This window comes from Rhinolophus ferrumequinum, chromosome 16 (genome assembly GCF_004115265.2).
Source record: "Rhinolophus ferrumequinum isolate MPI-CBG mRhiFer1 chromosome 16, mRhiFer1_v1.p, whole genome shotgun sequence".
Taxonomy (NCBI): Eukaryota; Metazoa; Chordata; class Mammalia; order Chiroptera; family Rhinolophidae; genus Rhinolophus; species Rhinolophus ferrumequinum.
Window position 1 is genome coordinate 33,893,772 of NC_046299.1, and position 144,179 is coordinate 34,037,950.

Consider the following 144,179-nt stretch of genomic DNA (forward strand, 5'->3'; position numbering starts at 1 on the left):
AGAGCATTCTGTATTTCATTCCAGGCACTTTAGAATGGATGAAGGCTTCTGGTTTCCAAATTACTTTTCACTTCTAGATTGGTTATAAATTTCTCTTCACTCTCAGCTCAAGTATAAGGTTTTCTTTGATCTTTCCTGCAAAACTGAGGGGAGCAGGGGTCACATAAAGTTTGCAGGCTTTCATAAATGAGTCTATGTGTTTAGGTGGACATATGGCCTTATTAAACCTATGCATTCTACGTTCTATATAAACATTGTAAGAAAAAGCTGGCTTTTAAAACGTTTGGCATTTTGTGGGCAATGTAATATTTTGCACACATATTTTATTGAATAAAAATGTTAAAAATGTTTTACTCCATAAGAGATAGAGTACAGGTGTCAGATAAATCTCATTTTCCTGATAGTTTTACTCATTATAGTAGGACTTGCTGTGCTTTGTTCTAACACTGACAAATACAGACTTATAGACTGGTGGATACATAACACTTTCTCTGCGTATGTTCTTGTAAAACTCAAAGCATTTTCAAGATGTCACTAGAATAAAACAAAATGTCAACATCAGATTTGACAATCACTTTAGCAAAACCCAGTAGATAACTGTTGTGTGTCGGATAGCAATGTTTTGTGACCTAATTTCTCTCTGTCTTCCAATAAGTATATTAACATTCCTAAATTATGCTATTAATGTTTTTCTTTTAAAACATTTATCACAAAGTTCACCTATGGTGTCATATTTGAAACAATTTTGTCTTTTAACAGATATATCTACAAGATACAAAAATGTATTTACAAAATATAAAAAGTACCAAGTCTCTAAGGTTAAGTTGTGGGTATGTTTTCACTTCCTGGCAACTTCCATATGAGTGCAAGAAGGAGATAAATGACCATGGCCTTATGTGACTACTGGGACACACTGTTCAATTTTAATGGTAAATTACTTTTGGAAAATCTTGGATAGGGCTGGAGTTGCACAGCAATAGTAAATTTTACCCAACTTTGTAGCTTTGAGTACAAAGACGATTTACTCAAAATACTAACTTTCTTTATTGATCCTTATTCTGCAAAAGACATCCTGGAGAATTTCCCTGTCCCCATGGATTCAAACATGACCCTGTTATCCAAGACAGAACTATAAAATAGTCATTTAGAAATAGAGTGAAAATTAGCATAAACTGAAAATAATATTGAGGCAATATTTATAAAAAGATAATCTATGTGATTGAAAGAATGTGTCTTTAAAAATAAACTTTTAAGTCAAACTAAAACTAATTTCTTGCATAGCTAGTAACAATACATAGCTATTTAATTTTCATCTACCATAAAATGTTAAAGAACTGTGGCTTGGAAATAAGTCCTCTTTTGTTAAATATTTTTTGAAGTCCATATTTTCTTAACACGAGGTAGCTTTCCAGCAGCGTTTTAAGTGCTGTGACCCAAATACAGTGTGGTTCAGCATGATAGCAAGTTTAGGCAGGGTCAGGAGGGGAAAACTAGGTACCTAAGAGAAATACGTTTTGTTGTGGTTAAAGCTGGTCTGCTTTTACTAATGGGGTGGGAGAGAAGTTCAGCAATTTTAGAAGAAGAAACATTTTTACAGGTAGGAAAATATTAGGTTGGTGCAAAAGTAATTGCGGTTTTTGCAATTGTTTTTAACCTTTTAAACCGCAATTACTTTTACACCAACCTCATAGCTATCGACTCTCACTGCTGATCCATTTCCTTCAAAGTTACATTGGCTCATTTTAATTCTCAGTAAGCTATTAATTACCAAAATTTAGAAACCCAATTCTAATTTACTAGATATTTCTAAATTATAGGTTTGGGTATTTTATATTATTAGTTGGTTGGTTGACTCATTTTCATTTTTTCCATGAACAATTTTTTCTAGGAAGCAATAAGAAATAGCTGAAAAATGGGTATTGATACATACAAGGTATGATTGGTATTAAATAGATGCTAAGTATGAAGTCCAAATATACAAAGAGCATGCAAAATAAACCTTTGGTTCTACACTTGAGTTTTTAAATATCTCCTTTTTTTAAACCCAGTATACCTGGACTTGCTTTACATTACTTAACTTGGGCAAAGTAAATGCAAACAGATGACATGGTAGACACATCTACACTTTTTATGAATATGTTCTGATGGAATTGAAAGTAGTTTCTAGATTTTATTAGAGTGAAGTAAAATTTCAGCAATAAATAAAACCACATCTACTCACTTGAGCAAAATGCGTCCTTAGGAAGTAAATGTCATGGATACTTGTGGTTTTCCTCAGGCAAGTAATGAGATTGTGTTCCAGTGGTAATTTTCTTGATACTTTGGTATTATTCTATTGTACATTTAGGTCTTTGCTTTTAACCTTAAAAAAAAGTGATAATAATTTAATCTGGAATAATGATTTTTCTCATGAAGGGTTTCCTGTATTAACTTACTGTGTGTTTATTTTGATTAAATTGAAAATTCCTCTGGATGAAACCTTCTATTTTGCATTGACTAGACATTCAGAGTGTCATTTTACATTGATTGATTGATTGATTGATTATTATTTTTAAGGAGGGCACAGCTCACAGTCGCCCATGCGGGCATCGAACCGGCAACCTTGGTGCTATCAGCACCACACTCTAACAAACTGAGCTAACTGGCCATCCCCACATGTATTTTTAAAGATTTTAAAAAACATTAAAACTTTTGCTTCTTGGAATTTGGAAAGCTTTTATGGACTGAGTAGGAATTTGTAAGCCCCCACTGTAATTACTCTCTTTGAGTATAACAGCTGGTCTGTGGGGAGTGTAAATTTGGACCTAAGAATTGTTTAAGGAGTAATTTTTCACTTTCTCATTTTTTGAGTTTGTTCGTTTGAAGTCAATATGAATTATACTTAAATTCATATGTTCATGAGATGAGTATATGTAAAACAAATAATTTGACAATTTGCTTTCACGTTGACAAATTTTCTTGCATTTTGTTTTTTTTCTATTTAACAAAAGTGAAATAAAAAAGAAAAAAATGTTAAGGGATAGAATGAAAATACAAATATAGCAGTTCCCAAACTTTGTTGCAAATTGGAATTACCAAAGGATTTTAAAAAACACTGATGCCAGGCTCTGACCCCAAGACATTCCAATGTAATTGGTGTGAGGTATGATCTTGGCATGGGCGGTATGAAAAGCTCCCCAGGTGTTTCTAATGTGTAGTCAAGTTTGGGAACCACTGTTCTAGAAAATAAGAGAAGCAAAATGTGAAGCTGAAAACACAAGACCTTTCAGAGTTTCATCAGGAGCGTTGAGGCCTTTGGTATCTGATTGGAGTTAATAGAACTGAAAGGTGACAAAGACTTTTAATTGTTATTGGAATTTATCTGATTTTGATTGGAATCTGGCCTGATGTTGGATCACAGAATTCCATTCAAGAGTTGACAATTTTTTAAATGCCTCTGTAGTTATATTTTTTGTTTGAGTCCTATAGAATTTTACAAGGGCTAAGGGATTTTTTAAAATGGAAATTGTAGTAGTACTGTTATGTCTTAAATCACAAATGAGACTGGAGTGGTAGTAATAGGTATTTGGTATTTGGACTTTGATTATTTCTGTTTTGAACAAAAAGCAATCATTTACATGGATGGCAGGAAAATAGTATCTTCTACTTCCCCCTACATCCCAGTTTTTATAGCACCCTCACCTCCATCAGATGTTGCTGGAGAAGAGGCCCCAAACTCTAGGGACTTTTGGTAAGTAACACCACTGCTGAGTGTCTAAAGAATCAGCTTCTAATCAGCAGTGACAGATGTAAGGTTTTCCTGTAACAGTTCCAAGACCAAAGCACTCAGCTATGTTAAAGCTGTCTGATACTTATTGGAAGTCAAAGCAAGGGGGAAGGTAGAGGATTTCTTGGCAGATTTAGTATCAGTGGGTTAGACAGTTCAAGGCTGAACCCAAGTTAACATAACTGTCTCTGAATGCTAGATGGTGGTCTGGGTACTGCAAAAAAGATCAAAGAAATAAGAATAAATCTTCACTTCTTTCTTTGAAATGACTTTTCAGCCAATTTGCTGAATAGCAAAAAATATCATAGGTGATATTCTGTAGATGTGATTGCCTTTTTTAAGATACCAGAGATGAGCAAAATGAGGCTGAAATGAAAATAAAGCAATATGTTAAATATTTAAAATGAGAAAAAGTCACTTCAAGTTGGAACGATGATTGTGTTGTAGGATCCTTGGGAGGGGCAGGAGTTCCAGGGGAAAAGAGGTGTGGGCTAATGAGCTTACTAAACAATTGGCCTGGATTTTTTTTGAACCATGTCTATAAGAGACCACATCAATTTCCAGGAAGTCCCCAGGGATTTCTGGGGACAGGGCGATCCTGACCTATGACACATTGACTGGATGGAATTTTTAAACTGCAGTGATGCTGTCTTCATCCTCCCTTGGACAGGCTTTTCACAAACTCCACTGTGCGAACGTGCCCGGCGTAGTGGGCAATGGGGAACACGTTTTGAAAAGCATCCCCCCACCCTCACTCTGCCTTTTGTGACTTTGTGTATCACAAAAGCAGCTGTGAGCCAGGGTTCAGACTCTAGAGTTTCCTTGGGTCCCTTTGTTATTACTAACTGCCCAGTTCTGCGCAGCCGTCTCTCCACTCGGTCAGGGTTTGTAAACATATTCGCAATGCACTCAGGAACTTTGGAAGAACAACTTTTGGGGGCATTGGCTCTTTAGCTTTCTGTTAGACAAAAGGCTCCTTACCTTTTGATTGTATTAGGAGTAACATTCTCAGGTCAAGATTCTATAGTTAGTATAAGCTATACAGTCTCAGGAAAGGCATCATTTTAGGAAAAGTATTACATGTGATCATTAGGGGACTGAGTTAGAGGTTTATTTCTTCTATATAGAGTTTTGTATATCTTATTATTAAAATAAAAGGCAATTATCTTCAGAAGGCTCCATATGCATCCCCTCGTGCAGTCACTGCAAAAGTGGGGTAGACCTCATACGTTGTGTATGCTGCTAAGTCTTGTCCAAGGGTCATTGCTTGCTTGAGCTGAGCTGCAGACACAGGTGCAGTTGTGCCAGGGACAGCATATCCTGGAGGAGGAGGCAGAGAAAATTTAATGAAAGGGATTCTGATTTGCTTCCCTTTGGCTTATTGTCTTCTTTTTGGAATATGTACAAATTCTCATATGTCCATTTTAAAAGGTGCTCTCAGGGAACTCATTCTTTAGGGGACAGTGTTCCTCAAAATGAGGTCAGAAACCTGTGTCAGAATCACTTCCCTCTTAAATAATTAGAAACATTGCGGATAGATTCCAAGAAACAGAAATTTAACAGGATGCTGAGTTGATTAAAGTTTGAGATTTAGAACTTTTACAGAGGGTCTCAAAATTTATAAAGGAGGGAGGATCGGTTGGTATGGCGTGGAGAATGGGGGCCTGTGGGTCTGCTTCTGCTGCATACTCAACCCCTACCTAAATGAAATGTTAAAACCAGTTGCTTTACTTAACTAAGAAGTATGTGTAAGAACTGAGTAGACCAGTAGGAGAAATATTTAAAGTTCTAGCTTATTTTTAGAGTTTAGCACCATGAAAGCAAATACCTAGCCTGTCCACAACTAGACCTAACCATGAAGGGCAAATAATATCTTCTCAACCTTCCTTTAAGCTGTCTTTGGTGTATTTGCAGGCCTTGAAGTTCGTCCTCACTCTCAGATAACCAAGGGGTTTGACCGATAAGGAAATCATCATGTATCTAGTTGATTAATATTAACTTTTGAAGAAGACAGCATAGCAGCTATTACCTAAAAGCAATATTTCCCTGTTAAAGTTTTGACCAAAACCTAGGCATTTCTGACATGATCCAAATATTGTAAAAGATGACCAAAAAAAAAAAAAAGAAAAGAAAAGTATACTTAAGCAACGAATGGGGACTTGATTTAAAAAAAAGCAAAAGCTCATTTGGTTTATGTGCTGTGGAAGTCTGCCCAATCCCAGACACATTGATTTCTTTCTGGTGGCTTCTCAGGAGGTGGTGGCAGGAAACTGGCTGGACTATTAAAAAAAAATCAAATCCAACCCTTGGCTCGTGCACTTTGGGCTGTAATGCTGACTAATGCACTAGTGAAGTTTGCTACATTTCCAAGGATATGAGAAATGTGTTAACGATTACTTTCATAATTTTGGAAACAGTATTTCTAAAGTAAGTAAGTGAATGTATGTGTAGCATAGATTTTATCTCTAGGGATTTTGAATTTTCTTTTCCAATTTGGCTAATTTCTTAAGTGCAGGAGTATTTGTGTTTCAAACAGATTATTTCCTTGCAACCTATTATTCTCTGCTTGATTCCACAGTAAAGCTATAAGAGGAGTTCTGATATTCTTAGGCATTCCCACGACAACTCTCACACCCTAAATATTTTTCACTTCGCAGGAGCAAATAGAAGTGAGGATAAGATAAAACATTCTTGCATAAAAGTAAGTCCTTTCTGAAGTGAAAGTAAACTTTAAAATTCTTCTGACAATGGCTCATTTATTTTTATAATACATTACAGTTAGGTGTCTTTGGGGTGCAGCTTTCTGCAAGACAGGGGTTCAACTTTCTCCAAGAACTGAGAAGTCCTGAGAGGTCCCCAGTAGACAGACATGTCAACACACTATTGCATGCAAAGCAAGTACTGGGCTGATGGCCCCAGTACAACCCAGGGCAGAATTTGCTCTTTGCAGTGGCAGCTGTTCCCTTGGTAACCTCTCAGGGGCACTCCATACATCTCCTGGTTCTATAGAACAAGACTGGAATTGAGGTCACATTCATGTGTGAAGCATGATTAGTTTCAGCTTCACTTGCCTGAGTGGAGGATATATTCACAATTTTTGAGAAATAAAAGAAAATGAGAGTGATTCAGGTGTTATGGATGTGAGGACTAGAGTTCTCATTCCTTCATATACCCAATATATGAATTAATCAATCAATATGAATGTCATAGTTCTAAATCTAGCCAGAACTCTGATTTGGGCTTATGGGGGGTATACTAAGACAACGACAAGTCAGTACAACAAATTTCTTTAAAAGAAATAAACTTTCCTTACTAAAAAGGAATGGAGATACTCAAACTAAATGCTGAGGGAAAATTTCCAAAAGAAATTTCTTATCTGGTCCTCTTTAATTTCTAGAGGATTCATTTTTAATTACCAGCATTTGTTGTGGGTACCTAATAAATGGGGAAAAGTCTTTTAAATGTAACCCTGAAGGCATGTTGGTCTACAGACAGGCTTTTTTTTTAAAGCAATCAGCTTATGCCCCAGACCAAAATTACAGAACAGATAAAATGAGGTCTGATTATGTACATATTGAAAGGATCTCTCTCTCTCTCTCTCTCTCTCTCTCTCTCTCTCTCTCTCTCTCTCTCTCTGACACACACAGAGCTTTTGACTTAAACTAATTTAAGAAAAACGTGATCTGCATATCTCTTTCAAAAATCAAAGTAATAAAAATAGAATTGAAGGTTAGATTTGGGGAGGGATCCCAAGGATTGCTTAAAAGCTGATAGATCTTGACCAAATGACTTAATCTTTCCAGTACTTGGTTTCTTCATCTGTACAATGGGCATTATGATAGAACCTATCTACCTTTTGTGGTATCATGAGCATTACTGACATAATATAAATCATGCTGGGCATTTAGGTGTGTCTGGCACACTGTAAGAGCTCAAATAGATATCAGCTGTTAACAGGCAGTTCCAATCTCTCTTGCTAAAAGTGAAAACCAAACCAAATGAAACCAAAGCAAATCAGATGCAGAAAGACTGACTCAAGATCACACAGCTGTTAAAGCAGAGCCGAAACCAGACCCCACTTCTGCTGCCCAGCTCAGTTCTCTTGCTTTATACTTGAATAGTTCATTTATCTGGCAAATTCTTTTTGGTCACAGATGGCGTAAATCGGATTTGTTTTGGGTGTTCACAAACAACTCTAGGGTCCAATGTACCAAGAAGGGTTTCCCAAACACTCTTCAGGGTACCATTTCTGGTGCAATATTTCCATACCTGGAAAAGCAGTAGCAGCAGCAGCAGCAGCTACAGTCGGAGCGTCAGCTCCATCGATGGGAATACCCAGGGTCTGCAGAGTGTATTCGGCTGCATATGTCTTTGCTTCGTCCACATAGGCGCTTAACTTCGGAGGTGTGAAAGCGTGTCTGGAAAGTGTAGTCAGCGTAGGCGTTTTAAACTTGTGCTACTGAGTCAGGTAAAAATCTAAGGTGCTGCTAGCTTTTTCAGATGATAATAGAATTTTGTATGGGTATTTTTCATTCTCTTTGCTATTAAAACTTCTACATGTATATGCATGTAAGAATATTTGTGAACTGACCTAGCACATCAGTGACTGATGACATTTCTGGAGCATAATTGTAACTCATTACGTGGCTTTTCTAAGATACATGTGAAACACAGTTGTTCCTAAAATATGTAGAAATGCAGGCTCAAGGTAAAATTCAGAAGGTGATATCCACTAACAGAGAGGTTGTATCTCTGGTCTAAAATTTAAATGACAGAACATGACGTTATGTATAAAATGGCAATTTCATGTGGTTGAACGTAAATACTACACAGATAAGTGAATAGGCTACAATTTTCATATCTATTACATTTTACATCTGCAGTCCTCTGTGGGTTGATTATACTATCTGGTCTTCATTGTCTGTATGAAACTTAGGGGCTTTAAGATGCCAGTCCCATAGGTGGCATATACATCCCAACTACACATCTCAACATTTGCATTTAATGAAAAATGAGTAGGTAGTAGACTTGAATATTTCTCTCATTTAGATAGTGATAAACACATTTACTTTACAAGAGCCTCATTCTAAAATCTAAATGATTAGGAACTTGGAGAAGATACCCACATTGCAGGATTCTGGCTGGCCAGAGCAGGAATGGTTATTTTGTATAAGAATAGTTGTCTTTGATCTTGTCCAATGGCAGAGTGCAGTTGATATACTGGCTGTCCCCAGTTATTTTTCTGACAAATTTCTTCTAGTATCTACAAGAGTGAAAAAAGATTTCCCTTTCAAATGTCACATTTGCATTATTTCTCCAGCTTTCAGTTTTTTAAACTCTGCTCCTTAGAGTTTAAGCTGATACAAGAAGATATAAAATGCCACATGGTTTAATGACTCATAAAATTTAAGGTGAACTCAATTTGAACTCCTTTTAAAACGTTAGTTCTATTCATTCATAAAAATCATTTTCACACCATTTATTCTAATGTTTTTAGTTTAGTCCATTAGCTGTAACTTTTTACTAATAGTTTACTTTTATGATTTGTTTGATATGTTTATTCCATTAAAAAAAATTTGATATTCTAGCACTGTCTGGATTTATTCATTAGTACCCTCCATCCTTCTGTTTATAATGGCTTAGAGAAAATAACCAAGAATACAGTATATTCTTATTTCATATTATTTATCATAGGGTTTTAACTTCACAGTTTCATAAAAATAGAGTTTAAAAGTTTACTGGGTTACTGTTTAATGTTGAGCATACATAGATGGATGTTGACAGTTGCGATGTTTTTGGCAAAACACTACCTCTGGTTATTTTTACAGTGATCTCATTTACAGCATCTTCCTGTATGCTTTTTTCCTTTTGTCATTATTCCAAACTGAATCGTGTCTAAAGGCACTTATCTTCTTCATCCTGAAGCCATGTTTGGTGACTCACAAGCCCCAATGCTCCCATTAGTCAGCAGATTCAGTAGACTGTGTAAAAAATAGGGCATACGTCTGAAAAAATAATTCTTTGGGACAGAACAATGTCCCAGGATGAATCTACGGAACTTATCTCATTTGTTCTAACACCAATCCAGCTGCAATAGCATAACATTTTCCAGTTTATTAAACTTGTAGATTGCTCCTATCTTCTCTATTAACTTTTCCTTTTACTATTCTTGTCTTTGTAGCTTTCTTAGTTTTGTAGCATCGCTTGTCTGCTGCAAAACATTCTCCAAGGTTCCTGGGCAATAATAAATTGCTTTAACTGGCAGACATTCTGCCTTCCTGTCTAGGCCCATTGGGTAAACACACACTAAGGGACTACCAACTCTAACTATTGACTCTGCAGGGAAGCTCTTGTTCTTTTGCTCTTGCCGGAAGTTTGTAACTCCACCATGGAGTTGTTCAGGCTCCATCCACGTTGGCTGGGAGTGACATGGTCTTCAGTTTCTACACCATAGTTGCGGAAATTCAGGGACAAATTAGTTAAAGCACTTTCATTAGTTGATACAGATGGTTGTGCACATATTAAGATAACGCATGACCAATTTCTAATTAGGTTTGGTATAAAAAGCAGAGATTATTACTCATGCTATAAAAGCTCTTAGAAATGTTATACTGAATTTGTGATGATTACTGGTTTTTATTTTCTTAAAAGATTTGCAGGTATCCCGGTACTTTAATAAGGTTCCTTATTTTGAGATTTTAATGCAAAGTAGATTAGATGACTAGTTTTGTGTTTTCTGAGCAGAGCTTCATCGTGGCATTTACTAGATTTTATTGTAATTGTCTGTATATTTGTCAGTATCCTCTCATTGAATTGGGATATCATTTCCCCCAGTTTTATTGCGATATGATTGACATATATCACTATATGAATTTCAGGTATACAGCATGATGGTTTGACTTACATATATTGTGAAATGATTACCCTAATAAGTTTAGTTAGCATCTATCATCTTATGTAGCTACAATAAAAAGAAAAAGAAAAAAGGAAAAAAAATTCCTTGTGATAAGAACTCTTAGGATTTACTCTTAACAACTTTCGTATGTATCATACAGTGGTATTAACCATAGTCATCTCATCGTATACATTACATTTCTACTACTTATTTATCTTATAATTAAAAGTTTGTACCTTTTAATTACCTTCCTCAAATTCCACCACCCCCGTTATCCACCACTGACAACTGCAAATCTGATCTCTTTTTCTGAGTCTGGATTTTTCTTTTTAAGATTCCACGTATAAGTGAGATTATACAGTATTTGTCTTTCTTTGTCTGACTTATTTCACCTAGCATGATGCCCTCAAGGTCCATCCATGTTGCCTCAAATGTCAGGATTTCCTCCTTTTTTCTTTTTTAAAAATATGTTGACCATTTGTGCATCTTCTTTGGAAAAATGTCTGTTCAGGGCTTTTGCTCATTTTTTAATTGGATTATTGTTGTGCCGTACATTAATAATTTTTGATGGCAAGGATTCTGTTGTATTTACTCACTTTTGCATCCCCAGGAGCCTATCACAATGCAGGCCCAGTTAATGGTTTTTGAACAAACAAATGATTGCTGTTTACCACTCTGATAGGCATTTTTTTTAATTGCCTAGATTAACAGGGTTAACAGAAACCTTAGATGAACTAATTTGTGTGTATAAAACAGCCATTAATCCTATAAAAAAATACCAATGAGCTTTTAGAAAACCAAGTTTTCTATTTGACTGAAATCATAAGGCTACTTCCATAAATTTAGGGCTTATCCCTTTGGGGTAAGAGTAGGAAAATTTCCTTTAGAATATACAAACTGTAACTCCGAACAACTAGATTTTGGTTATTCAGCAAAAGCGTCTCTGCAGAGAGACCAGCATGCACTGTACCTTCATAGGGAACACTCTAAGGGTTAACACAAGTCCTGTTTTATGTTATTTTTAACCCTGGTTTGTTATTCAGTTTTCGTACTGGAACAACTTTTAATTTTCCAATAATAAAAACCACAGTCTCATGCAGAAATCTGGAAACCTAGAACTGTGAAATGAAAGCAATAAAAACTCACCATAATGCCACTGTTCAAATACAATCACTGCAGAAGACTTGATTTGATATGATTATGGCACCTCATACTTAATGTGAGTAATGATATTACCATAGACAGCGTGGTGTTTTTTCCTTAAAAACAGTGTTTGCGAGAAAAGATGTCCTAAATGGTCTATTCATTCCCTCTCATGCATACTCTTCATTTGCTCACCAACCTGGCTTACACACAATTGGCATTTATTTTCAATTAAGTTTATTTGCTTCATATTATTTTAAGGTATTGGTTGATAATTCTTAATAGCTCTCAGGATCTTTGCATTTCAGTAGAAGATTATTTAAATTGTCAAATTTTATAATTAAAAAGAAAAAGAGTCTATAATGGAACAATAGAACTCAATACTTAGCATTCTTTCATAGTACATTATGTTGATTGGTCACTTTATCTACGTTAAAAAAACCAAACCCAAACAAAACAATAGTCCAAGTAGGGATCAAGTGAAATCGTTTGATGAAAAGTGAATGATGGTCTTTGGTTCAACTTAAAGAAACTATCTCTGGAATAACATTACCTACCTGGGGAGCGAGTTTAATTCCTTGGGGTTTTAAGGTGACAGGATTCATCGGGGTGAGCTCCATCCCAGGTAAGAGATCATAGAGTTTGTCTTCTTTCTTTTCTCCTTTGACCTGGTATCCACGACCCAGGCCTGTATATGCCAAATAGCCACGGCCGCCCAGTCCTCTCACTCCCGCAGCCCCTACAGGTACATTCATGTAAATTTCTAGGAATGTAAGAAGGCATTAAGCTGAATCAAACCACCAGAAAATCACCCTGAATCTTACTGTAATGGAAAAGTTAGCCCGAGTCACATTGATTATTGCCCCGAAGATGGGGAAAAACCTCTAGGATTCTAATGTAATGAAACTCAATATAAAGTGGGGTTCACCGTACGTGGCTTTTTTTTTTCCTTTTTCTTTCTTTCTTTTCTTTTTTTTTTGTCTTCTTTTTTAACTACCTGGAAGAAAGCAGTATGTCCTATCAAAGCTACTGATAAGTACAAGAACCACTTTAAAACTTTGGAACAGAGAAACATTTTGCAGTTTCTGACTTCAGATAACCTTTCGTTGACATTTATTTTCTGTAGAATAATGTTGGCAAAGTGCTTTTGAAAAACATCCTAGCAAAATATGGTTACATGTATTAAAATCAGTCTTGCATTTTATTTTTTTGTCATTGATCAGTAAATCAGAAATGAATTCTAGCTTTCCCAATGACCTGTTGGAAAACCAACATGTAGAAAGCATTTTAAGTTCACCATTTTCTCTCTTAATGTTTTGTCAATACGAGGAGTACATTTCCATTGAGTTTCATTAATAGATTCCTTTTGATTTTTTTGTTTTGCCACATTGCTACTTTGATTTCCTATTGGTAGCATAAAGATAAAAATGTTAAATTGATTACCCTTCATCCGTGAATATCATTCATTGATTTCTTTCTTGTTATAAGACAGGTATTTTTTTCCTTTGGAGTAGAGCTTTTTTTTTTTTTCTTACATTACAACTGGTTGACAAGTTATATGTAATGTATGGATTGTTTATGATGGTATTTTAGATTATAAATATATAATGTTTTAATGACATAATTTGTCATTATATAGACCGATTATCCTAAAGGACATCCTGATGATTTCTTTGGCATTACTATGTTAGGGGAAGTGATTGTATTATGCGTATAGAACTTTTAAGCCTTTTGAAGACTAGAGCTCTTAGGATGATGGTCAATTCAGTTCTCCTGAAAAATAGTAAAAGACAGTAAGATAATTGTTTCCACAGTAATCTGGACATGCCCCTTTGCTTCTAAGTCAAGCCCAAGAATAGATTTAAATACACAGTTTGTTGAATTGCCTAGAGTGATGTCATATTTGGAAGCTAGAACTGGGATTCTTTTGGTATTAGCCAGCTCCTAGCAGAACCACTCTGAAGGATCCCATTAGGCAGAGACAAACTAGTTTCTTGGAAATAAAAAAAAAAATGCTTTCCTTATTTTTAATATTGCTTGATGTAACTGAACTCAGAAAACTGTTGGAACATTTGGAATTCTTTTAAGATTCAATAGGAAAGATTTGTTGTTTAGCAGTCAGATTGAGTTTTTTTTTTCCTTCTGTTTGTGCTTTAATATTTAGTTACCCATATCCTAAATAAGTAAATTGATTTCCTTAGTAATGTGGCTTTTTAGAAGGCATAGCACATATTTCCTGGGGGAGGTAGATGAAAGTATGTCATGTATCTGTTAGAATATATTTATGATAATTTGTGATTTATATCTGAAGATGATGACACCGAGTTACTATTTAACACACATGTGCCTTTACATGTTTTTGCTATTTGTGGTGATTGGTTTCCATTGGACTGTCTGCTGTCAGGAAGTTTTGTAATGAGTCACATATGAATGCAATATGGTAGTTCAGTGATAAGGGAGAAGCTAACAGTTGTGGACCTGAGTTTTAGTTTGTGCAAATTTTACAGGTGCATGCAAAGATCAAATGTGTGCAACTCATTTGCATCATGTTGTGACCAAGTTTTCTCAATAACCAGTTGTAATGTGAAAAAGGATTCCTATTGAAGGAAAACTATTGATGTAACATTTGATTTTTCATAAACAATTTTCCAGTCCTTTTCTCCCAGTGCACCCATCCAACTTGTCTAAGGCTATTGCAATACAAATCATTTAAAATTAAGAGTTATTCTAAGGCAAGAGCTGATTAGTGTTACCTCTGACAGAAGGGGCTCGGATAATGGCCCTGTTGCCAAGATGTCCTTTGGTGGCTGGGAAATGAAGGCTGGGAATCGTATAGGCCTGGGGGGCATAGAAGACAGGAGCTCCAAGGTAGGCTGCAGTGGGATCATAAACATGGCCCAAAGAGTAGGTGTACTCTCCTTGCATCATGGTGCCCCTTCCACCTGTGCCTCGGGTATACCTCACATAACTGTCCTTGTCCACTGGTTTGGCTAGGGTCACTTCAATGGGGGAACCATCCAACACCTGTTGTGTAGAGAGCAAGGAAAAAGCAATAAGAGAAGATATGAAGACAATCAAGTGTGGTTGAGTCCTTGTAATGTGTTTCCTTTGGTGTTAGCCTATTTGCTGGTATGTGTACTGAGTGCCTCAATTATATGTATCTTGTCTCTTTATAGGCTGGTACTTGTGTGCCAGTCAAATTTTCCCTGAATGGTGTTATTGATAAGTTGGATATAAGCTGCCAACAGTTTTGACAGTGACAAATTGGCCACCGTGCATTAATGTATTGGTTATACATTTATTATTTGAATATAGTCACTGATACAGACAATTAGGTAGTATTTTTAATGTGATATATGTGTTTTAAATTACATATTTATATCATTATATAATTCTAAGACATTTAAGTTAATTATGGATGGAGTATAATCTCCACTACCTAGCAAAGTACAATGAAGGTGAAAGGAAATCAATAGAGAGATCTTATCAATTATTAACATCTTGGCATGAGCAGCCCAGTTAGGCCTTTCCAGCTGCCAGCCAGCTAAGTGTTTTGTTCTTTAGAGCAGCTATACAGTAAGTAAGTTTTCACTGGGGCCCTAGTCAAGGAATAGGAATCTGTGAGGCTAGTACATTGTCCCCCATAGGTACTTTCTTGTGAAGCAAACTTTTGGTCTGCTGAACAGCTGGGAAGTAACAAACAGGGATGGCGGAGGCAGAATTGAGATGTCTCAAATCAATCACTCCTTAAAACTTGTCCTCAAGAATTATTGAAGTGGTTCTATTCTGACACGTTTTTGACTTTGCTCCAAACAGCTCCAAACGTTGAAGATAATAGCTGTGTGTAGACCAACAGGTGTGACTCACTTCTATGTACCGCTTGCATACTCAACGGACAAAGATGGCTCTCAACAAATACTTGATAGATTGATGTATTTCTTATCAAGGGACTAGGGGTTGTGAGAAAGCATTTGAGGCTTCTTTCAAGTATGATGAGCCTCTGTTTTATGTAAAAAAGAGAAATGCTATAAAGTGTACCTGCAAAAATCCCCTTTCACAGCAGTTAAGTGTACACCCTTATTTTCTGATTTCATGAATGATTCAGTGGTTCCTGGATCATCGAAATCTCCTGGTCAGAGCCTGCTTCGTGGTCATCCCGACCATATTGTTCAGCCTCTGGGGCAACTTGTCCCTAGTTCCATGTATCTATCCTACTTTTTAGTAGCAGGAACCAGTATCAAATATGTTAGATCGGATAGACTGAAAGATAGAATACAGTTGATATTCAACTGTCTTATACTGACGTTGATATAATTAAAAGAAGTAGACTTGGAGTATTGGGTGAACTTGGATATAAGTTTTTTTGTATCTTCAGTCCTATGTTGAAGAAGATGAGACACCAAAACTGGTCTCTGCTTATAGGCACTTCCATAGCAAAAACATTCTTAATGGAATGATTCTTTACTGCAAAGTCAGAATTCTTATTGTAAATAGATTTTGTTTTGCATTCCTCTGCCACTCCAATAGTGTTTTAAACTCAATACTGTATTTTAGTTATTTAGTTCAGACATTTCAAGAGCTAAGACAATATATTATTAATATGTATAGCCCAAGCTCAGCAACATTTCTTACATATCACTGACATCCACACCTACTTATAGAATAAATGAATAATCACATCCAAAGCTCAATTCATCAGTTTTCTCTTCAAATAGGCTTCCCTTCCTGACCAATATTTCTTAAGAGCATTATCCTAGTTTCCCATATTGAAAACCTATGATGACTTGTCCTTCTCTCTTACCCCTATATCCAATCAGTTCCTGGGTGCTTTGAATTCATCACGCATAGTCCTGTGTAGCGCTCTCTTCGACATTCCATTCCCACCCTAGTTCAAGCCCTCATTTCTTCCCATTTGGGTGACTGTAATAGCTTTTTAACTAGATCCAATTACACCCCTTTCCTACTCTATAAAATTTCAACTCTTAGTAAGTTAATTTCCCTAAATTGTAAATATGATCATTACAAATACTGGGGGTTGCCAAAAAAATGTATACAAATGGACCCTTTGGTCAATGTTGCTTAAGCCCTAGTTTGCCGTAGTTCGCTGTAGTCAGAAGTGTCTGGATGCTGATGGTAACCACTTTGAGCACCTCTTGTAACTGCAGAAGTCAAACATGACTTCTTTTGTGACATCTTTTGTTATTGTTATATATTGAGTATTCCAATTTTAATACAGTTTTCCTTTCTTAAAATGTGTATATATTTTCTTGGCACCCTCTGTTGTAAATAAGATCATTTATTACACAAAAAACTTCAAAGTTTCACCTGGTCTACAAATTAAATATGAATATCCGTATGCATACTCAAAAGCCTTCATAGTTCCTAGGCAAACTTACTTTTGATTTTCTGATAGCACATTATAGTTAAATATAATTATAATATTTATTTTATATTTAATAATAATATTGAATATATATTTAACTACATACTATATGTATAAATTGCTATAAATTTCTAGCTGTAAATAAATAGTTTTAAAAATTGGAAAATTTTCTATTGTAATTATTCCAATTTTTTCAATTATTTATAAATTAATCATAAATTAGCATTTAATTTAATAATCCTATAATAAATAATCCTAAATTATCACTTAATTAATGATTATCCCTTTTTAGCGATCATTATATATACTTAGGAATGTTTCTAAGTTGAGAAAGCTTAACCTGCAAATTGTTTTCAAAGTAATAATATTTTTATGATATTAAAGGTCATACTCAATGATGATGAAATAATGTTTTGCTTCATAGACATGTATTTAAATATGCATTAAATTTTGCTTTGCAGTTTTCTTTTTGTATTTTCAAGTCAGCGCTTTTTCCCCTCAGGACTCAAACATTTCTGTAGGTTCTGGAGGAGCTCTTATGCCCGGCCCCCACTGTGTCTGAGGGGCCTATGCTGGGACATCCTCTGTCTGCCCTCCAGACCTACTCCCTACCGGTCTCCAGACTCTCTGCCCTGGGAGGGTGCTCTATATGGAATCATCTTCAGGGCTCCTGGGCCTTCTGGATTATGACAGACTTTGGCCAACGAAGAATCTTGGCAGGACGTTGGAGAGTGAGATAGCAGTGAGTTTGGGCCATTTCTTCTGGCTCCCTCTCTGAGAGGTCACCTTGGCCTGCCTGTGTCCCTTGAACAAAGATCACTACTTCTCTTCATAGGCCCTGCTTCATAGGATCTTCTCTCCCTGAGGTTTCCCTTTGCTTCTCCAGCCCCTGTCCCTTTGACTCAGGAGTGCCAGGAGCCCTAGGTTTCTGCACTACCTCTTTTGATCCCCTACCCCACACTCACACCTTTGTAATTAGTGTCTTTGCTATCTGTCTCTTGTTAGGACTGACTGCAGCAAGGTGTAATAGGGGAAACAGCCTTACATGCATTGTGTTCTAACCAAATTGATCTACTTAAACTGTTCTCCAATCATATCTAACTCTTCTCAGATTGCATGCCTCCAAGACAGCTTCTCTTTTGCCATGATTTTTTCTGTTAAAATTCTGCCCAGTTTTCATGGGTTCTCTTAGATATTCTCACCTCCATGAAGATACATACTCTGATTTATTATGAGCCACTCCTCCTTTGAACATTCTCCCCATGTTTTGCCTTTTTTTTTAAATGAAATTTATCTGTACTTTGCAAAGGTGTTTGTTTACTTGTCTTATTCTTCTGGCAGACTCTTAGTTCTTTGACAAGCATCTTTGGTTTGATTCTTTGCATATCCTGGACATTATTTCACATGCTAAGTGGTCTACAGAAGATTTTTTAATGTTTATGGGATTGATAAGAAAATGTTATATTGGTTTCTACATACATATTAGAAGTAAGGTTATAAAAGTTTTTCCTCAGACCTTACTTTTGGCAAGATGAAGAAGTTCTAAACCTTCCAGAATTGGAAGATCAAACTCTGAGGGCAGAACAATAACAGCTACCTTGACATTTTTTTTTTAGTCATCAGCCTCCAAAATACTGCACTACAAAGATGATAATCTCTTTGCAGTAATGAGTAAAAATTGGAATGGGAAAAAAATACCTGTAAATAATCTACTCCAATAACCTCTTTCTAAGGAATTTTAGGGCCAGTGGCTTGTCCAAATCAGCCAAAATTAGAGATAGAATTGGACATGCGAGCCACGTATTCATTGTACTTTCCATCACTTCTCTTTTGTTCATCTTAAATGGACTGAGGCTGCCATGTCAGAGATGGAGAAGCTTGAGTGAGATAGGCTTGCAGGATTGTTCTTTTGAATAAAATGTCCGCACCAAACTTTGATGGAATTTATACAGATTTTTCCTGTTTCCTATATTACCTTCCCATTTAAAGCTTTCATAGCCTCCACTGCATCTTCCCTGTTACTGAAGTGCACGAAAGCATAGTCCCGGATTTTCTTCACCCTTTCCACAGCACCTGTGAATAGAGTGAAAGCGTTATTAAAATGTTGTTAAAGAATCTCGTTCCTTACTCAATATGTAAAGTAAAACTTTTGCCTAGAGAGAAGTTAAGATGGAAACTTTTTAATATTAACTTGCTAACAGTTTAACGTGCCAATTATTCTCTTTTAGTTATACTGACTGGGGTGTATCTTGAGAGACCAAGTTTTCTTCTTTTATGCTGCTTTTCAAGAAACAGGATAGGATGGAACCTTATGCCAGGGAGGATCAGAAGAGGAGACAGGTTCTCCTTTCTTCCTTCCCCTGCCAAAGTTCGGCTATCCTCTTGGATCCAAGGTCACGAGGCAATTAGAGTTTCTACTCTACCACGTGGTTCCATGGTTTATAAACTGGTTTCCTTAGGAATACTAATAGTGCTGTAATGTAAGGATAATTTTAAAAAATTGACGTCCTTCTCTCTCCCCTCAGCATTCAACCTTTGACTTCTCACGACGATGGCTGTACAGGACAAAATTGTCTCGTCAGGTTGAGAAAAGTAAATAAAGGTATCAGAGACCATGAAGCATGGGGCATGTAATTAACGAAACTTCCAACATGGACTTTGTATTCCTTCGTTGTCAGGTGGGGTAATTTTTGTGACTCAACCCCATGGCTTGTCTTGGTAATTGAGAAGTAAGAAGTGAACCATGAGGATCTTTACCCTGCCAGCCTTTGCTCCATTCAATCTTTTTTAAAAAAGGAATTATTTTTGTTTTGTTAAATTTATTGGGGTGATTTTGGTTACTGAAATTATAAAGGTTTCAAGTGTACAGTTCTAGAATACATCACCGATATATTGATTCTTTAGTGCCATCCTCCACCTCGGCTCTCCTAGACCGTTAGCACCCTAAGAACAGGCTGTGCGTCAGAGGTGTCTTCATATATAGTCTTCATCCAGTTCCTACCTAGTGCTTTGTGCACAGAGGCCACTCAATAAATGTACATGGAATGAGCAAATATTATCACACTCTAACTTCGATCATCCACCTTAGTTGAGTGGCATTTCAGATGATAATGGATTTAGGTGTTCTTAAATTCGCCTTTCAGATATTGACATTGGCTTGCATTTTTTGAGCAATGTCCACCTCTACCTGCTTTATGGAATCTTGATACATGAAAATTTAGCCTCATAAAACACACAAATTAGAAAGTGAGAAACTGGTTTTCTCTACAATAGTATTCACCACTTGGCTTATTTGAATGTGTTTCTTCCTTGTTGTATAGAGTTTATTTATTGACCATCATTTGGCAGAGGGTGAAGCAATAAAATATGGGTGGTAATCCATCAGCAACGATGAAAAAGACTCTCTGAAATCATAATACAGAGAATTAGAAAAATATTACTCTGTTCATTATCAATTTGTCAGCAGATATCAATTACCTGAAGAGAAACACAACTGTAAGCCAAAGGGAAGATTACCAGAGGGCGTGGTTCTCAGACCAGGAGTATCAGCTTCAGCCTGGAACTTAATAGAAATGCAAATACTGGGGCCCACCCCAGACTTATTGAATAAAAAACTGGGGACGGGGCTAGCAACCTCTTTTTAACAAGTCTTCCAGCTGATTGTGTTGCTAAACTGTTTTAGGAAATTCAGATTTTGTAGACTGACTATAATTAGAATTTCAGCAGGTATCCTTAGACCATACTAGGGGAAAACATACATTTTCAGTCCCCAGTTTCCACTCTGATTGTCGTTTATTTATCTGAGTGGCAACATACTATTTTCGGGTTAATCAGGATTAAAAAGATACATGGTCAAATATTTGCTGGGATTGTTTTTGTGCCTCCGAGGGATCCAAACTTTAAATAGAAAATTTAAAGAATTAGTTTCCTGTTTCTTTACATAAAATGTTTTAGATAAGTATAAACACATCGTTTCCACTGGAAAATAAACTAGTTAGCTCTGACTTTTCCTTCCAGTACAGCAAAAGTCTGCAAGTGATCCACCCTCTGCAATTCAGAGACAAAGAGAGAAAGAAGAAGAAGAGAGAGAGATAGAATACATCGGATGGGGCATTTATTATTTTCATTAAAAAATAGGGCCTGGACATGTGTCTCCAACATGCATCCTGGGAAAGCTGATAATTAACAACTATGAAAGGAAGTAGCTTTTTAGTAGTTTCTTATTCCAGCCCTTTCCACACACACAAAAGAAGGGAATGTTTTAATTAGATAAAACTAAGAATTATTATTCACTCTGGGAAGGCAGAAAGTCAAGAAAAAGTCAGGGGTGGCTATGAAGCAATATTTATATGCGTATATGTCAGTTCCTTTGCCCACAACGAAGTCAACTTTCAGATCTCAGCTTACGTGTCACTTCTCCTAACATGAGTCTTCTCTGCACCCCAAGAATAGACTGTCATTCCTGTTCTTTTTCTGGAGCATCTTAAACTCCTTCCATACACACATCACCTGTTAGCTCCTCCCACAGTTCCTGGCATATAGGAGCCACTAAAGTAATGACAGTTGACTGTATGAATGAGTAAAGGAGTAAGGGTGGGGTACGGGAGTCATAAGGTTGTGAAGAACATTCTGTTAACCAGACTGATTCAAATCCAGGATTTGCCACTGGCTAGCTGTATGATCCTGGGCAAGTTACTTAATTGCTCTGGGTCCTCGTTTTCTAATTCAGAAAATAATGGAAGTAATAAAGTAATGTACATCACAGGGTTGATGAATAAATGGCACATGCTGTGAAAGTGTCTGGCACGTAGTGAGGCAGTCAATCATTTGTAGTCTCTATCTCAGTTATGGAGTTATGGTTGGTGGTATGGAGCCATACCACATACTAAAATGGCAGGGAAAGCAGAGTTCCTGATGGATGGAAACAGACAAATTTCTGGTGAATCTTTAAAAAGGGAGAAATGACATCCTGACTAATTACCTTTAGGACGAATCATTAGCTTATTCTGTTAAACCTGACATAGCACCCGGAGTTGGAAACAGGCAACATGACAATGTGAAGTGAATATTCTCAGGCAGTTTTAACATGATGGTACCATGGGCCATGCTTAGCAACCAGCTAGAGAATTAGTGCCTGGAGACAGAAAATTCTCATTTATGGAAAGGTGTCACCACAGTGATAAACTTAGGCCAGAGTGTGTTCCAAGACACACTAATCCCACAAGGTGGTCTGACAGAAAATGGGATTTATGGTCCAAATATTTGGGAAATCCGGCATCCTCCATCTCCTCTTTTTGGAGACATTCAAAGCTTATTAGAAGATAAAGGACTCTGATAAGTCCCACAATGAAAAGAAAGCTGTTTAAATTTGCTGAATCTGGTGTTTACAAACTTATTTTTGACAATGGATCCCTTTTATCAGTAACATCTGCTAACAGTGTGTAGAATTAATGTTCTGTAGAACTGGCTTTGGGAAATGCTTGGACATAGTTTCTTGAAATGCTTTACCTGTCTCCTGGAAGGAGTTTAAGATGCTCCAGAAAAAGAACAGTGCTATAGTTCCAATATGAGAAAAAAAAGAGTGGGACTCAACCTCATGGCTTAAAATTGACACTGAAAAGTACTGTTAACAAGATGAGCAGCAACTGGCTATCCTCTTCCACTTTCCCTGTATTCCTTATCCTTCCTCTTCACCCAAATGAGTTTCCTAGAATTGTCACCTCATTACATATGTACCTAAAGTCAATCATATTCCATTAGACCAGTGATTCCCAACTGGAGGTATTTTGCTCTCCAGGGTACATTTGACAATGTTTGGAGACATTCTTGGTTATTAAATCTTGGGGGTTGCCATTGGTCTCTGGTGGGTAGAGGCCTGGGATCTGCTAAACATCTTATAACGCACAGGACTGACCCTCACAACCAAGAATTATCTGGCCCCAAATGTCAAGAGTATTGAGATTAAGAAATGCTGTATTAGTCTATAGATATGGCCATGTATTCATTAATACAGTAAATATTTATTGAGCATCTATTATGTTCCAGGCACAAAGACAGGAGCTGAAGAGACCAAAAGAGCAAAAGGGACTCACGGAATTTATAGTTTAGTGAAGGAAATATGTATTTATTAAATAACCACAGATAATTGTCAAATTATAATATTGATAAATGTCATAGGACCATATATCCCTATTTTCTAATCTGAAGGTAGGAACATAGTTTTGGTACTCTGCATGCAATTATGAAAATAATAAATGAGAGTTATCCTATAAAAAGTTATGGGGAGTTATCTTAAGCATAAGTGTTTTTAAAGTATGTTTTGGAAAAGTAATGTTCTGTGCTATGTCCTACCTGGTTTAATATTGTTGAATTCTTTTTCAATCATCTCTTCAGAGGTAGACAACATTAGGTTTCTTACATATAGGATTTTCACTGAAGACATTGTATCTTCATCAACTTCTACTTCTGGTTCTGCCCAGTCTACTGCAATAGGGTGTCCCCATAATTGAATTCTTCCTGTTGAAAAGGATTAAACGTGTGATGAATTATACAGAAATCAGGACATTATCTCAGTTCATACTGATGGCCTTTTAAATTGAACTGGCCCATGAGACCTCTACTGAACAAGAAGAGAAATATTAAAAGAGGTGATTATTGATTTTAAGAGACATTCCAAGTAAACGTAAGAGCTGGCTAGAAGGGAGTTCTGTATGACAAGTGGCTTATCATAATGACTGAGTATAAAGGAAATAGGATGTGGTTTGAAATGGAACAGAAATGAGACATCAGTGGGCATGTTTGGGTTTTAGAACAGCTCCCGCAGGATGAAGGTAGTCATTGAAAGTGAGATGGCAAAAAGGGAGAAAGGAAAAATAATGGCTTTAGGACTCATACGTAGAGTCTGACTTCATGAACCATAAGAAAGGTCAGTAGGAAGTATGTTGCTTCTGGTGGAATATGTGCGGCCAAGGGCCACAACTGAGCTGTCCTTAAAATGGTGCATGGGCAGGGGTTGGTAGGGCTCAGGCATCCCTACTTGGTTTTCCATCCCTTTCACTTGGTCAGGGCTCCGATCAACTGTGTTCCCTCCTAGTTCTCTCTCTCTCAGAACATGGACAACTCAGGAATCTAAAGAAAACAAAATTAAGAAATCAAAGGGCAATGGAAGAATCATAATGAGAAACTGACTTCTTAAAAGGCTGGCTGTTATCTATGACTACGTACAGTATTATTGTATTTCTATAATTGCGATTCCTATAATTTATTGAGTGTCTTGCACTATACTATGTGTTTCCTATACGTTATCTCAGTTCCTTCTCATAGTAACTCTGTGGGGAAGGGAATGGCTTTCTCAATTTTACAGAAGAGGAAATGAGCTTTTGAGAGGATAAGATACCCAGATCTGTTTCACGTCTCCACTGCTCCCCTGTTTGTTATTCAGCCCTTGTGCCCCCCTACACAGCACAGATCCATGAAGTGATGAGAGGAGGAGGGTGAGGGTCAACTCAATTTCAAATTTGATTTAAAATCTTTTTGTTTTTTATTAGTTGTTTTGGAACAAGGTATATCCTGGAAGCAACAAAAAGCTTGAGGGAACAAAATCAGAAATTCTAAGTATTGGTAAGGGTTTAGTTGTTTAATAATTACACATGGGAAACAATTATTTTCAATCAAGATGCATCTTTTTATTCTTTGAAAAGTAGTCAGTGAAAGCATCTGTGGCATTGACATTGTAAAACCCAAAGAATAGACACATCCCAGTGAATTAGGTGACCCTAGAAACGCTGGCTCTTGCTATCCCAGCCGGCTAGGTACCTTGTTCTACACTGCTTCCCACAAGACTGTTTTCTTCCTTCCCCTCCCCTCCTCTACCTTTCTAGTCCTTCCTTTCCTTTACCTTCCATTCCTTGTCTTTCCCTTCCCTTCCCTTCCTTCCCCTTCCCTTCCCTTCCCTTCCTCTTCCATGCTTCACACAGACTTTGCTGTTTGTCTTATCCCAAAGCCCTACAGCTCCCAGATGACTCCAGTTTCCGTAGCCCAGTGATTCTCAACCTTTGCTCCAGACTGGAAGAGCTTTAAAAAAATACTGAAACCTGGGTTCCACCCAGTGTTGGGCTGGACCCCGTTCCTACCCAAATGCAAGAATAGACTGTTAAATTTTCAGAATTTTGTGAGCCAGTTGACATCATCTTGGTAGCTTGGAATCAGCCACAGTGGGAATGTTAATACCGTGGATATAGGCAAATGCTACAAATCAGGACTTTTGATTTTCTCCCGAGAGTTGGTTGTTAAAGATGTACCAGCTCATCACTGATCCCTGGACTCTCTCTGCCAATTCTGATAGAAGTGATCTGGACCTCAGGACGCTTACAGTCACCTCAGTTCATTCTAACATGCAGCCAAAGTTGAGAACCACTGTTTTGCACACCGGTTTTTGCCTTCCCAGCCTGGGACCATTGTAAGTCACCCAGGGACCTGAAGATCTCCAAAAGGCTCAAGTGGACGGAAATGAGAGGGTGTATGGGAAGGAATGACTTCCACAAATATCCTTGTGGGAACCAGTGTTGCAGAGTGATTTGGGAAAATAGGCTTTGAAATCAGACAAGTTCACATATCAGATCAGTAATCCTGGCTAGAAAACATAACCTTTCTACACATCAATGTCCTCATCTGTAAAACTGGGATAATAAAAGTACCTACTTATTAGGTTGTTGTGAAGACAAAAGAAGATGATGCATGTAACAGACTCAGTTTATCACTTTTAAATCATGATTCAATATGCACTCTCCTCTTGATTGTCTACCGTGGGCTGTAAATTTGAATCACCTGAGAAGGACTTTAAACACTACCAATACCCAAATCTCAGGTTGATTCAAATTTGCAGCCCACGGTGGGCAATCATTATCTTAGATCACCGGCTCTCAAACTTGTGGTCTCAAGAGCAGTAACATCCTGGGAACTTATTATAAATGCAAATTATCAGGCTCCACGCCAGGCTACTAAGACAGGAACTCTGGTGGTGGGGCTCAGCAATCTGCTTTAGCAAGCCCTCCAGGTGATTCTGGCTAAAGTTGAAAATCACTGCTAGAACTTATTTCCAGAACATTTTTAGTATTCTTTGATAGCCTCTGAGTTGGATGCAACATCTTTTTTCCATACATACTTCAGCAAAGATGTGTTTTGTCAAGAGAGAGCTGCCACTGTTCACAGGAAATACGTGGCCCAGGAGCCAACACATCATTATATACGACAATTTTCTGTCTCCAAGTCTGGATTAATTAAGAAGGAAAAGCTTCTTGTGCGCCTTGCTTATCATGTTTCTTAAAGATCTCCTCATTCTTTAAAACTAGACTGTTAGAGGATTGTCAGTTACTAAATTCTTTATTGTTGAATCTATGGTGAGGTAATAGATAGAGGGTCCAAGTGGGGAATGCATTTTACTCTCAGGCCTCAGTGGAGATGAAAACGTTTGCTCAGGATGGCTTATTCACCACTGCAGCTCATGGTGTTAGTCAGCTGATAAGGCGGTCTCACTAAAAGCCGGCTGAATGAAACTAGACTCAGCTGCGGCCAACTTAAAGGGTCACTGGCAGGGGGCGCTGCCTTGGATCATGATCAAGAGAGTGGATGGGGAGAGTGAGGTAGCTAGCGTCCCTCTTGCTGGATGGTGGGCGGAGAATCCAGAGGGGGAAGTCAGGACCTGGAGTGGAAGCGTAACAAACTGAAAATTTCTGAAGCCCAGCTGCTCAGCCCTGCCCGACCTAGTCCGCTTGAATCAGGTAAAGACAAAAGCTCTTTGTATAGGTCAGCATGCTGTGGTTATTTTTGGTTTGGTTTGGTTTTTGTTGGTTTGTTTTTTGAAGAGAGGGGAAGCTGATGAGAAGTTCAATATTCTAGGAACACTGATTATCTGACCCCTAAAAACTATCTTTTTCCCATTCTGGACCCTCTTTTACTGTTATGTTCACCTCCCCCTGCCCCAATCATTGTACATGTCTGTTTTTACAGATAATGAAGGAAGAAAGTGATTAATGTGCGCTGGAATAGTGACAGCGGTTTCTCAAGGATCTGGTGGCTGAGCTGGGGCTTTGAGCGCCCTGAGTCAGCAGAGCGAGAGGAGGGATATGGCATTAGGAATAAAGGAGACAAAAATGAGAGTGGTGATGTCTAGGACATTGAGGAGTTTGTCCCAATGGAGAGTTTTTATCGGGAAATAGAGGGTAGCAAATACGGTTGCAAGGACTCGGACCGTGTATGGAAGGCCTTGAATGGCAGGCTCAGGGGTTTACTCTTTATTTCACCTGCGGCAAGGAGTGGGTGAATATTTTGGAACTGACAAATGAGTGACACCATTCAGCCTCTCAGCAGACGGAGCTTGAATTCCTACTTATTTGCCAGAACTTGTTGAAAGGATAACATGATACTCTGCAAACACTAATCTCATGGTAACATTCAGGATGGTTGGGGTGCATCAGAGAGAGAGCAGAACTGGGAGAATAATTAGGAGATCTGGAAAAAACAACCTAAGGTTGGGAATATCTGCGTTTAGATTATAATGATGACCTGAGAACAGGAGGGATTGGAGAGGTGTCAGTGGCAGAACTGTTGGTGCTGAAGAGGACAGCAAAATAGTAAGTTTGGGGCACTGAGAGGTGAGGTATGCTCCACGAGGAGCTTTAGTGACTCTGCCCCTGTGAGTCAGATGATCTGACCACTGGGTAGTGAAGAAGCTTTAACATTAAAAATATGCTCCTCTCTAAAAAAAAGTCAGCCATTTTGGAGGTTGTCTCACATTTTTTTTACTGTATACTGCCTTTGTAAAAATATTATTAAAACATCTTCCCCAAGCTCAGAAGCCACCGTCTAATTTTGAAAATCCAGAGGACGAATCCTGCTCTTGGTTTTTGTTTTGAAGAATATGTACAGGGGCAATGTAAATCCAGGTGTTTTTGTTGTTTTGTTTTCCATTCTGCTGGCTCTCCCATGGTGTTCAGGAGGAGAATTGATTCCAATGTGTCCAGTCTGTCCTCCTTGAAATGCTCGTATAATTCATTTTAATACCTTGCTTTGCGTAATGTTTAACAAATGTTTTAGAATGAGCAGAGGACTTTCCTTAGGAAACAATGTTTCAAAATGTCTAAAACAAAAATTTTAGAATGAGCAGAGGACTTTCCTTAGGAAACAATGTTTCAGAATGTCTAAAACAAAAGTTTTAGAATGAGCAGAGGACTTTCCTTAGGAAACAATGTTTCAGAATGTTTCAGAATGTCTAAAACAAAAGTTTTAGAATGAGCAGAGGACTTTCCTTAGGAAACAATGTTTCAGAATGTTTCAGAATGTCTAAAACAAAAGTTTTAGAATGAGCAGAGGACTTTCCTAAGTCCTCTTTAGAATGAGCAGAGGACTTTCCTTAGGAAACAATGTTTCAAAATGTCTAAAACAAAAGTTTTAGAATGAGCAGAGGACTTTCCTTAGGAAACAATGTTTCAAAATGTCTAAAACAAAAGTTTTAGAATGAGCAGAGGACTTTCCTAAGTCCTCTTTAGAATGAGCAGAGGACTTTCCTTAGGAAACAATGTTTCAGAATGTTTCAGAATGTCTAAAACAAAAGTTTTAGAATGAGCAGAGGACTTTCCTTAGGAAACAATGTTTCCTAAGTTGATCTGACTGAGGCAGTGTTTTGGTGTGGTCTTTTAAACTCAGAAATTGATGGTTATTGCCCAAATGGGACCTACCCTGTGGTAGGAACACCTAATAAAGGGGTCTTTCTACAGAATTATTATTTATATTTCCCCAAGTTAGAAATTATTAGACACTAAGGAATCATAATAAAAGCATATTACTTAATTGTCATTGGGATAATGTATCACTTGCAGATTTATTTCTGCAGTGTAATGGATAATATACCCTATTTCTAATAAGCCTGATAAATATCTATGTATCTGTCTATCTAGATAGATATTTTATAAATTTATATATATAAATACATATACGTAAAATATTGGTTGATATGTTTAATTTTAAGAAAATTCTCCACTGTAAGGATTCATGACAAGATTGCTGTAGCTTAAAGTTCCAAATTTCTCCAATGCGTGTGAACTAGACTTCATGCACAGAATGAATATTTTTCAGAACCCAGGCTGTGAAAACTTCAGGGCCCTGAGTTAACTGTGAGATACATAAGAAGGATGAAGAGATTAAAACAACCAAAGATACAGACCAAAGTAAACCAACACAACAACAAGCACCTGTTTCCTTTGCTAAGAAGCACAGCAGCCTGAGGCAGGCAGGATGGAGAGGAGAAGACTCTGTTTTGAGCCGGGGTTTGCTAACCTGGCAGAAGTTTCCGCCGGGCCATGGCCGCTGCCCGATGACTCTCATATTCTACGAAGGCGAAGCCTCGGTTTTTGGTTTTATCTGCAGCGCTTGGGTAGACAATGACATCGACAACTCCTTCGGTGACCTTTTTCATTTCTGATAAGATTTCTTCTCTCTTTTTGGTTTTTGGAATTCCCCCAACAAACAATCGGCAGTTGTCCACGCTGGCACAAACCCCTAAGAGCCGCCCATTTCTGCAAAAAGAGCAGACATTTGATGGGTGAGAATCTGTGTGTAATTCAAGTATAAGACAAGTTGAAAACGTATGGCCTTGGGCCTGATATGACCTATAGCTGTCGGATGTTTATAGTTATTAAACTAATTTTTTTTGGATTGTTCTTTTGAGAAATTGGAAAATTGGTCAACATTTGCTCGATGTTTTTAAAGAAGTTAAAAAGTATTTGAAGTTGAGTAGCATTGGCTGTCTTTAGATTAGATGTAGATTGGCCAGTTATGTTCAATTCTCACCACTCCCTGATTTATCCCCAATGCTGAGGACTTTATACCTGGCCCATTTTCCTCATGTTGACTGCCTGGCCCTGGAGGCATTTGCAACCCCTTCTGCTCCCTTTCTTTTCCAGCCAAATAGAGAAGCTACTCTGATATGATTGCTGTTAAAAATAGTCCCTTATGCTTGAACAGATTTTTACATATTATTTTATTTGGCCTCCACAAGGAGCCTGTAAGATAGGCAGAGGAGGTGTTATTTCCATTTTACAGATGGAGAACTTGAGGCTTCAAGAAATTAAGTGACTTGCTTAAGATTTTATAGATTTTTAAGGAATGAAACTGGCCTCTGGATTCTCAGTTCAGTCCCTGTTTCTTCCACTAAACAGTGTTGCTTAATAGTGGGTTGAAGTATACCTTCATTGGCAGAGTGTAGATCGATTAAACTTTTCTTTGGACATTTGGCCAAATGTATCAAAAGTCTTATGGGTGTATAACCTTTGACTAAATAATGCCCCTTCTTGAAAGTGACCTTAGAAGACAGATGAGCACCAAGATTTACCTATGAGGATAGTCATTGTTACTTAAAATATTCTGCCTCCAAATTGGAAATGAGCAAAATATCCCAACGTACAGGGCTCATTTAATGTATCTCAACTGAGCTGTTGAGGCTGGACATTTCCTCACTGTGTACTCTAGGATGTTTATTACCCTAGTTCTTGCCCACTAAATGCCAGTAGCTACCCGTTAGTCATTGTAAAATGCCTCCTCACTTATCTAAGTGTCCCCTAGGGTGGACAATACTGCTGCAGGCTGAGAATCACCGGTAAACAAAAGATGGGCATTCATGCTATAGAATACTTTGCAATCATTAAACATAGTAATGGAGAAGCGTATTTATTGATTAAAAAAAAAAAAAAAACAAGACATTTCACGATATACTGCTGCGTTAAAAAAAAAAAGGCTACAAATTCAGAATGTGAGAAGGCCCTTTTAATTAAAATTGTATAGAAAATCTAGAAAGACCATGAAAATCAACATAGTGATTATCTTTGGGCAATGGGGTATAGAGGAATGGTGTAACTTTTATTACTTGTTTTTGTTGATTTTTGTGTGTGTTGTGTATTAGGCTGTGTGACTTGTGTGGTAATGCAAAGTTATTAAAAAAATGGGTAAACTTAACAGAAAGCACTTATTTGTCATGAATAAAAGTGGTCAGCCAGGTGAATGGGAGACTGCTGATTTCTTGGAACTAGTGACTTTTGGTTCTGTGGCAGGTTTTCTGATCAGGGTTAGGCTACTGTCCCAGTTGCCTTCTGTGATTTTCTAAAGAGCCAACGACCACATATCAGATCTGTGACAGCTCCATCTCAGTCTGGTGAACATTGCTCCTCTGAGAATATGGCTTTTTGGGTGGAGAGGGAAAGGTTGATAAAGTAATCTCTGAGGTTTTTTTAAAATTTCATTGAAAAAAAAGCTCAATTCCAAGATATTATTTATTTGGAAATTGTGTTATTTTTGGTAGGGGCTAGTCAGGTATCAGTTACCAGCAGGGGGAGCCTAGAGTCTCCATATCCTATTTTTAAAATTATAGTTTGGCAGGCTCCTTTCCCAGAATTGTTAGGAGACAAAAAACCGTCTCTCAAAAGCTGAGGGAAAGATTGTCTCCAGAAGTCAGGTGTTTAGATGTGGATATTTGGTGATGAGGAAGATGCTATGGCAATCGTAGGTCTTTTTCACATAAGAACCTTATCTACCCCCTGAGAAATAGTGGCTAAAAGCAAGTCTTCTCTCTACCAGAAACGTTCTCTCTCTGGCAGGTTCCACTGCCCCAAGGCAGAGCAGAAGGAGGTGAGGTTGCCGCTGGGTTGTCTATTCTGCTATTCCACATTCCATCTGTCCTATTCCTTACATTTTAAAGTCACTCTGTGCCTTCACTTTGCATCTGGCATCCAACTTGAACTTTGACTGGAGTTTTAGCCGCCAACTTTTTCTTTCCAGATGCTTTGTCATATTTCTCCTTTTCCTTCTGTCCCTCCTCCTCCTCTTCCATTCCCATCCCCATCAACAAACATTTATAGAGCATCTGATATGTGCCAGACACTGAGATTTACATGCATTGTCTCATTTATTTTTCATAATATCCCAATGAGGTAGGTATATTTTAATCTCTATTTTATAAAGACACTAAAATTCACAAAGGATATAGTTACTTATCAGTGACCGTAGTTCCCCCTTATCTGTAGTTTTACCTTCCATGCTTCCTTTACCTGCAGTCAACCACACTCTGAAAGTATTAAATGGGAAATTCCAGAAATACATACTTCATGAACTTGTGGGCTGTTCTGAGTAGTGTGACGAAATTTCATGCTATCCCACTCCATCCTGCTGGGACGTGAATCATTCCTTTGCCCAGTGTATCTGCACTGTATACGCTACTTGCCCCTTGGTCACTCAGTAGTGGTCTGAGTTATCAGAACAGTTGTCGTGGTACGGCAGTGCTTGTGTTCAAGTAACCCTTGTTTTACTTGCTAATGGCCTCAGAGCCATTCACATAGCTTTTATTACAGTACATCCTATTTTATTATTAGTTTTTGTTGTTAATCTCCTACTGCGCCTAATTTATCAATTAAACTTTATCATAGGAACGTATGTGTAGGGAAAAAAACACATAGTATATGTAAGGTTTGGTTTCAGGTATCAGGTGTGGTTTTAGGTATCCACTGGGCGTCTTGGAAGTGTCCCCTATAATAAGAGGGGGATACTATCTTCATTATTCATACCCTATCTCTTTTCAAAAAAGTATCGACAGACCCCAGTGGGCAATAATGTATTAAGTAGATCCAGCAGACTCTGTTGACCTCCTACATTGCTAGTTCCACATCCATTTCAACTTAAATGGGAATAAGCCTACTGTTAAGATGTGCAGGTTCAATGAAACATCAAAGATCTTCCAATCCCAGAAACCATATAACTGTAATATGAAAAAGCTATGTTGAAATATAGCTTTTCGTAGCCCTTTCCGAAACACTTCAGTATACAGATAGTCCCAACTTATGATGGTTCGATTTAATGATTTTTCAATTTTATAATGGTGTGAAATTGATATGCATTCAGTAGAAACTGGCTAGGTTTAAACTATTATGTTCAGTAGGTTACAGTAATTTTTTTGACTTACAATATTTTCAACTTACCGTGGGTTTATTGGGATGTAACCCTATCATAAGTCTAGGAGCATCTGTGTATTATTGCATATGATGGATGCTCAGAACATCTCTGCGTGATCAGGTACTAATGATAAAACTGATGCTGAAAGAGATCAAATGATTTGTCCAAAGGGACCTGTGTGAGACCGCAGATCTGATTCCCATTTCTAACAATCCTCCACATACCAGGCCTAGCCCTTTGGGATCCAGGGAGGGATGCGTCAGAGGGGAGCCTCCTTTATATTTTCTCCAAGACTCTGTTTCAGACTCCAACCTTGAGGCTAAATAGCTAGGCTACAGGTAGTTGCCAATCTATCTTTTTGTGCATGAGGGGCTTAAGAAAAATGACCCAGTAGTTGATTGAATTACAGAATTATAAGAGTGATGCATGACTTATTTTGGGCCAATAGAAAGTGATAGAAAAATTATGATGGCAAATCCACTCTTTCTGTATTCATCAAACTTAAGATTCTATCAGTTTTAAGATACATCTCTATTTCAGAAAGCAAAAATGTGGAAAATTATATCTCAGAATGGATGAAATGAGCTAATATATAACAGTGCTATCCATCATTTATGGACCTATTACTGTGTTCCAAACACTGAGCTAAACATTTAAAAAATCTTCATGGTATTCCCACAGTAAACCCTGTGAAATACGTATTATTATCCCCACTTTTTAGATGAGGAAATTGAGGCTCAGAGAGGTTATTTGTTGACATTCAAGTGAAGCCTGTCTGGTGCCAAAACTATTACCTTTTAACCACTGCACTAAGCTTTCTTCTAGGTGACCTGGGGTTTCCTTTAAGAAAGGATTTATTTACAGTTCCCTCTCCAAGTGAAGGTTTTAGAACTCAGACAATTTCATGAAGTGAGCCCCATTTACAATTTATAAAAGCCAATTATTGATTGTACAGGGTCAGTTATGTCCTGGAACCCTTCATAGTTTCATGGTTTTAAGTATTATCTGTATTTGTCTGACCCCCAAATTTATATTCCAAACATGACCTCTCTCCTGACTCCAGTATCATACAGGCACCTCTTTAGCATCTCCCCTGGGATGTCTAATGTGCATCTCAAATGTAAATTGCCACACAGTGAGCTCTTCATGTTTCCTGCTATTCTATCAGTCTTTTCCATCTCAATGATACTATCACCTTCACAGATCCTTGGACCAAAATCTGAGGTTTCCTCCCTGAACTCTAAATTCATTCATACTCTAATATTTCCAGAATTATCTATTTAAACTCCAAAATATATCCCAAATTGAATCCTTTTCACCACCTTCACTACTAACCCCCTTGTGCAACTATCATCATCTCTTGCCTAGATCTGTCTGTACTACTGCAACAGCCTTCTCACTGGCTTCCATCTTTCAGTTCTTACCCTGCTGTAGTCCATTTTTCACCAACTGCCAGAGTAACGTCTTAACAATCATGAATCTAAAACCCTCCTTTGATTTCCCTCTTTTGTTAGAATAAAGTCCAAATTCTCAATCACGGAGTATAAGGCTCCCCAACTGTATTGCCTTCGACCATCATCCTCTTTACTCTGTCCCACCGTCTTGGCTTTCCTTCCCTCTGACACATTAAGCTTGTTCTCACTTTGGGAATCTTTGCACTTGCTGCTCTTTCTATCTCTGGAATAGTCTTCCTCCAAGTCTGATTGTCATGGCTGACTTTTTTCATTCAAGTCTCAAATCAAATTTTGCTTTCCTGGAGACTATGGTCTTAAATACACCAAGTTAAAGTAGATACTTCCTCACACAACTTTTATCCCATTTTCTGGTTTTAGTTTTTCATATTCTTTTAAATAATCTTATACATCCTTTTGCTCACTATGAGGATAGGAAAGTGTACCTTGATATATTTCCAATATTTGAAACAGTGTCCAGCAAATATTTATGAAGCAGATAAATTAATGAATTTTGTTTCTTTGAACATTTCACAGAACTTAATTTGGCACCTTATGTAGTATTCTATTAAATAAATATTTCATTAAATTGATTTTTCCCAAGGAAAAAGATTAACCTCTTTTATTTCTGGTTTGGCTGTCTTTTGCATATACTCTGTTAGATAAACTTGATAGACGAACAGATACAGATGCATTGTCGGACTCACTTTTAATCTAGAAGAGGTGGATCTTACCTAATTTCATAATTATTAAGTTGCTTGATGGCATTCTTGGCTTCCTGTTTATTTGAGAAAGTTACAAAGGCATATCCTCGATTGTTGCCATTAAAATCCATCATCATTCTCATTTCATAAATTTTACCAATCTATAAGTAATAGAAAAAGAGAAACTCATATTTATACATTTGTACTTCCAAATGAACACACACTGACACACACACACACACACACACACATACACACGCGCCCTGCTTTCTGAAGTCTGTCACTGCCATATTTGGCATTTGCATCCCAGGTGGAATGGTTTGCACATTTTCATGCTGGATTCAGATTCATTATCTGACCCATGAGCAAAGTCAAGTTAAACAAAAGAAAAAAGAAAAAAAGAAACACAAAACATGTACAAATGGCATTTCAGCTTGAGAGTTAATAGAATTTGTTTTTGATAGAGCAAGTGACCTTTTACCACACAATTATCTGGGGATTCATACAGTTTCTTAGGGACCTGAAAACACAATTGTCACCGTAAGGACAGTTTCTTGATAGATTTGTCCTTGCCCTCTCCATTGGCCTCTGAAGTCTCCTTAGTTTTTTATCTTTACTTGGGCATACTCTACCACTGATATTTAAAACAAAAACCAGGAACACTCATTTGGAACCTTGCTCAACTTTCTTAGCTGTCTTTCCCCCCCGACCATGACATCAAGATGCGTACAGGAGATGAGTTTCAGAGGATGATCTGGGGAACCCTGTTATTTACGCAGTCTGTAGGCTGAAGGTCAATGCTAGTCTTGATACGACTGACCCAGGGCCAGGGCCCCCCCAGTAGGAGGGCACCCACCATCCCTCTGGCCATAGCTACACTCTACTTCGGCTATGCACGACTCCCTCTTGATACCCCAAATGTTCTACAGAAATCCAGATTCAACCGTTCATTGTTGCTGGTTGCTCTAAAAAGGGTGGTCCAAAGAGATATGAGGAACACATGTGCGGGAGAAGAGGCATTATTAAGCATATGCTATTACTACAGTGGCTGGTTATCCCCCATCTCAGCCGCACTCCATCTTACCCCAAAGTATTCAGTGAGGGGCACCTGACACCTATTTGTGCTGGGCTCATTAGGAAAGAGTGCAAACATGTTTCATCTGTGTTTCACGTGCACCTTGGTGCTCATTTTCAGGTTCAGGATATAAGATTCTTATAGGATTAAGTCCTCATAATTTGTCCACATGCCAAGTGGGGTTGTATGTATAAAGGTAGGAGCAGTTCTGAATCTGAGGCTGAGTCACACACATGCACACGATATTGACTTTTGGCATTCGGGGAAGAAGTAGCTAAACTTTCATTTTTGCTAAGTTTTCTGGGAATGTGATTGTTTAAACACCACTTGGTAAGTTATTGAAAATAACTGTTAATTTTGTATTTTCCCTTTAATTTGGGGTTTAGTAACAAAATATCATTTGGAATTAAAACTGAGAAATTATTATTCCCTAATTATTATACAATGACTTTGAGAAGCCGTGTTATTAATTTTGTTAATGCATTTGGGCAGACAAGAAATTCAAACTTGCAGAAGAAAATTTCATTCTGGATCAATAGGTATAGGCACATGTTTGAGCCATGACAGACTATTCTTTTTATGTAAAAATGTTGCACACACATTAAATGTCAAGTTGGAGCAATGTCTTTTCTCAGGCAGGTTGTTGAAGTGTTATTCTATTATATTTTGATAGACAGGCTGAGTTTGTAGTGAGATGGTGTGCCAGTTGAGATCAGGGATTGAGACATAGATTTGAAAGTCATCAGCAATGATGTCTGTAACAGCTGATGTCCAGAGGTCTGTGATGGGATAAAGAGCTGAGGGAAAGCCATGATAATAAGGGGACAGTCACTAACAGGTAGGAAAGTACGAACTGCTTGGGGAATAGCAATTGGAAGAGAAACCATCACTGACCAAGAAGAATGAGTGTGAATGCAAAGTGGAAAGAGTAGTATTTTTCCCTCAAAAAAAGATAAGGAAATTTAAATTTAGACTCACTTTTTCACATAATGGTATAAGTTCATCCTCAAAAAGGTCTCGGGGAAGTTTTCCAATAAAAATTTCACAGCCCCTTTCTGGGGGTGCAGCATCCCAACCCGGTGGAGGGCCACCATATTTTCTCTGTCCATTTTCCTGCAAATCCGGGGTAGGTTGTATCAGGGAGAGAAGAAAACAAGAGAATCTTTAGTTCAAGTTTCTCAATTATTTTTCAGAATAATTTTACAGTAAGAAACATGTATCATTGACAAATAATAGTTGACTGGTTAGAGGATAAAAATCATAGGAAGTCTCTTTTGTGTGGATTTTAATACCGTGCTTTATGCTTCAGTGAGTTGCTCAAGATAAGCATGTGTAAACTTGTAAAATGCTGAACAAATAAAAGAGGTTATTATTTTTTCTGTTGTCATTCACCAAAGCCTGATCCTCAAAGGATCTGGCTATAATTTGAATCTGGAGCTCTAATTTCACTCTGCAGTGTGGTAGTACGCGTTCTGGAGCTGGACTGCTGGGCTCTGTGACTCACTAGCTGTGGGGCCTTGGACAAATGACTTCCTAGAACCTCAACTTTCTCATATGCAAAATGGGTATAATGTCAACTTTTGATTAAAGGAGATAAAGCATCAGATATGCATGGCACAGGTCTTGGCATGTGACATATATTGGTTATTAATTCTCTTCTTGCCTTCACAATTTAGGTGTTTCAAATGCCAAACAAGGTAACACAGGACCCTAAATAGTGTCATAGTGAAGATTCCAATTTGAAGGAGGGGGTGGCCAATTTGGGGGGTAGTTGGGGAGGTAAATTTGTTTTCAAAGCTAAAAAGATGGCTAGAATTGTTTATTAATGTTGGATCTCTTTGTGGGAAATAATGCTGTTCTCTGTCCACATAGAATTCACTTCTATTTTTCTAACAAACACTTGGTTAATTTAATATCCTTCTTTGGGGAGGAGTACTGTTGGTGCTTCCCTGCAATGCCAACCATCTTTCATTTTCTAGAAGTTAAGACCTAAATGTAACTTCAGGGGCCGCCCAATGAAGAGTAGGCTGTTGATCTGATAGTTCATTTGTTGGGGAAAGTTCAGTTTACTTTCCATTTAAGCATAGCCAAGGCTCCTTGTCATTGTACTTTTTTGTGATTTTTGAAGAAAGGAAACTATAAGGGAGCAAATATCAGTATGCGTTACTAACTTTTACAATTAATACTTTAAAAAATTTTATACTGTAAAGTAAAACATAGTAACATATAAGGTAAAAAGAAACATTCCCAAATGCATCACCCTACTTGTCATAGAAGTAGTCAGTGTCAAGACTTTGTCTGCCTTTCCAAATATTTTCATGTATATTTTAAAAAGACATGTTGTTTAAAGACATTATTTTGTACAATAGTTGCTTAAAATCAGAGTAAAGCGGCTTCTAAGGTCACTAACTCTTTACATATACCAACTTGAGTCTTTCTCAATTATTTTATAAGTGTCAGCACAAAGCCTTTAAATCTGTGGTTGTGAACACTTTTTAAAATAGTAATGATTTATGTTCTGTTGCTTTAAATTAAAAAAAATGTCAGATAGATGTTTTACCTTGCTGTGATTGCTTTTTGCTTAAAATAACTGGGTGTTTTCATTTTACTAAATATGTAAATATTTGCCTGAAGAGTTCTTGTATTTTCATTTCTTCCCCTATATTTTTGCAGGGTTATCCATTAGCAAAACTTTGGTATCACTGAGAAGTGTGAGAAATGAAACATTTTATCCTTATAGGGAAAAAGAAAAGCAACCCTTAAAAATCCAATGAGCTATATGTCAACCAAGAAGTTCCTAAGAACTATAAATATGATGTTTTCACAGACACATTAAGGGTTTTATGTACTTACTTATTTTCTAACAAATACCTATACAATGCTTACTACAATGCTGGGCACTGTTCTTATCCTCAAACAATGTCACGGGTTAAGGACTGTTACTCTCCCAATTTTACAAAAGACACCTAAGCCCAGAGAGATTTAAATAATTTGCCAAGGTCAGGTGGTTGGGAAGTGAAGATTTGAACCCAGGTAGTCTGGTTTTAGAATCCAGCTTAATTGGTACATTTTGTTGTTTTATTATATGGAAGCCTAATCACTTGTAACACGTCCATACATTTAAATACTTATTTATGAAAAATTTTATCACGCCATTAAATTGCAAACTCTCTGCTGCATTTAAAAATCCTTTTCAATTTCCAATCATTTCGTTACACAATTTCTTTCTTTTTTTTTGTTTTTTTGTTGGGGGAGAACATCTCATATCTGTTGCTTACAGAGAGGCATATTTATATTGCCAAACTGCAGGCTGCTTCCCTGGGTCAACTCTCATCAGATGGTTGATGGTAATCCCTCTGAGGCCATTTCTGTATATCTTAAATGTATATCTTTAAATCTACTATTTAAAGGATTATTGGAAAAACCTTAGTATAAATTTGTAAAGGTATTTTCATTCTTTAGGTTGAAGAAACCAAACTTTCATTCTATAATAGTAAAGTGATTATTCCAGAATTTCTGATTTGACAAGTTTTGTCTGATAGCTTGTCAATAAAGAGGCAATGAGCATATTGATCTTTTTTTTTCCATTTTTCCTTCAACTTTCTTTTCTTGCTGTAATTGCTAAAAATGTCACCAAATTATTTTGTGCGTATCGTATATATAGGAGAAGTCATCTGCTTATGAACTGAAATGGTTAAGTAGGAAAGCTTATTAATTGTCTTCATGTGGTTTCTATAAACACTTGAAATAAATTCCCCAAGACTATTTTTTGAGATCACAAAGAGTCTGACTGGTTCAGAGATGCCGTGAAGTTCATGCCCTGGAGGAGATTTGCTCTGCGAACCACCCACCAGGCTTGGAATACACCAGTGGTGGAGGTCCAGGACAGGGTAAGACAGGCGCTGGGCGTTAGTCATGGAGTCAGAATAACTGTCCACTACTTGGAATGGAGAGCTGTAAGCGGGATTGCTGGTATTTTAGGCACTATTTTTATAGTTGAGTTTAAAATAGATAAAACCCAGTTATAACTGCTCTTTCCTTTCCTGGCTGATGTCCTTCTCATGGAATGCATTCCCCCCAGAAGCACAAATGTATTAATAGTTCAGAGAGAAAGAATATGGGTAGAATATGGGTATCTTTTTTTTTTTTTTTTTTTTTTCCACAAGAGAATGTTCATTCAGCTCTGGGAACTTGTATTTTTCCAATCAAAGACTTGGCAACCATTCACTCTTTCTAGTCACATATAAATAGGTGAAAATCTTCAACTATGTAAATTAAAAGTTGAAGACCTAATTTTAACTATCAATCTAGTGGCTTTAATTTAAATATTGGATACTGAGCCCATCCAGTGACTCATTTTTCCTGTCAAGAGTACTTGGAAGTTTCTTCTGTGACAGATATTTTAAGCCTTTCATGATGGAATCAGAGTCTTTAAGAGATTATGCATACCATCTTGATCTTGGATAAAACCACACAACCAGTAACAAATGATTCAAAGTGATAAATCTTACATGAAGGTCAAACAGACTGAGTACATTTTGGCCACACATCTGAACTTTTTATACATCTGGAGAATCTGGGAAAACTGCCTTCTCCTACAGGAGTTAAAATGACAGCTACTTGCCTTTCCATCTTCCCTTAAAGTCGGGACAGTGGTAGTTATAATAAAGTAAAATTAAGTTCTGTTGCAGAAATTGTAATGGTGTAAACTTTAGTGTTGAATATTCTGTAATGGTGGATGCATTTTCTATTCCAGATTTGTGATATGATTTTGGGGTTTGTTTCAAAAAGTTTGCCCTTGAATCTGGTTCTTCAAATCCAAAGTTTCAGTGAACCAATACCCCTTTAATAAACCCTTTTCTGCTTAATTAGCCAGAGTTAGCTTCTGTTACTTGCACATCATAGAAACAGTAACAAAAACAACGGCTGAAACAACAGTTAACCTTAACTGAGTTTCCCTGTGTGCTAAGTGCTTACTGTGTATTAACTCATTTAATATTCTCAACACAACTAAGTGGGTGATGCTACTTTTGATTTATAGATGAGGACTCCAGGGCACTGAATGTGTCCAAAAGTCATACAAGCAGTAAATGAAAAGGCAATTTAAATCCCATGTCCCTGCTTGTAATCATGACATCATTTTTCTTTGGTTTTTATATTAACCCACTAGGTTCATGTTAGAGATGAGGAAACTGAGTCCAGAGATATTATATGAGTTGTCTGAAAGCACAACGGTTTAATTTGTTGAGACAACACTAGAAAAAAGATCCTATGATTCTTGATCTGGTGAACTTCAGGAATATATACTCTTCAGAAGTCGTGATGACGTTTCTTCTAAGGCTTCCTAGTCTCATAATTCTGCATGTTTTGGTACACCTACTTTTTTGTTCAACTTCACCAAACATGGAGATCAGATAGTTCGTTGTCTTCCATAAATGAGCTCATTCATAAACCAGGACATTAATGAATGAATCTTCATTCAGTTTTTTTTTTCTGAGTAGTAATTTCAATTCCTTTAATGATTCTTTGGAAATTATGTATTCTAAATCTGGAATCATCTCTGTGGTTCTTTTTGGTTCTTTGTGTTTTCTTACCAAGAAGGAAAGAAACTGTCTATGTTCCCTTATTAAACTGCTTTCAGATGTTCTCCTATTCATTTTCCAATGAGTATGTAGTTATTTCTGCTCCTGTTCTTTTAGGCACTGGACAATATACCTATGTTAGGTGGCATTTCTAGCCTTCACAAGCATGCCAGTCACCAGGGCTATACCCAGAACTATGGTTCTTTGACTAAACTCCTGGGAACTGTTCTCACAGGTGAAGCTGAGGCACCAAGAACGTCTCTCTGGAATGTGTCTGGAGAGTTCAAGCATTAATACCACATTTCCCAGTTACTGATTTGTGAGATTGAATAAAAGTATTTATTAGGCAATATTTCTAAGTCTTTCCTATCAATATATCACGTATACATCTCATTATGTGACAGGATTCAAGGCAAATCTGAGGGACCTAGACTAGGATATACCAAAAAGATTCTCTTAGATGTGATTTTTACCTTGTCTCTGCTTATGATATTTTTGTTCCCTAAGGACAATAGGCAGGGCTACAGGGTATATTCATTTTGTGAATTCTGTATAAAAGATAATTATCTGTTTTGTGTGTTTAGTTTGTTCACCTTCACATCTTGTTAAGATCAGTGGATTCGCGTTGGTAAAATCTATTTTAGATTGGGACTTTTTAGAAAACAGAATCTACTTAACTGTGAAAGGTGGCATTACCCTTATTAGCTAATTTTTTTTTTTACAATCTTTATAAGTTATAAGTAATATGGATGCCAGATGATATTTTTCTAAAAATAGAAAGAGAAATAACAATCGTGATATAAATAGCATGTTGAAATTTATAGAAATGTGGAGCTACAATTAGAAACAAAGAGAGGAAAAGCTAGGTCAGACATAATATACAAATATAAATTTATCAGATTAGTGTTTCTCAGAAATGTAGTATGTAAGATGGTATTATGTAATTTATAGACCAATGCTTCATTTCAGTGGTTATGCATTTATTTTATTGTGTATTAGAAAAATACAATTATCACATGAAACCTACAGCTTTTCCATTTACATAAGTGAGAAAAGTTTACTTTTAAACTTAACTTGAATAGAAATAGTGAATTGATTTAATGAATTCTAAATAAATAATATTATTGGCAGCATTTGTTTATAGCAAAATGCACAAAGAAAGATGCAAATGACTTTTGGCTCTGGAAAATGTATCTGTTTGCTTCACTGTCCCCAAAACCCTTGACCTTGATCTTGAAAATTATATGATATGGTTCATCCATGAAAACCACTCTTAGCAAATTATCAGTCTGTTCCTGTATCACTTTGGCAGGCTGACTGTTAAAGCCCTGTTACCTAGGAAAATAGTCCTAATTTCATTTCAAGTTGTTAGTTGTCTTATGGAGGCAGAACTAATTTCTTAACCAATGATGTACTTAATAACATCATCTTTAATATTTTCCCTTTACATTTAAGGATTATGTGCGGCAAACCATGCTTTACGAATTCAACATCTCAATATTTCATAAGCAAACAGGCTTTAAAAAGGACTTGTATTTTGTAAAGCTTTTTACAATCTAAGCTTTTGGCCAATTTATGGAAATATTGAATTCAAGAATATCCTGACACAAAATTAGAACTCAGAAAACATTTTTGTTTTTTGAGTATGTATGTGTCTTTCTACGTACGAGAACAAGTAAAATGCCAGCTCACTTCTAAGATCCACATTTTGCATCAAAGTTCACACAACGCTGGACTGCAAAGCATACATTTACTTTATGATCCCAGGGACAGCTGTGTCGTGCTCACTTTTGGCTCTGGGCATATGTCTTGACTCACTGCTCCCCAGGAACCTCTCAGTTCTATCCAAGGAATAACTAGGTAGAAGCTTTGGGGATTGCTTTATCCACTTTGGGCTTTTATCTTTTTGGAACATAAAATTTACTTCGATAGATTCATCCACATTTTTACTTACTTACTTGAGTCACTTTTTGTTTGCCTTTGGAATTGGCTAATGTTATAGCAAAGACCTGGTTAAATTATATGAATTGTCCACATGCAGGTAGACATTGGTCCATGTGCAGACACAGAACATTTAGTTTGGGTAATTGCTCTTCTGTCCTTTCCTAGTTCAACATACGCCAGGGAAAATTCCATCTAATGTATTTGTTTTTATGTGAGCAACATAAATTTTATACAGGGAGAAGTTTTATACAGTCATTATTCTCCTTACCACACTCCCATGAATTTTAATTTCTGACCAACTAAGAAACTTGACAAGGCACTAAATCTTCCCTGACTTTAAATTCTTCATTTATAAGGGAATAGGGTCAATTAGGTGATTGCAAAGGTCTTGTGAGGGTGTTAGGATGCTTGTGAAAGGGAGGCTGACTTTGATAGCTTAGTAAAATGTGGGAAAATGTTTATTGGACGTTTTGTGAGTTAGTCAATAGAATCCTTAAAGGGAATATCGTAGGGATTTTTAAAATCAGTGTATCTCCAATTGCATATCCATTTAACACCTATTTCGTTAATTAATTAATGAGTGTTTTTGTACTGATTTAGTTTTTTAAGGAAACTTATGCAGAAAATATATTTCATTCTTGTAAGTAGAGGATCAATATCATTTCCCACAAATGGAAATATAAAAACAATTTGAAAAGAGGGAAGTCATGATCAAATTCTAGCTAGACATAGTTGTTTACTAAAAGCTCGGAGCCCTAGTCCTGCTCTCTAGGTTGCAAAAGATTAGCGGCCGCTGGATAGGTGTTTTAAGACATACTTCCAAAACTAACTTTTCTCCTCTGAAAGCTTGAAAGAGAATTGAAAGAGGAATAATTTTCTCACTGTGAAATTCAAAGTTATTTAATGTTGTGTCTGTGGATTATTTAACAATCGTCTCAGCTCTCTCCAGGCACCTCTGAAATAATATTTAAAAGATCACAGTTGCTGAAGTCCTGGCAAATCCATAATTGTATGGCTCTGTAATCTCACTGTTTTACTCCTTAGCCTAACTAACTATAGTTAGAAACTAACTAGTTTTCTAACTATGTTAGAAAGCTATCTTTGCATTTTATAATGATAAGCTTTTAGGATCTGACGATGAAGAGTCACTTATTTTTGGTTGCTGATTAGTATTAAACAGGTAACAATTTAAAAAATCCTGAGGCTGCCTGCAAGCAAAGTCGAAAGTCCAAAGTGCTTCTATGTTTGAGTCATGAAGTTCACACCAATTTTTAAGCTGAGAAAATGGAAAACCTCGTGTGCTTCTGAGTTTAGCAAACACACTATAACACAGAGTTTGCAAAGATTTTGAACTTTATATTGAAGACCTCATATAAAGCCAACTCTCTATTAGGCTATCTGAGGAGAAAGTCATTGCTGTTGGATAATAGCTTCTGGAATGTATTTCTATTTCTTGGAATGCTGATGCTCCCGTCACATGTCAGTCACACACATTTTCCACAAAAGCATTCACAGAACTGTTCCTTCATTTGGAGTCTTCCACACCATGCTAATGGCATTTCTGGCTAGCAGAAGCAAGGCTTCTGATGAGCTTTAAAATAAAATTGGCCTTTTGGTGGTTAGGGTGATAAGTTTAGGGAAACACATGCCTGTGATGGTCTGATTGTCCCATCCTGTTCCCATGCTTAGTCTACCTATTTAAAGAATTAGTATTCATGTACTTGGTGAATGACCTAAGTCCTCGGATAGCAGGGACATGAGCAGGTGGTGAGAACAGGCAATAGAAGAAAAAAGTAGGACCCAGGAGCTATATTTTACTATGAAGTCAAATTCCTATTTCTGTCCCTAGGATTTTTGTGTGGTGGTTGGAAAAGAATGTCAATGACACAGTGTTTTTCCATCTGCTTCTTGCTGAACTAATCAAGATGAAGCCAACTGTAAACACTGATGTTCCAAGTTACTTATGTTTATTTGCACTGTAGGAAAAATCTTTGCAATTTGAGAAATACCTACGTAAAATTACTAATGTACGTTATACCAAACCAGAGAGATGGTGGATTTAACTTAATTTGGGGCACCCTTAGAAGAGGGGTGATAAATCAGATTTATGTTGATCTAGCGCCATCCTTTGTTCCTTATGTGCATGCTTGTATTTGATGAGGAACTGAACACATTAGAATTAAAATATATGGTTGCATTGAACTCCACATAAAAGAACATGCATGGAAAGCAAAGTGTGAGGGGTGGGAATTAAAGACTGTATTTTTTTCTTAGTTTCATGAAATTGTTCTCAGGAAACCAGACTGACGGCTGATTAAGAGAGGAAGAGGATGAAGCTCACTTATTTCTCTTATTTATCTGCTGTAATCTTGCTGGATCTTGATTTTAAGACATACTAATGTCTTCACTGCTCAAAGGTGTTGTGCATTTTACAACTGTTTCGATTAAGTAGTGATAAGGAATTTTAAAACTGTGGATTAGCTTCTAACATAGAGTACTAGAATAAGAATTAGAGATGGGATAAGCGAATATTTTTTTCTCCATTTTAATGCTGTAGGCTTAAAAAAACTTTAAAAATGTGAAAACCTTTCATAGCCTGTAATCACTACAAAAACAGCCTGTAGACCCATTTGGGTCAGAATTTATAGACCTCTAGTTTTTGTCTCTACTGAATTGTACAACTCAGGGGCTTGTTTTCTAACTGCAAAATAAAAGGGTTAAGAAATATCAATATTAAGTTCAAACATATAAAGAATTAGAAAGAATAGCCGACTGAACCCAGGTATGTATCATATAACTTCAATAATAAAGTTTTCTCCATCAAATTTTCCCAAGTTTTTTACTCTGAACTGAATTCTCCTTAGAAATTTTTTCCGCTATGTGAGATTTTTCCTTATAATAAAAATAATCCATATTCATTGTAGAAAGTTTGGAAAATAAGAGCGAGCATCAAAAGAGAAAAAATTACCTCAATCAGCGATTACATTTTATTTTCCAATGTTTTTATTGCATTTGAATAATTTCTTAAAATATTATTTGGACATGGATATATACAGTTGTATATTCTGATTTTTAACTAAACATTAAAATTTGGACGTTTTCCCAAATAATTTCTCTTTGAAATTATAGTTTTACATGACTATATAATTTGGAAATATAAGGGTGATCATATTTTATGTGACCAGTCTTATTGGACATTTAGGATATGTTTATTTTTAAACATTATAAATTCCACTATTATGAACATCTTTATGTCTAAATATTTATTCTCATCCCTTAGGTCAAAGAGCATGGTCAATTTTAAGGCTTTAAACAGAAAGGTAGCAACCTCACCTGGATTGCTCACTTAATACCATCTTATGTTGTCAGTTTATATTGTGGATAAATTTATTTTCATTGCAACTAGTTTATGTGCATTTTAGGTCAGGTATTATATCTTATAGTTCTACAATGCCAGAGCCTCATACCAACCAACACATTGTGTTCAAGAATAAGGACTAAGGAAACAAAACAGAAAACTGAAAACAAAACCAAAACCCTTTATGTTTACCAAGGACAACCACTGGATTAAGAAAGTATTGCGACTGTCAACCTCATAAAAATTTATTGTGTTGTAATGATTTTTAGAAAATAGATTATCAATAGGGTATTTGGTCAAACAGTGCTTAATACATGCCACATTTTAAATAATTTAAAAATAATATATAAGTATTTTGAGTCTACTTTTAAAAAGTATTTGGACTACTTGAGCGTGATCTGTATTAAACGTATCTTTGGCTTTAGTTGTCGTAGATTTAAAATTAATGTAATCTAACCTCACATTGGGTGGAACGTTTTCCGAAAATGCTCATCTATGAAAAATGTATTTTCTTCATTTTAAGGAGAAAACTCCAGATGGAAGGAGCAGCACGTGTCACAGAGTCTGTGACCCACGTCACTGATGCACTGCTGAGGAAAGAATCATCGTAATGTGACTTTTTTCTTTGACACTCAAAAAGATATATGGTAGTTTTGGAAAATCTGAGAAGTATAGTTAAGAGCGAAAAGGTCGGGAAAAAAAGCACCACACACAATTCCATTGCCTAGAGACAAAGACTGTTTTTTACAAGTTAACATTGCAGCACACTTCCCAAATATTCCTCTGTGGCACAAAGCAGCTATGAAGTTGGAAGTTTAACTTGTCAACATTACACAATTTTTATCAATATTTATTAAATTTCTACTATATGCAGGGAATTGTACTAAGTTTCTTTTTTTCTCTGAAGTAATTTGATAAAAATTTCCAGTGATCACTATCCAAAAATATCCATTTATATAAAAATGATATCACAAAGTATATTTTCAAACCCTCACAGGCAGGTATTATTGCATCAAGTGCAATATAACAGACTGGCTCATGTTATTAAGTAACTTGCAAAATCCTATTTTTGACAGCTGTATTTGTCCTGCTAGTGATAAGAGAGCACAAATTCGTCACCCTCTGTTTTTTTTTTTAATTCTTGTTTTGCAAGCATTCAACATTCAGTATCAGAGACTGCAAAGATACAACAGATATAAATCCTTCAAACCCAAATATAGCAAATGTCATAAAATTTGAAATGATCATTTTATGGGTATGCTCCCTAAATTGTATTAAGATATTTATCTTCATTTTTGTACAGAGGTTTTTTTTTTTTAAAGTAAACCTGATGTTGCTCTCCTTTTTTGATAATCATGTTAATCTTTCCTGTGATCCAGAGTAGGAAGACTGAAGTATTGAGAAAGCTAATGGATTTTCTCTAAGTCATTAGGTTGGTGCAAAAGTAATTGCGGTTTTTGCAATTGTTTTTAACCTTTGAAACCGCAATTACCTTTGCACCAGCCTAATAGAAAGATTTTGAAGCTGTGTTTCAATACATGTTGGTCTCGTCTTCCAGCCAATTAGTCCAGTTAGCTGACTAGATTGAGCAGATGCTGGAATCACAAAATCATGTCTAATAGAGTGGGGGAATGTCCTGGTCAAATTTGTGGAAAATTAAGCCCTCGCACAGTTAAAGGAGTTATTCAAGATCATACTACTTGTATGTAGTAGAGAGCAGTCTCTAATTTGAAGTCCTGTGTGATTTTCAATACTCTGGAGCCAAAATCAGGAAGGATTTTCCAGTTGACTCAAAATGATTGAACTGAGGCATGTGTGTATTTACATCTTGATTAGAGGATTTAGATCTAGATAACTAGGTTTTAGAATTCTAGGTTTCTACATTATTGGAGAACTTCTGATCCAGTAGTCATTCTGCTGACAAATAAGTATTATTTAAAGTAATTATGTTACGAAATTTAGACTCCACAAAGTATTTTTAGTATCCCCTTGCATTCTTACCTTTAAAATTGTAATCATAAAGATAACCTTATAACAGCTCTTAATTCTATAAATCTTGCTAGAAATTTTGGCCAACAGTAGTGGAATTATAGCCTTTAAATCTTGGGCAAGTTACCTAACCTCCTCGTGCCTTGTTTTTCTTATCTGGAAGTTGAAGATGATCATGATAGCTACCTCATAGTGTTGTTTTGTTATAAGGATTAAATGAGTTAATATACACAAAGCAATTAGAACATGTGTCCAATAAATCTTTAGTATTATTTTGTTATTATTTGTGATCTATGTTCTCATTAACATTTTCTGAATGTAATTAAAGACATAAAGTCAAAGTAATAGGCAGATTGTCCATATATTTTTAGGGGTATTTTATTTGAAAACATTTTAAATTATAAAGGTAACACAGTACTATTGGTGTTTTTCCTTTATAATGCAGATATTCTTAAATCATAGCGTTGGGTTTGTAAGATGATCTCCATTGCTGTTTGAGTCTCTTTTAAAAATACATCACGTGCAAGTTTTTTACATAGCTGTAATTATAACATTACAGTTTTCGGTCCTGCAGAGTTTTTAAAATGATCAGTTAATGACTGAACACTACTTCATTTGTAACAGGATTTTAAGATCGAATGGAACTCTTTCGGCCTCTGATTTGGATATGAAACCAAATCCCTGGATCACCAAGTAGGACAAAGAGGTGGAGGAAACTGTTTAAATGCTTCACATTCTTAAGTGAACATCCACTGCCCCCTCTAATACACCTGAGTTTAGAAAAAAGATTGAGGAGTTTGAGAGGAAAGTTTGGAGTTTGTTGAAAGATATTTGGAGAGCACTGCTGGTGTGTTGTGAATCCTGGTTCCCCCTAAATGGGAGGAATTGCCCAGTGTTTCTCCATTTATCTAAGGCAGGGAGAGGAGTCGGAGGAAAAACCACTCAGAGAGCTTGATGGGTTTTCTCTGCATTTGGGAGCACACTAGGCTGCTGGGTCTAACTCACTCCTGAGATACCTGCTGATGAGCAGTGGTTGGCCTGCTGCTTTCGTCCTGGCGAGAAGAAGGGCTGGTTGCTTTGTCACCTGTGTTTCTGGGTTTTGCTGGGTCAGAGAATGTGTGAGTGTTTTCAGGGGATTAGAGTGGCCATATGTAGGAATAAGGGATTATCTTTCATCTTCTCTAAAAGAGCTGCTTGGAATGTCAAAAAGAGTTCTGCAGGAGGAGATTGAGGCTCAAGAAAGTGGCCAGACAGAGGAGAGAGTAGCCTTGTGAGAGTTCCCCAACCATGAAATTAAACATTTCTCTGATGAGCCTGCAAACTATCCCATGAGCTTACCTGCCAGGCCCAGAGAGGCTTATGCAAATATCAGTCATGTAGGAACTTTCCTGCCCCCTTTCCTTTGCTTTTATCCCTTCCTTCTGCTTCAACTCTAAGTCAGGAATTATAATTAGCAAATTGGCAAGCTTAAAAGAGAAAAAGATAGAAAAAAATTGCATTCCACCCTGACATAGTTGCGAAAGGGAAATAGCTCTAACTTTGCATGAAGTTAACTTTCTAGTATAGTGGACTAGAAATATTAATTATTTAGTGGAGGATCTTTTATTTGGGGGACAAGGAAAAACCAGTGCCCAGAACAAAATTAAATGGACAATTTATATTGTTTTAAGATTATGTCTCCAAATTCTGTTTGTTAAATGTAATGATTATACATGTTTATTCATACTTAATAACTTCCTTTTATACATTTAGGTGTGATATATTGAGGTTGAGGTATTATAAATTATATATATCTTACTATCATTATATTTTGGATCATTAGAGATTTATTTCCAGAACACTATTACATATAAATAAAAAATGAAACTTTGAAGTCTACCATGAAATAATACTTTCTGAAATCTTAAAAAAGCCTCAATAAATACACTTCATTAGGGTGAAGACTTAAAAAATGACTTTGAGTATTTTATTATCTCTAAAAAAGCATGCCTTGACTTACAAGATTAGTTGAAAACTAAATGTAGTACATTTTGCAACAATCTGACAAAGGACACTTGCCTATCTTATTGTTATCTACATATGACATTGGTATTCCTAAGAGCAGACAGATTTGGTTAAGTTGAAAAATTACGTAGGTGAAGGACAATAGTTGAGAATTAAAATATTTTGTCTTACTGTAGAAAGAGCAACATTATTTCTTCAAATAAGATCATTTGTATGTCTAATATTAGTTTGCTTTTTGATGTATCATAAGCTCTCTAAAGGAGTTATCATAAAGACAATAATGTACAGATAATTTTTAACAACCAACACCTATAGAATAGACAGTTTAGGATTTTTTGTTTCCTTTTCAAAAATGCTGAACATGGAGAAAAATTATTATATTGTCCTAAACTATTGGGTTGTTGTTATAAGAGAAGGTCCTGGAATACCTATGCTGACCAAATCATCAGTCCTTGGATCCCACGTCTAGAATTCTTCCTACATCTGCAATGATCTCTCTAGAAACTAAGGTTAGTGCCTGGATAGTTTGTTCTCTGCTGTTTCTTGACATACTATTATCCCTGGTTCTGCTTTACAGACAGCCTTGGATGGTAAATTCCAGCTGCCTTTTCATTTACTAAAATGGCCTTTCAAAACTGGGATAGTCTCTATGACTGTGGACACGGATTCTGCTTTCAAATGACAAGTTAAAATTGAGTTGATAACTCAGAGTAGAAAGAACATTACCTGCATGCTCACCTACAAAACTGAAATGATGCAACTTTCTTTCCCACTGGAAAGGGACATCCATCTAAAGAGATATATGGCTGACTGTTCCCATTTTTGCATCTTAGGACAACTAATATCCCCACTACTCTGAATTCAGTGGTGGCTCTCAGCAGATGTCACAAGAAGTTCCTACCTGGACCAAGCTATATCCTGTGCGCTGGACCAGTGCGCGGAGGGCTGCTTCCTTCTGGGTGCCGCTCAATCCATCCCCGGATTTGTGATTTGATTCCATTGAGAGTGATTATCAGCAAAAAATCAGGTTAATTAGGGTTGCTCACTGAAACCAAATTTAAGATAAATTAAGTAAATTGCTGTTGCAAAGTCCAAAATTGTCCTTTTCATGAAGGGCACCTTTAGGAAACATTCTCTATGAACGAGTCATTAAGGTTAGAGCAACTGCCGTGTTTCCCTGAAAATAACACCTAGCTGGACCGTCAGCTCTAATGTGTCTTTGGGAGCAAAAATTAATATAAGACCTGGTATTATATTATATTATATTATATTATATTATATTATATTATACCTGGTCTTATAGTAAAAGAAGACCGGGTTTATATTAATTTTTACTCCAAAAGACACTTTAGAGCTGATGGTTCAGCTAGGTCTTATTTTCGGGAAATGCAGTAACAGCCACCCACAAACAAAGCCAGTTAAATGTCCTCATTAAAAAAGAGTTCTTACCAAATTAAAACCACAATGAAATACCTGTTACAATGGCTGTCATCAATAAATCAGCAAACAACAAGGGTTGTGGAGGATGAGGAAAAAAGGAAGCCCTGAAGCACTGTTTGTGGGATTGCAAATTGGTGCAGCCACTATGGAAAACACTACGGAGTTTCCTCAAAAAATTAAAAATAGAACTACCTTATGAGCCAGAAATTTCATTTTTGGATACGTATTCAAAGGAATTCGGAACACTAATTTGAAGAGGTGTATGCACCCCTATGTTCACTGCAATGCTATTTTACAATAGCCAAGATATGGAAGCAACCGAAATGCCCATCAATAGACGACTGGATAAAGAAATTGTGGTACATTTATACAATGGAGTATTACTCTGCCATAAAAAGAATGAAATCTTACCATTTGCATTTACAACATGGATGGACCTAGAAGATACTATGCTAAGTGAAATAAGTCAGACTGAGAAAGACAAATACCATATGATCTCACTTATATGTGAAATCTAAAGAACAAAATAAATGAACACACAAAACAGAAAAGACTCATAGATACAGAGAACAAACTGATGGTTACCAGGTGGGAGGAGAGTTGGCGGGTTGGGTGAGAAAAGTGAAGGGATTAAGCAGTACAAATTGGTAGTTACAAAATAGTCATGGGGATGTAAAGTACAGCATAGGGAATATAGTAAATAATATTGTAATAACTATGTGTAGTTATTAGCCAGGTGGGTACCAGACTAATCAGGGAATCGCTTCATAAATTATATAAATGTCTAACCACTACGCTGTATACCTGAAACTGATATAAAATAATATTGAATGTCAACTATAATAAAAAAAAGTTTTTACAAAGCAATTGCAGTTCAACTTTAGAAGTAAAAAATGAATAACATCCCTTCTCATCAATTTAATTGATGAGATGAAATCTCAGCAATTAAAAGAATATTCAGAATGGTCCTTGCAGATGTGGGAAGAGCGCACTGTTATAAAAACAAATCAACTCGTATAAGGAAAAAAAGTCCTGAGAGTTTTAGCTTCCTTTATTTATGTGTTAACTAAGATATTTATCTACTTACTTCCCAAAGATACATTTCAAGAACAGAGTGTGTTGGTTGCAGATATACTGAACTCATCATGCAAATTACTTTATGTAGTAAAAATATCACCTGGGTTTTAACAAAACAAGAACAGTGGATCCTTTTGAATGGTGTTGGAAGGGCCTGCTAATACCTGGATCGCATACCACATAGACAACTCAGTAGAGAGCATGAAGCCCTTTGTTAAAAATCTAAGAAATTATGGAAGTTTGCATGTGTCTATGTTTATGTATGTAGATATGAATATGCAATGTCAGCATGTTATTGTCTAGGCTTTCTGTTTGGGACTAGGATTTGAACCTCATTCCAAATGTGATGGTTGTTCAAATTTGCAGGTTCCCAGGGAAAAGAGAGCCCACTAACCATGCTGATGGTTCCAGGTTATAGTGGTACTAGGCCCTGGAGGCTCCCAGGTACATAGTGGCCGACGCGGACCAGCTAGGTGAGAGTGTGATGGCTCAGTGAAGGTTCTGTGCTGGCTTTTCACTCTGCATAATGTGTTCTGCCAATCAAGACAGAGGAAACCTGTTTTATGATGATTTGAATGAAATGCAAACCTGACGCATTTGATGATAGGCCCTTTAAAAGATTTTCGTCCTGTGCAGTGAGATTTTCTATACTGATTTTGGTTGTCATTTAAAGACTTAGAATGAAGGACTATTACGAATATAGGAAACTGGGCCAAAAATTGGGTGACAAAACAGAAAAAAAATAGTGAAGCTCAGGTGATCATTTCAGTAAAATGCAATTTCAAAGTGTTATTAAAATAATCACATTTAAAAAGCCCCTAAATTGGTAGACAAGCATCATTTAGAAAGTAATATTTTCCATATAATTTAGAAAACCAAAGGAAAAACAATACAAGATTCCTGAGCGAGACTATGCATTAGCTGTTACAGGGACACAACAGTTTTATGCTCTGCATATAAGTGTGGCGACTCTCTTACCCTTGACCTTTCTAATAATTCTTGCTTGCTTCTGACCCAGGTCAATTCAGTTTTCACTCATTTCTTCTCTCAAGAAGTAGTTAGTGCTGTGTGCGCCACCCCCTGCTCAACTTTAGGGCCTTGTGTTTCATGGGCAGTAGGCTAAGCTCAGTTACTGAACATACCAGTTTCTCTGTCTGTACTTTGCAAAAGGCAGTGATTAAAAAAAAAAAAAATCCCAACTTTCTATTTCAGCTAAGACAAATTAGAAAGGATCTTTCTGAAAGCGGCAATTTGATATACACATAGCAAGCCAGGTTGGGCCATGTAACTTCACTGACACATTTATAGTGTAAATGCGCTTTCTGTGCATACTAACAGGTGGAGAAACAAGACCCATTTTCAGTTTATAATCCTAACTGGCTGGTGAATACAGTTATAGAAATCTCTACAAAACAATCTAAATCCTCTAAAAAATAAAACTACAGAAGACATTTCGGAGATTTACAAAGAAAACGAGCTTTTAAGATGAGATCTCACTTTTGCACTTTCCCCAAATGTTACTAAAATCGTCTTTTCATCATGACGCTCTCAGACTTGCCCCCAGTGCTGAGTTTAACCTGCACGAGCAGGCAGGCCATAAGTGGACTTGGGGTCTGACGAGGTTGGTCATGTGTGGCTTACGGATGTTTGAAGGCAAAGTCTGTGGTCTTTTGGGCTGTAGATTTGCTTTTGCTGAAGTTCATCTTTCCCATCAAAAGAAAACAGTTCATGGTGAAACAAGTTTTACTTACAAAACCTACTTTTAGTTTTGGTTAATGATTAGTCAAGGTGATTAAAGATACTTTCCATCAGAAAGGTCTTTTGATCACATATAGATTCACTCTGAAATTATTAAGAAAACCTCTCTAGCATCTCAATATAGTGTCAAGTCGTTGGCAATTGGGATGGGGAAATAAATTTCAGAATTTTCCATCGGAGAAACGTAATCTTCAGTGTTTATTTCTCAAAAACAACCCGCTCTCCCAACGTTGACCTAATCTAAGGAGTGAACTTGAATCCCAGATAAATATTTTTTTAAGCAAGTCAAACTTTTATTTCAAAAACTGGTCAATTTGAAAGAAGGTTTTGCAATACGTTTTCTAATTTAGCACCTTGTAAATTCTTCAGATTTGAGGCTGCAATTTGAAAGAGTAGTTCCCAATGTAATTTATTGAGGCAATAGAATTCAAAACCTATACAGAGCAGGCATTAAAACCATTGGAGCTAACAGAAAACTCTCATGAGTATTTATTACTTATTCATTCAAATATTATTTGCTGAGTACTTAGTATCATCCAAGAAATTTTTGAGACACTGGTGATACAGCAGAGAACAAAACAAACCCCTCTCCCTCCAAATCTGTTTTGTAGTGTTTTATAGTGGGTGAGACAATAAACAAGCAAGTAAACATACAGTGTGCTTATGATAATTTCTGAGGAGAAAAAATAAAGAATGGAGGAGAAATATGGAGTGGAATATGAACAGTGTGTGTGTGTGTGTGTGTGTGTGTGGCGGGGGTGGGGTGGAATTTTAGATAGTGTGGTCCAGACAGAACGAATTTGGGAAGAGATCTGGGTGAAGTGAGAGATGTATTTGGGGGAGAACGGTTCAGGCAGAGGGCCTGGCAAGTTTAGGGTGCCCTCGGGTGGGAGCTTATTGATGGAATAGCAAGAAAGTTCACGTGGAGAGGACAAGCTGTGTGAATGAGGAGAGAAGGGCAACCAGGTCACGTAGGATCTTGTAGATCATGGTAAGGACTGGCTTTTGCTCTGAGATGGGAAACCAGAGGATCAACAAGATTTTACTTAAGTTTTAACAGGATCCCGTAACTGTTTAGAACACATTGAAGGGAATGGAATGAGACTGGGCCTAAGGGGAGAAAAAGAAGGCGTGTAATGCAAACACAGGGTCTGGTCCTGTTTTTATTTAAAATGTTGCTATTTTAAATTGTGAATTTTCCACATTGATTTTGATTTTTTAAAATATTACATTACAATATCATTTGCCTTGATTACTGTGTTTTTGATACGTCTTAAGTTTTGCATTCAAGGCAGTGTCTCACTCACCTCACTCTAGTTGGTTAGAGGAGTTACGGGGAGAGAACCAGTTAGAAACCATTGAGACATGTGATTACGAGATAACAGTCGCTTGGACTGGAATGATGATAGTGGGGGCTGATGAAAAGTGGTCAAATCTTGGATCTATTTTACAGATAAATTGGATGCATTGTGAGAGAAAAATGAGAAGTCAATGTTGACCTCCGGTTTTTTGGCCTGGGCACCTGGAAGAATAGAGTTTCCATTAACGGAATTGGGGAGCCGCAAGTTTGTGGGAGAAGAGCAGGAGCTCAGTTGTGGGCTTGCTGATTTTGAGATGTCATTAGATAGCCATGTGGAGAGGTTGAATGGACAGTGATATATATGCGTGAATTTTACCGGAGAGTTCCAGATAGCAGACATTGATTTGGAAGCTATCTGCATAGAGATGTTTAAGCTGTAAAGTTGGATGAGATCATCTAGGTACTGAGTATAGAAAACAGGTCCCAGGACTGATCTCTGGGGCACTCCAAATTTTGAAAGTCAGGGAGACAAGGAGGAACTGGCAAAGGAGAACGGGATGGGAGAAGCCAGAAAGGTAGGAAGAGAACCAAGTAAGTGAGGCGGTCTTGAAGCCAAGTAAAAAAAGGATTTTGAGGACAAATGAGTGATCGGGTGTGCCAAGTCCTGCTAAGTCAAATAAGATGAAGCCTGAATAGGAACACAGACCCCAGAGCTGGGCTTTCTGGGTTCAGATCCTCATTCTGATGCTTACTGTGGGTTCTGGGAAAGTTCCTTAAGCTCTTGGTGTCTCAGTATCCTCACCTGAGGAAGTAATGGTATTTCTCTCAGGGTTGTTGTCTTACCTGAGTAAATATGTAGCAGCGCCTTTGGAAGATTTCCTGGCATATAGTAAGTGATAAATTAGTGTTAGGCCTAAAAATATAAAATATAAAAAGGAAAAAAGGAGAGGCAATATAATCACTAAGTACATCAGCTTCTCAATTCAGAGATGTTGCAGTAAGAAATTCCACAAGTTTGTGGAGCAGTACTGTTACCTAGATGCAAGTGACTGAGAGAAGAAAGGGGCAAAAAAATGAAAGTTGCATGGAGAAACGTTACAGACAGTATTACAGGAAAGAATCATGGATACCTTCTTCCCGCCCCAAGCATCTGTTTCCTCATCTGCAAATTGGGGTAACAAGCAGATTGTCAACAATGCTGTTGTGCAGACGAAATGAGAAAACACCCGTGAAGAAGTATTTAGTTTAGGTCAAGCATACAGCAAGTGCTTCAACATGATTTACTAGTCTTATTGCTAAGACTTATGTTGGAGGAGAGAGGCAGAGTGGAGGAATAGCAAAGTGATTCCGGAAAGGGCCTGCTGCAGATGAGAGCACTTCCTTGTGTAATTTCCTTCCTTCTCCTTCTTCCTTATATTCATTCTGGAAATGGGGTGAAAGTGGGGCTAATAATATGAAAAACCAGGGGTCTCCTCTAGCTCTGCCAGCTTTCATTACTCTGTGGTCATGTCTCCCCATCCTCGAGGACTGCTTTTTTCTTAGCAAACGAATACTGTGTTCAAATATATACTTATTGCCAAGCCTGCTAAGTTCCCCTCTTTTGTTCCTGTACCTCCATCCCGGTGGAAACTCTGAGCCTCAGTTTCCTTACATATAAAATTATGTTAGTAACAGTTTCTACTTCAGAGAGTTGTTTTGAAGATTAAATAAGAATACATTTAAAGTATAATACTTGTAGTGGTTCCTCGTATTTACTAACCATCCAAGAAGTGTGAGTTGTTATGTTACTTTAAGTGTTATTATAACTAATCGCTAATTCCAAGGCGTAGAATTTCAAACCCACTTGCAGAGAGGATGAAGTCCCAGCTCTTTAGCATGATGCATTGTTTCTTCACGGTTAGATCCCAGACTCCCTTTCCAGTGTCATTCACATCCCCTGCCACTGGGAATGACCTTGTTTTCTGACACTTTCTGGCTCTGTGCTTGGATGCCCTTCACTTTCCTTCTCATATCCGCTCACTTCATTACGTGACACTATTGATCCTTCTAGACTTGATTGCAATGCTGTCTGCTCTGGGATGCTTCTTTTAAAACCCTCCCTGGGTAACATTGGGTGCCACCTCCTCAGTGCTCTCAAGAAAGCCTGCACACCACTGGACAGTTGCACACAGTAGTAAAATTATTTGCTTCTTGACTATCTTTCTCACTACACTGTGAACTTCCTGAGTAGGAACTTCACAGTAGGGAGTATGTTGTACAGCAGGTACTCAAATAAAATGGTTTCCCTCAATGTCATTTGGTTATAATGTTAATAAGAAAAAAAAAATTCCTGGCAGGGGCCAAGGTCTGTATAGGTTTTCTTCAAGGACCCTGGTTTCCTCCCACATCCCAAAGCTGACCAGGTGAGGTGACCTGGCGTGTCTACACTGTCCTAGTCTGAGGGAGTGTGGGTGTGGGTGTGAGTGGCTCTGCAGTGGATGGGCACTTGTACAGGTTAGGTTTCTGTTTTGCACCCTGAGCTGCTGGGATGGGCTCCGGGCACCTTTACCCTGAACTGGAATAAGCGGGTAGGAAGAGTTATCTTACCTGGTTTTATTAGTCTTTCTTAAATGTATGTGTGGTACATATTTATTTTGATGTTTACTCTTAGAAGGGTTTTGGATCTGTATTTAGAAATTTGGTGATGTTTTTGTGACCAGGAATAAGCTATAGAAACTTAGCTCTTGTTTATATCAATTAGCCTGTGGTAAAATTGGTTTCATTAATAAGTCATTTTCACTTAAATTCACACTTTCCAAGAACGTCTCAATGACATTAAGTGAGGACTTACTATACTGATCTTTGTTTGCCTGGAAGCTTAGCCTGACATTATGCTAAGTACTCAATAATTACTTGTGAAACAAATGAAAGACTTGGGATGAGCCTGTTATAAATTACAGTAACGTGCACTCGATCGGAAGTGAAATGAATCTGTAGCATGCAATGTCCTAATACTTCGTATGCTTGTTCCAGTCGCTTCCTGAAAGTTCTATCCTGGAATGAACTTGCTTTATGTGAGAAATTGACTTGAGTGGCTTCTCTGCATGTATGAATATGTCATCATATTTGTGTGAGAGACAGGAAAGTAAAATTTTTAGAATGCAAATGATTGAAAAATAGAGTTGACATGTAGATTTACTTTTCTTTTTCTTAATGCCTTTCTGGTTTTATAGTTGCAAATTTAGTGCCTATTTGGTCAAGAAAAGAAAGAACTAGAAGTTATTGGGGGTTCAATATGTCTGCCTTCCTGAAAGTCATGGCGCAATAGCCAGAACATCTCACCTCCTTACTTGGTTGAGACTGCTCGGTAGAAATTTCCAGAGTTCACTGTTGGGCAAGGTCAGAGCTGCTGTTCCTGACCTTTGACCCTGATAGCCCCAGGTCCCAGCGGGTCCTGGCACAGGGAAGGTGTCAGGGAAACAGAGATAAGAAGGAAGCTGGAAGTGAGAAGCAGGTTGTGGGATAGGGGGTGTTAAATCTGACATTCCCAAATCTAGACCTTTCAGGGGGATAGTGTGTGCCGCTCTGCAATTATAACCCAGATTTGTCAAGAGGAAAAGCATTTATTTTGTACATAAAAAATGATCCCACATAGAGAAACACATAGTGGAAGGAAAATAGGAGAGATTTTTAATGGTTATTTAGATTGGCCTGAAGTTATGGCAATGCTGGAAGATTTTAATGCCCTAGTGAAGCCTAAGTTGGTGGCAAGGGAAACAGAGAAAATGGGAAAACCCGTTTTTGTTTTGTTTGTTTTGGTTTTTTAAGTTTCTTAAAATTGTAAATAAAGTTGTTTATAGTATATATATTTATTTTACTTCAGTAAGTTCCACAGTTTCAGGGCAGGACAGGCTTGCGTTTAAATTTCAGTTCTGCCACCAGGATTTGAAATTTTATGAGATCCTGTTTCCTATTCTAAGAAAATAATAGAAACACTGATACCTATCTTAAGTTTTTTTTTAAAAAAACAAAAGGTTAAATAAATCAGATAATGGATATGAGATCACCTAACATAGTGTTTGGCATACAGAAGGTGCTAAATAAATATTCCTTTTTTGTTCCTTATCTGTTTCTTTGTCTGATTCACCTTAGACATCATCTGGGGTTCTCCGCATGGTTATTCTCCTTTCTAGCAATTGTCTGAGGTGAAGAGAAATAATGTTTTGAATGCATTATCTTAACCTCTTCCGTATGGCTTTAATAATTGATCTAGTTATTTCATTTATGTTTGTTTTCATTTTTCAATAGGAAAAATTCTTAAGGTTCTGAGTCTGTATATCTTGTGTCTCTTTGAGCATTTTATTGTTATAATGAAAATAAGTCAGACAGAGAAAGATAAGTACCATATGATCTCACTTATTTGCGGATTCTAAAGAAAAGAATAAGTGAATGAACTAATCAGAAACAGTTTGGGAGACAATGAGGAAAAACTGAGGGTTGCTAGATGGGCGGGAGGGGTGGGGGGTGGGGGGAGGGGGAGGGGATTGGAGGGCAATCGGTGACCATAGGATGGCCACGGGCTTGAAAATTAATCTGGGGAACGTAATTTGGTGGTTACCAGAAGGTAAAGGGGTTGGGGGGTGGGGGATGAGGGTGAGGGGGATCAAATGTATGGTGATGGAAGGGGAGCTGACTCTGGGTGGTGAACACACAATGTGATTTATGGATGATGTGATACAGAATTGCACACCTGAAATCTATGTAATTTTACTAACAATTGTCACCCCAATAAATTAAAAATAAATTTAAAAAAAAAAAAAAGAAAATTAGACACAACCTAAATTTCCAGTGATGAAGAAATATTTGAATAAGCAATGGACAGTGAAGCTAATAAAATTAATGTTATAGTAGAATACAGGTATAGTGATTCAGATAGATATTTGTGAAATATAATCAAGTAGGAAAGGAAGGCTACAAAACAGAATGTGTAGTCTCATTTTGTTTGTCTTAATTTTTATATTCACAAAGATTTTGATTATAAAAGGCTAACTGATTAGATCTGGGTGGTGGATTAACAAATTATATTTATCATTCTTGCCTATTCGTCTATTTTCAGCTTTCTATAACAAAGAGCTCTTACTCTAATAATTAAAAAAAATAAGTTAAATTACATTAATAGATGAATGTCAATGAAGACAGACAAGTCATATAAAAAACTGTGAGATTCTATTCTGAGGAAACTCATTTATTAGAAAACAAAAAAAATGTTGAAAATAATATAACTAAGCATTCAACTAAAGAACTAGGAAAGTAACAAAAGACTAAAGAAATTAGAACAAATCAAAGATAAAAGTAAATGAATAAAACCGAAAAAATCTGTAGACTTGATAAATAAATGGAAGAGCTGACTAAAAAGACTGGCACCTTAGCACATGTCTGGCAATCTTGACAAGGTAAAAAGAAGAAAACCTATTTTAAAAACAAGGACAAAATGAATATAAGCGCTGATCAAGAGATTTTTCAAGAAAATAATGTTTTTATCAATATTGAAAAATATAGATGCAGTGGACAATTATCTAAAAAAGTGTAAATTCTCAAGGTATCTCAAGGGTAAGTTAAAAATTTCAGTGAACTAATAAAGTATATTGAAAAATTCAATGCTGTCCTTCCAAATAGCACAAGGCCCAGGCGATTTTATTAGGCAAGTTGTACAAATAATTTAAAAAACTAATAATCCTTTCATTATATAAAGACTTTGAAGCATATAAAAACTGGAAAACTTATGAAATTATCTACAGACTTATCATATCTCTGATATAAAGCAGACAAATATATCACAAAACAGAAAACTAGACCAATATCACGCATAAGTATAGATATGAACTGCATATAGCAAAGTATCAAAATACTAATATACAATAAACATGATTTTATTACAAGAATACAAAGATTATTCAACATTAGTAATTCCAGTAGTTCAATTTACTTCATTTATAAAGAAGAAAAAACATATGATCATCCCAGTAAATGTAAAAGTGGCACTTAATAAAATTCAAAACCCACTACTGGTTTAAAAAAAAACCAAACTCTTACTAAGTTAGCAATAGAATAAAACATCCTTAAATTGACAAAGAACATCTATCAGAAACATGAATCAAACATCATGTTTAGTAATGAAACACTGCAATCATTCATTTTCATTAAAAACAAATCAACTATACAAAAATATTAGAAGTAATAAAAGACTACTGCAAAAGGACAATTATAAAATAAATGTTCCCTATTTAAACAGAAATAACAAATGTAATGAGAAAATATGAACTGTATAAACAAAACATAAAATAAGAATAAATTTAATGCAAAGTATCAAAATCTATATGAAGAAAATGATAAAATTTTACTGAAGGATCTAAAAGCCTGGGTAAATGGAAATCTTATTGTAAAGATATCGGTTCTTCCCAAATTATTAATCTAATGCAATGCCAATTTAAATTCCAATAAAATTATTTTGATGCCTGATCACTGCACTGTACACCTGAAGCTGAACAATAATGAATGCCAACTATAATTTTATATATATATATATGTGTGTGTGTATATATATATATACACACACACATATATATATGTATATACTTACAAGAAGCGGAGTACAGCATTAGGCATAGAGACAGTGGAAATGTAATGGCTGTGTGCAATGTCAGAGGGATAGTGGATGGGGGGAGGGAGGTTCACACAGTGTGAGGGATAGAAATGATAAACGTCTAAGTATTACTTTGTCTTGTGCACCTGAAACTAATAATAATAATAAAAAAATCAGTTAAAAGCATTGCAAGTAGTTGTCCCTAGGGAGTGGTTGCCTTACCAGGGGTGGAGAGGGTGGAAAACAGGAGATTGCTGTTGTAGAAAAAAAAACAAAAAAACAAAAACAAACAAACAAAAAACAACAACAAAAAATTATTTTGAAATTTGAAAAGTTGATTCTAAATTTCATCTGGAAAGAAAAATGTGTACTAAATACCACAACATGTATTGAAAGTATAGAATTATTTGGAGCCAGCCTAATCAAAGTTAAAATTAAAGTAGGCACAGGAATAGACAAATAAATTAATGGAGTAGAGTAAAAAGTCTAGACCCATAGTTTTGTTTATATTGGAATTTGCTAATAGGTGCTATTTCAAATTATAAGGAGATCATAGACAATTTGAGAAAAAGATTGTTGGCATATCATCTCACAACATACAAGTATACCAATATTCTAAGTGGATCACAGAAATAATCTTTAAAAACGTTGTATAACAGCTAGAAGAATATATGGGAGAATATTTTTATAGTCTTATGATGCAGAAGGTCTTCCTAACCAAGCATATCAAGAGCCATAAATAAAAAGGCTAATCGATTTGACTACTTAAAAATTAAAAACATCTGTAATGGTGAGAGAAAGTGAAAAAGAAGCCACAGACTGGAAAAAAAAATTGCTATTTATATAATATACGGAGAATTAGTATCTGTAATATGCAAAGAGTACTTTAAAATCAATAATGAAGAGACTCACAAATCAGCGGGCAAATGAGCAAAGGGCATGAACAATCAATTCACAGAAAAAAGAAATAAAAATAGTTCATAAACATATCATTTAACTGTTGTAATTTTCTTTTTAGTGATCAGAAAAGGAAAAATAAAACAAACAAGATATCTTGGTGTTTTTGCCTATTATGTAGAAAAATTGGAAAGATTTCAAATAATAAAAATAAAAATAGCTAACATTGACTGAACACTTAAACTTTCTAAAAATATTAAACGTGATTAATTCATTTACTTCACATTAAAACTCAGTGAGGTAAGTATTATTACTCCTATGATATAGGTAATAAACCAAGTTGGAGAGGTTAGTTAATGTGCCCAAGGTTATTCAGACAAGTGGCAGACCCACGGTGGGAACCTTAGTAGCTTGGGCCCAGAGTATATGCTCTTAATTACTAAATTTGACTTTTTCTCAGTGTCCTCACCTTAAAAACATAGGCAAATGGTGGCAGGGGGAGGAGGGAAATTAATATCTACCCAGATTCTTTTAAAGTGTTGCTGTGAGGAACACATGACACCATGATGAAACTGATGAGGTTGATATTGTGAGTCTGTATTCTCTTCCAAAGGGACAGTTGGTCTTGGTCATTTAAAGCACTCTGGAAATTTAGCCTCTTTGTTGGAATGAAAATGACCTATTGTAACTCAGCTCATTTGAGTGATGCTATGGTCGGACCATCTAATGGTTCACTTGGACACATTCAAGACCTGACCCCCTTTGGACATGATCTAAAATGGACCCATGATCATTACAAGCCTGTTACACACTTGGTCATACCTCACTGAAATCTCTCTCCTTAGCAGACTATAGGGTCTTCAAAGGTGACTAAGTGATGTATCACTTGGCAGGATCTGACTTGGATTTCATGTGAATTCCTATTTAAATATTTAAATTAAAGTGTTGGTTCCTTCTTCCCATTGATCTTTAGCTCTTCTGGATTGTACAGCGCCAGAGAGGAAGAAGTCAACTATGGATCAAATACCTGAAGGAGTAGGTAGTCAGTAGGTAGTGGTAGGTAGTCAAAGCTACTAGTTCCTCTCATGGGCACCAAACACAACTGTTTTGGGAGAAGATTCTCCTTCTACCTCCACCTTCAAATGTCCATATAATTCCTTTTTTGTTTGTTTGTTTTTGCTTCTCCTGTGTCTTACTCTGTTCTATTCTTTAATCCTGTATTTTGTTCTCTCTCTTGCTCCCTTGGTGATAATCTTGGCTAAAGAAGTCGCTAATTTTATCAAGAAGGTACATTACACTTTTAAGACAAGGTATTAACTATTGTAAAGCAATGTGCTTTAGAAAGTACTGACAGACTTTGTAAAGAAAATTGCTATTTTTTCAAAGATGTATAGGGCCAGCCCGTACTTTGATTACTGTTTACTGATGCTTAAATCTAGAAACCATCCTATTTAGAGTCACTCCAAGTTCTAAATAGAGTAACTTAAAACAGCAAAACCTAAGACACTGGGGAAATTGCACCACAGTAAAACTATGTATAGAGAAAAACATAACTATACTGGAGGAAAAAATACTATTGGAGCTACTGACTAAGAATTAATCAGAGAAAAAGAACAAGGAGATGTAGACAAATGATTGTATTGCAGTTTTTGTATATGTCATTGTGTATATGCATACATATGTGTACACACACACAGACGCGCGTCACCTGGACAAAATCAGTGACGACCTATGTTTTTCCAACTTTTTAATTTTTTTAATAATTCAAAATGAGAAATCACACACAATCTCATTTGAAAAAATGTTACCCAAACTCTTGGGAAAGTTAAGCATATTCATCTAGTCCTCACATCATCGTCGCAAAACAATCCCAACAGCTAGAAATTTTTTTGTTCTTTTTTTTGTGAGGAATAAGTAATTTCAAATAGAATGAAAAATAAATTAATTATTATTTTAAAAGTCTTTCTAAAATTGCATAACTTATGGTCCAGTAGAAACACCTGCTTCTTTTCAGCATATTCTCATTAAGGGGATATTATAGAGGTACATTTTATCTGCTTCAAAGGACATTTTACCATTTATTTGCTTAAAATACCCTTGAAATATCAAGAAGGAGCCTTTAAATCCCTGGAATTTAGCTTGTAACTGTAAATAACACAAGGAAAGATAGGAGAAACGCATTCATCTATGCACATCTTGTCAAAATAGGACTTTGAGATTTAATCGTAATCCTTAAAATTTTGAATCATTATTAAAACATACTCCAACCTGGCACCAAAAGATTATTTAAGAATAGCCATAGTCAACACCAGCTGACAAAAGTATAAGATGGAGGAGCTATGAAGCTTCCCTACCTGGCTTCACGTTATAATCGCCTGTACTTGGGCACCACCCACCCTACCCTAGAAGGATTCTGATTCGAATGGTCTGGAGTGATGCCCAGGAAATGGTATACTATTTTAAAACCTCCCCAGGTGATAGTATGCAACTGAGTTTAGACCTCCTGAATTAAGCTCCAGTCTATATATGTTAAATGTCAAAGAAGACAAAATAGGGGAGAGTAATTGAATTCATTCTACCTTCCAAAGAGATAGGATGGATAAATAAAAATTTTTATTAAAAAAGAAGAAAAAAAAATCTATGAAAAAGGTAGAGATTAGATTATAGGAAAAAAGGGAATAATTTTAAGATTCTCTACGTTTTCATCATTTCTGATGAGTAAATGTTTTCCTAATTGCTCATACTTAGAAATAATGATCTTGAACTACCAAAAAAAAAAAAAAGTATACATTCTTCCTAGATTCTGCCTGAAGTGATTTGTTTCCAACTCAGTTTCCATGAGGACCAACCACAAAGGTATTCATATTACCACTGCATGCTTAAAACTCTGACTTGTCTGGTTTATACGTATGGCGAGGAAGCAAAAGCTGTGAGGTTGAGAAAGGAAAGAAAGTAGAAAGTAAGGATGGATTTCAGAAGAGAGAGGAACAGAGGTAGGAAGTATATAACGAGTCAAGTTAGCAGCAAAGCTCCTGAGCAGATCTGTGAATCCTATTGCTGAAGTCCTTTTTGTCCAAAATAACCTCCAATATGGGCTCCTCCTGAAGTCTGGATCTTAACTTTTCCTCCTGCTTTCTGTACATATGTATCTTTACTTGTTCCTGTTACACTGCTGCTCCTATTCCCTACCCTCTTTTCCATTACTGGACTTAACCTGAGTTCAGCCAAAGTGTAGAATGAAACTTCACCACTTCCTATTTCTGGACACTGCCTCTCTCTGTTGCGTACTACTGCTAGATAAGACTCCCAAAAATGTCCCTTCTAATATTCTCCTGCTCAAAAACCATCACTGGCCTCATCACTAACTATAAAGAAACAGTCTATTCCCTTAGCCTGACTTTCAGTGCCTGCCATGATCTAGCCCTAACTCTCCTTTCTTGATTATCTCTCAATGAAAGTCTAGAGCTATTCTGTGCTTGAGCCCAGTAGGTCTCCCAGACACACCAGTTACTTCTTAGGTTCCTTTGTACTTGTTTCCCATTTGCCATGTGCCTAGAATTCCCATTCTTCTTACCATAATCTCTCTTGCTGAGACAAATGCATGCCTGCTCCATCAGGTTCTAATGTGGTTATGTGGTATATATGTAATAATGCACAAACATAGACATGAGTGTATGCATATAAACAAGGGTGAATAAACTGACAGCCAGTGTCAGCAGCACATCACCCAAGAGACCTCCGTATACACTCCTTTCCTTCTGTAACTAGCTCTGACACCACCACACCTTTACAAATCCTCCAGCTTCTGCTCAACTTGGGTAAGAATATCAGAAACTCTGAAACAGAGATCCTCATAAGTGACTTATTCTTGGTGACATTGAAGATTGATTGAGAGATTAATAATAATAATTTTTTAATCCAAAAAGGATTTTGGAAAATTTTAATAGCAGATGAAAACTGTGCATGTGTTGGAGGAGGGAGTGGGTGATGGGGAGGAAATGGAGAGCCTTAAAATCAGACAACATCAGGAGCTTTCTATGCCCTTAAGGTTATGCTGTGATGGTTAATTTTATATGTCAATTTGACTGGGCCACAGGGTGCCCAGACTTTTGGCCAAACATTTCAGATGTGTCTGGGAAGGTGTTTCTGGATGAGAATAACATTTGAATGGATAGGCTGAGTAAAGCAGCTTGCCCTTCCCAATGTGGATGGGCCTCATCCAGTCCACTGAAGACCTGAATAGAACAAAAAGGTTGAGTAACAGGGAACTCCATCTGCCCCAGGACATCAATCTTTCTGGCCTTCTGACTTGAACTGAAATATGGACTTTTCTTGGATCTCGAGCTTGCCAGCTTTTGGGTGAACTAAACATTGGCTATCTTGAGTCTCCAGTTTGCCAACTGCAGATCTTGGTAATTCTCAGCCTCTGTTATCATATATGCCAACTCCTTATAGTTAATCTTTTTAGATAGATAGATAGATGGATAGATCTTAGTGAAACTAGTAAATAGTACTAGTATCTTAAAGGTACTAGAACAATGACAACACTAAAAAATCTTTATATGCTTATATGCAAATATCTATATCCATGTCTGTATCTATATCTATATCTGTCTATCTATCTATCTATCTATCTATCTATCTATCTATCTATCTATCTATCTATCTTAACCAATTGGAATCACAATTGGAATATTGTTCTGTTTCTCTGAAGAACCCTGGCTAGTGCATATATTTAAATGTTTTTGGTGTTGTCGTTGTCCTAGTACCTGTAAGATCAGTCTACAAATGGCTGTTGTGTTATCTTCAGTCAGTTATGATACCCAACTCTTCCTACTATGCCTGCCTTTTTAAAAGACATCTGGGAAAGAGAACTGGAAGAGTTTAGAAATTCTAGAATGTCATAGCTTCCTGAGAAGGGTAGAACCATCTCTGGCTGTAGCAACGAGGATGAAGAGAGGGAGGACCATAACCTCCTCAAAGACATATACTCTTCTTTTTAGCTTTTCAGCTCTTAACACTGAGCCTGGCACTTAGCAGACACTTCCTACATATTTGCTGAACTGAATGGAAATTTCATGTAGCCCCTCTGACTACTAAAGACTTTTTTCTTGTCCTCATTTCAAGTTTCACCAAATGAAACTAGAATACACAATATTTTGTCTTGTGTTGTTCACTATTGATTTACAAGTAGGAATGTGTCATAATAAGAAAACCGTGGGATCATGGATTCAAACTGACTTTAGGTTCTAAAGTCATAGTTCCTCCACCTCTTAAGAACTTTGTAAACAGGGGTCAAGTTATTTAATCAGGTCCCAGTTTCTTCATTTTGAAATTGGGGATGACAATGCCTGCCTCAGAGAGTGGTTATAGTGATCCAAAAAGATAAAATGAGTACACAGCTCAGAGTTTGGTATGTGGAACTCAGTAATGATTTTTTTTTTTACCTCTTCTACCTCTTCCCCTTCTCTCTCCAGTTAGGAGGCTCTTCTTTAGAACAAACAATATTGTGCATCTGTTACGTGCATAACACTGTTAGGTCTGAGAATTGAAAAATAAGTAGAATAACTTTCTTGCCCTTCAGGAACTCCCAATTTAGTATTGTAAATAATATTCATTTTCCAGCAATGTCAGAGACCTTGGAGGAAGACGTGGTCAATTATCTTGGGGCTGGGATTGGAGCTCTGGAAAATTCTTCATGGGTTCCTTGATTTTAGGGACAAATGTACAATATATCTTTATCTCCAACACAGCAGCTAGAAAAATGCTGAGCTTAAACAAGGGGTCAGTCAATCGATTTTAATGGGTAAGTTAACATAATAATCCCAAGGTTACTCCTTGGAGGCTTTTTATCTCGTCATTTCCCTTAAAACGGACACTGACACCAGTCCCTTCCATGGCAGTTCTGATGCCCCATTTAGCTCCTTCCCACATCATTTTCTCTTCAGGAGTCTGTTGTCATGCTTGTTCAGGGGACTGAGTTTGGGGCAGGTTATATTAGTTCATTCTTGCTTTTTTGTTGTGTTAATAACCATCATAGTTGACAGTCTGCATCTTTATACCTGGCTTTGAGTACTTTGATGGGTTTTTGTTGTAACCATGAAAACAACAGAGCTTGAGAGGTTTGCACTCTGGTATGGGGATTCAGATTTCTGTTTTGGTTCCCTTGCTAATTACCTAGGTTTCCTTAAATCATTCAATATCTAGGAGGCCCTGCCTGTGATAGAGAACATCTCTGCCTTGGAAAAACTGCAACAGAATCAGGGAGAAATTGTTCCAAATTTTCACCACAAGCCCGGGGTTGAGACAGTGAATTTCTAAGCCACCTGACTTCCCGTCTCAAAAATACTTTCTACATGTTGACCTCACATTTTCTCTTTCTTCAAACCATTTTCTTCTAGTAAAGCACTGTGTCATCCACACGGAAATGAGACGAGAATGATAGCAATAGCTAAGGCATGTGCACACTTACTTGGTGCTGTTCTAAGCATTTCATGTGTAATTTCTGATCTAATCCTCAAAACAATCTTGACTTTACAGAAAAGGAAAACAGACACAGAGAAGTTAAATAATTTGCTGAAGGCCACATAATTAGGAGGTGGTGGAGCCAGGACAGCCCAGGTGTTCTGGGCCCAGAGACTTCCGCTTTAACACTATAATCGTTTCCCACCTCGCCATATTAACACTGTGCATCAGAGCTTTGCTTCATTGGCATTTAGGGAATCGTTTGAAATCTTGAGATACTGAATTATTATTATAGGAAATAGTGGGCTTTATGGCTAATTTGAAAGGCAAGTAAAAATAAGCATTTCTAGACATAGATTTTTCTTTTATCTGAAAATATCCTGAGGGGCCATATAATGGCATTTCCTGGATGATTCGAATGTAAGTCAATGCACCTTTATTAAGTAGCTTTTATCTAATGAGGGAGCGACATGGAGGGATTGGTTTGTGGTAAGTGTGATGCTCAAATGACTTTAATAATAAATCAAAATTATTTAATAAGGTAAATAAATGCTTCCTCAAAGATCAGACAAATACCTGCTGTTTAAATACCTTATATTCTCTTTTGGTTACCCGTGGCATTTCCACCATGGACCATATCTCCTCTACATCTTCTCTTCCCCACCATCAAAACTTACTTGTCCTAAGTACCATTCCCACAAGGCTTTACCAGACTCCTCTGCCAAATTATTCTAGGCTAAAGCGTTCCTAAGTGCCCCTCTCACTCATGCTCTGCATCCCAACCAATTTGTATTTTAACAAGAAACTTCTGATAATATACTCTGATTATCCTAAATGAATAACACTATTGAGGCTGGCGAAGCTATTATTTGGGAGCATCTGGGTCTTAATTTAAAGCTCCAAATTAGGTTAGTTTAAATATAGGACTCCCTTAACATCCAGAGACCTAGCAGCCCAATTATTCTTTCCCTGGGGAGAAGGGTGTGTTCTCTAGGTGGTAGGTGCTGTGTCCTCCTAGACACCAGCAGAATTTTGGTGTGAGGCACCTAAGTCATTCAGGACAGTTACTTTGCATTTTCGGAGATGCCTTCTCTATGTTCAAGGTGCCTGTGCCTGCCCATATTTCCTCGGGGATCTGGGCCTGGCAGCCTCTCAAAGTCACAAAAGAGGCCTCCTTTATCTGAATCTCTGGCTGTGTCTGTCCATGAGACTGGGCATAGCAACGACGGTGGGACTTAGAGTGAAGGGAATATTCCTCTTAACTATAGGGGTTCTGTTAATGTCTCCCAGAATTTGTGTAGAATCAGGCTGAATTAGAAATGCTGTACAGTGAGAGGTGGTGTACAGGAAAGGGCCTGCCTGAGGATTGGGGTCCTGCCGTGGGGTTCTCACCCTAACAAAAAGTGGCTTTCATCCTTGGGAAACTCAGTTAGCTTTTCTCTGTCAAATAAAAGACCTCACAGTTTCTTTCTAGTTGCAAGATTCAGTGCTTTTCAGTGTTTCGTTTATACTCTTTGCAGGGTGGTATATGCCAGATTGCTGGAGTTCACTCCTGTTTCTACCACTTATTAGGTGTGTGACTTAGGGCAAGTTTATCTATGTCCATAAGACTTAACCTTCTTATTGGAGAAATGGCGTAGCAATGTTACTTATTCAGTAGGATTCCAGAGGATTTAACAAGTTAATCTATGTGCCTGTCACGTGGCAGGAGTTATATAAGGAGGTAAGAGCTGTTATTAATACTATTGTTATCATTATCATAGATAGTCAGGTCAAATTTGTTGGTAGTAAATGCCTTAATTGTGAAGTACTGCTAGGGAGCTTCAGGAAAGACGATTGGAAAAAGGATTCCTGAGATGAGCATTTATATGTGCCAACATAGTTCCCCTCCAGGGTACCAGATTCTGATTTCTGACTTCTGCAAATCATCGAAGGCATTAGGTGCTTAAGTACATCTAATAGATCAACTTGCTTCATGCAGAAGGCCCCAGATGAAAAGATAAGCACTAAACACAATCTAATAGAAGAGCTGGGTAGAAGAATACTAAAGGTGAGGTAATAGAAATGAAAAACAATTGTATTTACATATAATACTTTGCCAATGCACTGCCAGCCTTTTAGGAGACGCTATAGAATCCTCCCTTTTCTTCTTTCACTATGTTAGTTATAGCATTTGTACTGGTTTAAACCTTTTTAGGGTAGTTTTCCTCTGGGATCTGCCTGGGACTGGTTTTCCTCTCAAATTCCATGTGGATTCTCATGACTGCTCTCCATAGTGTCACCTACCCTCTTCGTTAACTTATCAACAAATCAATTAATGTCTAGAAGTCTCCCTACATAATCAGCACTATGCTGCATAAGCAGAGCTAAGCTTATCCACTCTAGGCGAGAGCGACTTTCAATTCACTAGCCTTGTACAATTGGAATGATGAATAGCGACTCGGCATACTACATCGACAATGAAGAAATTTGGCATAAAAATATCTAAATGAATTCTTTTGTATAAAACGCATTGTAAACCACAATCATCTATAGAAATAAAGTATTATAGTAGTTAATTCTGCTATATAAATCTGGTGTTCTTTGTATAAATTAGGCACCCCAAAACAATGATCATTTTTAGCAGCCAGAGGAAGAGAAGACATTACTACATCACTGAAAGTGAAATTTTATAGAATTGCAAACCAATTTGTTCACTTAGTCATTTCATCTGGCCAAATTGCCATGTATTAGTTCTCTTTAGCTGTATTATTTACTGGGGCAGAACATAGTACATAACCTTGCAAACTAGAGGTAGTTATCTTAATCTTTATTATTTCCCTCTTAATACCCTCTTGAAATAAGCAAACCTGAAAAATGTTTTCCCTATGGTTAGTAATACCTACATATATAAAATTACATATACATATCTGTATAAGGGGAAAAAAAGCTTCCTTTATGTATCTTAAAAAAATTAGAGAGCTCAAGATACCAGCATATTTTAGTCAAGACAACCATTTCTATAAAAGAAAATATTTAAATTTGTGGTTTGGATCAGTAAAAAATTCAACACAAAATTTTAATTTATTAAAAATTCTAAATAGTTTTTAAAAACTGAGAACCTAGTTGGACTAGATTTGATAGAGTAAAATGACAAACAGCTTTCCTGATCCAATCAGCAGTAAACATTTGTTAATAACTGCCAGGATTTTATGGTATTGGGCCAAGGAGCAGATGGGATTTAGATTTCTAACACCGAATGTCACTGCAGTAGTGCTGCTCCTTTTCCAGATGCTTTCCCTGGGGGCAGTTTGGACTGTTAGAACTGCACTTTAGAGGAGCCTGGTTACTGTTTTCATGCATAAGATAAAATGGTGTTTATCCTCCGTCGATCAATACCGTCTTGTTTGAACTTATTGAGTCATTTAGAGACGCATAAGGTAAGGAAAACCATTGTGCAATAGTACCTAACGTACCACCCAGCTTTCTGAGGAATGACACCATGTTTCTGCGAAAATAAGACCTAGCCGGACCATCAGCTCTAATGCATCTTTTGGAGCAAAAATTAATGTAAGACCCGGTCTTATATTATATTTTACTACATAAGACCAGGTCTTGTATTATATTAAAATAAGATCGGGTCTTATTTTAATACAAGACCTGGTCTTATATTAAAATAAGACCCAGTTTTATAGAATAAAATATAAGACCGGGTCTTATATTAATTTTTGCTCCAAAAGACGCATTAGAGCTGATGGTCCGGCTAGGTCTTATTTTAGGGGAAAAACGGCAATATTCTAAATGACAGTTATTGAGACAGATTTTTAACATCAAATAACTGTGTGATGAAATGAACCACACTGTGACATGGTGTCCTGTCGGTTTCAGTGAAAAGGGAATTGGGCTTTTAACTTAGAGTTTTCTTGAGTAACATTCTCTTAAATAAAACTATATTGTTTGTGTGTGTGTGTGTGTGTGTGTGTGTGTGTGTGTGTTTTAGAAAGAGAAAATTATACGTTGTTGTCTTTCTCCGAATGAATGTCATAGGGTTACTATTTGTGGCTAATCCAAACTCATTATTTGTGTTCAATTTTTGATTTACACTATATTAGTACTGTTTTGACAAAGAGGAGCTAATGGGTAGGTTTGGAAAGTTTTAGGAAATTTTTTCCAGAAGTTGTTACAAATAGGGGAATGGAAAGGGAAGGGAGTTTTGCTAAATTCCTACTATGTGCTAGGAACTGAGCTTAACCATTTTGCTGTATCATCTCATTTAAACTTCACTAAATTCTGTAGGGCAGATTTTACCCCCATTTCACATTTGAGGAATTCAAGATTCCGGGAAGTTAACTATCATGCCCAAGGTCACAAACCTAGGGCGTTTTAGAACAGGCATTCCAACCCAGCTCTGTCAGGAAAATAGTCCAGTGTCCATTCTATAATTAATTTGGGACATCTCTAAGATAAGCATGGTCCTGTGTGATGGGAGTTGGCTAGACTGTAGGTCGAATTGAATTACGGTGATTTCAATAGCAATAATTTCAATCAACTGTTGTTGTGAATGCTGGACATGGACTATAAAAATGATTTGTTCTTTCTTAATCTGTGTTCCGAGAAACTCCCATCACACAGGACCATGCCTTTCTGAGACATTTATGTGTGTTCCTGAAAGATGTTCTGTTGTAAATTAAGCTTAGGAAACAAAACATTGCCTACTCTCCTAGATATTCACAATGAATGAACGTGTTTACACATAGCGTAAATCCCCAGTCATTGTGAGTACAATTTAATGGTGACACTCTTGGACTCCGAGTCAGACCACCCGGCTGGGGAACTTGGCTCTGCTGCTACCTAACTGGGTGATGTTGAACCTATTAGGTAACTTGTTTGTGCCTCAGATTTCTCACTTGTAAAATGTTATAAGAGTATCTACATCATGTGGCTGTTCTAAGAATAACATGCGATAAATGCATGGAAAGTGCTGAGAAGGGCACTTGGCAATACAGTGCTTAATAAATGTCTGTTGTTATTACTCAAAACACTCATATAGTACCAAGACCTGCTTTAACTTGTCAACCACCATTTCCTCAGCTTACTTGACAATGGAGTCACTTTTTTGAGCCCTGAGCCACATTTATTGATGTCCACTGAATACAGAATAGAAATGTGTTTGAAATGATACAAACCAACTTGGTATTAGCCCAGTTGGAAAGAATAACTAAATATTTAGTGTTTTTATATCCATTATGTCATTTTATGTTTGCCCATACAACTACTTTCTTTTTTCTTGTCAACTCTCTTCCCCCTGCCCTTACACTTAATAAATAAGAAATTGGAACAGTAAAATGTGAGAATTGTTTCAAATAGGCAGTATCAAAATGATTCCAGAAAATATGGCCCTTACAAATGAACCTGTAAGTTATTTGTGTATTATCCTGTAGTTAGTAGGGGAGGGCCTCAGTGTTTTGACAAGTAAGTCATTTCATTGTATTTCCAGAGCTATACTCTTATTGTATGCATTTCTGCACATGTTATAAAGGATGGTTCAGACCAAAACAATAGATCTTTGCTCCTAAATTATAACTAGAGTTGAGGTCACCAATGTATATTTTGCAAAACACTAATCCTCTCACAATGAACAAATGATGCTGTGTTTTTCATCTTCTTGGATCTACACATCTGAAAAGTTCTGTAGTAGATAAGCATGTTTAACTTGAAACACATTCTTTTTAAAACTTACTTTGGCAATTATAGAACAAAAGTATTTCAGAGAATTTTAAGAGGTTTTTGGTAGGAATGGGCTGTTCCTGGTAAGTGCTCTGATTGATTTATTTCTTTAGATAAAATGCCATCTTATTTTGTTTGTGAATCATCTTTTTGTAATGAACAAAAAGATTTGTGAAAATATATCCACCGCACAGTTGCCCAAACCATCCTATAAGGAAAAGATCTAATAACTAGGCATCACAAGGATGAGATTTAACACACTCAAAGCCAATTATTTGCCATGACTATTTTTGTTTTGTTTGTTAGAATGAAAAGTAAATAGTTTAGGGCATTCCTTTGGTTAGTACAATAATGGCAAAGAAAATAGCAAGAATTCACCAAGGTGTTTTTTGTTTTTGTTTTTTCTTTTTCTGGTGGTGGTGTAGGATAAAGGAGGGAAAAAAAAGATAATTGAATATACTAAATCTAAAGTATAGGAATTAAGACCCATACAGAGAACTCAGAATCTGACAGTCGAATACTATTTCTCTTGTTAATTACATTTTGAGCTTCCCAGAGTACTAGGACCAGGATAGGTAGGCAACCACAAATCTCCCTGCTGTCTGACTATTGCTAAATAAACTTCTAGGAAACATTAGCCCTATTCTTGAACCCGAAGTGGTAAGTACATTTTTATAGCCTGAGAAAATGATTAAATCAAGGAGCAAAAGATGGCCGCCATCTCATTTTGAGATTATATGAACATTTCAATATTTACTTTTGTTTTTAGGTTGCTTCGTTAGTATAAAAACAAACTAGAAAAATCCCTGAATTAGGCTCTATAATAGACATAAGTAAACGCTGTTTTAATTGCATTTCTACTGATCCACACTGCACAATTTGACAGAGTCGAAATAAAAAAAGCAAAACACATGAACCATACCTGAGTGATTTCAGAGATCCCCACCCGGAAAAGGTTTCCTTGATTATGGAGAATTCAACGTGTCACTCTGGTTATGTTCTAATCATCATATCAAACTCCAAAGGTTCAGTGGCTTTAGGTTTGGTTTACAATTCCTGGGAGTTAAACTTTAACTCGCCCTGTCTCTTGCATCCATACAGCCCTTTGACCGGATAATTGGGTCACTACAGCCCAAACAGAATCTACAAAACTACTGTTGTCATTTGTTTACAAAATTAATGAATTTTGCATTAAAATACATTGACGTGAATATTATTTTGAAGCTGTTTTAGCAACATATATTTAAAAAGTGGAACTCACTGCATCGAAGTAATAATCTTTTTTATTTGTTGGCTCCCTTATTTTCTGCTATGCCAAAATGACGTTAAACTTAAGGTAACTTAGGAGAATTTTTTTTATTTTCACACATTTTATATCACTGTATTACATGGAGTAAAGTATGGAGTTTTAGGTCAAGCATGAAGATAAATACTAGCTTACTTTTGTAAGCTAAAATACACAGAACATTTATATAACCAAGTAAGTAGGGTCAGATGAGGTTGGGGCAAGCATGCTTCCTTTTATACAAGCTGCTTATTCAGATTTGCGAGGAAGCCATCACTGTGAAAGCATAATAATCAGCTATGCACTGGAGTTACATGAGAGCTGAGGTTATTGTTGATGGCTTGAAATCTCAGCAGTAACTGTGTTTCTTGAAGAATAGATGAATGGTATTTTCAGAGATATGAACTCTGCATTCGAAATTCTCTGGGAAGAATTCTAGTCTATGGAAGAAATTCCTAAGGATAAAGTCCACTTAAACAAACAAACTAACTAAACCCCTCCTAGTTTCAAGTAAATTTTAAGGGCTTATAAACCACAAACCCCAAAACTAGAATAGAGGACATTCTCACTTGGCTTCAGTTCTAGTAAGAGGAGTCTAATTTTCTAAAGTAGAAAAGCACAGAATGAGCAGTCCTTCCATTATAACAACACAGAGGAAGAGAAGTTAATGAAACATATCTGCGAATATAAAGCAGAGGCAATAAAACATCCTATCTGATTGCTGGTCCTGCCTACAGTTTTAAGTTCTCAAATCCGTGGAGGATTTGATTTACTTCAGTCTCTCCCAAAGTGTTGCAGGACAAGGTTTAACGAAAGTACCCCAGGAGCCATGGTTTTGTCCTGAAATTGTGCCCCTGGAGTGAGACCTAAGGGAAACGGTAATGCCCCACCCAGGTAGTCAGCTGTATGAGGGTCATGTGCTCTCCATCCTCCTTAGGAGGGGATTCCCCCTTACCAAGCAGTGCTAGTGGTTTCTCTTGTGAAAGCTAGGTACGGGCTTCTATGGTTCCCAGATATGTGAAGAATTCTAACCTTGCCTCTGCCTGGTCTGCCTCTTGTTAAGGCTGTCAGTCTTGGGAGGGCTTCCTTTGTTAATTTGTGTGATTGGTAAGAAATGGAGATGAAGAAAGGAAAGCCAGTGTTGTTAGGTAACTTATGGCAAAAACAAAATACCACGGGTATAAGAATAAATTATGTTTACTAATAATGTATATATATATATATATATATATATATATATATATTTACTAATAATGTGTGTATATATATATATATATATATATATATATATATATATTTATCTCAATTTCTTATTTCCTGGGTTCTGGCACTCAACAGAGAGGATTATAATCATGTTAAACCAAAGTGTTGGAAATTTGTTAAAACCATCCTAAAATCATAATTCAGTCAGGACAATTTATACATTACTCATAAGAGCCAACAGCAGTAATCAATTTGGTGGCATTATTAGGATATTGCTGGAAAGTTTTTTTTCCTTTTTATTTTCCTTAACCATATTTTGTTGCAATGATAGGAATATGTTGAATAGCAATAGAAAGAAAAGTACTGGATCGGATTTTCACTTTCTGAAGGTTATTTAGGAGGTGGTCAGTGGCCCTGGAACAAAGAGAAGCCTACCGATCTGAATGAGATCAAATTCATGACCTTGATCTCATCAGTCTAATCAAGGGAAATATTATAGCTGTACCTGGAATGACAAGGCTTGCTTTTACTTTGTAAAACTAAACCTGGTTTAGCCCTCCCGGGGACTCATTCTCTTGGGAGGGACAAAGCAATAATCAAACAAACTGTTATACAGTATTAGCAAACAGACAAATCTGGTTTAAATAGTGGCTGGTAAATATTTTCCATTTATTCTACAAAACATTACAGAGGATCTACTATCTGCTAGGCATCATGTCAGATGGGCGATTATTTAAAACAAGGGTTGAGTCTATTAGTCGGCTGTAAAAATCAATAACTGTGTCGTATCCAACATATTAAAATGAAAACAGAATAGAAAATATCAAGTGAATTCCATCCAGAAAGTCTATGTAGTGTTCATGAAACTTCTGGTTCAGTTACGTGTATGTGTGTACTGGTTATGATGTAAATTTTATTTTTTTAGATGGTAGAGACAATTTAAAAAGCTTGGAAAACACTGTGTTAGTCTTTAGGGATTCAGTGATTAACAAGCCATTACAGAGTATGTATATGCATTAAGCAAATAATCCCCCAGAGATTAACTCTGTTGTAATAAATTTCATGAAGGAGAGATACTGGATGCTAAACAGCGTAAAACACAGGGACCTCATCTAGTGTAAGACTGGGAAGGCATTGAGGAAAGTCGTACAGAACACCAGATATTTAAACTGAGGACTGAGGGATTGCACGGCATGGGAGGGCAGGCATTCTAGTAAGTGGAAATGGTACATGTGGATGCTCTGTGTTTGAATGAGTTTGGCACATTCAAATAACTGGTAGAAGTCCAGTTGTGAGGGGCCAGAGGGACAGAGGGGGAAAGTGGCTGAAGGCCAACTCACACAGATTTCCAATGTTATTTATCCTGGGTGAGTCACTGAAGGGTTTTAAGAAGGTGAGCCACATGATCTATTTGTGTATATTCTGGGTGTAGAGTTGAGAATAAATTGCCATGAGATGGCATTGCCTGCCCCTCTTCTTTTTTACTGAATTATAATTGACATATAATACTATGTTCATTTCTCCTTTTTAAAATCAAAATATGCTTGTGTTAGAGCTATTTTATCCATGCACATTCAAATAAGTTAATGACTTGTATTGGAGGGAGGCAAAGCATCTGACAGAGACCAGTTACAGAGGGAGGTGGCAGGGGATGGTGGTTAAGGTTAGGATGGTGACATTGGAGCAAGTAAGAATGAACAGGGGGAGAGGTTTGCAAAGTGGACTATAATCAGGTCCATAGTCTGTGCTCATTAAATGGTAGTTATTATCAGTTATTTGCACATGAATTATTTGGCTTGTGGATTTTAACTAATATTGTCTTTAATATCAGACTAATTTTGCAACCCAGCAGACCTGGCATATTTAGGTAAAATTCATTAATTATTGCTGGCGTAGGTTAAAACCTAAAGCTTTAAAAAATTAAAGTATAATTCAAAGCCAGAGATTGTCAAGTATAAAAAGCTTCCCTCCCAGCCATTATCCTCCCTCTTCTATATCGATTAAAGATATCTTTACCATTTTCAGTTCTTAGGAATTCAAATTAATTTTGTATGTTAGGTGGTAAGGTGCGGGTATTTAATTAACAGGAAGGGCGTGTTCTAAAGAATGAAAGGACCATGTCAGACACATGACATAAGGCAAAAGCCTAATTCTATTTCTTTGCCTACTGTGTAGAAAAGCTTTGATCCTGAAGCTGGCACATGAGGAATGTCGTCTTATCGCTCACTTATGTCGCCTTGAGCAAGCTTCTGCCCATTGTCTGCGTCTCAGTGTCCTTACGTTTAATAAGAAAAACTTTTTGATTTTAAAAAGGAGAAATGAACATAGTATTATATGTCAATTATAATTCCTTCCTTATCTACCTCAGCGATTATTAAGAGTCAAATTAATTGGTATACATGATAATAATTTGAAAACAATAAATACGAGTACAAGAGTACAGAGTGGAATAATTACAGAACAAATTAAATCTACATGCTCCAGCCTATGTCAGTGCCACTTCTTGTTTTAATCTGTGAAATAAGGACTTCTAGGATTTATGCCTGCTCTTTGAGAGCTTCATAGCATTTCAAACCTAAAAGCTTGATGCTATTCTTAATGCCTACAAGACTCTGGAAGATACCACAATTTGATTTGGTGTGTTAGAATCCATCTGTTCTCGTAATGTCGTATCCCAGGATTTTAGACTTCTAAAAAGGTATTGGTTTTGTAACTAGAGCCATCTAGTGTTGAACTGATCAAAACACATACACACACACACACACACACACACACACGCACACACACACACACCCCCCTAGACAAGATTATGGCATAACCTTGTTCTGTAATCTTTTTTCCCCTTCCACACAATTGTACTACTCCTCATGACAAATTGATATTTTGAATTCAGGTTAATGAAGAATCTGAGAAGTTAGTAATTTCTAGTAACAGGCAGCATCTTATTTTTTTTTCCAATAAAACTAGATCTGACCACTATAATAGCCTGCAATCAAATCAGGTCTACTTTAGCAAATCCAGACTTTCTGCCTCCAAATAAGAAACCATTTATTAACTAAACAGGGCAATTTTTTAAAATTTTTAAATAAATGCTGAAATTACTTGGGGGTTAAGAATAACAGAAATAGAATAATAAAACGCTGATTACATGTATTACTACATTTTCAAACCAAAAAAAAGAAGGCTGAAATTGATGGCAAGATTGTTCTGAAAACAACACAATTCTTCAAACAAAACTGAGGCTGCTGCTTAATGGGCCTAAATTGTGTTCATTGTGCTTATACAAAATGGAAACTTACCTTTCCAATATGCTTTGCAGTTTCCAAAACACTTTTATTGGGTCTTCTTAACAACCATATCAGTATTAAGAGTTGATGGAATATAATATTTAAAAGTGTGGGTTTTGCAGTCCAAATGCTTGGATCGAAATCTCAACTAACTACTTACTAGCTACCTAATCTCAGACAAGACTTTTAACTTCTCTAAGCCTCTCTTGTCACATCTGGAAATGAAGATAATAATAACACCTGCCCAACAGAGTTCCTGGGAAACTCAAAGGAGAGAAGGCAGGGAAAGCGCGTAGCCCGATTCATAGTAAATATTTACCTATATTCATTTCATATTAATCAATTTTAGAATGAGTCTTGAAGGTTAACTGTCCTTCTTCCATTTTCCCAGCAAACAGAAAACTCTGATTCCATGTGAACTAAAATGTACCGCTCTTAAAACTAGTGTAGCCTGTTGGAAGGTCCAAGAACATCTGTGTGGTTTGGTTAACAACACCATGCCATTTACATTGTGGGGTTAACAATGTGAACATGCTTTGAGAATCATGGATGACTGGAGAATTAAAAACTGGAAAAAAAGAAGATGAGATAATAAGAGATTAAATGCTTGTGCAAAGTAGTTTTATACCAGGAAACAGCACGGGGCTTGGAACAAAGAGTGCAGGCATTTGCTATTTACTCACTGAGTGATCTTAAAAGTTTTTGTAATGTTTTTGAACATCAGTTTTCTCATCTGCCAAATGGGACTGATAATCTCTAATTTATCATATTTGGTCAGGATGAAATGAACTATATGTTTGCACTGTGTCTTGCACACAGTGTGTTTCTGTCTCACCCAGATCTCTTTCTACTACACCATTATCCATCCAGAGCAGGCAGACCTGGGTTCTTTTCCTTGTTCTTCCACTAAAAAATTATATTTTATTTAGACTTCTTGAGAAGGCTTTTACTTCCTGAATCAAAGGACATAAGTCTTTAATCAGTTCTACGAAACTCTTTGTCATCATTTCTTTAAATGTTGCCCTTGAACTCATTCTCTCTATTTACACTCTGATTACATACATTTTGGTAATTTCTACAGATATACACTTCAGTTCACCAATTTCCTTCTCAATAATGTGTAATCTGTTTAAATCATTTTAAGCCATCTATTTAGTTTTTAAACTTTACCATAATATATATATATATTATACACACACCTATACACATATACATATTTATGTGTATATATGTATATGTGGATATGTATCTTAGAATTTCTACTTGTTTTCTTAAACAGAGCTATGCATTCTTGTTTAATTTTCTTTGTTTTCAGTTCCATCTTTTATGTCATGAATCACGATAAACATTTATTTTATATTATGTATATGAAAATCACAGTATAGGAAGTGATTAGTAGTCAAATTCTTTGTTGTTTGTCAGCCTTCTTTCAAGATTTCTTATGCCCTTGTGGCTTTGTCACTTTAGATTGTGAGGTTATATTTAATGATGCTTTTCTATGTGGGAATCCTGGACCACCTTAGTTTACCAACTGAGTTGAGGGAGTGAACCTCCAGACAGGTTTTGAATTTGCTTCCTCTGGGACACTTTTCTATATAATTTGTTAGCTTGGGATTTATGAGACTATGCAAGAGATACATATATACACACATATGTGCATATACGACATATGCCTTAAAACTTTCATAAAGAGATGTCAATGGTTATTACTGTCAGGAGAAATTTCATCTCATCTAGATCTGAGATTGAGGCAGACAAGTTCCGTTTTCATTTCCCTTTGCCAGTGGGTAGATGATTTCCAGTCTGTATTTCATTGTGGGCAGTACAGTTTCATCCAGTTCCATTCAAGAGTCCTGGCTTTATGAAGGGGCTCAATTTCAATACCACACCATGCTTCTTTCAGGTCCAAGGTCACCACATGGTTACTAAGATCTATTCCACATGGTTACCTGCCAATTTTTGTTTTTATCCCCTTTGGATTTCCATTCCTTCTTGTGAGACTTTGTAAGCTATTCATTTATATGAATGTGCTATGTTCTATACATATTTCTAGGTATTTTAGTGAAAATTACATATACATTTGAATTGGGTTTGGATTCATATAATAGGAAACTCAAAATAACAGTGCTAGTATTGAAACAAGAGCGAAGTTTCTTTGTTACGTAAAATAAGTCCAAAAGAGGCACTGAGGGGGCCAAGGTGGCTCCAAGATATTATCAGGGACCTGGGCTCCTTCCTGCCCTCAGCTAGGATGTAATCTTCGTCTGTGTATTCCTAGATCCTGGTTGAGCTCAGCATCACATCTGAAATCAGACTACAGGATACAGAAACAATTTAGAAGCTGTGCCCCTCTCCTTATGGAAACTGTTCCCCAAATCCCACTCAACACTACTGCTTACATTTCATTGGTCAAAATTTGATCGTATGGTCTCACCTGGATCCTACTTGGGGGAATTATTCTTTCAAGGCTCCCCCAAATAAGATCAAGGTTCTTTTACTATGAAGACAGAGTTGGGATGGGTAACTAGTCTTTTCCATCACAAGAAGTTTTTCAAGCTGTCTAGCCTGTAGAATTGCAGCTAAAGAAACAATTTTCATTGAGCACTTGCATCACACTTGATACTGGGTTTACTGGAGCCAGCAGGCATTGTCTCTGCTCTCATGGATCTAGAATGATATATTGTCATATACATAATAACTTAATTATTAGGGAGAAAATTTCATGTCTCTGAATGACTTCAAATTAGGGACTTCTGTGATGGTTAATTTTATGTGTCAACTTGACTAGGCCATGATACCCAGATATTTGGTGAAACATTATTCTAAATGTTTCTGTGAAAGTATTTTTTAGATGATATTAACATATAAATCAGTAGTCCTTGAGTAAAGCAGATCATATATGTGTGTGTGTATATTTATTTATATTTATATTTATATTTATATTTATATATATATATATATATATATATATATATATATATATATATATATATCATGGTTTCCCCAAAATAAGACCTAGCTGGACCATCAGCTCTAATGTGTCTTTTGGAGCAAAATTTAATTAACACCCGGTCTTATTTTACTATAATATAAGACCGGGTCTTTAATATAATATAATATAATATAATATAATATAATATAATACCAGGTCTTATATTAATTTTTACTCCAAAAGACGCATTAGAGCTGATTGTCTGGCTAGGTCTTATTTTTGGGGAAACAGGATATATATACATATATATATGTATATACACACATATGTATATATATGTATACATACATATGTGTGTATATATATGTATAGGGGGTGTCAAAAATGTATACACATGGCTTGTATACATCTTTTGTTATCAGTATATATTGAGTATTACAATTTTAATACAGTTTTTGCCTTTCTTAAAATGCCTACACATTTTTTGGCACCCCCGTATGTACATATAGAGTATATATGCATATGTGTGTATATATTTATCAGGGTAGCACTATATATGTGTGTTTGTATGTGTGTGTGTGTGTGTGTGTGTGTGTGTGTGTGTGTGTGTGTATCACTTGACAGAGTCAGGCTACTATAAAACCCATGTTAGAAATTTGATAATCAAACAGGAATGATAAAATTTAAAAAATGTACATCAATAAGTACTTGAGGAAAGGCAACTCTGTGTACCAGAAACAACAAATTCAAAATGTAGACTATCTGAGAATTATCCTCAGATATATTTGATAGGAATTAGCATTCATAAAAACAACAACAACAATAAAAACCTGGCTATTTAAAAAAAAATTTAGGCAACTAAAAATATTCACTTCAGTATAATTTGAATTTTGACAAGAATATACATGTATGTAGACATTATTTATAACACTAATTATCTTAGAAGTAAAATCTATATTCTACTATTGGTAAAGAGTGTGCTAAATAAATTGATTGGTCAAGAGATAATAAAACTGAATTTGACGTGTTAGGCTGGAGTTGGGTCAAGAAAAGAGAGGCTGGGAGGACTCACTTTCAATGTCATCCTCATCATACAAATAAATGGCAGTTACACTGTAAAAAAGGCTTTGAAGAGGGGTGCTGCCCTTTACCCCCTGTTTGATCATTGGCACCCTTTCAGCATTAACTTCCCTTCCAATAGTAAAACTGCGATTCTTTTGTAACATGAGCTTCTTAAAGTCAAGTGCACAGGAATATCAACTTTAGAACTTGGTTCTAAGTTTGAATTGGCAGGTCAGTCCTGGATTTTGCTGGCATGCTGTGGCTGAATAATATTGCCTAGTGGGATAGTGCAGTGGCTAAGAATTTTGGCTCTCAAGCTAGATTTCCTACTTAATTAAATTCTAGCTCCCCACTCACTAACTATAAATTCTTCGTGCAATTATTTAAATTTTTGATGCTTAATCTCCTTCTCTCTAAAATGGAATACTTTACAAGTGCCCATTTTCTGGCACACACTAAGTATTCAATGAATAGTATCTGTAAATTATCAAAGTAAACAAAAGTTCCAACGATCTGATTAGTTTGGTATCCAGAAAGAATTACGAATAAAAGAGAAAGAGAAGAGTTCCTTTATATTGTCATTTAACACAAATATAAAAGAGAAAGTGTAAGGGCTCACAGTATATTTAGTTTGGGTCAAAACATGAATTAAAATGTGTGCGTGGTGTAGAGGGTAGCCCTATTGTACCTGAATCCGGGGGGTGAGAGAATTGGAGAGGCAAGCAGCTCGTGATGTAAAATGCATCCCAGGTTGTGTTTGCTTTGGCCAAATAAAATATTTCTGGATTTTGTTGCTGGAAATAGTCTGACCTGTCTACACAAATTACATTTCACCCATTACCTTCACACGATGGAGCAGCAGTGAAAGTAGAACAACCAGACTTTATAACCTCACCCAATTCTGTTCACTCAGTTGGAAAATTAGCTTCATTTTAATGGGAGTTATTGTGGATTTGTTTGCTGCAAAAGGGACATTCAACCAAAACATCAGTTAAAGACACATTTAATTCAGCAAGACCTACTTTGCTGAGTTTCTTTGAGTTCAAGTGTCTGTTGACTTTATGCCTGAGAAGTTGTTTTCTTTTCTTTTCTTTTTTTTAAACATTTTTAGTGGGGAAGTAGATTGACATTTCGACCATTCTGTGAACTTCATACATTTTTGTGTAGCTATAGGAAGGACAGGCCTTATAAATGATTTCAGCTCACTAGAGCTGTGCTCTCTGTACCATACAAAATAAGCAGTTATTGCAGGTTGGATAGAAACAGCAGCGAGTCAGAAAGATTTCAGTTTAAAGCTGAGCTCTAGTCCATGATTTTTGAACCTTAGTTTCCTCATCTGCAAAATGGGAGTTCTTATACTTCAGAAATGCTATGAAGAGTGAGTGACATGGGTTTTCTGTTTAAAGAGCTTGCTACTGTGCTAAGCACATGCGCATTTAATACCTGTTAGTTTCCTCTTAGGCTGAAGGGCTAATGATCCTTAGCTTGCCTAACTCAGAATAGACACATTAGCTACTCTAAATGAGCCTAAACTCAGTTCTTCCAGCACTGCCTCAAGAGGTCAAATGTATATACATACAAAGTCAGAAGTCAAATCTAGTAATTGCCTGTTCTACTAGTTTCATATGTCTCATGACTCTCTTTAGGAGCATTTTATAAAAAGCTTTTGAGAGAATACTTATTAAAATTTAGAACAAATGCCTTCTACGTGTTTAACAGATGTTCCTTTAAAATAAACTTTATTTTTAAAAGTTTTAAATTTAAAGACATATTGTGCAGACAACACATAGAGTTCCCATATATCTAGCGCCAAGTTTCCTTTATTATTGATATCTTATATTAGTATGGTACTTTGGTTGCAATTAATGAACCAACATTGATACAGTATTTCTACCTAAATTACCTCATTCAGATTTCCTTAAATTTTGCCTAATATTTTCTATCACAGGATCTTATCCATGATACCATATTACATTTAGTCATTTCAGTTCTTGTTGGCTATAACAGTTTCTCATACGTTTCTTGTTTTGATGACCTTGACAGTCTTGAGGAGTACTGATCAGGAATGTGGCTTATTGGGATTTATCTGATGTTCTTCTCCTGATTAGCTTGGGGTTATGGATATTGGGGAACAGCACAGAGGCAAAGTGATATTTTAATTACATCATATCAAGGGTGCATACTATCAACATGGTTTATGATTTGCTGTTGACCTCCATTTTCTAGCTGGAGTAGTGTTTGTCAGGTTTTTCTATTGTAAAGTTACTCTTTATTTTCCCCTTTCCATACTGTCCTCTTTGGAAAGAAGTCACCATGCAAAACTGACAATGAAGGAATGGGGAGTTATGCTCCCCCTCCTTTAGGGTGCAGTATCTACATAATTTATTTGGAATTGTTCTGCTTGGGAGATTTGTCTCTTCTCCCCCATTTATTTATTTAATAATTTATTTAAATCAGTAAGTATTCATGGGTATTTATTTTATACATTGGGTTACAACCCAATATGACTTTCTTTTCTTGCTCATCTTGTTCTAGCTTTGTCTCTTGGGAGCTTTTTCAATTAATTGCTCTGTCCAAGCACAGTTTCACAATTGTAATTTTATGTGTATTTGTGTGACTTTTTTCATTTTATGTAGTTTTGCACACAAAATTATAAACTTTTTGGGGACAGGTTATGTGTCTTATTTTGTTTGATTGTCTATTCCTGTATACTGAATACTTGGATGTGTGCCTGGAATATAGTAGGTGCTCTATGAATACAGAGTGGATAAATGCATGAATGAATAAAGGAATGTTTCAGACACTGTGTAAGGCACATTACATATACCATTCCTAAACTTCAAAGCAATACTGAAAGGAAGGCATTATTATTCCCTATTTTATAAATGGAAAAATTAAACTCAGAGAAGTTAAGTAACATGATCAAGGTCATAGTCAGTCAATGAGAACTTGAACCCAAGATTGGCTGACTTTTTGTATGTAGGCAGCGCTTAATATTGCTATTGAGACATATGTTAAATGTTGTCAAAAGTCTAATTATAAGGTTACATCCATGTATCTATAATCACCACTATTACTATTTCTCTCTTTCTGTTTATCTGTACTTATATGCAACCAGATATTATCTATTTTAAAAATGGAACCAAAAAGTTCAGTATAAATTTCAAGAAAATATTTGCAATTTTCCAATCCTTCACTCAATGGTTATATCTTCTAACCATTTCTCACATATGTCAGTTTGCAAGAGGAATTCAAAAGTTGAGTAAGCTACATATTTAAATCAATGTAGGTTAATTCAATATGCTGGTGATAATTAAATAAAAGACCATTCTGATCTGCATGGACATTCTCAGAAGGAACACCTGGTTTTATTTTATTACCTTAGAAATTAGTGAGGAGAGGCAGTGTAGTATAATGGAAAGCTAGTAGGTTTAGGGAAGCAATCGAAGGACCAGGTTTGACCCCTGGCTCTGGCATTTCCCAGCTGGAGATCTCAGTCACATTCCCTATCACTTCCAAGCCTCAGCTTTCTCCTCTATAAAATGATGATATTAAAAGTGTCCACTTCATAAGTGAAGATTAAATGGGGCATTGTGTATTAAGGACATAGTATTGTGCCTGTCACATACAAAGAAAATACATGATAGCTCTCGTTTGATTTTCATTATCATTGTTATTGTTCTGTTTCTTCTCTGGAGATCAAAATATATTTGAGTTTGTTTAAACACTGTTTCATTTTAATGGAAGACTGATGTGGAATATATGGAGACTCAAACTGAGAACTCATTAACTGCACATGACTGATTTGGGAGAAAGTTTAGTGTCAAGATAAAACTCTATTTTTCGTACAAAAATATTCACTTGAATATATTCACTCTCAACTTGTATTTTAATTTATAAACGTAGCTCCCAGGCTCTGTTCAATTGCTACTTCTCATACTCTGTGAAAAACACGCCCACCCCCTTTTTAATGACCCTGAGTGCAGATCATCATTTACTCACTTATACCATTGTCTTCTTCTAAACCAATGATACTAAATTCCCCTTTGTATTGTGATACATCATGTCAAACACCACTTGTTCAGGTTGGATGTGTTGGACAATGAATATAATTGAACCTATTGCCAGCCAGTTTCCATGCCCTTTAAGAACTGCTTTCCCTGATGACTCATCATTCCAACAATAAATCACAGTTGCCTTATAGAATCATTCAATTCAGACCCTCTTCTTGGCCCCAATTGTCCAGTTGTTTGAAGTGATTTTAAAGATGCAGTTTGCAGTCAGTGATAATAGGAAGTAGGGTGGCCTCTCAGGTGACATGTTCTCACATCCATGGTTATGGTCCATTGCAGCAACAAGCACATTAATTTGCACATATACTGTATTTCAGTGATTCTAAGATGCACATTTTCCATATTTTAATATCTTAGTGTATTTTACAATTGCTGTTGACCTGACAGTGGGTGTGATGTCATTGCCTCCACATGCATGTAAGTATTTGAAGAATGGGTGTCATTGGGTTGGAAGGAAATTCTGAAGATGGTACATGACCATTCTTTAAAAAAAATCTGTTGTTGATGGTCTTAACGGCACAGAGAAGGATAGTATATGGAAAAACCTAGACCTACCTACTGAGTATGACAGCCAGAGTGAGTGTAAAGTTTTGAGATGACCTTAAATTTGTTTTTCATGCATCCCTTATTATCATGTATAAAGAGGAGATATAATAAAACTCTATGCCCAAATAAGTCTAAAAGAGCTATTTCAATATGAAAGTTTTTGAAAAAAATCTAGGTGATAAGAAAATATTATGTCATAGGGCCCGTGTTTTTCTTTTCTGAGTGGCACCTAAAATAATGCTGTGTCTTTCAAAGATGGCATATTAAATTTGGTAAAATATGGCAGCTGGATGTGCTCAGGTTGCACAGGCTTTAAGTTTTTTCTAGAGCTTCTGGTTTCATTTTCCAGCCAACACTCCACTCTTGGTTTAATATGTCAGCTTCATGCTTAGGTTGGCTCAGACCTCACATCCTCGTACAGCAAAATCCAGAGGAAGAGAAAGATCTTCACGAGCCCATTCTTCGATTAACCTGTGTCTGCAGGAGAAACGCTATGCACTGCTTGGTTTAAGTCTGGTTTTCTAAGCCACTTATTGGCAAAGGGGAGTTACATTCTCATGATTAAGATTAATCAGGGTCAAGTTTGAAAACCACCTGGGCTGGTACATAAACAGGAAAAGATGGGAAGAATGTTGAAAGGCCACCACAGAGTGTTTACTACAAACCTTTTCTTTCTCTCTGTTTTAAACTAATAGTATCAAGGCACTTTTTTTTCAAAGCATACTTTTAAAGTTTAATACTATTGTTGAAACCCAAATCTCTTCCTTTTACTTGATTCAATAAGCATCACATTTTCTGGTCAGTATTTGCATAAAATGTAATATATTTGCAGTTGTCACATTTCCATATGTGCAGAGTCGTAAAATACTTTCTTGAAACAAACATGTATAGTATTTCAGAATTATTTATTAGAATATTCTAGTACTTGAATATTTCTATTGTATCATAAATGATATCAACATATCAGAGAAAGTTAGGTGAGGATATTTTAGCATAGTATATGTTAAAATTAAATACTGTTCGCAAAGAACAGCTAAGTGGTATCAGCTAAGTGTCTTTATAACCTAGTGCCTGGAAGAGAGAATGGTTGCCATTATCTGGAAATGAATGAATAGATGGGATTGCTTCTACACTGTAAGTTTTTGTTTTAATTTATTATCTGTTTTACTTTTGGGAAAAAGATTCAAGAAGACACTAAATATCAGTGATTTGTGGATACAGAAAAGCAGGTTCTCTTTTTAAGAGGCATGATGTAATTCTTAAGTTATGGACAAAATGGCCAGCAGTGTCCAATTTCCTTATCAAGGGAAGGGCAGCAGTTGGACCTTCTGGAGTTGGGGTAAAAGGTTGGTTTGTTATTCTTCATAACACAGTATTAGAAGCCAGAGAATGGATAACAAGTGCATTAGAGATAGAGCCAGAATTAGAGCTTGAAAAATGTGTCCAAATGTATTAGAGCAAGAAAGTTTGGAATTAGGTGCAGAGGAGTCAGAACTTTGGGGAAAATAAGAGCAAAGTTCTCAGAGGTGACCAGTAAGGGGGTGTGAATGAATCCCAGTTGGGCTTTCAGTGAAGACACATTAGCAGAGTGGTGAAGGCAGTAGGCTCTGGTGTTAGAGACACTTAGGTCTAAATTCCGGTTCTGCCATTTACTAGCTACATGACCCTCACCTGATTGTGTGACCTCCAATCTCAGTTTTCTTGTCTGTAAAAGAAGGATAATAGTACCTACCTCATTCTCCTTCTACCGGCTTTATTTCTTTCTTAATCTATTCTAGTCATTACCTTTTTTTACCCCCTCCTTTTCTTTGAGTAGTGGCTTTGAGGCTTTTAAAAGGTGTGCACTGAATCTACTGAAGGAAATGTGTGAGTATTTGTCAAGATTTGTTTTTTAAACATGTTTTAAATTAGTTTCAGATGCACCAAAGTTAGACATTTATCATTTATATCCCTCATACAGTGACAAACCCCCTCCCTCCTCCACTACCCCTCTGACATTGCACACAACTATTACATTTCCACTGTCTCTATTCCTAATGCTGTACTCCGCTTTTTGTACATATATATATATATATATATATATATATATATATATATATATAAAATTGTAGTTGACATTCATTATTGTTCAGCTTCAGCATCAGGTGTACAGTGCAGTGATCAGGCAGTCATTGCCTATTTTATTTCATTTGTTAATTTATTTACTGTCCTCCAGAAGATAACATAAACCCTATGGTGGCAGCTTTGCTTGACTCATTCACTTCCATATTTCAAGTACCTTGCCTAGTGAAGATATAAGAAAATAAGGAGGTGATTTAATGTCTTTGAATAGACATGAGGGGATGGAATCAAGGAGAGAAAGGACTGGAAGGAAGAGGGGTACAGCTCAATGCTTCTTCAAGTTCAGCGTGTACATGAATCTCCTGGGGATCTTGTTAAAAGTGCAGATTTTAATTCAGTTGGGTTGGGCTGGGGCCTGAGATTCCGAATTTCAAATGAACTCCCAAGTGATGTCAAGGCTATGTAGCAGGGACCAAATTTTGAGGAGCAAGGTCTAGAGAAACTGGGTCAGATACTATAGAGATGGGGCTAGGGAACTGTGTTTTCCTGAACTTACCAGGGGATTGTGATGCATAACAACGTTGGAGAATTGCTGGGGTTAATGAAAGAAGAAAAATAGAGATTTTAGGAAGCATGGGTTGGGATCAAATGAATATCTAATGACAGTCAAGGAGGCTAAGAGTAATGTATGATAATGCTTAAGTGGAGTTCTGTGACCTATTTTAAGGTTTTATTAGATCAAGGAAAATTAATGCCTTCTGCGCTGATTCCAACATTGCTAAATTTCATATTGCTTAAAATGAGAAATGATATACCTCATCCCAATTAACACCTACATATTCTCTGGTCATCTTAAGTTGAATACGTCTAAGCAGTTTGGCAAGAACTGCAAAGACATAGAAAACTTCTCTAGTACCTGGTGCTGTTTTGTGAAGAACCAACTATGCCTAACAAATGCAATTTGTCTCTATGGCAAAGTAATAGAACCCTTATTGAAAATACTGAGGAAAGAGTACCTAGCATGTGTTTTGGCTTTAATAAACTTTTGATTCTTTTTCATATTTATGAGTTACATTTGTTTGCAAGGTTTTATTTAGACTGCATTATTAGTGGTTTCATATTAATATGAAGAAGAGAAGAGGGCGTATTAAATGATATTTTGTAGGTCTTTGGCCTTAGGCCACCTCTATGTACTATTGTTACATGACTTGAATGATGGAAAGGAAAGCATAGTCATTAAATCTCCAAAGTAGGCACAGCTGGTATCTCATGGATGGAATCTAAAATTGTACTTAAGGTGATGCGGAAATATTTTAGTATTCTCTCAATAAGTATTTTATTGACCGACTGATTATATATTCATCACATCCAAAAAGGACTTCAGATTCAACAAATATTTGAGAGTCTGTTTTGTGAAAGCCCTATGCCAAGTGCTGGGCAGAACAGAGACTGAAGACAAGTTGTGACTTCTAGGTGCTTGCAGCCCGAGGAAGAAGATAAGACAATTACCTGAATTACTAAAATAAGGTACAAAGGGCTAAATCCTACCAGTAGTGTCAATAGAAGCCCATGGGAATGGTAAGGAGGTGGTGAATTGTCATCAGCATGAATTACAGACTTGATTTTGGAATTCAGCAACACTACTTAACATGTAAAATACATATGCATTTTGAGTCTGCTGTCAGAGAAAATTTATACTACATCCAGGTGCTGAGCCAAGTTCTGGGGATCTTGAAGCATATATAATTTTTTGGTTACCTTTTTATGGGAAAAAAATATATCAAAGGACTCATGCAAATGAAGGACTGACATGTGGGCTTCATTAGTGTCATTGTAAATTTGTTTCTGACTAGAGCTAGAATCTAGCATCATTTTTAGTAGCAAAAGTCTGAACTAATCCAAGTTTATTAGTCCAAGTGTAGAGTTCTGGTTAAATAAATTATGCCACATTTTATAATGGAATATTATGCAGCTGCTAAAAAGGACGAGGGGGATTTATATGTACTGATACAGAACAACCTTGAAGACATTATTAGGTGACAGAAACCAAGTGCAGAATGGTATAGTGCGCAACCATATATTTAAAAAGGGGGAACATCCATACACAGAGATATGCTTACAGGTGCAGTAAATAGCTCTGAAACTGGTATCATTGCTGCTTTGGGAAAAGGCTACAAGGTGGGGAGTCAATGATGAAAGGAGACGTATTTTTTTTTTACCTCATAATCCTTTGTACTATTTGAATATACCATGAGTACTTATAACATTTGAAAACAAAGTAAAAAACAGCAACAACAACCCAAACGAAGAAGAACGTTTGAGTTAGGCCTTGAAAGAAAACAGCATAGGTATCTCTTTAGTGGTTGAATATAGTCAAGTTGGGTCCCCATGTTGAAGAAGCTCTTTTGTGGAGATTTTGGGGAGCCACTGTGCAGAGGACTCACCTGACAGAAGCCATTTTTTTGCAAATACTCATCTGGCAGCACTGATGAGACGGAATGGAGTCAGTAGGTTACTTCTGAGCCAGTTACTGGGGCAGAAGAGATACAAGGATTTGGGCAGTATCAGGAACAAAGAGTATCAGGAACAGGAACAAAGAGATAGGAGTGGGAAAGATTGGGAAGGTAGACACATTAGAGTTGGGAAATGCAGTAAGGTACGGAGGGAAGCAATACAGAAAAGGGCCAAAGGAGTGCCCAATTGTGCATTCTGAGTTGCTTTGGGGGTCGAGGGGCGTAATTCTTAGTAAGTGTACACTGTCGTACAAAAGTGTATTTATTTGTGAAAGCTCCTGTTGCTATCGTCTCTTTAAAGCTCCTTCCTTTCTCTTTTCGATTACTCAAGGAAGGACAGGCCTTCTCAAGGACCCTGGCTTTGCTGAGAAACCCCGGGGCTTTATCAGAGGTTATTCTTAGACCTTATCTTTTGAAGTATGGATGGAAGCATAAAAGTCACTGGCCCACAGAAAAAGGAAATCCCGTTCATTGTGCATCTCATGTACGAGACACGAAGTGTGGATAGAGAGAGCAGTCCAAAGAGTAAGCCTGTCCTGGAGCTCTGGGGTACCTTTTCCCATAAGCTGAATAAATGGCCACTTTCCAGGAAAGGCTCCCTGGCACTTACACAGATAATCTTGCCTCCCTGAGGATGTTTCATGTTCCTTCAATTACAGACAAAGATTTGTGTTCTTCGGAGGTCAGGAGAAAAAGCAAATTCACCCTGGTTGTGGTAATTCAAGACCTTCATTTCACATTGGGATGCAAAGAGTCTGCTTTCCAGAGAACATGTTTCCACAGAAGAGGGCATGTGAGTGACTGGGAGAAGAAGAGTGTGACTTGAGTGGAATGCAGCTGAAACGGTGCAGATAAGATAGACAAAGTAAGGATCACTTTTTTGACTTTGCCATGCTGCCTACCTCCCATCAGGAATAGCACACTTGAGAGTGGAGGTGATTTTGGGTTGACTTGGGTAAGGCGTTTCTCAAAATGGGGTCTAGGATTACTTGAAGTAGAAGCATCTGAGAACGCTTGTGATCAGTCAGATTCCTGGGATCTACCTGGGCCCCAGTCAATTAAACTCGGGCGTGGGGAATAAGGAGCAATGGCTTGGGAGTCTGCATTGCAACAAAAGCTCCCTGGTGATTCCTTTGCCCACTGAAGTTTGAAAATCAGTTCCCTAGTCATTTAGGATTTATCGCCATTCCTCTGCTCTCCCAACTTCTCCTCTATTCTCCTCTCCTTTCTTCTCCTCTCCTCTCTTCACTCTTTCCAAGTATCCTTCCATCCCCGACCTTTCTCTCGGCTCTTAAGCCATGTCGTTCTGGGTTGGCTGCCCATGTTCTCTGCTCCTAGAACACAGGGACTTACCTTCGTTATAGCACTTATCACATTGTCTTGTAAATATGTTTACTTGTCTTTTCTCCACTAGACTGTGCATTCTTTGGGGCCAGGAGCTGTGTATTTTACTTTTGCATATCTTGTTCTAGAATTCTAGGCATTGAACACCTTGCCAAAGAGTTTCTCAATCACAGGGTGGCCGAGATGAGATTTGTTCTTAATATCAGTGCAGAGCTATGGCTTTCAAAGTGTTGAATGAAATCATGTCAATTCTGTGATTTCTGATTCCCCCTTTGCCTTGTGTGTCCTCAGCAGGAATCTCACAGCAGCATGTGTATGAGCTCATTCATGGAGGTGCATCTGGTCTTCTTTACGTAGATCTCTCCTGGGCTTCCTCTGCCCCAACACTGTTACCCACTTCGGCAATAAATAAGAGCACAGGCTACCATTTATAACATTCAGATATGAAAAACAGAATAGGCTAAAGCCAAATTTCACACAAAAACAATGCCAGAGCATGGGGCTTACATTAACTGCTTATACCAGAGATGCGAAAACAGGTCAGTGACAAATTTAGGTCCTGATCTAATCATGTAGTCTGGAAGGCAGCCAGCATGTCAGGACAGCTCAGATAGTGGATAGAACATGTTTGTCTCTTCCTAGCAATCTGCTGGTAGGCTTTTAGCCTCCATTTCTCAGCAAGAACTGCCAAGTACTTGCATTAGTTTACAAAACACTTTAAAATTAATTCAAATCAGGCCATAGGTAATTATGATGGAAGTTGTTGAACCTGAGTCAACGAGGATCCAGAATCATTTCTAGGATTTATTTTCCTTACCTTTGTCCCTTCAAAAATCAATTGGCTTTCTCTGTAGCCAGAAGTTTCATGGGCTGGAAAAATGTGGATCTGAAATAATCAAGTCTTGAAGGGTCCCTGGCACTTGGAAGTGCTTGGAGTGGGACGTAGGCCAGCTTCTCACACAATAGACAGAGCCAAGTTCTAGAGTCAGGTGAAAGAAGATGGCCTAGCACTGAGGCCCATGTGGTGGGTTTGGGTTCATCCTCTGAGTCTCCTGAGGCTTAGGTGAAGTCCATTTTCTCCACCCGCCAAACCTCCCTCAGAGCTTCAACCCCACTCCCGTGCCTACCCTACTGTTCACTCAAAGTTTTATCTGTGCCTATGGATGGGATGAGGGTTCAACTCATTATTAGACATCCTTACAATCACCTGGACATGCACCCCTGAGTCCAGGGAAACATAATTTCGGTTTGATTTGTGTCTGACTTACATGGAATTTGCCAGTGGGGTAGAGTATGGAAGTGGCTCCGCTAGTCTCATCCACTTGTCTTCCCCAGCGGGCAAGGGTCACTCACAATTCACACTCTATAGGGCCATCTCTGTTAACTATTGTTCTCAAGGACACTGGGGAAAATTCTTTCTTCCTTTGGATCCTCTCTCTCTCTCTCTCTCTCTCTCTCTCTCTCAATTAAATGGAGTGACAATTGTTAGTAAAGTTACATCGATTTTAGGTGTACAATTCTGTAGTACATTATCTATATATACATCACATTGTTTGTTTACCACCCAGAGTCAGTTATTTTTCCGTCACCATATATTTGATCCCCTTTACCTCATCTACCACCCTCCTCCCCCCTTACCCTCTGGTAACCACTAAACTATTGTCTGTGTCTATGAGTTTTTGTTTCTGCATTTGTTTGTCTTGTTCTTTTGTTGTTTTCAGTTTTACATACCACACATCAGTGAAATAATATGATTCTCGACTTTTTCTGTTTGACTTATTTTGCTCAGCGTCATAATCTCAAGATCCATCCATGTTGTTGCAAATGGTACTATTTCATCTTTTCTTACTGCCGAATAGTATTCCGTTGTGTATATATATCACAACTTCCTTTGGATTCTTTTTAATTTTTACCTCCTTTTCTCGCTCTCAGATCCCTGCCTTTTTTCTGGTGTTAGATGCCAGTCATGCAGTTCCATCTCTTCCACGCAGGGTGGACCATGGTGAAGGGTGGTACTGCGAAGGGTGCTCAGACCTTGTAGGTGTGGCCTCGGCATGACAGTCAGACTCTACTATTAGGTTGGTGAAAAAATAATTGCAGTTTAAAAGGTTAAAAATTATCGCAAAAACCGTAATTACTTTTGCACCAACCTAATATGATGGTCAACCTTTTAGAGTGCATTTTTGGGGTGCATTCTTCCTTTGCTTTGAGTTTTATCACAGATTGCACCTTTATGTTCTCTAGGTCTTTGAATGTACTGGGCCCCAAGAGTGGGAATAGCTCTGCCTCCCAGCACACATGTGAGCCTGCTTCTTTGGCCTGTGCCTCCATAAGTAAGATAATTGTGTTTCCTGGGTCTCATTATTGGGAAGTTATTTCTGAGAAGTATGATGAGTGAGATGGGGAGATTGTCCTGGATTATCTGGACAGAGCTGATATAATCATAAGGGTTCTTATAATCCTACGGGACACAGGAAAACAATCAGAACTAGAGAGGAAGGTAATGTGTTGGTAGAAGCAGAGGGAGAAAGGACATCTTGATGCAGGGCCATGATCCAAGGAATGAGGACAGGCTCCAGAAGCTGGAAAAGGCAAGGAAACGGATTCTCCCCTAGAGGCTCCAGAAAGAAGCAGCCTGCCCCAACACTTTGATTTTAGCCCTGTAAGATTTATTTTGGATATCTGGCCTCCAAAACTATAAGAATAAATGTACATTGTCTTAAGCCACTAAGTTTGTGATCATTTATTAAAACAGCCATAAGAAACTAACACACAGTGTATGGATAGTGTCTGAGAATCACTGAACCTCACTAGAGTTGTTAAGGGAATTAAAAAGATAACTAATATGAAAGTGAATGTCATATATATATATATATATGAGGTATGGTCTCCCTAAAGGGTATTCTGTTTACCAAAGGCAACCAAAGCAAACATTAAGATGGTTATATGCTTGCTCAATTGCTAGAACTGTGTGTTCTGAGACAGTATATCATCTTAATTGGATAAGACTGGAAAAGATAATTATCCTGGGAGGTTATAGATAGTCTCACTTTGCTCTCTATCCCCTTGGCCTCTGTTCACTCAAGAGGCTGAACAGTCTTATAAAGGAAATGGTTTGATTTTTGCTGTCTGATTCAGTTGTTTGTTTTCCTTATCTTTACAGATAATGGAGTTATTTTTATTTAAAACACACACACATAAACATACCATTTAGAGTTTTGTATTAGTGGTGCACTTTCCAATTTTGAATTAGAGTTTTTCAAAATAGTGTTTTCTTTTGGATTCATTTTATGTTTTTGATTTTTATTTGACTTTCTTTTTCTTTTATTATTCATTTGAATCTGATCTTTTGATTTCATTTCTTTTTGTGTTTTATCTATTTGAATCTTGTATTTTTCTTTTACTGTAATTTAACTGTCCTAATTCCCATTTTCTTTTTAACAATATTTTTTCCTCTTATTTTGTTCATTATTTCTGTGTGTGTTTCTTTCTTCTTCTTTTTTTTTTAACCAACATGTTAGCCTACAATGAACTTATTATCTTTGTTTGATATTGCTCTCATTTATGTTTTCCTTTCATTTTATTTAATTTTGTTACTTGTTTTTATAACTAGCAGGAAGTCTGGTCTTTGGAGAACAGGGAAACAACTCCACCATAAATGGAAAATTTGTAGGCCTCTTTCTTTCCAGCCAGTTTTGCAGGTGTTACTCTTAATAAAAGTCACATTCCACTGAATGTTGTTTCTCAAACACTCACACCTCTCTAAGTATATGTCAGAAACACCTTTGAAGGACAATCATGGCTCTCCCTGAAAGATGGAAGTGAGAAATGAGAGTGTGTGCTGATGTCCTGAATAACTACTTGTTCTCAAGTCTTTGGGGGAAGCTGTTCACAGAAAGGGGAGCAGCAGAGATGCTTGGGGTTGCTTCTGGGAGGACTAACTCACTTCCCACAGTGCCTCCCCAAACTGATATTCCTGTCTTGGGTGGGGCTGGAGGTATTGTAAAGTTCCACATGTTCTTCAAATGCTCTAGTTATTCTTCCAAATTTTATTTTCATAAGTTGTATGAAATCTAGAATTTTGAGGACACATTTCCTCACATTAAATACTTTAACTCTGTGGCAGTCAGGATTTTGGGGTATGATAAACAAAAAAACAGGCTTTGGTTAATTGAATCCTAAAAACAATTTATTTCAAATATATTGGGGATAGGTCTCTGGAAGGCAGGAGAACTAGGCTCAAAACACAAGCCAGACCAAGGGAGACTGGGCATCAGAAATTATTATGCAAGTTTACACCATGGGAACAGTATGATTTGGGAGCCACTATTGGTGGTGATACAATCACTGCCCTGTTAAGGCCAAAGATTCTGCAATCAATAACTTTAGAGTTGCCTTGGCATCCCTCATTTCCACTCTCCAAGATTTAAAATGCTCTGTAGGAGCATTCAACTGGTCAGGCCTCAGCCATTTTCTCTTACTTCGAATGTCAGGGACAGGGAGAGGGATAATCTCCCTTTGACTTCGATAGTGGGACGGAGATTCCTAAAATAGGAAGGGTGTTCAAATGATGGGCAGTCAAAATATTACGGATGTGCACTACAGATTCTCCTTTCCAAATCAAGTATAATGGCAGTGGGAGATGTTTGGAGCAGATCTGTTGGTGCTTTTCAAGCTACACTGTATCAGAAGCTCTCTACTCTCATAAATCTTATTGAAGTATCTCTTTTTGAAGTCTCTTAACTATTGATCCTTAAAGTCAAGATTTGCAATTAATTTATCTATCAAGGGGACAACTTTATCCTCTTCGCTCTCTCTTTTTTCTTATCAGATCATATATTCTTAAAGCTGGAAGGAGCCTTAGAGATAATGGCATCTATTCAATAAGGACATTTTTGGCTACAAATGATGGAATACCCAAATAAAAATGAAACAGAATGAGAAATTTTTCAGTGATGTTTAGGGTTGGCAATTCAGTAGCTCAAAATCGGCAAGGCCCTGGGTCAGATTCTGCATATACCTCTTAGCTTCCATGTCATGGTTGCGTGATGGCTAACACAGCTCCAGACATGAAAGCTTTCAGAGGTCCAGGGGAGAGAAATTTATTTTCTATAATGAGGAAAACATTTCCCAGAAGACTCCAGGCAGTTTCCATTGGCCAAGACTTGTTAGGTGCCCAAGTCCTAGCTGCACAGGAGGTTGAAGAAGTGAGAATGGTCATTTTAGCTTCTACAGTGGGAAATTAGCTGCATAAGCAAGGAAGGAGGAGAGAGAATAACTCCTGGAAACCAAGAGTGTTTGCTTAGGTATCTAACTCAGCACTTGACTTTTGAAGAAACTGAGTCCCAGCAGGGTTAAACAATTTGTCCAAAGTCAGATTAGTCAATGTCAGATCCAATAATAGAGCCAGCCGACTTAGTTGGGTACTCCTTTGACTCTGTTTACCATTCCTCTAATATTTAATAGGTTCTTATTTATCAAAAAGTTGTTTTTGAAAGACCAAAAAATTATATTACTTTGAAAGTTTCCCATGTCATCAAACACTTCACTATTATATGAGGTCTGTTATGTAACCATAGGATAGTTGAATTTGTGGGATTGTGGAACATTTCATAAGCAGTTTTATATTAGGAATGATTTTATTTTCTATCTTCCATGGCATAGTTTCTCAGAGCACTGTCTACTGTGTGCAAGTAGACAATTTGCCATCTGTAGTACATTTTTTATTTTCCTCAATAGCTAAGATTAGGGCTAACATACTGGGAGGAAGGAGAGGGAGAAAAAGACAAAGGGAGATAGAGATTTGAAGAGATGAGGTAGGTGTAGAAAAGAAATAAAATTCTATTGTTATGAGGCAGAGCCAGTCCAATCTTATGAGTTGAAAAGAGGACAGTGTAGAGGCCACTTGGTTCCTCTCTGGATCTGTTGGAAGGGCATTAATGAATACCTCATTCTATCTGTCCACTTGTTTCTATGGTACTCAATATTATGGTCACAGTGTACCAAGTCTGAGCACCCTCTTCTCATGATTACTATAGAAGTGGGCAATCGTGGTCTTTAGATGATCCATGTGGATTTTTGTCTTGTTTCAATACTAACTAGGTTCTGAAGGTAGAGGGCTTAAAGTGAAGGAGAATAAACATGATGTGGGAGGCAAGCAAACAAAAGTGAAATGGATTTGAGCCAAGAGAATCTGTGATAATTGGAAAGGAGGAAGAGGGGAAGGGTCAATCGTACTATATAGTGACCTATAGATATTTCATGATAAGATATAGAAGCCAGATCCACTTAAAATGCTTCATTGCCTGCTCCTACCCAGACGTTTTGAACATTCTACCTTATCCGGGACCCCATGTTGACAGCCCTACATACGCTGGAACTTTGACACTTTCTGGGCACAAATAAATGGGTCAGGAATGCATACATTACCCAAATCTGCCTGAGCCCTGGTACGTCAGCAAATTTTATGACTTTGCTTGAAAAGATGAATGGGACTGATCAGATTCTCATTCACATACTCTCTCCCCATTTCCCTCCTTCATATTTGAACAGAGGAACTAAGACTGATACTAGTTGCTGATAGGTAGAAGGGCTGAAATTTTATCATATAGAGTTGGGACTGCTGGCCACACTTAGCCATGTACAAGGTTAATTAGGAGAAGAAGCTGGTTGAGAACGGAAGATGGACAAAACTCAGAGAAAGAAACAAGTTAGAAATCTTATAGTCCCTGAAATATAAGAGAGTAATGGAGAATAATAACTGCCTTTGAACATTCTGGTTTTCAGTTAAAATGCCACTGCATGCCTCTCTATTCTCACTTCTGTCCCTGGCCCAGAAAAACACCTGTACTCCTATCATTAATCCTACTTTATATTGATATTAGTATATTTCTGCTTCTGTAACCAAAAGAAATGTAAGACACTGTAGCTTAGATGTCAAATAGCCTGAAAGTTCATTGCAAGAAGCTTAAAATCTTGAGCTAAACTTTATCCTCTCCCACAGTCTTCTTTAAAAAGTGTTATTTCTTGAAAAGCAATGCTCACATATATCATTATGTGTCGTCTATAATGGTAGATTCTTAATCTACTGGGGAAGGTGAATTGTAAATCAAATAAAGAGCAGGAAAGAAGGGGTTACGCATGGATTTACGCACATAAATGTGAATTATTTTTCAAGCGACTTTGTAGAGCAAAGCCTTGGGAGAGACCAAAGCACTGAATGGGAAAATAGAGGGTAGAGGGATTTCAGAAACAAAACATAATGACTTCATCATTCTATAATAAGTAGGGGCACTTACTTATTATAGAACAACAGAACTGTTCATACTGAGTTATTGCCCTCAAAGTAGGGATGGGGTCAACTCTTTACCCTCACATACTAAAAGTGCTTGGCCTCTAGCAAACACGTGATAGTTTAAAAACATTAATTGAAACTAGAGAAAACAGTGCTTGGGACATAGTTGTCACTGATACATCACTAGAGTTCCCTTGAAGACCTTTAAATTAACCATGACCCCAAGAGCTGTCTCATGTTTTCTCCTCCTTTTCATCAGTAAGTTTAAATAGCAAGGGAGAGCTACATAAAATGTTAAGCGATTAAGTCAGAGACTTTCTGCTTGAAAAACATTCCTTTAACCATTGAAGTAAGCTGACATTAAACAAGACTGCTACTTGTTCCCACTTCTTCTACCTTTACATATATAGAAAGAGGACAAGATGGCCCCTAAAAACAGAAGATTAACCTGGGTTGTCCTGCAAAAGGTATGGTAATGATTAATGTTTTTAGAGCTTTGATGTACTTTGCTTATAAAACCTTCGATCTAGGCTTAGAAAAGATAGCTACAAGTTTTAGTAGTATTATTAGCTCCTTAGTGCAATCTCATATTCTAAATTATGGTTCTAAAATTACTAGTACAGAATTTAGGACACTCTTCCTAATTTAGGTCATTCTTCCCTCCCTAATACAGAATTCTTTCTCTAAGAAATATTAGCAGCATGGATTTCTGTAAGAAAGAAGACAGTTTTGGCAGGACTTCAGGTATGGATGTGTAAAAATAGAGTACCACTTTCTCTAAATCTAAAGTTTATGTTTATCTAAAGATCAGTCTTATTTATGCTTGTTTGTTGAATGAAGAGCCATTCATTTTAGGGACGTAGGCTCAAAACTGCACTAGGGGACGAGTAAGGAAATAAAAGCTACAAAATTTCAGTCAAACCGGGTTGATTAGTAAAAAATCTATCCATGATTGTACACACTTGGATGTAATAGATGATTAAAAGTATATCTTGGCAACCAGAAGAGAATACCAGAAGAGAATATCCTTTTATAAAAGGATAGAATTTTATTTATTTTCAAAAGGGCTTTCAACTTCTAAAACTTATGTGGGTTGGGGTTGGCAGATGGAGGTGTGGAAGGGAAGCATATCATTGAGGAAGATTAAATGAATAAACTTTGAAATTCTCCAATGTTACAGAACCACAAGCTAATAGGCTTCCAGGGACTTTTTCCTGATTCTAAATTTTCTGTGATCCAGAGCTACAAACTCTATGGGGCCAGAAGAGACTGGGTTGGTGAAATATTTCAGCACCAGTAAAGAGTTGTAAAATGAAACGGTGCCAATATCAGAGACTCAGACCACTTCAGAGGTTATGTTGGTGTTGTGAGTAGCTTAGATGAGTTAGTTTCAGTGCCTCCTTTGTGGGAGGGATGGTGGAAAGTGAAAATAAAAAAGAGTAGCTGATGTGGCCAGTTTCTCTCCCTTCTACCTCTAGGAGTAGAAGAAGACAGGAAGGCATAGGTATTTAGGCTGAATCACAGCAGGGCTGGGGCTATCTTAGCTAAATTATAAAAAATCTTAAGGTCTTTTGGAATGATCATATCACTAGCTCAAATTTAACTTGATCATTCCTATAGCCAATAAAATAATTCACAGTTCTGGCTCAACCACTCGGGAATTTTCCACCATGACTCTCCATTGATCAGGTAGCAACAAACCTGCCAACCTTGAGTGATGTCCATGCTTAAGACACATTTCCGTAGCCATTCCTATTCAAGAACCAGTTGTTTCGTCTCTGATTTTTTAGCTGTGACATTGATTTCAGGCTATGATTTTAGATTAAACAAATTCTGTAGACATGTATGAAGCTGATCTTTGGCCTCCTTGGTTTCTGATTTCTATTTTTTTCTACAGTTTTATTCATTGAGGAAAAGTCATTGAAAATATGATTTTTTATTAAGACAAAGATGACTTTGTGAATTTTCTTCCAGGAATGTTTTCATTTTAAGGATTACACAGAGACAGAGAACTCCAATTGAATAAATGATAGGATTTCAATGCTTGGGTGAGGTCATGACACATAACCCAGAAGCTACTCTGATGACTTTACACTGCTTTTGGTATCCTTGGAAAGGAGGAGGCATGACTGAGGGGGAAAGAAGATTATAGGGGTATGAACTATGTTGGTATTGAACTAGGTTGATATTGCAAAGTGATGAGATTCATGATGAATTATTACTTCAAACTGTGCTGCTTCCATTATGTTATCATTCCAGGAAGGGAAGAGCTCTCTCAGCCACTTTGGGCCTTCTCTTTGACTTTTTCTGATTCATGCTCCTCTATCCTCAAACCTCATGGAAGAGACCAAAGCAGGTGACCAACAAGTCCAAGGCAGGGAATAGGGACAAAGATAAAAACTCTCCTCACCCTTTGTGAGTATGAAGCAAGTCAGGGCTCAGGCAGACACTGATATTTCATAAATTGTCTTCTTATCCTGCATCAGATATTCCTGTACCCTTGACTCGAGGCTTTAGGGGATAATGCTTTTTTAAACGTTTTGTTTTTCATATAGTCTTAGTTTCCAAATCTGTTTTTCAACCCTGGACATCTAAGCCTTTATCTGCCCTGTGATTTTGAAACAGACCAAGATAGCGCTTAGATTAGAACTTCCCGGCACCAGGGAATCTGAGCTAGTCATTGTTGGCCTGAGAATGAAATGTGCTCATTAACAAAGAAAATTGGAAACTAGGCGGCACTTTTCCATTAGTGCTTTGCTTTCTGAAGCATTAATGGATAGGCCATGCTACTGCTCCAGAAACTATTAATAATTCTCCCTTTGGTGCTCAAATACAATACTACTGACCCACACCATCAGTGGGGCATGAGAATTTTTAAAAAATTTAATTTTTTGGACAGTGCTGATAATGCATATTATCTTAATCAGGTTATTTTAGTTCTGAGTGATAGAAAGCTACCACCACTAATTTAAACCAAAACAATAAAGAAGTAAAACCAGGCAATTTGTTATAGAAGTGTATTTTACGTAACTAAAAGGACAGATTGCATCTGGTCCTTATGTACCACTGACATCAGAAATCAGGAAACCATCAGGAAATCAGTTTTCTTTGTCTTTTGTTCATCCCAGCTTTTTATTCCCAGTCTACCCAGTTCTCAGCAATGGGATCAACCTAAGTGAATCTGGCTTCCCGGAGATCACACCTTTGTGGCCACATTACTACAAGCTTTTTTTGCTCTATTGTTAAATAGTAGCAACCAGCAGCAGCAACAGAAAATACCCCATGTTTTAGATTTCTCTCCTTTTCAGAAACCTCCATTAAGTTCTTTCAGTTTGCTATTACTGAGTTTTTTTAAAGTTAAAGATCAAAAGATATCTCGACAGGCAGAATCATGAACATAGGTAAATACCTATTCAATCTTAGTAGTGAGAAAAAACATAGGATGTGTATTATTGTACCTAAGGGCTGCCAGTAGCGTATTATAGTGTGCTGATAGAACCATTATTAATTGTTGAGGTGGAAGCATCTCTGTTCTTGTACACTGTTTTGTAAAATGACATTTCAAAGTATGAAAACTTTGCCACTATCATTATACTGAATAGCAAAGCTAGCAAAGCCATCTACATATTTTTAAGTTGTCAACTTCTTTGGAGAATTTTAGAGACTGTTACCTGCAACTTGCATTATCTTAATGGATGACTTCAAGTCTTCCATAAAAGATTATTACTGGGGAAAGTATTTTTTACTGACATGTGACTTATAATGGAACTTTAAAAATGTTTTGTGGGCCGGCCCAGTGGCTCTGGCGGTTGGAGCCCCATGCTCCTATCTCCGAAGGCTGGTTCGATTCCCACATGGGCCAGTGGGCTCTCAACCACAAGGTTGCCGGTGCAACTCCTCGAGTCCCACAAGGGATGGTGGGCTCCACCCCCTGCAACTAGCAATGGCAACTGGACCTGGAGATGAGCTGCGCCCTCCACAGCTAAGACTGAAAGGACAACAACTTGAAGCTGAACGGCACCCTCCACAACTAACATTGAAAGGACAACAACTTGACTTGGGAAAAAAAAAGTCCTGAAAGTACACACTATTCCCCAATTAAGACCTGTTCCCCTTCCCCAATAAAAATCTAAAAAAAAAAAAAAATGTTTTTTATGTGTTCTCACAAATATTCACCAAAAATGTGGATTCACTCTTCTTCTTCTTTTTTTTGTCTGTGCCTTTTTCAGCTTACCTCACAACTTCTGCTGCAGACATTTTTAGATGGACTGTTATTTCTTCTATAAAACAAATCATTATGAATTAATTAGCAATATACATATTAAGATTAAATATGATTTTAAAACAGATTTAAAATGGTTCTCCACAGAGAAGCTGAATAAGGCTTAACAATATTTAACTCTTTTTTCCCATTTTTTATCACCATTATTGTGATATAATTGACAAATAAAATTATAATATATTTAAATGGCACAATGTAATGATTTGATATACATATGTGTTGTGAAAAGATTCCCACCATTGAGTTAATTAATACATCCATCACTCACGTATTTACCTTTGTTTCTTTTGGTGATAACATTTAAGTTCTACTCTTTTAGGAAATTTCAATTGTATAACGTAGTATATAACATAGTATTATCAACTATAGTCACTATGTTATAGATTATATCTTGAGATATTATTCATCTTATAACGGAAAGTTTATACCCTTTTACCAGCCTCTCCCTATTTTCCCCACCCCTTGCCAACCATCATTCTGTTCTCTGTTTCTATGATTTCAACTTTTTTGTTTTCTTTTTTTTTGAAATTCTATGTATAAGTGATAACCATGCAATCATGCAATATTTGTTTTTCTCTCTCTGGCTTATTATACTTAGCATAATTCTCTCCCGGTTCATCCATGTTATTACAAATGGCAAGATTTCCCCTTTCTTTTTTAAGATGGAATAATATTCTATTATATATAATGCAATATATTTATATATTAATATATAAATGTATTTAAATATTATATTAACATATTTAAACATTTAAGTTTTATATTTAATAATTAATCAAGTATTTTGGAAACATATTTAAGTTTTATATTTAATAATCAAATATTTTGGAGATTATAAAATTAATATTAAAAGGAATTGAAATCATTTTTGTTATAAAATTTTCAAAACTATTTAAACTCACAGACTTTACAGTACAGACATTTAGGCTATTGAATTTTTTTTTTTTTTTAAGTAGCGGTATTTCTCTGCACTTTCCGCCTAAGATTTCAATTTAGATTCTTTTTCATTCTGGAATTAAATGCTGAAATCCTGGGGTTTTTTTTTTTTTTGCCTTTAAAGCTTTTATTGCAATTCGAATGGCAATGAAAAGGCCATCCCTATATGCTGATATTTAGAGTAAAAGTTCCATGCCACACATACGAAAATAAGGACGAAAAAATGAAATTGGAACTTCCCAGGAAAAACTGTTGTTATATGCCAGAATGGCATAATACGTCGTGGAAGGTGTAGATGCCTGACCACTTCAGTGTACAACTGAAGCTGAAGCTGAATAATACTGAATGTCAACTATAATTTAATATATATATAGTCACAGCATGTGGAGTACAGCATAGGGAATAGAGTCAATGGAATTGTAACAGCTATATACGATGTCAGAGGGGGTAGTAGATTGGGGGAGGAGAGTTATCACTTTGTGAGGGGTGTAAATGTCTGTTACATTGTTTTGTATACCTGAAACTGATTAAAAAAAAAATCTCTGGCTTTTAAACAGCCAATCAGTTCCCAATGTGCTACAAGACTAGACATGATTTGGATACCGAACTTCCTAATTTGGGTTGTTTTCACTATCCATAAATCTCTGTAGCAGGTCTAGGTTAATATGTTATATATTATATTATGGACTCTAATACAGCCAGGTTCTATTAAACTGATATAGTTAATCTTTATATTGATCACCCAATAATAAATTAATTTTTCTTGTGACATAATTAAAAGATCATCTAAAGGAATAATAATAAAACTGACTTTTCTCTTAAAGGTGTACCTATATTATAGAAATGTCAATCTTTAAATAGTTTCTTAACATGGTGGCAATTTACCTTAAGGTGGAATGGTCTGAAGTTGGCCTCACAGAAAGGCGGCCAATTTTATAGGATTGGTCAAACTCACTCTATGTTTAAGGCATGAAGAAAAATGTTTATAAAGACAATTTCCCGGTAGGTTATAAGTAATAATATAGAGGAGCCAAATAACTTTTCGGTTTTAGAAACTTTCAATATGATATTTAGTTTTTGACTGCACAGTCAATATTTCACATTAAAATGTAACATATCTTCTTTTTGGAAGCATTAGAATTGTCCAGAGAGTTTCCCCTTGCTTTGACATTTTAGATATTTGCAAAAAACTATTAAAAAATTATTATATATATTTTAAATGGCTGCATAGTATTCCAGTGCATGAATGGTTCATAACCAACCCTCTGTTTTTTGTCATTTAGGTAATTTCCAATTTGTCACTATTATATATTGCTGAGATGAGTTTCTTGTAAATTTTGTTTCAGGATAAACTTCCAGGAATTAAAATTATCAGTCGTAGTGTAGGAAAATTTGAAGGTGTTTGATACATGGTCTCAAACTGGAAAAGTTGTAAGAAAATTATACTAGTTTGTAAGTTCCCTGATAGCAGAGATTTTGTTATCTTTTTAGAGTATTGTTTCCTAACAGTTAAAACAGCCTGGCATATAGATACTAAAAAGTATTTTTGCCTAACTGACATATATCTTTACTTAGAGTTATATTGATGAAGTTATTCTTTTTTTTTTTATTAATTTATTTTTGATTTATTGGGGTGACAATTGTTAGTAAAATTACATAGATTTCAGGTGTGCAATTCTGTATCACATCATCCATAAATCACACTGTGTGTTCACCACCCAGAGTCAGCAAGTTATTCTTAAATGAGCCTGGAACCAAGCTATCAACAGAACATCAACTTCCTTTGAGTACTAATTTGTATTAATATCACAGGAAAAAATAAATCTCGCTACTTACCTTTCTTGTTCATTTCCTAACCTTAGAGCACAAGTAAGTAGACTCTGGGTATATCTGTAAATAAAATCTTTGTTTTTGTAAACTTTTAAAGAAACTGATTGATCCTTTTGTAGGTGTTGGTGGTGATGGAAGGAGTGGTAGGTGTGTGTTGGGGGGCGGGTGCAAGGATGAAGGTGAGGGCAGAAATTCACTCTCTCTCTTTATCAGTTTAAATATTTAACCACGTTGGCTCCTAAGTACTCTTTTGTGATTCCTTCAATTACAACATAATTAAAAGGACATAGCTGCAAGTTTGCAACTTTGATGTAACTATATACTCACAACAAATTTCAGAGTCCCTTTTAAAAAACATACTTGTTTTGCTCAAATTGCCTACAGAATTGTAAATTGGAACACTTAAAAATGTTTTTGAGTTGCAACCCTTTCTGAAGACATCACAAGTTTGTAACACTAGGTGGCATGGTAGAGATATCATAATATTCTTGGAAAGGGAAATCTACTCCAAAGCATAGAAAGTTTCAGCTTTGAGAAAAGCAGGTATCTGAAGTAGCAAAATAGAGCTTTGATATAAGTACAAGTGTGACTTATCTCTGTGCTTTCAAAAGCTGTTAACTGAGAGTATATTATGCCTTTTTTCAACTTTATTATACAAGTGATAATGCTTATAAAATTTAAATAGTACAGAAATGACTAAAAGTGGAAATCACTCATTATCTCATTACTACCAAATTTTCACTGTTAATTAACCTTTTGGTAAATATTCTTGAGATTTTCAAACTTTTTATTGCATATATAAACATTTATGGACAGATAGGCACAGGTATATGGAAAATGCTAATCTGTAACATATATTTTACATGCATATACCACAGACATCTTTCATGTCACTAACTATACCTCAACACACCAAAAAATTATGGTTACAGAGTTTTCTGTAGAGTAGATTTACCATAGTTATTCATTTCTTTAAAAGCTCTATTGTTTTAACTTCAGGTTGTTTTAGAATTTTTACTGTTGTAGACCATGATGAAATTGGCATCCTGTTTCTAGTATTTTATTTGCATGTTTTCTATTATTTTCTCAGGTTAAATTTCTAGTTCAAATGGCATACATCTTACAATTTTGACACATCTATTGTCAGATTGCCCACCAGAATTATTAGACCAATTTATTTCCATTATTGCCAAGAGTGCTTCAAAGCCCATTTCTCCACCACTTATGCCAACACTCGATATTCTTATTCTTTTAAGTGTTTTTCAGGGTAAGGGGGTGGGGGAAATTATGTCCCATGTTTTATTATGCAGATTTGAAAAATATTACTAGTGAGATTGTTCAGTTTTTTTTTCTTTTTTGTCATTTATAATTTTTTTAAATCACATACTTGTATGATCTGTTGACTACTCCTTTGGGATATTTGTCTTTTTCAGTAAAAAAAAAAATTTTCAGAAAAAAAATTTCTTTTTTTAGAAGACAATTTTTTAAAGAGGAGTTTTAGGTTCACAGCAAAACTGAGAGGAAGATATAGAGATTTTCCATACATACCCTATGCCTCTATGCATATCTGTCTCGCATTATCAATATTCCCCTCTAGAGTGGTACATTTGTTATAATTGGGTGAGTATGGAGTATGACGCACCATACTCACCCAAAATCCATAGTTTACATTAGGGTTCACTCTTGGTGTTGTACGTCTGTGGGTTTAGACAAATGAATAATGATATGTTTCATCATTATGGTGTCATAAAATATTTTCTCTGTCCAAAATATTGTCTGTTGTTCTGCCTCTTTTCCCCTTCGTACTACCCAGCCCCTGGCAACTATTGATCTTTCACGGGTATCTAATTTTGCCTTTTTCAGAATGTAAGTAGTTGGAATCATACAGCGTGTAGCATTTTCAGATTGGCTTCTTCACTTTGTAAAATGCATGTAGCTTCCTCCATGTCTTTCCATGGGCTTGATAGTTAATTTCTAGCTTATCAATTACTTCTTTCATGGATTGTGCCTTGGGGTTGTAGTTAAAAAGTCATCACCATACTCAAGGTCACTTCGATTTTCTCCTTTGTTATCTTCTAAGGGTTTTATAGTTTATATTCAGGCCTATAATCCATTTTGAGTTCATTCTTGTGAAGTGTGTAAGGTCATGTCTAGATTTATTTATTTTTGCCTGTGGATGTCCCATTGTTCCAGTAGTATTTTTTGAAAGGACTATCTTTGCTCCATTATATTGCCATTGCTCCTTTGTCAAAGCTCAGTTGACTATATTTATGTGGTCTATTTCTGGGCTTTCTATGCTATTCCCTTGATTTGTCAATTCTGTCACCAATACTACACTGTCTTGATTACTGTAGTTTTATAGTAAGTCTTGAATTCAAGTGGAATCAGTCCTCCGACTTTGTTCTTCAGTGTTATGATGGCTGCTCTCAATTCCAAGAAAAATAAGAAATCACTAAAGGTTAAGTAGGCGGGTGTCATGATGAGGGTTGCCTTTTGTAAAGTTCACTGTGACTGTGATGGTGGGCGTGGATTGAAAAGGGGCTAGAGTAAGTAAGGGGGACCAATGTGAGGGTTCCTGCAGTGGTCTAAGAGAGTGAGGGTGGTAGCATGAAGTAAGGAGGTCGTGATGAAGAGCAGAGAGAGTGATAGCTTTAAGAGATGTTGAGGAAGTGGGATTGGCAGACAAGAGGGTAGATTGAAAATGGGTTTGAGGCACAAGGATATGTCCAGGGTGACTCTTACATTTATGGCTTTTGCAACAGAATGGGTAGTGCTGTGTACTGGAAGAAAGGGTATATTGGAAGACTGACAGGTATGAGGTAGAAGAGCATAAGTTAATTCCAGAACGGGTTGCAATTGAGATGCCTCTGAGACATAAAAGTGGAAGTACCAAGTCAGCAATTAGATATCAGTTACAGAACTCAAAAAAGAGATCTAGAGAAGAAATACACATTTGGAAATTGTTGGTACGTGTACGTGAACTGAAACCATGGAACATGGTAGAGATTATATAAGGAGATAGTGGGAAAAGAGAAAAAGGCTAAGGCTCAGCCTCAAGGAAATCCAACATTTAATGCCTAGACAGAGGAGTATAAGCTTGAAAAGAACCCAAGGAACAGCCAGAGAGGTGGTAGGACATGTAGAGAATGTGGTGTTCCAGCACCACGGGCAACCATATTCTATTTGCTGGGTAGGATCCCATTACTTTGGTCATGGTTATTGGCCAAGAGGTAGGCATTTGACTTAAACGCAGCTGCTCTGCAGGCTAACCTGAAGCACATTAGATTTCTGACACAATACTCTCCCCAGCAGGAGCTTCCTACTGGATGGTGAGTGAATTAATAATTGGATCCTCTGCCTTGGAGATGCTGAATGCCATACCCACAGAAGTGTACTTGGAAGGGAGGGCCAAAGCCAATGACCTGCAGAAAGGGGCAGAGGCAGAGTATAGTTTCAATCATGGCAGAGCAGGAAACAAGGATCTCCTGCTACCCAGGGGAAGGAGGCAGCCCAATGTCTAGAGTTGTGTTCAATTCTCGATAAGCTTTGAATTTCTGAATTATATTTCCTTCTATGTGAAGTCAGTTCGTGTAGCTATTTATTAGTGTTTGTAAGCCCAGGTCACTTAGTGATCAGTCTTGTCATTCTTATTTCCTCATGTATACCATATTAAAGAAAACTTACTACAAGGGGAATCTAAATCTCTTCCTCACAACTTAAACTGCCCATTCTCTCTCCTTCTGCAGGACTTTCCATGTTTTTATTTTTTCATTCTTGTTTTCACATGAATTTCATCCCTTCAGCCTCTACCAGCCTTATTCTGATTATGTCCATATGTATTCTGTGACTTCTTTTATGTACAACCTCCAGTAAAACTCGTAAAGCACGACATACTAGTCCAGCTTTGGAATAGTTTTGCATTTAAAGAAACATGGTCCCCAAAGGAATTTTTGTCTTATCTCTTTCACGGGACTCAAGCTGTTTGTCCACGCCCACTCTTATTAAAAGTTCCTTTTCTAGCCCTGACCTCCAGAAAGGGTCTCAGTCTCGTACCACAATAGACAGTGGCAGCAATAAGAGAGTGAACTTTAGCTAGGGTGAGCAAATGTCCAGAGCTTTGTATCCATTGACTCATCCTAATCATTAATAGTGCCCATTTCCATTTTCAAAAGTGCCTCCCTTTGAACAGAATCAAACTGATGAAGCGTGAGCCCCGTAGAGACCATGACTTTCATCTCATTCAGTTGTCCCATTCTGGAACAATCAGGCCAATGAGTCAATAATGGGTCTTCAGTTGATCAGTTCATAACAATATGTGACAGCAGGAGCCTGTTAACTTGGTTGTGAAGCATCAGTTTAGGAAACTGTCATAATTAGAAAGTATGTCATTAATAACAAAATGCATATTTTTATTTTTTTCCTTAAAAACCAAGTAAATTGGGCATAAATACTTCTCTTTTGTGAAATATTAGAAAAACTTCCTAAGTGCTTAACATAACAGGCTCTATTTAGCAAGATTTGGTCTCCTGAGAATAGTTCTGACCTGAAAGTCATCTATTTAATTTTCTTTGTTTTTTTCCCCAAATGCTCTCTTATACCAAAAATGAAAGTGAAAAAATAGCTATATTTATAGGTCTCTTAAATGCTATATATATTGTTGAAATAAATATTTCATACCACCTTTCTTGCTGTTATATTAACTCATTAACTGTGGTCTTTTAAATGAGGGTTCTCATTCATTATAGTAATTGATGACTTCTTTTTTTCTTTGTTATATGGGTTAGGAGTATTGGACTCTGATCTCAAACCTCTGAGTTTGAGTCCCACCACTGCCATTAATAACGGTGTAACTCTGGAAGCTTATTCAATGGCTTTAAGAGTTAGTATTTTCCTCTGTAAATGGAGAAAATGATAGTTCCTACCCTGTAAATTTCTTGTGTACATTCAATAATAAATTGCATGTAAAGCACACTGCTTAGCTTAACAACTCAATAAATTTCAGGAATTCTTGTTATTTTTATTTTGACAGTAGAACAATGAGTTTCCTAATGTGAGAATCTATATCATCCTAAGCAGTTCTGATGATGATTTTTTTCAACATTTCATGTAAAACCAGTAAGATTTTTAAAAATCTTTAGATGCTCATAGTGGAGAAAAAAATAACAAAATGTCTCCTCCCACTGATGGTATAAGAAAATTCAGACACGAAAGTCTGTTTGAAAATAAATTTGGCATCCCAGGATAAAACAATTCAATCCTTTTAGACATTTGGCTTTCTTGACTTGAGCAGTTTGTGGAGTTGGCCTGTTAGAGGCAGATGGTTTTATTGTCAGATTGCAGTGATAAGTAATAGGGGAAGTCTTATAAAATATCAGTCTTAACTTTGCATAGTCAGTCAGTCCTTAGGGACTGCAGTTGTCATAAAACATCTGGAATGGAAAAGTTGTATCACAGGAAAACATGAATAACTTTTCTCATAAAAGTTGACTCCATCCTCTGTCTTCCTCCCTCAATTGCTTTGTTATAGAACAGTGGCTTAAATGACCTGGCGTTAGCTGTTGTCACTTTTTATTCCTTCATCAGTAAAAAAGAGAAAGTAAAAAAGGCAAGCCTATGGCCACAGTAAACCATAAAAAATAGCTAAAATTTAAGATAGCAATCCTTTTTTTTTCTTTTTTTTTAATTTAAGTTTATTGGGGTGACAATTGTTAGTAAAGTTACATAGATTTCAGGTGTACAATTCTGTATTACATCATCTATAAATTCTATTGTATGTTCACCACCCAGAGTCAGTTCTCCTTCCATCACCATATATTTGATCCCCCTTACCCTCATCTCCCACCCCCCACCCCCCTTACCCTTTGTAACCACTAAACTATTGTCTGTGTCTATGAGTTTTTGTTTCTCGTTTGCTTGTCTTGTTCTTTTGTTGTTTTTGGTTTACATACCACACATCAGTGAAATCATATGGTTCTCTGCTTTTTCTGTCTGACTTATTTTGCTTAGCATTATAATCTCAAGATCCATCCATGTTGTCACAAATGGTCCTATTTTATCTTTTCTTACCGCCGAATAGTATTCCATTGTGTATATATACCACAACTTCTTTATCCATTCATCTATCAAAAGACATTTTGGTTATTTCCATGTCTTGGCCATTGTAAATAAAGCTGCAATGAACATTGGAGCACATGTATCTTTATGCATAAATGTTTTCAGATTTTTTGGGTAGAAACCCAGGAGAGGGATTGCTGGGTCATATGGTAATTCTGTTCGTAATTTTTGAGGAACCTCCACACTGCCGTCCATAGCGCTGCACCAGTCTGCATTCCCACCAACAGTGGATGAGGGTTTCCTTTTTCTCCACAGCCTCTCCAACACTTGTTACTATTTGTCTTGTTGATGATAGCCGTTCTGACTGGGGTGAGGTGATATCTCATTGCAACCCTTTTTCTTTTGAAACTTTTGTAATAATTTATTTGTTCTTTTCAATTAAAAAGGTTCCTATATTATACACCTAAAGCACTTAAAATATGAGTGGTTGACTTCAAGTGAATATTTAGAGCATTTTTTGTCCCCAAATTTTTCACTCTGATGATGACATAATTAGCATACTGCTTATTACCACAGATGATGCTATTTCTGGACCTCCACAATGATCATAGCATGGCCTGTAAAGCTTGCTTATGATTGATTTCTATAATTGGCACCACTTATTATACTCCTCTTTCACACACTCTATTTTTGGAGAACTTCTCTGTATAACGCGTTATCTCTTTCTCAGCTACAGCTGGCTAGGAATTACAGGAAAGGGCATGGTTGGGTGGAGGAATGGATAGGCCTGTCATCCTGAGGCGTATGGAGACAAACCCTTTTACTCCTACCTCTTGGCAGAACTCTTGACCTAAGGACTTTTACCCAAACTCTTCTCATATGGCCTTCATTTTGTCTCTGCACTGTGGAAGGGAGGGTAGGTAGAAGGTCAAATATATGCTGATGGAAGGAGAACTGACAGGGAGGTGCACACAATGCACTATGTAGGTGAAGTATTATAGAATTATACACTTGAAATCTATATAATTTTATTAACCAATGTCACCCCAATAAATTTAATAAAAATTAAAAAAAAGAAAATTAAAAATGCTTTCATAAGAAAAACATAAAGATCTTCAGCTTGTCAGTTAAAAAAGAAAAGAAAAAGAAAAACTAAAGTCATGCTGGCATTGATAAAAGTGGGAATTGACTCATATTTCAATAGTTTCACTGGAAGTCTCAATGGTGAAGAATGTGAACTTTGCAATCAGACCTGAATTTGAAGTCGAACTACCTCACAAACTAGATGTGTGACCCGGGACATACTATACAACTCAAGGTCACAAAGCTAGTAAGAATTGGAATTAAGATTAAATTCCAGGTTGAGTTACAGCATTTATAAGACTGAATAATTCATATTATATATTTGTGTTTGTCCACTATAGACAGATTAGGCCCCATAGATAATTTAAGGGGTGTCTGAAAAGACACAGAAAAGAAAAATCATAGTGCCTAATATTTTTATCATTTCTATTCTTTTTTATTACGATGTCAAAAACCTTTGTGATAACTGCATTGTGTGTGTGCATGTTAACTTCTTAAACAGTTTTCTCCCTTTCCTTGGTTCTCACTTACTCTTTGACCCACTATAATTTACTTCTCTTAATCATTTTATTGAAAATGCTATCAAACGATGTGGTAACTGTCCAAGTTGTGTCGTTAACACTTTTCATCTTCATCTTATTTGACTTTTCCACAGCATTTGATTCTCTTTACCAGTCATATCTTTAAACTTTTTCTGGATTTTTATGTCATTACCCTGACTTGGTTTTCCTCTTATTTCTCTCACGTATCTTTCTGAGCTGCCTTCCAGGGTCTAAATTTCTCTTCCTGTCCTTTAAATATTGGTAGTCCACACTAGTTCCTCTTCTGTTTCACTAGTTTCTCTTTTTATGCTGCCCCTAGATGGCCACATTCAAATCTATGGCCTCAACTGCCATCAAATATACTGATGGCCCTCATGTTTCTCTCTAACACACAACTTTTTCCTAAGATCTAGTTCTATATTTCCTTCCATCTGCTTGGACACATCTACTATTTCAATGCATCGCAAACATTTCATTTCATATGTCCAAATATGAAAATCATCTCTCGTCCCCACTCCAACATATGCATCTTCCAGTATTCTCTATTACTATACCAATTTCGAAATCAAGAAAACCCTTCACCTCTGTATTCTATTCCTCCTTCTTCAAAGTGGGGAGAACTGTCAGAAACTATTGGTTGCCTATTTAAAAGCTATTCCTGACTTTTTTCTTAATAAGAGTTTCCTGAACTTTGTTTGGAGTTGCCATGTATTTAGATCAAAGGGATGAGTCATGAAGTTTTTATTTTTGTCTTGGAAATCCCATTCATTTTGCCAGATGCACATTTGCACATCTCCTCTTTAACCTAGTAGGAGTAGCCATGTGACTCACTTTTTCCAATGAGAAGTAAAATAAGTTATCTGGGTGACCTCTTGGAGAGTTTTTCTTTTTTGATAAAACTGCAGAAAGGTAAACTTTGTCCCTGTCCCTTTTTTTTTCTCCTTGGGATACTGTGATGTGAGAATGATGCTTGGACGATGGCAGCCGTGTTGCTACTGTTGGAGAGAAGCCTTAGGATAAAAGCCAATATGATAAGGATTGTGACCCAAAAGAATGGGGTACTGTCTATGAATTGAGGTACAGTGTCCAAATGCAGGACTATAGGAAGCTACTGGCAGCATAAGTGTACCCAAAGAATGGAGGAATATTAAAAAGTAAAAATATGAAAATTTGCCAGCCTTGGCAGTCATATTCAATTTTGTGCAGCAAAATGTAAGAGAAACATAACTTAATGGAGAGCCATAAAAATTAAATGGATGGGAAGGAAAGCCTTCTAAAACATTGAAAAATGTGCAACTATTTATTAAATAATAAAATCTTAAAAGCTTAATTATAGTATAGCTACAAAGAGATTTATTATGGACAGGCTTTTGAACAGTTCGTAATACATACTTTTAGGATGCTGTAATACAAACTAAGGCTTCACATTTAATATTCAGATCTAAATCAGTTGTCATTTTCCTCTTACCTCCTCCTCTTGCATTCTGTTACGTTTCAGTATGCCGTTGCCCAACTCACTACCCAGACTGTGTACCCCAAAGTCATGCTTGTTGACAGCTTCTCCTTCCCCCAACATCTGCATTGTATAATAGCAATAAAGGTAATTGTTTTTATAATGTAACATTCTTTCTTTTAAAATCTGATTAGCTTATAATTAAACATATTCAAATAGAGGTCTTTCCCTGACTTAAAAAATCTCAGGAAAACCCAAGGAAAATTATGAAAAATGAGAAGTCAAGTTTAGATGGCTAGAATTACAAGGACACTGGAGATAGCTCCTAAGGTGATAATTTGATTTGCGAATTGGCAAGTCAATCTCAAAGCAGCCTTAGAGAGACTCAGTAAGCTAGATCATATTGAGGTGAAAGCATCAAGGAGTATTGATGGTTGTGCTTCAGTTGAGCCTTCTACCAGTCAATTGTTCAACAATCAGAAAGGACCAATGTTATTGGCTAAATTGGTATATATTTCAGGCTTACTAGAATGCTTTATAAGAACCAGGAGGACACAAATGCTGTGAATATAATCACCTAATATTGATCAGTGATTTCTCAGGATCTAGAAAAATGGGCCAAATTTAATGAATATACTCTGGTGGTATAATATACATATGTTTGAGGTCACATCTTTCAGGGGCTACAAACCCTTAATGGCTTCTCATTGCCAAAGCAGGGACATTAGAATATGATATATATACCACCGCTCTCCTCCCTTCTCTCTGATTGTGACTTTCTTGATGAGTCCAGTGTAACCCCAGACTACACCTTACACAGCTCTTTAGGAAGCCACAACCACAGGACTGGAATTGGCAATCCTTGCTTATAAGGTAGAATCTCAGCCTTTAGACATTGCAAACAAGGCCTGCCTATTTTTATTTTCATACCTTGTATTCCCTGTCTTATAACTTCAAGCTCCATCAGTAATGAAATATTTGAGATTCTTCCAAACATTGAGCTCTTTCTTATACTTCTGCTCAATCTATCTGCTTTGCTTGACATGTCCTTCCCACCCTCCCAAGTCTTCACCTGGTTAACTATCACTCAACTATTTAGTCTCTCTCTCTCTTTTTTTTTTTTAACATGAGAAATTGAGTCCCTGGATTCATATTTTGGAAGTCTCTTTGGTGATGTTTTGAAAAGCCATTAGGGTATTCAATCAAGGAATAAACTTGACCACCGTGTAGCTCTCCTTAGGTCCTGTGACTCATAAAGTAATTCAAGAATATATTACACAATTAATTTACTGCACAATTTTTCTTCTTCCCAGCAATCTGACTTACTCGTGGGGTCCAGGGTAAGTAACCAATGTCATCCTATTCTCACCATCATTGTATTTCTCCACTCTGTCATAAACTTCACACAAAATCTTCTCCTTTGGCCCAATTCCCCTTTCCCTACTTTCCCACAAAGGACAGCTCTCCAGATGGGTCGGTAAAACCAGCAGTTCCTCACATTCAGGCAGACTCTGAATCCCATTTAGGCTCAACTGGACCCCTCAGACATGCTGAAAATACCTGTCATGAAGAGTTGAATTCATTTCCTAACATTACAGGCAGGCTCCTTCTGGCTTTAGGAATCTGAGAAGGGGGAAGCCAAAGAGACAAAGAAGTAAAGAAAATGGTTTCTGTGTGGGTTGCGGTGAAGAATGGAGCAGACTGTAAGATGAGAAAAGAAAGATAGTTAAATATTGACTCAAAATAAAGCACACCCAAGAACCTTTTAAGATTCATTACTGTACATTGCGATCAACTTTTGGAAGTCTGAATGTGTGTCCAGCACTGTGTCAAAGATAGGAAAGAACGCTACAGAAATTGTAGACACGCTTTTTTTAAGGAGCATGATGTTCTTGAAGATCAGAGCTATACAACTGAAACAATTTAAAAACTTAAAACAGCTTAGGAGCAAGTATTGTCATCTGTGGCTTTGAGAACCCCTGTGCTTTAATGGCTTATGTTTGCTTTGTTGAGAAGACAGCAAGGAGAATGATTATTTCTGGCTCTTCGGGGGAGGATCTTTATCCCCTCTTCCAGCACTAATGAAAACAAAAATCCAACTAGTCACTTGAAGTATTAAGTAGCACACACATAATTAAGCCTGCTGAGAACTATGTGACATAGGCACATATGTTTTTTCCTCATTGTCCTTGAGCTTTACCTTAGCTCCCGTTATTGGAGAAAGGCTTTCAAGGACTTCTGAAAAGATATCATGTTTAGCTTTTTTATTATTTTTCTTTAGGCAGAAGAGCCTGCTCTCAGTGGAGTTGATAACTGGCATGAGCTAAGGGTTCAAGCTACCATAGGACACTAAGTAGGTGCCCTTGTTTGTGAACTGTAGTCATCAGCTTTGCACCCTGGCGTGGACAACAAAGTAATGTGCAAAGCCTCCAGGTCCCAAACTGGAAATGTCTCCAGGAGGAATAATTCAGTGAATTAAAAAATGCACTGCATTTTTTATGAACTGCTTTGGGTTCCTGGAAATGTCAGTTATATAAATATAGTGGATTATGTCATTTTCAGCACCCTTACTTGGATAGAATACAAGTATTTTCCCTCAGGCATGACACCATGTAAATATCTGCCTACAAACTTACAATTACACCAGAAACCTTAACATATCCCAAACTGAGCTACTGCCCTTCCTCTAAAATCTTTTTCATATTCAGCAGTCTCCCTTGAATGACCTCACCATCCATCCACTTGCTCAAGTTAAAAACATGAACGTTATATCTTATTTCTCACCTCATAGTGTCTCTCAAACCTATCTGCTTCTCTCTGTCCTCACTGTTACTACCCTAGTTCAGGCCATAGTTATATCTTATCAGATTAATGCAACAGCCCCAAGCAGATTTCATGCCTCTGGAGTTTGATGTGTCTGATTCATACTTCACATTGGAGCCAGAATGATCTTTCTAGAGCATACTCCCCTGCTTCACATCCTTTTAATGGACACTTAAAACTGTACACACATTCAAATTCACTTTTTACTTGTACAGTTCTGTGAGTTTTGACAAATCCGTAGAGCTTTGTAGTCACCACTACAGTCAAGATATGGAACAATTAATCTCACCTTCAAAAATATTTCCTCATGCTGCCCCTTTTGTAGTCAGATCCGCCCCCGCCAATCCGAACCCTTGGCAACCACTGATGTGTACCTCATCTCTAGTTTTGCCTTTTCCAGGAAATCATGAAAATGGAACGATACAGCATGTAACCTTTGACTCTGGTTTCTTTCACTTGTCATAATGCATATGAAATTCATATGAGAAGTGAATTTCTCATATGAGAGTGTAATATATGCAGAGTGTGACTTTCCTTTTAATTGCTGAGTGGTAGTTCAATGTACCGTAAAACTGGTTCCTACTCACTTCATCTGTTTCATATGGTGGTTGTGAGCATAAAAAAAGCTTCCATTTGGTGTAAGTGAATTGCAAAAAAGTCCCAGACTAATGTCAGCACATGAGAGCACTTAGCACAGTGGTTCCACCCCGACCTCTTTTCTGTACATCCAGTTGCTTTCTGGACATATCCACTGGGATGCCTCAATGGCATCTCAAAAACAACATGTGCAAAACTCCCCCTGCTTCCCTCGTCTCCCCATCTTAGTAAATAGCAACGTGTCCACACAGTTGTTCCAATTTAATCCAGAGGATTGTCCTGGCATCTTTCTGTATCTTACTCCTACTTCTTTTATCCAAATAGTCACCAATTTCTATTGTTTCATCCTGCGAATTATATCTTGAGTTGGTATTACCATCTCTTCTCTGGACGACTGCAACAGCACCCATGTGGTCTCTCAGTTTCTACTCCTTCTCCCACTCTAAACCATTCTCCTTGGAACAGAGTGATCTCTGCAAATTTCAAAAATTTCTGATGCTAAAAAACAAGATTTCTGAGGGGGAGGTCTACCTATAGACATGTCTATCAGCAAATATTTTGCCACTTCATCCAACAGAAGGTCACAATTATTCTGAACCATGTCCAATGTTGAATCTTTCTGAACACAATTAGGTTATATTTAATATTGTAGGGTAACATGTGCCAGTGGAAACTTTTTCAAAATAAATATTTCTTAGAAATATATTGCCAGACCTCGCCTTACATTGAATTACAATCAGTTGCCATTAAAACTGTTTTGAATGAATAGGATTTTAGTTTCAAGAACAGTAAGAATGACTGTAAAAGTAGAAATGTTTTATCCTTTATCAAGCAGCTATTACCTTATAACTATAAGGGCATTTTTGTTCTTAACAATGCATGGGAAAAGTTCGTATTTTAGATATATACTAATTTAATATCACTTAAAACAATGAGTGTTCCAGATACAATGAATTTTTTTAAATCTCTTGAAAATTCAGGATTGCAGATAGTTTACACTACACTAATGAGAACAAGAAGCGGAGAAAACATTTAATTTAAAATTCCTGGGATTTAAGTAATATTTTTCAGATGGCTTTATATCTCCCCCATAAGATATTTCCTAATTACAAAGGGAAAAATGATAACTTTATAGGAAAACCTGGTAATTGCCACTTTAACACATGATCAAAGTTAAACATTCACCATTAACGGGACAAACTGACATCAAGTGCCTCCTGATATGGTGCCTTGAGACATGCACATCATTGATTGCTGCCAAAAGTGCAAACCTGAATCAAATCATGAAACATCAGACAAAGGCCAAATGGTCTGAGCTATACTCTTCAAAAAGTATCAATGTTATAAAACACAAGAAATACAGAGAAACTATTCCAGGATAAAAAATACATAACTGAAGGCAACTATGATCTGGTTCCTTCTTTTACTGTAAAAGATTTAATTGACACTATTGGCAAAATATAAATAACATTTATTAATTAGATAATGGTATGCATCGATATTAATTTCCTGATTGTGATCACTGTATTCTGCTTATCTAAGAGATGCTCTTGCTTTTAGGAAGTACACACTAATATATTTAGGGGCAAAGGGGTCGCTTGTCCACACTTAATCTCAAATTCAGAGGGACAAAACGCGCGCGCGCGCAGAAGGGTAAAGGGAGAGAGAGAGGGCGTTAATGGATAAGGTAAATATGATAAAATGTTTACATTTAGCAAATCTGGGTAGAGGATAAAAGGCTATATGGATTTTTTGGTACTATTTTTGTAGTATTTTACTTAAATCTGAAATTATGTCAAAATAAAAATTTTAAAGGAAAAATAGACGTTACCTATGTTATTATGTTAAAGTCTTTTAGAGACATAGTCTCTTTGAATTAATACTTTCCCACCTGCCTGAAAATGATTCTTTCTCAGGAAGAAAACCATCATCTTTCTTCTATTCCTCTATGTTCAAACATTCTCTCTCTTTAGACGCTAGTAAGATTGCTTCTTTCTACCCAAACAGGGTAGTCTGTTTTAGTAGCTTTTATAGAACCATGTTTATATTTGTATAGTTTAACATATGATACATACAATAATCTGTCACACAACAATTTTCCTTTTAACACAATGGAATTATATTTACAGAAAATTGAGGCTCCACTTGACTTTTACCTAGGAACTTTACATTTATTGTTAGTGAAATTTGTGTGTTCCTTGACAATGTTATTATATCCCCTCTTCACAAGGCATACAGGCCAGATGCTGGAGAGGGTGGGTGGGGGGTAAGTGTGAGAGAATTAGTTTATGTCCAAATGTCATTTGCAGTAAAGTTAGGAGATGTGACACTATTGAAGGCCAGATACCCATGTATAAAACAGGGAAGCCCCAAAGCAGATTTACTATTGGCTGATTTACTATTGAATGATAGGCCATAAATGTTGGTTAGATGTTCAGATTTCAATACAGGCTAGCAAGGTTTATGAAGACCTAAATTCCCTTGACAGGCAGAAGATGGAGGAAAGGATCAAGGGCTCTGAGGCCAGACCAAACTGGATATTGACTCTGATCTACCAATCTGACGATCCTGGGAATGTTCCTTAGGTTCTTCCAGCTCAGTTTCTTCATCTCTAAAATCAGCAAGATGATTCCTACTATTAAGGGAGTTGTAAAGGGACGATGTTGACAAATCATCTTATGTAGAAAAAGCCCTTTATTCATTAAGTATGCAGTTTAGGCTGAGTGCTCATTGCTTATCTGGAAAAGAGTGTATTAATAAAAATGATCAAATCCCTTTAAAAATTCAAAAATTACATGTATTGAGTTATATGTTTTAATATCTTTGATATAATAAAGGTCTAGGTTCTCAGAGGGAAGCTTGCCTACTGCCTACAAATGTTTTTAAACAACTCTGCTTATATTCAATAAAGTGTAATGATTATAATTATTTTATTTTTAAACGCTTGTTGTTCTTCCTAATGTGAGACTCTCCCAGCCTGGGGGCTGATTTTCTTTAGGCATCTGTATTACTGGTTATTTTACCAGTCCCAAACCATGGATTATGTATGTTAAGACACTAAAGGATAAGGGAAAGTTTTTATAGAAACTCCATCTCATATGTTCTGCTATGTCCTCCCTCCAACTTTGAACATGACCTTCAGTTGTCAGGCTTAAGTGCAGTAGTTTTATTTGGCTGTTGAACCTAATTATAATGAGTGAAATGCTCTAAGACTTATCACAGATGAGGTGGAGAGCCTTTTTCAGAAATGTTGACTTCAAATAGATTTTGTGGCTTAATGTATTTGTGGCACCTAACAGCTGTGTGCTACTCCTAGAAACTTTAATCCATCACACTGATTATGTGGCACAGAAAATAAAATGTGGGAGAAAACTTTAAATTTAAATTGTGTGTGTAAATGTTTATGTAACCATGAAACACTGTCAAAAATGTACTGATGCTATATTAATTAGATTTTGCTTGGTAAGGAATTGAAAATTTATTTGAGATTTGACACCATTATTTCCAAGGGGAAGATTCTTCTCACACATGAATTCAAATGGTTTGGATACACTGTCTTTTAAACAGCTTTTCAGTGACAGAAATGGTTAGTATTCTTTGTTGAGTAAACATCAAGGTTTTAAGACAAAGAACAATGGAAAACGTAGTGCCATTCTTCAAAGAACAGTTTACAGTGTTTAAGGGTAAATTAAGGCATTCACCTGTGAAAACCTGTAATAATAGTAGATTTTTTAAGGATGTATTATCTTTTTATGGGTTATAAATACAGGATTTTAGATGCAGGAGAAGATCTATGTATAAAGTGAGAATTAAAAAGAATTTTGCAGAGAAAGATGAGTGTTGAGAAACTTTAAAGGAAAACTAAAATTTACATAGGCAGTGAGCAGGGGCTGATTAAGTATTGCAAATTTTTGTGTGTATTAACTATGTGTAGGAGCTCTGACAATTAGGTTTGCAAACTTATTGCAATGATGTTGCTAACCTTTTTTGATATCAGAGGAATTGTTCATGATGAATTTGTACCAAATGGACAAACAGTTAACCAAGTTTACTATTTGAAAGTGCTGAAAAGGCTGCATGAAAAAGTTAGACGACCTGAACTTTTTGCCAACAATTCATGGCTCTTGCTTTATGACAATGCACCAGCTCACAGGGTACTGTCTGTGAGGGAGTTTTTAGCCAGTAAACAAATACCTGTATTGGAACACCCTCCCTACTCACCTGATCTGGCCCCCAATGACTTCTTTCTTTACCCGAAGATAAAGGCAATATTGAAAGGAAGACATTTTGATGACATTCAGGACATCAAGGGTAATCCGATGACAGCTCTCATGGCCATTCCAGAAAAAGAGTTCCAAAATTGCTACGAAGAGTGGACTAGGTGCTGGCATAGCTGGCTAGCTTCCCAAGGGAAGTACTTCGAAGGTGACTGTAGTGATATTCAGAAAAGTGCTAGAACTCATCCTACCACTTTTTCTAGGATGAGTTCCTGAATTTAATTGTCTGAACTTATATGTGATATTCTACAATTCACTGCTATTTTAAAAAAATAATAAAACTTAATTTTTAGAGCAGTTTTAGGTTCACAACAAAATTGAGTGGAAAATACAAAGCATTTTCATATAACCCCTGCCCCCATCTGTCTCCCTTCCATGTGTGTGTGCGTGTGTGTGTACACACACGCACACACACACACACACAATGTCCTCCATTATGGACATCCCACACTACAGTGGTGTATTTTTACAATCAATAAACACACATTGATGCATCATTATCACTCAAAGTGTATATTTACACTAGGGTTTAACTCGTGATGGTGTATATTCTATGGGTTTTCACAAATACATAATGACATATGTCCATTATTGTAGTGTCATACAGAATAGTTTCAGCACTAAAAGTCCCCTGTGCTTTCTATTCATCCCTCCCTCTCTTCAACCTCTGGCAACCTCTAATCTTTTTACTCTCTCCATAATTTTGTCTTTTCCAGAATGTCATACAGTTGGAATTATGTAATATGTAGCCTTTTCAAATTGCCTTCTTTCATTTAGTAATATGCATTTAGGTTTTCTCCATGTTTTTTCATGGCTTGTTAGAGAATTTCTTTTTAGCACTGAATAGTATTCCACTGTCTGGATGTAACACAATTTCTTTACCCATTCACCTACTAAAGGGCGTCTTGATTGATTCTAAATTTTGGCAATTATGAATAAAGATGCTATAAACATCCATGTTCAGGTTTTTGTGTGGACATGTCTTTAGTTCATGGGTAAAGGAGCATGACTGGTGGATCATATGGTAAGAGTATGTTAAGTGTTTTAAGAAACCACCAAACTGTCTTGTGAAGTGGCTGTCCACTTTGCACTCCATCGGTAATGAATGAGATTTCCTGTTCTCCACATCCTCACCAGCATTGGTGTTGTCAGTCTTTGGACTTTGGCCATTCTAGTGGGTATGTAGTTGTATTTCATTATTGTTTTAATTTGTGTTTCCATGATGACATATGATGTTGAATATCTTTTCATATGCTCACTGGCCATCTGTATATATTCTTTGTTAAGGTGTCTGTTCAGGTTTTTGCCATTTTTCAATCAGGTTATTCATTTTCTTTGTATAGTTTGGAGAACAGTCCTTTATCAGATATGTCATTTGCAATTCTTTTCTCCCAGTCTGTGGCTTGCTTTCTCATTCTCTTGACATTGTCTTTCACAGACCAGAGTTTTTAATTTTAATGAAGTCCAGTTTATCAATTATTTCTTTCATGGATCATGCCTTTGATGTTTTAGCTAAAGTTGTCACTATACCTAAGTTCATCGAAGTTTTCTCCTATGTTATCTTCTAGGAGTTTTATAGTTTTGTGTTTTACATTTAGGACTATGATCCATTTTGAGTTAATTCTTGTGGAAAATGTAAGATCTGTGTCTTGATTCAATTTTTTTACATGTGGATGCCTAGTTGTTCCAACACCTTTTGTTGAAAAGACTATCTTTTTCCACTGTAGTGCCTTTGCTCTTTTTTTCAAAGATCAGTTGGCTATATTTATGTGGGTTTATTTCTGGGCTCTATATTTTGTTCCATTGATTTGTCTCTTCTTTTGCTAATTCCATGCTATTTTGATTACTGTAGCTTTATGGTAAGTCTTGAAGTTGGGTAATATCAATCTTCCAACTTCGTTCTTCAATCTTTTATTGGCTATTCTGGGTCTTTTGCCTTTCCATATAAACTTTACAATCAGTTTGTAAGTATCCATATAATAATTTTCTGGGATTTTGATAGGGATTGCATTGAAACTATAGATCAATTTGGGAAGAACTGATACCTTGACAATATTGAGTCTTCCATGAACATGGAATACCTCTTTATTTATTCAGTTCTTTGATTTCGTTCATCAGATTTTAATAGGTTTCATCACGTATAATCTTGTACGTATTTTGCTAGATTTGTACCTAAGAATCTCATTTTTGGGAGTGCTAACATAAATGGAAATGTGTTTTCAATTTGAAATTCCACTTGTTCACTGCTGGTGTATAGGAAAGTGAGGGACCTTTGTATATTAACTTTATATCCTGTAACTTTCCTACAATTGCTTATTAGTTCAGGAATTCTTTTGTTGATTCTTTTGGATTTTATGCATATGCAATCCTGTTATCTACAAACAAACACAGTTTTATTTCTTCCTTCTCAATCTCTATGACTTTGATTTCCTTTTCTTATTGCATTGGCTAGGACTTCTAGTACAATGTTGAAAAGAAGTGCCAAGAGGTGCCATCCTTGTCTTTTCCTGATCTTAGTGAGAAAATTTCGAATTTCTTACCATTAAAGTATGATGTTAACCATAGAATTTTTAAAATAGATATTCTTAATTAAGTTGTGGACGTTCCCCTCTCTTCCTAGTTTTTTGGGAGTTTTTATTATGAATGAGGGTTGGATTTTGTGAAATGCTTTTTCTGCATCTATATAACCCTGTAAACTTTTTTCTTTAGCCTGTTTACATGATGGGTTACATTAATCGATTTTCAAATGTCAAACCAATTTTGTACACCTGGGATAAATTCCACTTGGCCATGGTGTCTAATTCTTTTTACACATTATTGGGTTTGATTGTCTAATATTTTGTTGAGAATTTTTGCATCTATGTTCAATGGGGATATTAGTCTGTAATTTTCTTTTCTTGTAATGTTTATGTCTGGTTTTAGTGTTAGGTTGATGCTAAACTAACCTCATCGAATGAGTTAGGAAATATTTCCTTTGCTACATCTTCTGGAAGAATTTGCAGAGAATTTATATAAGTTAATCCTCAAATGTTTTGTAGAACACACCAGTGAACCCATCAGAGCCTGTGTTTTCTGTTTTAGAATATTATCAATTATTTATTAAATTTCTTTAATAGATATAGGCCACTACGATTTTAATGACTTCTAAGTCCCAGAAAATATGCTAGGTGAATATATACATATATTCCTCAGCTACTCATTTGGGAAACTGGGTGTAGGTAATTGTTCTAGACATTTGTGATTGAATTCTCAATCTCTCTTCTGCACTAGATGTTTATAAACCATTCATGGTCATTCCATTCACCGTGCCAAGGTGGACTGGTGGGTATGTGACTCAATTTAGCCAAAGATACATGAGGGGAAGACTTCTCAGTGGGTTATTGGAAAAGCTTTCTTTCTTATTGAAAAGAGTCATAGAAAAAGACGGTCTTTATTCTTCCTCTGGATGTTGTCTTGACTTGATATGAATTTGTAATAACTATAAGAAGAACCAGGGTTAGTCAGGTTGCAGGTGATGCTGAGGATGTTAGAGAGAAGTGAAGCTAAGAAAGTGGAGACAGGATAATCCGTGAACCATTACGCAGGCAATCTTCAGATTGCCCTACTCTTGGACTTAGAATTATGTGAGGTAATATCATTTCTTATTGTTAGGACATTTTTTCTATTCCTTGCAATGAAAAACTTTCTATGAGATACAATTTTCTGTATTTTATGCGTGAGAAAGCTGAGGCTTAAGAAGGTTAAATAACTTTCCCAAGATTGCATATCTAGTAAATGTCTGAATTTGAATCTGAACCTGGGTCTATCTCATTCATTTGTATATTTCACCACTGTCCCTTATACATAAATAAATATAATAAATTAATAAAATCCAGAATAAATGGTATTGACAACTGTTATTAATTCCTGTGTGTGGGTAATCTTCTAACAATTATGTCTGTTGCTCTTGCACAAAATGCACCTTTTTGTATGAAGAACTGGTTTTATAGAAACTTAGTTACATGAATCTATGTGAGTTTATCTTATTTAGACAAATCGTTCTAAACCTAAATTAAACCTAAACCTAAACCATTCTAGGGCTCGCAAAGGTATGTAGTGGCTTGAATGGTGACCTCTCCCACCCCATTCCCCGAAAAAAGATATGTCCACCCAGAATTTGTTAATGTGACTTTATTTGGACAAAGGGTCTTTGAAGATGCAATTAAGCACCTTGATGAGATCATCTTGGATTAGGATGGAGAAGACAACATATAGGCACAGAGAAGAAAGGGAAAAGTCACAGAAACAGAGATGATGACCCTGTGAAGATGAAACAGATATTGGAGAGTGAAGCATCAAGCCAAGGAACACTAGGAGCCACCAAAACCTGGAAGAGGTAAGGAAAGATTCTCTCCTAGAGACTTCAGAGGGAATGCAGCTTTGCTGACACATTGATTGCAGACATCTGGCCTCCAAAAATTAGACAGAATATATTTCTGTTGTTGTTAATTCACCAAGTTCCTAATAATGTTACAACAACCCTAGTAAACTAACACAGGGCTGTCTTGACTTAAAAAATTTTCCACCTCCTTTCCTCCATACAAGTTTGTCTCAGTATTGACTATTGTCTCGGTCAACATGGTAGAAATGGCTAACTGTGTGTTCTACCTTCCATGAAGTAGAGTTGGCTCTTAGAAGTGGTTGCCCAGCTATGGACTATATTTTCTAGTGCTTCTTGCATCTTGGCCAAGTGTGTATCTTGTTCTGGCCAGTGAAATGTGAGCAGAAGTGATGAGTGTTACTTCTGAGGTAAGGTAGTTAAGAAGAGTGCTCTTTTCCTACTTTCTTGAATCTTCTCTATTGGCTGCATCAGAAGACGCCATAGTCCTAGAGTGTGGCAGAGCCACAAGATGGCATTGCCACCAGAACTTAATAAAGCACATAGCACTATGGAGGAGAGTGGATTTCTTAAATAAAAGTGGGATTCTGTCAAACAGGAGAAAGGGACGTAGGAAACAGATTATCTACCACAAATGCTTTATGTTCATATAAGTTGTTGTTGGAGTAGCTTTGATGGAATTCAGATAGTTTAAAAAATGCCTTTCTAAGGAATACATTCTCAGCTTGTTATATAATAATAATAGATTTAACTATAAAGTATTACTTAAATATTAATGAAGCACTTTCACTGCACACTCATTTATTTCTTATGAGAATATTGTCATGTAGCTAAAATCAGGTGAGCTAACATTAGAACTAAGAAATTTTCATTTCTAATCCATAGCTCTTTCTGCAGCAGCACCCATTTACAAATGAAAATGCTTGTCTTCTTCTGGGAGACATGAGCTTATTGCCTGTGGTGAACATGTGCTCTTTGTTTTTTTGATTTTTATTTATTTTTTGGCTACCTAGTATACGTTTCCCTTTCTTTTAGTTAATGCTAACCTGATCTTCTGGGAGAACTGCACCTTCTGACAGTCTTAGCCCAAGTACTTCAACTAGAGTTGACTCTATCCCTGATTCAGGGATGTACATGCAACTCAGACTGGACAATCAAAAATGGCATTCCTCTGGTATGTGACCCAATATGGGTCAATGAGAGTCAGGTTTAGAACTTTCATTGTGCAAGGGGAAATATAACACAAGAAACTACACTGTGGGCAACCATCTTGCTAACCATGTAAAATCTAAGAAAGAAGGCAACAGAGCTGATATATCAGACACTTGGATCTGAGGACACTATTTGATTCCCTCAACCCTGTCAAGCCTGAAGCCAAATTTACTTACAAGTTCTTCACAAATTTCTCCCTTTTGTTTAAATCTGTTCAAGTTGAACTTTATCACTTTTCATGAAATTGAATTTACCTCATATGGAATAAACAGTTATTTAAACAGGAGAAATTGAATACTAGAGAAGAGCTATTTCATTTTTAGTTACTTCTAGTTTCAGAACTTTGAGCCAAAAGTTTGAGAAGATACAGCTAGTCTAGCCTTGGGAACAGGATCTCCTGGCTCAGGATTTTGAGCCCTTCCTCAAGAAGTTTGAATAACAGGAGCCCAGCACATGTAGAAGCTCAGTGAAGAACTTGTTGAATATTGAATGAATCAGAAGTAGTGTGGACTTCCATAAAGCTCCAAGTATGTGTTCATGCTTTATTCCTGAAATAAGTTATTCATACTTTTACAACAGCTCATGATTTAACATTCAATTAGAGAAACTCTCTTTTTTTCTCTTCCTTTATAATACTTCAAATATACGTTGTGGAGAATAACACCTGGAATTTAATTGGACGCATATGTGTGTGTGCACACGTGTGTGTGCGTGTGTGTGTGTGGGTGTTTTGAGGGGAGAGGGCCGACTAGAGAGATCTCTTTGGCTGGTGGTGGAATTTTAAAATGTAGTTAATGTTTTGCCTTTGCCTTATTCACATTTATCCTGCATTATAACCTAGAGTCAGGCTATTTAATATGATTACAAGGTTATGGTTAAGGGTTGTGAATGACAAGAAATTCACTAAATTTCTTGTTATTTTATTTCTTTAGTACATATACAGCAATACATGCATCAAAAATCACAGCAGCATTATTTCTGAATCCATGCTACTTTAATGTTTATAGGCATTAATGGAATTTGAAAAATACAAGTTTTTGTTCATTTCAGAAGAATGGGGGTGTTTTTAATGGCTTACTTTGCATTGATTCCCTACTTGTACATCCTCGAAAAGGTAGGTCCTTTGGTTTCTGCCTCCATGAGCAACTGGAAAGTATGAAGTGAGAATAGGGATGGAATAGTGTGTGAAGAACAATACTTAATAATATACAAAAGCAGGAAATCCTCTCATCCATTTTTTCCTTGGTTAGTGGGCTCTCACGCAGAATGTAAGCTCTTTGAGGTCAAAATTCTTATCTCTCCAGTTCATTCAGTACTTACGAAGAGCCTAACACATAGGAAAACACTCAATATTTTCTGAATGATGATCAAAAGTATAGATAAATAAAGAATGATTCAGAAATTAATAAATAATGAAATGGTGAATTTCTTCATAAAACTCAGGCTGTTATCACAATTAGCTTTATTCCTATTAACCATAAATTCTGACCAGCACAGGCACAGCTATGTTACTTATCTTTGTGTTGCTTTATTTATTCAACAAGTGATCCCTTTGAGTAGTCAATCTCCTGTTGCATTTTAGGACTGACGTCAAGTACTAGCCAGGAGTCATCAACAAAGAATGGTAACACCTCCCAGGTGGTATTTGAAAATGGATGGGGGCATTTTTCTTGTTGTTACAATGATTGCCTCTACTTGCATTTAGTGGGTGGGGGTCAAGCGTGCTAAATATTCCATAATCTGTTCTACTATTAATGGTCATTAAGGTTTGTTTCCAGTAATTAAAAACATTCTGTACTTGGTTTCTCTTGTAAGATTTCTCTTTCTTGGGGCATATGTACAAGAGGTTTTCTAATGTAATCAATGGCTTTCAAACTCTTAATCATAGCAACAGTAATTAATACATTTTATGTCACAATTATGAAACACACATTTGTGTGTGTGTAACATACACAATTGTAAGACAGTACTGTGTGTTATGCACTCTGACTTATTTTATTAAAAAAGAATGCTGCTTGCAATACACTAAATATATTTTCAAAAGGTACGTATTTGTCAAAACTCAGTTGAACAAGCAAAGCTTTAGGGGCATGCTTAGCAATGGAAGTATTAGGTCAACAAGTAGGCTCATATTTAACTTTTCTAGTAGATGCCAAGCTATTTTTCAAAGTTGCTCTAACTTACACCTGCCAAGAATAGAGAAGATATTCTGTTGCTCTATAACCTTGCGTTTAGTCTTTTTTTTTCCCTACAGTATGTATCATACTATATACAATTTCACATTTTTTTCACTTAACGTTAATATGAACAATTTCTGGTCTTAAAATCTGATATTTTAAATTGTGGCATAATATTTCATTTTAAGGATATATTATCATGTATTTGACTCTTCCCTGTTGTTGACACAACTATGCTTCCAAGGCTTTTGGTAATTCTATAATGAAATCATTAATTATATACATTGTATAATAAATCTTCTGTTGCATCTTAGGACAATTGCAAAATCTCAGAATTATTGAGTCAAAGGGAGTAACTGTGTTTATGGCTTTTGATATGTATTTTCAAATTACACTCCCAAAATTTTGTACCTACTTGCTTTCAGTTGAACCCAGGTTTTCCTAATTTTGACTGGGTAAAATCAAGTTTAACTGCATATATAACATTAGACAGTGGTGTTCTGTTTATGAAACATTACTCTTAAGTAGATTTGGAAATGTGTTTTCCATTCTCCATATTTAGAACTGTAAATGTAAACAGAAGTATGGAAAGAATTTCCAGCCTTAACACTGTATTAATTCATTTCACTTTAATAGTTGTTTGTCTCACTGTGGATAAAAATAACACTGTACTAGCCACGAAAAGGCCTAAATTTTAATTTTGTCTCTCCTCAACCATGTGACCTTTAGCAAATCATTTATCCTCTCTGGATCTTCATAGAATAGTGATGTTTGGCGCTGCTGTGCGTATGTCTGTGTCCATGTGAGAATTAAATGACCCAGGAGAAGGGAAACCATCAATCGTGAGACTGGTCAAGTGAAACAAATGAAATCATAAGAAATTCATATCAAAATATTTAGAGTCTATCTGGTAGGTTTACTATCAGGACATTGGTCTTGAATAAGTAACTAGATTTTCCATGACTTTTTACCAATGAAAAAGCTACGTTTCACATCTAGTATTCAATGTCTTTCTTATTTGTTTTAATTAAAGCTACCACATTAAAGAAAAAATTAAGCTTCCCATAATTGAAAAAAAACAAACAAAACAATGCCTGGACCATAGCAACTTGAGGTCCTGATTTAATCACTATAGGGATGGGGTATGTGCTTTGGTATATTTTTAATGCTTCTTAGGTGATGTCGTTGTGCAGTTGGGAAAGAGACCTTTTAGAACTATGCTGTCAGTATAGTAACCACTTAGCCACAGCTGGATATATATATACACATACATATATATGTGTATATATATATACACATATATACATATACATATATATGTATAATATATATGTAAGCTGAAACTAATTAAAATTAAATACTATTGAAAAGTCAGTTCCTTGGTTCCAGTAGGCACATTTCAAGCACTCAGTTGTACATGTGGCTGAGTTGGTGGCTACCACATTGGTCAGCACAAAAGAACTTTCCTGTCATTGCAGTAAATTCTGTTCGATAGCATTGCTCCTTTTAAAAAAGATTTTTATTATGTTTTCTTACATTTAGGTAAAATTTACACACAGTGAAATGCACAGGGCTTAATTGAACTATTAGATGAGTTTTGATAAATGTATGTACCCATTTATCTAACTCCCCAATCAAAGTATAAAACAAAATTCACATCGCTTCTGAAAGTTATTTCGTTCTCCCTTCTGGTCTACCCTCACAACTTACTGGCGACCACTGTTCTGACTTTTATCACCATGGATTAATTTTGCCTGTCTCTAATTTCATGTAAATTACTTCTTTTCTTTAAGCAATAGACCACTATTTATGCTTATAAAAGACATCACATTAGATTTTTAGTGAATGCAGTTGATTTAAATGTCTAATGTTGATGAAGAAAACTTTCTAAGAATTTCATAGTGTGGACAGCACCATTCTTGAAGCATATACTATTGGTGAAGAAAGAAAATTTGATAAGAGAGTAGTATTTTTTCCTATCTACTCATTCATTCATTAAATATTTACTGTGGCCTTATTGTACACTAGACAGTTTCTCACTTACCTGTTTCTCTCCTTATATTTGTCATGTTTGAGTAATACCTGCTCTGATAACTTGCTGTTTTTCTAACTAAGTTTGTTTTAAAAGTATTTGTGTCATTAGAAAAAATGAAAATAACCATTAGTTGCCTTAAATATAAAGGAATGTTTTAAAAATATAAGATGGAGATTTCTGGCAACAAAGCCTAATCATGACGGACTTCAGTTCTGTTACATAAAAATTGCCAGAAAAAAGGTAGCAGTTGTTCAAGTTTTAGCACATATCTATCTGAATTCAAAAACAGAGAACTCCCTAAATGACAGAAAAGAGAAATCAAAGGCAGAGTGGTGAGCAGGTAGGACATGCTGGAGGCCCACTGGGATTCCTGTCCCATTCATATTCATGAAGGCCAGAAATCCAATAGTCAAGCTGGGACATGTGAGGGAGTGGAAAAGCTGAAACTGAGACAACACCCACCCCTATCCTACAACAAACAAACAAAACACACACACACACACACACACACACACACACACACACACACGAGTGAGACTCAAAGAACTTCTCTGGCAAAAAAAAAAAAAGCTCAGATCCATGAAGTCTGTGTCTGGATGGACAGAACATTTTGGAAAGTAACCAAAAATAAATAAAAACTCTAGGTCTGTGGTAATGGTTAATTTTATGTGTTAACTTGTATGGGTCATGTGGTGTACAGACATTTGGTCAAACATTCTAGGCGAGAGTGTATTTGGATGAGATTAACATATGAATCAATAGACTGAGTAAAGCAGATCGTCCTCATCCAATCAGTTGAGGACCTGAGTAGAATAAAAAGGCTGAGCAAGAGGGGACTTCACCTGCGTAATTCATACATACACACATGTGCATATACATGTACAGATACATATACGCATGCATATGTACATATACACATACATGTATACGCATACATATACATATACATACACAAACACATACACATATGTAGAGAGGGGGACAAGGAGGGACAGAGTGGGGAGAGGGGGATCCTATTGGTTCTGTTTCTCTGCAGAACCTGACTAAAAACACCTACATACCATGTTGAAGCTGAGGGGAACAGGCGAACTTTCTTCCCGCTCCCTGGCATATAGAAACTGGGAACACAACCTAAGTAAGCTTAGTTAGTCAAAATCTCCCACTGAGACCTGGTGGGTTTGTTGAGAGACCAGGGCAAAAGCCAGACTCAGTTAGCAATGATCTTGCAGTGACTGACGCAGAATCAAGAATTGAGTCCAGTGGTATGTGGCTGAGTGACCATGGGTGGTAGAAACCAGCAGCCAAGCATCCAGCATCCAGGGGTTGGTTACAAGGCTAATTTCAGTAGCAGCAGAAATGTGAACTCTGGCTGGATCTTGAATATGGCTTGTCTCCCGTGATCTCAAGCATTCTGGCTGTTCTGTTTAAGTTTGCTACAACTGGATTCTGTTTCCCAGCAGGCTATGGAAACTCACTAAATACTGTGAACAGGGAAATGACAAGATTGATGCTATGGGTTTGTGTCTCTATGTTCATAGAATGTTAGTCACTTCTTACGATAACCATCTCGCCCTCAACATACACACGATGGGATCCTTTTTAAAACTAGGATTGCATTTTCTACTGTGTTGTTTTAGATTTGGGTCAGATCTCTGCTGTGAAGAGTAAGTGTAACCCAAGGTGTGAATCAAGTGACATGATAAAAAGGTCCCAGCTCCAAAATGTCCATCTTTCTCACCAACTGACCACAGAACCTCTTCCTTACCTGATAATTCCAACCAATAGTCTCCATGTGTTAGTAACCATTCCAGGTGACTCTGGTTCTGTCTGTCCTCCAGCAGCAATGCAGAGCTACCAAAGGGTCAGAGGGATCAGATTTCCATCCCAGCTTGATCATGGACTCGTGTGACCTTAAGCAACTTGATTACTCAGTTTTCCTTCTCTGTAAAATGGGCGTAACAATAATGCTTGACTCGTGGAGGTTTTATGAGGCTTAGGTGAAATGATGCTTGTGAAGAATGTCTCGTGGCACATAGAAAATGTTTACTATGTAGTAGATATTATATTAACACCTTGGAAATTCAGAGGGCAGAAGTATGTGACAGAGATATTCAGGTTCTGGGAGGTTGGAAGAAGCATTACACGTTCAAGTCCAATTTGAGCCAGGTTCAGTTTACAAAACTCATATTTCTATAAGTTCAGTCCCACATTTTATAAAGTATATTAATACACATACAGTCTCACATTTTATAAACCATTTGTATTTATAAAACATATTAATATATCTTTTTTAAATGTTGAAAAGATTCTTTATGACAGCTTTCTTCAAAATGATTTAGTATTAATAACTCATGTGACTTACGAGTACATTGCTTAAAAATTGTGCTTATCCTTTTGAAGTAATAGATCTACAGATTTTTCCCATGGTGATAACATTTTTATAAATACAATTTTTTTGATTCGGCTTCCTATGGGCAGGGGAGGTTCCTCTAACTTTTGATTATGAAAAATTAACACACAGAAATGCTGATAAAATAGTTGAATTTGCACCTTTATCCCCTCCAACTGGATTTAACAATTGTTTACATTTTGCTATATTTGTACTCTATTTAAACACAATTTTTTATTGTGTATAAAAATTTTTTTTGTCTGAAAAATTTAAAAGTAAGTTGCCAGGTATCATAACATTTCACCCCTAAATACCTCAGCAGAAATCGCCTACATAATCATAATCCCTTCACCACACTTAAAATTTTTACAAATTCTCTAATATCGTCTAATAGCCAATTCATTTTTAAATATCTTTTGTAACTGACGCTTTTGTACCAGGAGCAGTAAAGTTACAGGGTTGCATTTGGTATGTCTCTTTTTCTCTTTTAATAATGAAATTTTCCCCCTCGTGACATTGACTTTTTCAAGAATCCAGGTTCCTGGTGTTTTAGAAGCTTCCATTCTAGATTTGTCTATTTCTTCATGATGCTGTTTAACTTGTATCTCCATCTCCTATCTCTTTTATTGCTTTTTTTCCTTTAAAAAAATACGTTAGATTTGGTTTTTGTTGTAGATCACACTCCTTTATTTTTTATAAACTGATAGGTCTAGATTCTTGATGAGTTTAGTTTCAGCATTTTGGGAAGACTGTGTCACAGTGATATTGTGAACAGTCACATTGCATCACATCAGGGAACTGGATCATTTCAAGTTGTTGTAGTGCCAGAGTCCTAAGCTTGAACACTTGGTAATTGTGGTGACCCCAGATCTCTCACTGGGAAAGTACATTTTCCCCTTTTGCAAGTATTAAGTAATGTGGAGGGTAGTACCTTGCAACTGTGAAAATGTACTGCTTCTCAATAACCTTTTACCTAATGATTTCAGCATTTGTTGATAATCCCTGCCTGAATTGATTATTACATTGGGTATTACAAAAGGGTGATCTATTATTATTCCCGCTACATTTATTAACTGGTATTATTTCTCTCCCACTCTCTCTCTGTCTTTCTGTCCCTGTTTTTCCATCTAACAATAGATTTATACATTTAATATAAAGTCATTAAATTTAACAATAATATATGAAGCTGACATAATGTGATATAATGGTACATTTTATATATATATATATGTGTGTATGTATATATATACACACATATATATGTATATATATATAAAGCCAACACGTTTTCTTATACATGTTTAACTCTTGAAAAATTCATAGCCCCTGTTCCACTGTAGTGTCTAATAGACAAAGTAGCTTTGATTTGAACTCTTTCTAAAGACGTGGTCAGCATTAACCAGGTTTGATTGTACTGTTCAGCACTGTGAATGAGTCAGTCAGCAGGTGAGGAAAAAAATGTGTGCTTAGGGGAAAAATAGCCTGCCATACATCCAACGACCCAAGCAGTCTGTGTGAGAGCATCTGAGGGATGAGATGGGGCGGCTGCAGGAAAATCACAGGCTCATGTATCCCTCTGTTATCTCGTGTGACCTCCTATGATTTAAATCAAACCAACAAACGTGTTATGAGTGTTTATTCTGAGTAAAAAAAATACTTTGCTAGTAATCCTTTTGCTATTTACTTTTGTAAATTTTAAGAAGGGTTAGCCATTCACATATTTCTTCATTTATGACAACTGACTACATACCTACTCTGTGCAGGTTAGAGCGTTATCTCCTGTCTAGAAGAGAAGAACCACACCTAACCATTCATGGCAGCTCAGAAATGCTCATGTCAACATTCACATTAGGTGGACCTTCTTCTCTGGGGTCATAATTCAACTCTGTCTCTGTCAAATACTATTCATTTCCTTATTTGTTTTATCATGCTAATTTGAGTGGTGTTTTGGTTGTCATTTGCTTTCCTGAGCTGTTTCTTAACAGCCTCCAGTAATCAGGACTATTTTAAGGGCTATTTTTAAAACTACTTCTAGCACATTTAAAAAAAAAAATTAATTCAGAGTTCATGGTCTCTTTTGAAGCAATTACTTCAGTAAAAGATTTCCCCCCCGCCAATCGTTTTTCAGTATTATACTGTTTGGCTGTACAGTGATTAGGAATATGATTTAGACTCAGAACATAATTGCCGACATATGTGAGCTTGGGCTACATCTTTTTTGATTTGTAGTTTCTTTATGTGTAAGATAGAAATAAAAATATCTAATCCACAAGACTATTAAAAACACTATATAATTGACCCCCTTTACCCTCAGATACCACCCCTCTCCCTGTGATATGGAGGTGATGTATTACAGAACTGTATACTTGAAAACTATGTAATTTTACTAACCATTGTCACCCCAATAAATTTTAATTTAAAAAAGAAAATACTCTATAAGATAATATATGTCTCATTGAGCCCAGAGCTCAATAAGTGGTAGCCATGATAGCAATGTTATTAATGGCAGTGTTTGGCACTTAACAATAATGTCATATACATTTATTTTCTATTAACAAGTGGTTAAGGGAAATGCTGAGGAATTGCCCTCTGCTTTGCTTGCTTCTGATTTCACTTTGGTACTATATAGCCATCAAGTGCATAGCTCGCTTCATGTCATTTTCCCCTTCAAAAATGTTCAGTTATTTGCAATAGCTTATGGAATAAACACCACATTTTCAAGGCTAGTTTTCTAGGACCTCTGCCAATCAAACCAGATTGCTTGCTGTTCTCCAAATTCACTGCATAATTTCCTTTCACCTTCGTCAGACTGTTCCCTCTACACCCCCTAGTTTCTTCGTATTCCTGCCTCTTGGTGTCCATTTTATATTAGTTCTTTGATGCCCCACTTCAAGAACCTTATCCGATTACTTCCACAGAAGACAATTGCTTCCTTCTTCACAACCTCTGTAGTCTTTTTTCTGCAGTATTTTAGAACACTTAGCTCTTTTATACTGCATGTTATTGGAATTTCTGTAACTTGAGGGTCATTGGTTTCTTTCTCTAGCCTCCTGTAATAGCTTACCTCTTCCAAGTATGTATAGGAGTTCACCAAGTCACCAACAGGAATCGACAACTGTATCTGGTCTGTTAACATGTAGCTTTGGCAGTTGTATTCCTTTTATTCTGCTTCAGTCTTACCTTTGTGGATATCAGGAATTCAATATAGCCATTTCCTTTGCTTCTCCTATCTGGTAGAGTAACTAGGTGCTGTGGTTCCGACCGTCTCTATTCCCCCGACCCCACCCTATTGTGGCCTTCCCAATTCCAAATCTGCCACTGCTGAAACATGATGAAATTGCAAAATGGGGGTGACCACCTATGTCTCTTTTTGGTTACGTTTGAGCCTTAAGCACCTACGAGGTTTTAGTTCTTTTTCGCCTTATAGCTTTCCCTGCTTCATCATCATAGGTGTCAGGCCAAAGATCTTGACGGCTGGGCCAGGAGATAAATTGACGTGGCAAACACCATGCTGTAATCCACACCACCCCTTCCTTCTGACAGCTGAGGCTTTGCTACTGGGGAAGCCTTTGTGGGCTTGCTACCTCTCCCATTAGAATGTGCCATTGTCCAACCAGACCCTAAGGGCCACTTAAAAAAAAGAGAGAACCTCTCTCCAATACCAATTTGCCAGATTTGTCCAGACATGTTTGAATCCCAACTGTAGGTGTAACTAAGGCTTCTTCTGACATCTCCACTCTATGTTTACCTGCTATGACTGGATTGTAAACTTCCCTAGAGCACAGCTCATCTCTACAGGGCTTCGAACATAGTAAGTTCTCACTAAACGTTTTTTTGATAAATGAATTAATGAGTGAAAATAATAATAGCTAATGTTTTTTGAGTACTAGGCACTGTTTCTAGTGTTCTTTATTCATTAGGTTGTTTAATCAAAACTCTGTAAGAAGGTACCATTATTA

General features: G+C 36.6%; 1 protein-coding gene across 5 annotated transcripts; it reads right to left on the reverse strand.

Moving 5' to 3' along the window:
* Nucleotides 1-1,056: 1,056 nt before the first annotated feature.
* A1CF (APOBEC1 complementation factor) lies at nt 1,057-77,558 on the reverse strand. 5 transcript variants are annotated; one of them, XR_004425318.1, is made up of 13 exons: nt 77,475-77,558; nt 52,189-52,332; nt 37,389-37,523; nt 35,366-35,496; nt 29,521-29,759; nt 23,539-23,703; nt 19,163-19,260; nt 14,558-14,828; nt 12,362-12,567; nt 8,893-9,029; nt 8,036-8,184; nt 4,748-5,086; nt 1,057-2,362 (listed from the first exon to the last, which is right to left on the reverse strand). XR_004425318.1 is itself a non-coding variant. In XM_033130661.1 (12 exons), the coding sequence occupies exons 2-12, from the start codon at nt 52,285-52,287 to the stop codon at nt 4,935-4,937; spliced, it is 1,758 nt and encodes a 585-aa protein (XP_032986552.1). In that variant the 5' UTR covers nt 52,288-52,332; nt 77,475-77,558; the 3' UTR covers nt 1,057-4,934. The 5 variants fall into 5 exon arrangements, 3 of the variants coding, with proteins under 3 accessions (XP_032986552.1, XP_032986551.1, XP_032986553.1); XR_004425317.1 differs by having other exon boundaries at nt 3,682-5,086; XM_033130661.1 differs by having other exon boundaries at nt 1,057-5,086; nt 12,362-12,543.
* Nucleotides 77,559-144,179: the final 66,621 nt, after the last annotated feature.

Coding starts and splice junctions, on each gene's coding strand:
- A1CF (XM_033130660.1), bottom strand. CDS start 52,287: ATGGAATCAAATCACAAATCCGGGGATGGATTGAGCGGCACCCAGAAG. Junction 37,524..52,188: donor CAGGATATAGCTTGGTCCAG/GTAGGAACTTCT, acceptor CCGGATTTGCAG/GAAAATGGACAGAGAAAATA. Junction 8,185..8,892: donor GCCAGCCAGAATCCTGCAAT/GTGGGTATCTTC, acceptor TACACTTTCCAG/ACACGCTTTCACACCTCCGA.